A 131,312-nucleotide genomic window follows, 5' to 3' on the forward strand; every position below is an offset into this window, starting at 1 on the left:
AACCTAAGGCTTTTCATGACAGTGAGACATGTCTGCTCCTGATAGTATCAATTTACTTCAGAGAAGATGATGTGTAATGTGTAGTTTTCCTCACCAGCTGCCTGGGCTCTGCCGAGCTGTCTGAACCCCCAAATAACACACAAGACATTATATTAATTATAAGCTGTTGGCTATTTTCTATTGTTTATTATTGTCTAGCTCTGATTTAATTATTGATCCATATATATGTACATATATATATATATATATTTTTTTGAGAACGCCAGACTTGCATTCTCTCTCCAGGGATCACATGGCCTCGGTTCAGTTCACTACATTTCCCAGAATCCTCCTAGACTCCTAGTTCCCACCTTTCTTGCTTCCCTATTGGCCAACAGACCTTTATTGACATATACACAGGACTTCCCCATCAATGATGGGCATCAAAGAAACTCCATATGAAATTTGCTTTCTTTGTGGCAAAAGTTAGCAAGAAACTGCCCTTTTTCCTCAATGGCTGATAGTATACTGTCCAAACTGGTCCAACAAGATGCAAAAAAAGTGATTGCTAAACTTTATTAAGACAAGGTAGGACAGCCCTTCAAAATTCCCTGCTTCTCAGAAATATCTGTCAGATATGTTAGTCCTGTGAACCAAAGTTGTATGCCCCAATGTTACAGAAGAACCTAGAGTGACTGTCCAGGTAGCCAGATGTCTCTGTTGTTAGGTAACATTTCACCCTTCTGGGGTCTTTGACAGAATTGAAGACTAGATAGCCAGAGTTAAAGTTTTCCTTAGCTATAATAAAAAGTAAATTAGGTATAAAATTTTAGAATCACAAAGATAAATAATAGAGTATTTTTTCTAAATTTGTAAAATACAAATGGATATTGCAACTGTAATTCTTACTTAATAACTGTTTTGCTATATATAATTTTACTATGTTAAGGTTAAAACCTTCCTTTTTAATCAGGCAATAAGAGAGAATTGTGGAATATTCCTTTACATCATGTGAATATATGTCATTATGATTGGCTTAATAAAGAAACTGATGGATCAATATCTGGGCAGGATAAGGTTAGGGGAGAGCCAAACAGAGAATTCTGGGAAGAAGATGGGAGGAGCCAGAGAAGAAGTAAGCAGATGCCGAGAGAAGTAAGATGGACATGCCATACTGAGAAAAGGTACCGAGACACATAGCAAAGCATAGATGAGAAATATGGGTTAGTTTTAATGTAATCATTAGCTAGTAACAAGCCTGAGCTATTGGCTGACCATTTATAATTCATATTAAGTCTCCTTGTCAGTTGGGAGCAGTGGTTGGGATAGGAAAATTCAGCCTACAGATCACAATCAAGACTGCACATTCCATTCTAAATTATGAAGAAATCAAGTGGAAAAATGATGCTTTTCTTTCTTCTTTCTCCCTTTCCTTCTCTTCCTCCTCCTCCTCCTCCTTCTCTTCTTCTTCTTTCTTCTTTTGTATTTTAGATATTTACAGTAGTGTCTCAAAATGTGATTTTTTTTAAAAGGGGATTTTCCAAAGAAAGGTGTTAAGTTTTTTGCTCATTTTAATACTTTTGAAAGTGAAAACAGAGGAAATAATGGTGAAAACTTATCTTTGATGGTAACAGGAGAAGAGGCTAGACTAAGAGCAGGAAATAGTGGCATATTCCTGTGAACCCAGTCTTTAGGGGCTGTGGCATGGACCACTAGGTCAGCTTGGGATACACAGCTATAACCTATCTTAAAAATGAAAGAAAAGGCAAAAAGAAAGAAAAAAGAGAATGAGAAAGTGCGGTGGTAAGGTTATAGCCAGTGAGTCCTTATCTGGAGGATGTTGAGGTTGCTTAATTCTGGTTTCCCCAGAAATACTATTGAGGCTCAAAATCTGGAAAGCAGGAGGCTTCAGGTGTGTTACATCTCTTAAAGGCCAGACAGCACCTGCTGTTTCTCTTGTTGCCTCCTCGGGAATCGCTATTTTTAGTTTCATGCTTTTTCTTGTTAGTAACATACTATTGTTAGAATCACACATTTATTTTTAATATGGGTTGATACTTTTTCTTAAAAAAATGTGTCTAGAGGAGGTGAATAATTTTTCTGTGTCAGTCATGCATAAGCAAAATAACCCTGTGGGAAAAATAATTTATTCTGGTCAAGCAAGCAATGAAGGAAAGACAGAATGATGGGGAAGCTTATGATTCCTCAGGAAGCAAAACTCAGCATGCTACCCAGGTGTCCCTCCCTACCCCACCCTCACTTTATTTCTGACCTCTCCCCCTCTCCAATTTGTTATTTCTAAATTACAAAAAAGTTGAATTCCCCAATACCTCACATTCCTTTTGTAAATGAAGTAGAGTTGTCTAGTTCTGTATTTGTGAACCATTATAAACTTACAGTTAGGTTTTCAGTTGGGACACAAACATAAGTTCTTTGGGCTTCAACAGAGTTTTCTCTCCAGCCTACTATGAGTAGGAAGGCCCTTCTTTGTTTTCTTTGTTCAGTTGCACAGTGCTTGTTTGTGGCTTTGTAAATGCTTCCAACACTCTCATTTTCCTAAGCGAACCAGAAAATGGAGATATGAAACAACTAAAACCATAGCATTGTTCTTGTCTCTAAGGTCAGCACCACTCAGTACTGCTCAGTCACAGCTCACAGCTCAGTCTGAAGTTGTCAAGGACTTCTCGGTAATGCAACAGGACAGATGAGTCTTGTTTGGTTGAGGCCTAAGTCAGAGTTAAAGAAAGGAGCCAAATGTCTCTAATTTGTAATCTGGGAATCTGGATGTCTGGAAGTTGCTGCTGAGTGGCAGGGTGTTAAGTCATGAAGTGGGAAGCTGCCACCAAAATGTTTTTGGGAGTTTCTGATTGTTTTTGCATTTTCCACTGTGAAAGGACAGACAGACTTCTCCTCTAAACTTCAGCCAAAGGAGAAAAGTTCTAAGAAAGGCACTAAGGATGCTTAATCTGCCACCTTTATGTTAGAAAACAAAAACAAAACCAGAAGAATGCTTAACAGTCTGCAGAAATGACTTGACAATGTTCCCCTTTGGAATAAACTTTGTTGAGGTGGGGGATCTGAATCTGCGATATAACATTGGGAACATAGAGGTCAAAATGGATTTGATTGTGACACAGCCAAAAGTGTAACTAGCATTCTTCCAGTCAGCCTGGTCCCAGAGCCCCATCTACCCCAAATAACACATAGATACTCTCTTAGTTACAATGCTGTCAGCCAATGTCCAGGGTTTCTCATTGGCTAGTTCTGTCTTAAGTATTAACCCATGACTACTAATATATATATATATATATATATATATATATATATATATATATATATATATATGGTCTTCTTACCTAGTACTCCAGTCTCATGTGTCCTCTCTTCCTAGGATCACATGGCGACTCCCTACTCTTGACTACATTTCCCAGACTCCTCCTCAACTCCTAGTCCCACCTATCTTGCTTCCCTATGGGCCAAAAGTGCTTTATCTACCAATAAGACAAACATATATACACAGAAGGACTTCCTCCATCAAAATAGTAGGGAGATGTGAGGTCATGTGCCAGAGGACAGAACAAAAGAAAATGAAAGCAAGAGAGAGAAACCAGACTGCTGTTGGAGTCAAATACCTATCTACCAGCAACAGGGGTAAGGATGCAAACTTGTCCTTTTAGTATATAAGCAAGACTAACAACAACATGGAAAGATCATATTGCTTCTAAATACTAGTAACCAATGTGCCAAGAAAGAAATCTGGAAGAACTCCCATTCACAATATCCCAAAGCAGTTAAAATAGGAATAAGACTAACCACGGTGATGAAAGGCCTGTATTACTCTGGATCCTTGTCTCAGTCTCTGCTTTGAGGGAGTCCTAAACAAGGACACCAGGTTCCCAGTGGAGACTCATGGTAGCCAACATAGTGAACTTCTTACTCAGAAGGCTCCTTAGGATGACTTCTGTGCCACTCTAGAAAAATACTTCCTGTCCTTAAACCATCATGCCACAGTTCATCCTTCAACCACTGAAAGAGTTAGGGGCAGGGAGGAATGGGAAATGGAAGCTGACAGGGTGGGACTGGCCATTTGCCACACTCCTGTCCCCCTCTCTCTAACAGGCTATAGAAGACTAGCTGCATTTTGTTCTGTCTAGACACATTGTTCACATTGGTCTGTTTATTCTGCTGGGTCCTGCGTTTCTTCCAGAGGCAGAACTCATTCACTGGGTAGCATCAGAATGCAATTCTGCTTAAATACTCTCTGCTTATGACTGTGAGGACAGAAAGAGAGGGAAATTAAGGAACCATAGGAAGGAAAAGGAGTACTCTCACTAGCTAAAATCAAGTATTTCAGCCCAATTAGCAACATTTTCTCTGAAGATTTCCTATGCATGGATGATATTATCTAGAAATAGTTTCAAGTTAATAATGTTAAAATATCAATAAACCATGTTAAGACCCCTAGTGTGTGTGTGACATTTACTCCTTTTTTTCTGATATTTTCAGGGGATCTCACAAGACTTTTGTTTACAATGTAAACACCCTTTCCCATGACAATTGTGATCTAGGCTGTGTTTATCAGCTGTAATCCTAGCCAACACATCCCAAGAAGGACCCCATGGTCCCATCCTAGTGCTTAGTTATACTCTGAAGACAGGAATTCAGAATCCACCAATATGTGTCTATGTAAAAACAACAAAAGGGAACTCAAGAGGAAGGTCACATCCACACTCTGAACTCTTGCACTTAAACTTACGTTAAAAGTCCATTTAATAAATTCTAACTGTGCTTCATACTGGCTCATCCCGAGGTTCTTTTCTATGAAGTTAGTAATCCTGACAGCATCTCGATGGAGGTCTCTTAAAATACCTCCTCAGGCTGCAGGTGCAGCAGCATAGAGCTGTGTCTCAGGCCCTACAGCTACCGATTTGTACTATCTGCAAAAGAAAGCTGATCATTGATTGTTGAACATGCCCATAAAACAGGAAGAAAAAAATTCACTTCACAGACTGGGAGGATGAAGGCAAGTAACCTAAGAAAATGCTAGTCACATGCTGGATGTGCTAATAGTTGGGTCTTTTCTACACATACATTGCAATTTTCCTGAGGATGAAGACCAGAGAGAACTGCTATTGATTTCTTAAGTTCTTGGAAGGGTACCTGCATATCAGATATTTATATTATGCTTTACAACAGTAGCAAAATTACAGTTATGAAGTAGCAACAGAATAGTTTTATGGTTGAGGGGTCACCAAAACACGAGGAACTATACTGAAGTGTAGCAGCATTAGGAAGGTTGAGAACCACTGGCCCAAGGATTTTGTTGATGGGAGATGTCCTTCTGTATATATGTTTCTCGTATTGGTTGATGAATAAAACACTGATTGGCTGATTGGCCTTCATAAAGGGCTAGGAGATGAGGAGAATTCCGGGAAACGTAGAAGGATGGAGTCGTCATGTAGAGTCCGGAAAGAGAGGACTTGCCAGGCATTCTCCAGTAAGCCAAGACCACGTGGAAATGCATAATTAATAGAAATGGGTTAATAATTAAGACAGAGCTAGCCAATAAGAAGCCCAAGCTGTTGGCTAACAGTTTTATAACTAATATAGTGTCCATGTGTTCATTTGGGGCTGAAGTGGTTGTGGGACCAGGCTGGAGAGGCGGAAACTTTCATCAACACTTTGTCTAGGGTACAACCTGTCTTTGTGGGAGTTCAGGCAATTAATGTCCCCCAAAGAACCCATCATTAATGACTTCTGTAAACACCTTCCTTCCTTCCTCCCTAGGCAGAATATCTAGAAAGTACATGTTCTACCCAATCTATCAGAAATCTGCCCTGAACTTAGATGACTGGAGGTGGTGTCTTTGTGTAAGCCACTTGTCCTTACTGTCATTCACCCTGGGCCAGCACAAGTCTCAGCTGCCTTCATGCAGGCTGTGACGGCATCTATTTTCATTGACTGATATTCAGGCCCCACAGCAGTCCTGTGACTGATGTAGCAAAGCAAACCTGGTGTTTTCTTGGCACTAAGATGACCTCAGCTTGCTCAGGACTGATCATACTCATCTGATTTGCCCGCTGTTGTTACTTTTCTCTTGGATTCTGTTTACTTGCTTGTGGGTCTGTGTGCTCTTTGCTAAAATAATGTAGTGAAAAGTACAAAATGTTATTTTGCCATGGTGGGAAAATGTCAGTGGCTTTCCAGAGGGAGACTCTTTCTACCTTGGCCAGTCCTTTCGAAGCTGTCCTCAGAGATGGCACCAAAGAAGACTCCCAGAAATGGACATTTTGATGTCTTGTAAATGACTAGTTTTTAAAGCTCACTTTCCATGTTCTTCTGGGTGCTCTCATCTGTACCATTCTCCACGTTATTTAAAGCAACAACAAACTCTTTTTGGGACTGTGTCGCATTATAAAGTACCGACATGGACCTTTTCTTACTGGTACTCAGCATTTTGGCTGGACATTCAGAGAGCACACAAGCCATGCTGATTATCAACTCAGCTTGTCTCACACCATCCAAGTCATTTGAGTTTTTTTTTTTTTTGGTGTGTGGGTGTGTTTGCTCTTGTGGGTTTTTTTTCTTGTTTTGTTTTGTATTTGTTTCTTGAGGCAGGGTTTCTCTTTGTAGCTTTGGAACCTACCTGGCACTCGAGCTATAGACCAGGCTGGCCTTGAACTCACAGAGATTAGCCTGCCTCTGCCTCCCAAGTGCTGGGATTAAAGACATGCGCCACCAATGCCTGGCCTGCTTTTGTGTTTTGAAATAGGCTTTCCCTATGTTGTCTATGATGGCCTTGATCTCAGCATTCTTACCAGATTTGTCACAACTTCAGTGTCTCAGTTTCCCAAGTGCTGTGACTACAGGTATATACTACTGTGCCTGACTTCCTCACCATGAGTTTTAAAAGGATATTCAAAGGTACCACTTTATTGTTTGGTTTTTAAGTTACCTTTATTTTTATGTGTGTGGGTGTTTTGCCTGCATGTGTGTCTGTGCATCATATGTGTGCAGTGCCCCTGGAGGCCAAAAGAGGGCATCAGATCCACTGGGACTGCAGTTTCAGATCATTGTGAGCTGCCATGTGGGTGCTGGAAATGGCACCAGGGTTCTCCAGAACATCTAAGTGCTCTTAATTGCTGAGCCATTTCTCTAGCCCCCAACCCAACCATTTATGATGTACCCCTTAATGTGCAAAGCTTTTGCTACTTTGTTTACATACATTATTTCATTTAAGCCTCATGCCAGCTGTCTAAGATAGGTATTTTTTCCCTTGTCTTGCAGATCAGGAAACTGAAGCTAAGCATTTCAAACATAGCTAGAAAGTTACAGAGATAGGATTCAAGCCTTGCTTTCTACAGAGGTCATGGGCCTATTGCTTCTCCTCATCCACCAGCTTCCCTTCTTGGTCTTAGGCCCTGACTTGCCTGTTGAGAGCCAGAAAAGCTAGACTTTTTCATTTATGCCCAGGAAGCTGATACCATCTTCCACTTTTGTCACACACACCCCTTTCCAGGCATGACCTGCTGTGAAAATACTGTTGTTCATCAGGACTTCAGTTTCCCCCAAGATTGTCTCCATGAAATATGGTTGTGCAGTATCTACTTGTCATCTTCTCAGGCATCTATCGTCCTGTCTTCCCTGAACTCACCCTGCTCTTCAGTATTGTGCCAGAGCTGGGACACCCAGCTTGTTCTCTCAAAAGGGAGGACACCTATGTTATAACACAAATACGGTGACCTTTATCCAGGTCAGAACTAGATCATCAAGATGACAAATGTGTGGGAAAGTCTTAGATGACCTGTCCTCAGCATCCCCCTCAACTAAGCAGGAAGTCTGGAGTTGTTTCTCTAGGGCAGTTCTTAAGTTTTGTCCACTCTCCATCACAGCCTCTGTGGGAAATCTGCAGCAGCTCTTGCTTTGGGTGAGGAAATTCTTTATTTGGTGAGGATAGCTTGGCATGAACCTGTGAGCAGGTTTCCTGGTGGTCCAGAGTCTACCTATGGCGATTTCTTAGCAAGAAGATCAGCATAGCAACAATTAGGGCAATCACAAATAAATCCCAGTATGGTCCAATGGTGCTGTCCAGTTTCAACCATTTCCATCTCATGGTAAACTGCTGGTGAGAGGCATTTAGTCAAAAAAAAAAAGAAAGAAAGAAAGAAAGAAAAAAGAAAAGAAATAAGACAGGAGCCCCAGCGCCTCACTGTAGTCAGAACCATTTCTCCTCCCAAACCTATCACTGCCACCCTCAAGCCATCCCCCTGCTCCCTTCCATCTTAGAAGGTGTTATCTATTTCAGGGTAAAGTCCATATATGGGCCTAATTACCACCATTAAAATAGCCTCAAAGATGTGTAAATTTAGCTGGACAAGGTGGCACTTGCCTCTAATCCTGCACTGGGAAGGCTGAGGTAGAAGGGTCTCAAATTTGAGGTCAGCCTGGGTTACACAGTGACTTCCAAGTCAGCCTTGATTATGTCATAAGGCCCTGCCTCAAAAAAATTAATTTCTACTTTTAAGAAATACAGCTCTTTGTGGTATCACTTGCCATCTGCCATCTGCTTACCAGTCTCAGATTTCCATGGCAAGAGTTGTGTTTGAACAAGTATATATAGCACATTTAGGCTTCAGGCTTTGAACACAGAGTGTGCGGAAAGAGTGTCTGCTGAATTAATTCACTGGTTATACTACACAGTGTCAACACATACTCAACAAGCCGAATTGCTGTGTGGTAAGTACAAGACTTTGCATTCTACTAATCAAAGAAAAGTTAACTAAAAAAATAAAATAAAATAAATTACCCCCTTGGTAAGCCTCGTCATTTTGTTTTGGAGTTTCTTAGAGTTTTCAGAATCGATTTGAGACAAACTTACATTAAAAAACAGGACATCTCGGAGCAAATGCATAGTTTCCAGTTTCATAAGGGCGAAGAACACAGGTATGTGAGCATCTGGGCTTGTTTGAGCAGCCATGTCATACAATCTCCTGGCCAGATGAATGTCCTAGAAAGAAAGTAGTCCATCACTATCAGGTACAGATCCTTGAGAAACAGAAGCTGCTGTTAGAAATACCACAATTTATATTTGGTAGGCAGAATGGGCCCATAAAGTTGTCCATGCCCTCATTATTCCTGGAGCCTGAGGATATATCATTATCATATACAGCAAACGGGATTTTGTAAACAGAAAGTTGTGGACCTTAAAATAGATTATCCTGTGTTATCCAGCTGGACTCCACATAATCATAGAGGCCTTAAACCCGAGTGTCTTGTGGCTGCAGGCAGAAGAAAGTCAGATGTAGCAGGAGAAGGAGATTAAAAGTCTGGGAGGAACCCAGCTCGCCATACTGGGTGGTGGGATGTGGGGATCACATAAAAAGAAGCAGAAGCAACTCAAAGAGCCAGCAAGGAAACAGCGGCCTTGGTCTTAACGTTAGGGAACTTAATTCACTAATAACCTGAATGAGGCTGAAAATGCATTCTTCCCCACTACCTCCGGTACAGAATGAGCCTTGATTTTAGTCCCATGAGACCATAAGCAAAGTCAGGCCATTTAGACTCTTGACTAAAGAGCCTGTGAGAGACAAATCTGTTGCTTTTAGGAATGGCATTTGAGATGGAAGCTAACACCAGCCTCAAAACCTTTTCTTGTATCATCCTTACTTAGCTCCTACTTGTGAATAGAGAACTTTAGGTACCCTATTCCAGAAAAGATATGTTACTATAATTGGGAGGGTTCCTCATTGAATTATGCCAAGGAAGACAATTATTTCCTTTATTTTTCACCTACTTATGGCTTATGTTTTTATTTTGTTTTTATCTTGTTTGCTTAACATTGATGAAAAGCCTTCTAAGGTGTGTGTGTGTGTGTGTGTGTGTGTGTGTGTGTGTGTGTGTATGCGCACACACGCATAGTATAGTTCTCAAGTGAAGGGCTGAGACCAACTTTCAGGACTCTCCTTCTGCCATGTGTGTTTCATAGACTGAACGAGGCCATCCGGCTTGGTGGCAAGCTCCTTTCCCCCACTGAGTTCTCTTCCTGGCCCAAGGGTACTACTTATAAAGTGTGTTCCTCAGAATTGTGCTTTGTTGGATACCTATGGATTAAGGAGAACTTTTTCTTTTTTCCCCAGAAATTCACTTTATTTTTCATTTTGGATTGAATTTAACACCTCATACATGTTGCCAAGCTGCATTCTCAAACCCAGGTGTCTTTTTAGGCTTCAATACTTGTGAGTCCTCGGGGCCTGTGTTAACTAACCCTTTTCCTGTGTAATGTCTTTCCTCAGCTGTTTTCTGCTTTATTCCCTCCTTCCTCCCTCCTTCCTTCTTCCCTTCCTCTCTTCTTGGCCCCCTACTGAAGCAGGGTTTCACTATGTGACCCATGCTTGGTCTTGAACTCACAATTTTCCAGACAACAGCCTACTGAGGGCTGGGATCACAGGTGTGGGCCGCCATACCTGGCTCATTTCTTACAGACTTCAAAGCTTTGAAGTCTGCTAAACAAATTTGTTGGAAGAAAAGAAAAATTCTTACAGTTCAGGAGATTAGGACAAATCTCATCAGCTAGAAAGAAAATAGACATTGTAAACCCTTGTCTGTGTGTTTAATTCCAGTCTATTCACTGTGTGTTCATAGGCTAGCAGTGTGGTTACCTTCTAAAGCTGTCAACCCACATCTGGAAGGCATATTGACTCAAATGATGTGGAGGTGGGCAGCTTTCGTCAATGATCGAGGTGTTTACTTCCTGTTTTCTTTTGCTTATTATTATTATTTGTGTGTGTTTGTGAAGGTGCATGTCACAGAACATGTGTGGAGTCATGACAATTGGTGTCAGATCTCTTTACATTGTAATATGAGTTCCATGTTGCCAGACTTGCACAGCAAGCACTTTACCAACTGAGACACCACACTGGCCCTCACATTTGATTTTTGAGATAGGATTTCATGCAGCCCAGGCTTGATGACCTTGAAGTCCTGATCTTCCTGCTTCTTACCTCCCAAGTGCTAGAATTACATGTGTGTACCACCATGCCTGCTTGTGAGCCATTTATTCTTAAATTAATTATCATTAGTTTATTTCTTGAGGCATAGGAATCACCATTCATTTATAGGATCTGTAGTTTTAAAATTGGCAAGGAGTGCTTATAAAGTAGGGTGAGCACACATGCCTTGCCTAACAGACTTTGTTCAAAGTGGAGAGGACTGGGATGAGATATGAAAAATCTTCCTTTAAAATGGAAGAAAACAAAATTCTTGCATGCCTCTGGCTAATGAGAGCAATTCATATAAAGGAATTTTCATTGCTCTAGAAATGACTCCTCTTTCTTTGACCTGATTTAGCAAAATGTTCATACCAATGAAACAAAGAGAAATTCTTTTGATACATGCTGTTCTGAGGATGCCCAGGACTAGGTAAACAAGAAGTTCATCACATACCTAATCCACTTAGATATAACGTCTATGTGTGCATGGGAGGTTAGTGTACTTTAGATTCAGTGGTTCAGGTAGTGTATTAATCTCTGACTCTTCCTAAATAATGTGTTCTAATTAAAATACCAGGTGTGACACAGCACTGCTTAATGCGTTCATGTGTTCAAAATGACTCCTTACAGGCAGACTTCTCTAACAAGGAAGCATGACACACAAGTTCTCCAGGCCCAGATATTTATATATCACCAAACATTTCTTATACTAAAATACACCATGTGAATAGAAAGGTGACTGAGTAATTTATTTTCATATTCTTATTTTGAATATATCACTTGGAAATTAGGGGAAACTGATATTATAGAATTGAATAGGAAAAAAAAATCACCATAGCCCTCCAGTGCAGAGGTAACTACTGATAATACTTAAATGCATTCTTCCAGCAGATGATTTGCTTTTCTCAGAGGATATTATAAACTCTTTGACGATTATTTTGTTTTGTTCATGACCCCAGAACCAAGCCCACTACTTCATAATGTGAACAGTCACCTGATAAATATACAGATGAGTGAATGAAAATCAGCCCATAACAACAAGGCATTCTAGCCAGGTGGTGGTGGCGCACGCCTTTAATCCCAGCAACACCAATGACAATTTATGCTGGAGAGGATGTGGTGAAAGGGGAACACTCCTCCATTGCTGGTGGGAATGCCAACTGGCTCAGCCACTTTGGAAATCAGTATGGATATTCCTCAGAAAAATGGGAATAAACCTACCACAAGACCCAGCAACTCCACTCTTAGGCATATATCCAAAAGATGCCCATTCATACAACAAGGATGTCTGTTCCACTATGTTCATAGCAGCATTATTTGTAATAGCCAGAACTTGGAAGCAACCTAGATGTCCCTCAACCAAAGAGTGGATAGAGAAAATGTGGTACATTTACACAATGGAGTACTATTCAGCAGAAAAAAACTATGGAGTCCTGAGATTTGCAGGCAAATGGATGACACTAGAAAAAACCATCCTGAGTGAGATAACCCAGTCACAAAAAGAGAAACATGGCATGTACTCTCTCATATATGGATTTTAGACATAGATCTGGGAGTGCCAGCCTACAATCCCATGGCCAGAGAGTCTGGGAAACAGAAACTTCATTCAGTGGCTGATGGAAGAAGAGGCAGACTCCCTCGGTTAAGTACTGAGCTGAACTCAAGAAAGCCAGTAACAGAGAGGGAGGATTGATGACCAAAGGGATTAAGACTGGGCTGTGCCGGGTGGTGGTGGCGTATGCCTTTAATCCCAGCACTCAGGAGGCAGAGGCAGGCGGATCTCTGTAACTTCGAGGCCGGGCTGGACCAACAGCCTCCAAAACAATACAGAGAAACCCTGTCTCATAAAACTAAAAAAAAAAAAAAAAAAAAAAAAAAAAAAGACTGGGCTGGTTTAACCCCCAGAAACAGCTGACCTGACAAAGGTTAACTCTTGAATCCCAGGTATCAGCCTGGGAATCCAGCCTGGGTGTCAGTGAGGAGGCCTAGGGAATCTATTGAGCCTTGGGCAGTAGATCAGTACTCATCCCGAGTATATACATGGACTTTGGACTCCCATCCAACAATGTGAGGTGCACTCTCACCCTGAACTCTTGGGGGAGGGTCTAGGCCCTGCCCTGGATGAAATGACAGACTATGGACACCCTCCCTGGGGAAATGAGGGGATAATGGGAGGGGGGTTGGGGGAAGGGCATGGGAGGAGCGGAGGGAAAGGGAGAGGGACCTGGAACTGACTTGTGAAGCAACCTTGTTTCTTATCTAAATTTAAAGTGAAAAATAAATTAAAAAAAAGAAAAAGGAGGAATGTATCGATTAGATTGATCCAAATTAGAGCTCTTCTACTCATTAATTATGGACTTGGTATAAATGAGGATATGGAGATAATAGTTACGTGTGTTAGCACAAGGGAGAAGGACTCTTTTCTCTCTTCTACACTAATGACATCAATGAAATTCCAAATATTTATAAATTTTCTCTTCTCACACAGCTGTGATTAATAGTTTTGAAGCAATGCAATTACCTTTGCGATACCCAGGCCGTGTTCATACATGTAGGCCAGATTGAACATGGCTTGTGCACTGTGATGCTTGTCTGCTGCAATGCTGTAATGTGTGGCTGCAGTTTCATAGTCTTTCTTAGTCCCATAACCATAGTAATGGTAATCTCCAATTTTCACTCTAGCAAAAGCATTCCCTGAGAGAAATACAAGATAGAGAGAATAGTAACACAGTGATTCATGTATAGTCCTCAGTAAGTCAACCTCATAAGCTGTAAAAACACCAAATATATACACTTATATTATGTATGCACATGAAAATTTCAAGATCACACAGTTAAGACTACACATAATGCATGAAACTCAAGACAATACTCAATGATTGTAGTCTTCATTGCAGGATAATATTCATGATTATAATGTTCTGAAAGAAATGATAAACTACACATAAATTCATATTTGGAGATAGTCTGACAACTATTGGAAACCCGTATCCCATATTTCTGCCCCTAGCATTCCTTTAGAAACCTCTACTCTCATCTACTAGTGGCCCCAGAAGGGCAAGGCAAGAATCCTAAGGCTCTTACTGACTAGAGTTGTTCTGGAGCCTTGGATGGTACTTGATAAATATTTATGGAATGATCATGCTAGGATATTTTTAGAAAATGCTTTCTCCAGAGGTAATTTAGGATATTACTTTCCAATAAACATGGATATGTGGATATATCAAGGAGGCAGGAAATCATAGTACTTTTAAATATTTGTAGCATTATTCCTTTGAAGGCCACTTAGGAATAGCTTGTGTATGTATGTCAGGAGATGGACGTAAATCTCTTCCCTAAAAGAATGTGGGTTGAGAGGATGAGGGAAAATTCATGTTGGACATTTGTCTCAGCTGTGACCAACCCTTCACAAAGTCCAGACTTTATTGAAAAATGGGAACCATGTATATTAGAGTCTGAGATATGTCTTGAGATATAGGACTCCTTCCAAAATTCTTTCCCAATTTGGCCCAGTACAGCAGATTTTTGTTTGTTTGTTTCAAGACAAAGTTTCTCTGTCTAACAGTTCTGGCTGTCCTTGAACTCACTCTGGATACCAGGCTGGCCTTGAACTCAAAGAGATCCACCTACCTCTGCCTCCCAAGTGCTTGGATTAAAGGATTTCACCACCAAAGACTAGAGATTTTCTTTAAGTTGTATCTTTGGGTAACTAAGTTCCTCTAAACTTCTAGCAACTCCTGTAAAAGCCCAGCTACTTTAAAGATATGCGGCACCATGAGCCATCTTTGTTTCCCTCTCAATAGAGATAATATTAAAATTCTTAAACTGATGAAGACATTAGTTTTCAGATTTTGTTTCTTACATAATTAACACAAAATGTATAAGCAAGTGGGATTGAGGGTTCATAGGGATGCACTCAAGCAAGAGAAACTGCAGAGGTCAGGAGAGACATGTTATTCCGAAGAGAAACCCACTCCATCTCCATGTGTGAAGCTGTCATCCTAACCCCAAGGTTCCTTCCTGGGGTCACAAAGGAATGGGACCCTGGTGTATTCTTAAGCTTTGCTGTTAGGATCAGGATCCCCCCAAGTCTCTGAGAATGGAGGACAGTGAATAGCCTGTCCTCAGATCCACAGTACCCTGATGAGTGCAGGTGGCAATCATGACAGACTTCTGGATGGATCTGTTGACTAGAGAGAGATTTCTACTTCAACTACACAGATTCAAGGCAGTTCCTGAACCCTGATGTCTCAGGACCTTCTTCATATGCAGCAGCTGCCAAAAGAAACATTAGTGACTAATTGGAAGTTTTCATTATTACATTTCTTACCTTTTGTGCAGCAGTCATAACTTTGAGATGGGTATGTCTGACCTTTTGACACATGAGTATTTTGAGCAACCTGGCAGGCTGGCAGGTGTGTGTGTGTGTGTGTGTGTGTGTGTGTGTGTGTGTGTGTGTGTATTCTGTTTAATAGTAATGTCTCCTCATTTTAAGATTATCTTTTCTTTGGTCCAATTTCCACACCATTTCCTGGCTTGAAATAAACATGTATTTGTTGCAACTGAGCTGATTTGCCATGGTTGAGAGATTGCTGGCGTTGTTTTCTCACTCCAAATAAGGTCTTTATTGCATTTTACAAAACATAGAATTTCTCACTAAAATCACATTGATGGCTGCTGCCGTATTACCAGCTCAGCTGGGTCTGCAAAGGCACCACTGTGGTTTATAGCCCCCCTTCATATTAGCATCAGCTGAGAATCATATTTTATCCTATTACTTCCTGTTAAAAGGGATGATTCAGCCTTAACAGGAGATGATTTCAAGAAACCTAATTGGAAATAAAATTGCTCTCTTATTGCAAGAGTTCCTCACACAGCCAAATGCCAACCATGACAGCTGTGCAACATCTCTCTGATTTTAATACTATAATTTTAGAGGGGAAAATTGGGAGGGACATGGTGATTCAAATACCACCTGCCAATGCTGTTCCGAGCAATGTTCCTTGCCACATATGAAACCAGTAAGTAGGAAGACCATGAGGGTGCCAAGAAGGATATTCCCACTTTTTTTTTAATTCTAACATACTGATGGTTAAAGATCTGAAGTGTGTTGTCATCAGTGTCTTGTTTTAGAAGAGAAGTCAAACGTAGTTGGCACATAATTAATTTTGCCTACAGACTCATAGAGACACAGGTCACATCTCAGATTAGCTCAGCAAACAACTCAGCAAATAATGACTAAAACCAGATCAAGAAAATTGTTTTCTTGAGTAAAATTATCATATTTTAAACACAACAGTTCTGGTACCATGGAGACAGAGACAAATTCTTAGGGCTTGCTAAACTAAGGGACTTTGAGAATAACGAAGAAAATGAATTCTCGGAAATGACCTCTAATTTGAAGTGCCTCCTGCTTGACACTGTGTAACTCTCTGCCTCTGCCCAGCAACACAACAGAAGCAAATCAGATGGATAGTTATGGATATGACCCAGCCACGTGCCCATTTTGATCTGTTTTGTACCTTGAATGGCGGCTCGGTTCCATAGCAGAAGTGCCATTGGATACATCTTATCTTTCCCCAGAATTTTAGCTTTTTCTAAAAGCAAAAGAAAAACAAGACAGAGGAACTATTCCATTAAAAAGGCTTAAATGAGGACATAGTAAGCCAGTTTTACACATTCATGGTTGGGGAGTTTTGAAGATCTTATCTTACTAGATTCCAAAATGAATGCCGAGTTGCTTTGAGCTACTTCATATCCCATTTCAGCAAGCAGTGCATACTGAATAAGGGAAGAGTCTACGTCCCCATCCTTGTAGGCGAAGTAGGCAGTCAGGAATTTCTCGGCCCAGTGGCCTAGTTCACAGACACCTTTATAAAGCTGAAGACGGAAAGAGAAATCAAACAGACTAGTTAGCTGCATCCCACACAAGACCGTCATCTTCAGCTTCTGCCGGCTGAGCATGAGAGAACTTTTTTCTAAAATTTCCTGGCTTTTGAAAAATTATCGCAGGTGAAGAATTAACACATTTTAATACATTTATATGCACACAGATTCTCAGAGCAGTCTTGTCTTTAGCAAATTGTTCTCCAGCTCCTTTTAATTTGTGGAATAGACTTTCCTGGCTTGGAGGCTATTCGCCAGGATGAGAATATCAATTTGGAGGGCTTTGTTGTTGATAATGTTTTCCAGGCAATGATGCTCTGTATGGATGAGGCTACACTGATGGGGAAATGAGAAGGAAGGGAAGTCAGTGCCTGAGGGTATAGGTGACATAATGGGAGGGAGGTGTGCAGAGCTCCATGGGGACAAATGTCAACTTAGCTGAATAGCCCTTATGTAACCAAAAGAGGTTAGCCATACATAATTCATTAGGAAGTTGGCAAAGGAACAGATCTAAAGATAGATTATTAGCTGGCAGCTTTTGAAATGAGTTTCAGAGGGACCAGGTTGCAATGTGGAGGTATTTATACTGGTGCAGTGGACGTATTTAATAAATCAATGAAGGGCATTAAGGTCCTAAAAGCATCCTTTTGAAAAGTACATTACTGGCTACGGCTGAAAGAGACCACTCTCTCAATTGTCATCGGAACCATCAGAAATCAAAGGACCCTGTTTTCTGGGAAGGTGTCGGCTACATTTTCAGGCTAAATCAAGCCTGCCTTTTCCCAAGTAGTGACGCCCAATGTCACTCTGGTTTGACTGAGGGCTGAAACTGAGCTTCTAAACTGAATCCACAGGCAGACTCTGACTTGCTGAAGAGTCACGATCCAGAGAGGAAGGGGTCATTGCTTTCCTTCTTCCCTCCCCAATGGAAGTTATGCTACTGTTTTTACTCCTGGCAGTGCCAGTGCTCATTGCCAAACACAAGGAAAGAGCTGTGAAACAAAGGCAGTGACCTATTCTGTGTGAGTAACAGAAGAGCTGCAGAGACCCCGAGTTTACCTCCACGGCAGTTCTGCATGATCTCAGCACCCCTGTTCCAGTTGCGTACATCTCGGCTAGGTAATAAATGGCGAGAGGTTGCCCACTCTGAGATGCCAAGTAAAAATATTTGAAGGCAAGTTTATAATCCTTCCATACTCCAGAGCCAGCTGAAAATGAAAATTCTTTTAAGTCATTCATTAAAAAAATGTATGGATATAATGATCATAGTGATATCCACAAGTCTAAACAGGATGGGGAAAGACCAAAAACTATAGGTAAAACTACTTCAGATTCGTTATTTGTGGGGGAAAGTGGCTGGGTTACTCTATGATCTTTTCCCTTTCAGAAAATTAAAAAAGAAGGGCTGTTCAGTTTCATGCACATAAGGAGACCAAGAAATACCTGACCTCAGGCGTTTCTCTGTGATCTTACTATTCCTCCCTCCCTCCCTCCCTCCCTCCCTCCCTCCCTCCCTCCCCCTCCCTCCCTCTCCCCCTCCTTCCCTCTCCCCACTCTCTCTCTCACACACACAGACACTACATACATGTAGATATCAAACAGCCATAAACACAGAGGAGGCAAACCCCAAGCCCAAGAAGAGCATCTCTGTCTGAGCTCATGAATGGAGGAAGGCGAGGCAGAGGCATTTGGTGCTGAGCAGAGCCAGCAGATCTCTAGCAGGAGAGATTCTTGGCTTACCTCTCTTGTCATTGTTATTCCTCTTTCAGAGCCATTCTCATCTAGGGACTTCACTTGCAAAAAAGATGGGGCTTTCCCTGGATTGGCTTTACATTTCCTTCTAGCTCAAAAGTTTCATGGCTTTTAACAGCAGTGTCACATAGGAACTAAGCAAGAGTAGTAGTAGTAGGTCAGTCTGGCATGGTGGCATATACCTACAATCACAACACTCCAGAGACTATGGGAAAAGAGTGGTGAGTCTAAGGTAGCTCAGACTACATAGTGGGACTCTACGTCTAAACAGATGAAGAAGTAAATAAACACAATTTGAAAAAATAAAAAAAGAGCAAAAAGTCTGGCGACAGATTGCTTGCAATTGAATCCCAGCTTGACTGTGTAGTCTTGGATAAGAAGTGTGGCCTTTACATGACTCAGTCTGCCCACCTGTAAGCTATCCATATGCTGGGACAGTAAAATGAAATGGAACGTGCGAAGCCATTACTATTACTCTTTCCTAGAAGCTTGAGGAGTCGGTCAGATGCTAAGCTGAGGACTTGGAGTGAATAAGGAGAACAAGATGTGAAACACAGTACAAAGCAGGCCCTTGAGCTGGACCCCAGTGGTAACCATCAGCACACTTCTTGACTAGATGTGACCTCCTTGAGAGAGTTGGTGGTTGCCCTGGCTCCATCTCTGACATGACAGACTTGGTGAGGGTACTTTCTGACGTCTGGGATTTGTTCTGACCTCTCACTCTTTCAACCCCCGTAAAAATTGTTACAACTGTCCTCACTGTCTGAAGCCCCTTACTCTAACTACCACGCTATTGCTCTAAGAAGGCATCGTTTATGCCTGTGAAATAATTGAGGACAATGCCAACTTGTCTTTTCCCATTTGCCTCCCTCCTCACCGTCCTACCCCAAATTTATGTACCTGTACTTTCACTCTTCCTTCCAGTGCTGAGGACGAGACATCCCACTTTTCTATCAAGTGAGGACTCCACCTACCTGGGATCAACCATATCTTAACACCACCAACTTTTCCTAGAACCTCCTTTTATCATTTATAATTATGTTCATGTCTCTCATCATTTTGTAACAACCCCTTCTTAGATATTGCCTCTTTAGTTCCATTTTTCTCTTAAAGAAACACTTTGGAAATACTATTTTTATTCTTTCCCTCCTTGTATTAACACCCTAACCCACTGTCAACTGGTCTTCATTCCAACAAATATAATAATCTCACCAAGACTGTCCGCATTGGCCAAGCAATATGGTTACTGAATCATTTCTCTTTCATTCCCTCCTCATTCCCCTCTCTTCCTTCTCTCCTCTCCCTCCTCCATTTCACTTCCTCTTTCTCTTCCCTCTGTCCTTCCCCCAACTCTCTTCCTCTTCTTCCACTACTACTCTGTTATCAGACTGTGTGCTATGTTATCAGTGAAATGCACACTGTATCTGGAAGGTTTTATCTTTTTGCCCCATTGGATTCCCTTGAGCCCCTCTTCCCCTTCCAGGCCTTTGTCTTTTTGACAACCACTCGTCTTTGGCTTGCCCTTTCAAGATGCCAAAAAGGATCACCAGATTTATGAGCACAACCACACCTCCCTTTCTCACATTTTTTTCCTTTTCCTTTTCAAGCTCAACTTTGCTTAACTTACACCTGTACATTTATGTCTCAAATCTTTCTCCTCAGCCTTGTCCTCCCTTTTGTGTGACATTACTTCAAAGGTGGACATTCTGTCTGTATCTCCTTATCCTTTCTTCCAACGAATGCCCAAGTCTTTAGGTTTCTTTAAAGCTCTCTTTAAAATGCTGCCTTAATGTTCTTTGCAAGCAACTCACAGCAACCCTTTGATGCATGTTACACAGGGAGAAGATTTACTAATTCATACATCATTCTAAATAAGGCAGTTATATTTGTAGTACCTACAGTAGTACATGAAGCCTAGCTGGAACTGTGCATTAGGCCATCCCTTCTCTGCAGCTTTCTGGAAGTATTTAAGTGCTTCGCCATAATTCTGCAAGATAATTACACTGTATTACTCAAAGCTATATGCATAACTCCATGGCAACAACCACTTTCCAGCTTGAGAGTACTGTCAGTGTCCTATAGGCTAGTTAAAATAGCACCAGAGATATAATACATTTCATTAGTATATTAGATTCTATACAGGAGTAACTATCTTATTTCAGTATAAGTTGTATTTTTCTGTATTGGTAGTTGATTTTTTTAAGATGAGGGAAGGTCACTGAAAAGGCATATTAAGTTAAGATAGATTTCTCTAGCAATAAAATCCTCAGGAGGCAGCTGTTCAAAAGCTAGTTTGACTCTATGAGTCTCAAACAAAACTGTGAATGCTATTCTTGTCACAGGTTTGTTCCTCTATTTCTATGGCAAAGATTTTACTGAATAATTTCATTTTCTGTCAGATATACTAGTTTGTCTAACTAAACAATAGAAACTAATTCCTAAACATTAATGCATGACCATTAATGTTAATTGCAAAAATGCTAGAAATATGTTGAAGGGATGACAAGGTTGTTGAACTTACCACAGGAACACCTTTTCCATGAAAGTAAAGGAGACCAAGTCCATGAAGACCAATTGCATTACCCTAGAAGAATTTAAAAAGTCTGGGATAAGGAAAATTACTGCAAAATCAATTCAAGCATTCCAAATGCACCCAGTAAGAAATGGCTAAGGCCATCAATCAGAAGGAAGGCAAGTTACTCCTTCATTCTATTCAACCCCTCTGACCAGAAGAAGAAAAAAAAGGAGAGGAAGTCAGATCTTTATTTCATTCTTTCATTCAACACGTATCATTTGCTTTGCAGCAATTCCATAAGAGGCATTGTGCAGAGTAAGAGGTAACTTTGCCTTGGGGTTCACAGACTCCTGGGTTCTGAGGCATATCAAAGAAGTGGGTCACCTTTCTTTCCCCTCCCTCCCTCCCTCCCTCCCTCCCTCCCTCCTTCCTTCTCTCCCTCCATTCCCTCTTTTTAGTTGTTCTTGTTTGTTCATTTTAGAGTTCTCACCAAGTATCCCAGGCTGTACTCAAACCTACAAGTAAGTGTCCCAAGTGCTAGGATTACAGGCCTGTACCACCAACCCCCCTTCTTTCTTAGTCATGCCAAATGTAGCAAGTCTTGAAGTAAAATAAGTTGAGAATGTTGTGATTTACTTGACTGTTTGGCTGAGGTTAAGAAAGTAAGAGAATCTAGTTATCATGGTAGTAACATTTAGCTGAGACTTGAAGGATGGATTTGTTTTCTAGAATTGGAAGGTCTATTGAAACAATTGTTACCTAATTTGGCCAAAGGGAGTTGGCATCAATAGCCAAATAACATTTCAGGATGCTGGATTTCAGTGTAATCACTGCTAACAGTTAATAATTTATTATTTGTATATATTATTTATATTATATGGTATATGTTTATTCAAATTCAACTGCTCATAACATCACCAATGCATACTTAATGCTAAATTACCATTTCTTTTTCCCATCTATACTTAGCACTTTAAAGATGGTGTGCCTTCAACACAGGAAGGGCCATGCTGCACTTGACTCAGTCCTGGGTGAATAGTGAGCCTTAAAATGACAGGCCATGCCAGGCGGTGGTGGCACACGCCTTTAATCCCAGCACTCCGGAGGCAGAGGCAGGCGGATCTCTGTGAGTTCGAGGCCTGGCTGGACCGATAGCCTCCGAAACGATACAGAGAAACCCTGTCTCGTAAAAACCAAAAAAAAAAAAAAAATGACAGGCCATATGGAAACTTGGTAAAACACTTTAGTGTACAAAATACAACAAACTGAGTTGCCGCTCTGAACCTATGGAAGCCACAGTTTCCTGAAAGTAGTTCTCTGATCTCTGTATGTTGTGGAGTGAATACACGCGCGCACACACACACACACACACACACACACACACACACACAGTGACTTTCCTTTTTTTTTTTTTTGAGACAGGGTTTTCATGCATTGTTTTGGAGGCTGTCCTGGAACTCGCTATGTAGACCAGGCTGGCCTTGAACTTACAGAGATCTGCCCGCCTCTGCCTCCTGAGTGCTGGGATTAAAGGTATACACCACCAACGCCCGGCTCACAGTGACTTTCCAACAGAGAGGGCCCTTTTCTCTTATCTCCCCTCATGTCTTTTGCCCTCTGGTGGCTGTGTAAGAAGCCAGGGCTTGGCCACTTGGCATTCGTTCAACAGACCTGTCCATTGATCTGTTTTATAGCCTTACAGAGTTTCCTCAAGAAGTTCAATTCTGATAGAAAGCTCTTCAGTGTCTCCTAACAACCAAAATTAGTTCTGTGTGTGCAGCTGGAGCATGCCCCTGTGACCCGGGAAGAGCACAGGAGCAGAGAAGGCATATTTTAAGCACTATCTCAAGAATCCCAGCTCTGAGCCTGTGCATTTCAAGGGACCAAATGCTATAAAAAATCCTTAGGATATTCCATCAATATTAACTAAGTTGCATAAAGGCCCTCCCTGTTTGTTTTGTGCTGAGTATTAATCCTGAGGCCTTGAAATACACAGACATTTCTTCTCTTTTCTCTTACATCTACCTGTGATTTCCAGTGATCACCATTACTCTGCTCTGAGACTAATAAGGCCTATTGTGATGAATGTGGCAAAGTCTACTGATTAGTGATTAGTCTATTATCTAAGAAGCATCATTTAAATGTTGAAAAAATGAAAGGGGAGAAAAAGAGAGGAAGGATAAAGGGAAATGATTTTAACAGCCAGAACGAACTACATTTCTTCTTTTAATGGTAACTCAATGGTGGTAAGCCCAAAGCACCTGTTTAGAATACTGGGCCTAGAGCGGCTCACTTTGTCATCTCCATGCTCTGTGCTGGTGATGTAAGGAGTCATTGTAGGATGCTGTCCTCTGAGCGTGACGGCCATTACTATCATCATTAGAATGGCTGTGACTGCTTGCAAGAGACCCTCACCATGGGGCCTGTGGGTGTGTCATCATAGAAGAAGGGAGAGTCATTAGATTCTGCCGGAGATTTCAATTGCTTCCTTTTGCAGCCTTCTCCCCAGTTATGGAATTCAGCTTCGTTTGCACACAATCTTGTGGTTTGGGACTCACTGGAATGTATAGAGTATGTACCTATGATGACACCATTGTCTGTGCTGTGCTGAGGCTTTCCAGTGGGGTGGCTACTCTGTGGTCATCCATGTCCTCTAAGTCAGTAGTTCTCAACCTGTGGGTCATAACTCCTTTGGGGGTTGAACAACCCTTTCACAGGGGTCACCTAAGGCCAACCTGCATATCAGATAGTACATTATAATTCATAACAGTAACAAAATTACAGTTATGAAGTAGCAATGAGATAATTTCATGGTTGGGAGTCACAACACGAGAAACTGTATTACAGGGTTACAGCATTAGAAAGGTTGAGAACCACTGATCTAAGTCTCCCTTGCCTATGCTCTGTAAGTAAGTCAATAATCTCACTGGGTTGACAAGTTGGATTTGGGTGGAATCATACTTTGATCTGTCACTGAGTCCTGTCTGACGTAACTTGATTGGAGAGTGAGGCAAACTAGAGGGTATTTGCTTTGTGGAAGGACAGCAGCAGCCAGTTAGTTTCTCTGCTCCAATTATTGCCACACAGAACAGTAATCCTGCATAGTCAGCTCTTGCCATTTTAAAAGAAAATCCATGTAAACACATATGATAATACTTATCATATGAATTATCACAATCATGAAGCACAGAAGGACTTAACTGTGCATGGTTTGATATGACATTGGCTGATATTAAAAGCACTTTCTGGGCTGAACAAAACATACAACTTCCATGTTAAAGCTTGATGTTCTTGATTAGTTAAGGGACATGAGCCTGGTGAGCAGAAGGTCACTTATCTGACATTTAATGAACTTAACAAGAGACTAGACCCTGTCCTCCTCAAGTTGAAGGGACATAGATTCCAGACAGTAGAAAAGAAGCCAGAGGGCAGAAATCTCTAGAACCCTGGAGCAGAGAGTAAGACACTAATTCAAAAGAAGGAAAGGATTTGTGAGCAAAAGGATGCAGGGATGCTTTGTGGAGGGACAAGTGTCTGAGCCCTGCTCAATCTGTCTTAGAATGAGGAATACAGAAAGGAAGGGTGTAATAAATGTTTGGAGATAGGGTTGGGCCTGGCGTGTCCTGTGTGAGACAATTGACACAAAAAGTTTGTAAATGGTACTTTTATGTCCTGATACTAATAAAACTGTAAAGCAAATTTAACAGTAACTTGCCTGTGTGCACATGTGCGTGTGTGTGTGTGTGTGTGTGTGTGTGTGTGTGTGTGTGTGTGTGTGTGTGTGTAGACAGGTTGTTCAGGTTAGCCTTGAACTTGATGTGCAGTTCCTGATCCTCCTGCCTCCACATCTGGAGTACAGGCATGTTATCACCTCATCTGCTTTATTTGAGGTAAAGATTAAACCCAGGATTTTGTGCACACCAAACAAGCAGTCTGCTGACTGAGCCACAGCTAAATCCCAAGAACAGTATTTTTTTTAAATTAAATTAGAAACAAACTTGTCAATCCCAGCTCCCTCTCCCTCCCCTCCTCCCCAGCCCCACACCATCCCCCCAGACCCCCTCCCAATCCCCACTCTGTTTCCCAGAGAGGGTCAGGCTCTCCATGGAGGATATCCAGAGTCTGTCATTTCTTCCAGGACAGGTCCTAGGCCTTCCCCCAAGTGTCCAGGATGACAGATCATCCCTCATTGTGGATGGGCACTCAGAGTCCATTTGTGTGTCAGGGATAAATACTGATCTACTACCCAAGGTCCCAGAGACTGCCTAGGCCTCCTCACTGACACCCACATTCAGGAGGTCTGGATCAGTCCCATAGTGGCCTCTCAGCCATCAGTCTGGGATCCAAGATCTCCCCCTTGTTCAGGTCAGCTGTTTCTGTGAGTTCCACCAGCCCAGTTTTGACCCCTTTGCTCATCACTCCTCCCTCTCTGTCACTGGGTTCCAGGAGTTCAGTTCAGTGTTTAGCTGTGGGTGTTTGCCTCTGTTTCCATCATTCACTGGATGAAGGTTCTAGGATGGCATATAAGGTAGTTGTCAAACTCATTACCAGGGAGGGGCATTTAAAGTAGTCTCTTCACTATTGCTTAGTTTGCCAGTTGGTGTCATCCTCAGTATTTTATTTTAAGTTGTGAAACAAAAATATGCATGAGAACTCTAACAAGTTGTCCAGGCAATGGCTATGGAGTATGTGTCAGTGCCCACCTAATGCCATTGAGAAGAATTATTTTAAATACAGTTTTAGACTTCCTTCATAAGGAAAATTAGCTAAGGTTAAATTATAACTAGGCTGGGTCACTGCTAGTTACAAATCCTCTAGTGTCTGGGGAGCAGAGTTAATTTATACATCCGGCTTCCTGGCATTTTTCCTTTGAGGTGGCAAATGAGTATTATTTGCCACATTACAAAAGATAGTCCTCAGTTACCTCCTTTAAGTTTGCCTCCCTTGGCTGTCTCATTTAATGCTATTCCAGATAACTGTCTCGCTGAGCAACAATTTCATACAACTTACAAGGGAGAAGTGCTGAGGATCAGCCTCTCACTAATTTTACCACAACACCAGCAGCCACAGGCTGCTTGTCATTTCTAAACCAGCTCCCAAGGTAGTATACAGCTTCTAAAAACAGAGAAGAGTTGAAAACATTCTTGATCCAAATGCATCTTGGTTTTGCCAGTTTATAGAATAAAATTGTAAGAGAAAAAAAGCCATCTTACTGTTGGTGCCAGAGTTAATCAGGGCATTTCCCAAGATTAGGCCAATGGGCATGGGATGAGGTCATTGTTTGTATAGAGAAGGGATTCAGGCTAGTCTACTAACTTTGAGCTGACAGATACCAGCTTCACTGAGCCTACAGCAAAAATATTATCTTGGGTTTTGTTTATTTTTTCTTTTGACCCAGGGTCTCATTAGATAGCCCTGTATAGTCTTGAACTCACAGTGATCTTCCTGCCTCTGCTTTTCGAGTGCTAGGATTGAAGCCATGTTCAGCAGCAGGAGACAGATCATGGATGTCCTCAGTTCCTGGGGTGGGGATGGATGGGCTTCAGGACCTCAAGATACTAAAGTCTTTATATTCTGGGCCTTTCACAAGTGATCATGTAGTATTGCATATAACCTATGCACATTTCCTATACTCTAAATCATCTCTATATGACACAACAAATACAAGCTCAAGGTTATGCACATGGTTGTTATACTGTTATAAATGTCTGTATGTGTTCAGTTACAATTTTTGGATTCATGATTAGTTGCATGGATGCATATGGAATGTGGTCTACAGAGGGCCAACTGTTCACACCCTTTCTGTGTTCCCTCATAACTGCACGGTACTCTGCCTTGGTGGTGTCTCAAGGTTCACTTTACCTAAGTAGATCCCTATTAAAAAGGACAGCAGTTAATATCCTGCAGCTATTATATGCCAGGCAATGCTTTCATGTTTATGATATGACAACGCCAGGCAAATCTTATACTCTCAACGGCTGATAGGGTTAGTGAAGCACAGGAAGTTGCATAACTTATCCATGGCCACAGTGGGAGTAAGCTACAGGAATGATGCTCAAGCCAGAGAATCGTGTTCTTCATCGCCTTTCCTTGGCTACGGCCTGACAACCTTCCACATGGGCTGCTGGGGCTCTAGCCTTTAGATAAACTGTCCCCGAGGGAAGCTGGATGGCTACTATCTTTGTCTCAAACTTATTGGTTAGTGATTAAAGTTTCCTCTTCACCCCTACCCATTTATTCCTGTTCCTGACTCATGGCTTAGTCTACTGCTCAGGGGACAGAGAAGCTGTACTTCTGTCTTGCTTCCTGCTGGCTCCAGCAAGGGTGGCACAAGTCACTGTCCTTTTCATTTACCAAAAGACAGAAGGCAGGCCATATCCCTCCATGCTCCAGCTCAGTACGTTATTGCTGATGATATGCTTCTCCAGGACATAAAGTCCTTTCTAGACTTTGTCAGGTACAAAAGGAACTTTGGACAACTGGCTAGATGTGGAGCCTATTGGCATACTGAAGTGCAGGTTGGCCTCCATACTCTCAGTTTAGCAAATGCCTGTCTATAGTGGCATCCTGACTCCTCCCAGCTCTTCTCACCTTGTCCCCCCCACCCTAAACTTCTCCAGCTTATGGGCTTCTCTTCCCCAAGCTTCATATCCCCATGTAACCCTGCCATTTTGGCCACACCCTTGCTCTCTTGATCTTATGTCTTGCTTTCTTGGCTCTCTCTCGGTTCTCCTCTCCCCCTACCCTCCTCTCAGTCTGCTGCCCATGGTTAGTTCCTGCTCTGGACTCTTCCAGATGTCTACAGCTGAACACTTCCTCATTTCTACAATAAAAACCTTCCCCTCAATCATACTTCTGAGTGGTCATGTCCTCACTCTATACATTCATTATATGGCCTTAGGACTTTGAATTCAGTTCTTGGGCATCAGTCTGCTTGAAATAGAAGCCTATTATCTTACACGTTAATGCAGTGGACTGAGGGTATACCTTGCTGGCTGCCATGGAGAAGTATTTGAAGGCAGTGGCATTATTTTGTGGTGCAGCAGTATTCCCTTCTAAGTACATCTATGGAAAAAAAGAGGATGTAAATAGTAAAGGCATTTAAAAGTGATACAAATATTTTAAAACTAAATAGCAGCAATGATCATCAGAGCACTGTGACTATAATAAACACACAGAATTTCACACTTTAAAGTAGTGCATATTATCTTAGTTTTACTTCAAGTAGGAAAACAACTAAAGTCACCTACCACACACACACACACACACACACACACACACACACACACACACACACACACACACACGAATGATGTTGCCCCAGGACAAAAAAATAATGGATCCTATTTGTGTTTTCTCATGTTTCCTGCATCTAAATCACAGTATGTAACATTTCTAGAAGCAGGGTACTCATTCCCATGGTAACTAATGCACATTGGTTATGGGGAGCCCAAGGAACCTGGGGAGTGGAGAAAGCAACTCTTTATGGGAGAGAATAGCCCATCACAGGAAGCATAAGGGCTGATTTTGACTTTGATTGGGGTAGAACTATTTCTCATTCCAGGGGTGTAGGAAAGAGACATCTACCTGACTGGGCCAGGGCCTGTACCGGTCTCTGATGACATCTTGCCTGTTATCTGTTGGGTCTAAGGGATGCTCATGGGCTCATAGCTACTCTCTGCTGCGGAGTCCAGGCTGGGTATATTCAAGGCTCTGTGAGTGCCTCAGAGAAAGGCTGATGCTCTAATTGGTTTCTTCCTGTCATTTCAAGAGTACTACTCACTGGCTGCAGGTGAATGCCTCTGCATTCAACTAGTTGTACTGGCCAATCCTTAGAGGCAGCATACATGCGCGTGCAAGCATATGTGTGTGTTTGTGTGTGTTGGGAGGGGCATATTGCTAGCATGCATGTCACAGGACAATTTCGTTGAGTTGGTTTTTTCCTTCCACCTTCATGTGGTTTCTAGTGATTGAGTTCAGATCACCAGGGTTTCCCAGCAGATGTCTTACCTGCAGAACTATCTTACTGGTCCCTGTACCTGGTCTCTCACTAAACCTGGTACTCAATGATTCAGCTAGACTAGCTGATTAGCTGTCCAATAAGTTCCAATGACCTACCTGTCTCCACCTATTCAGAACTGGGGTTACAGACCTGCATAACCATGATGGGCTTTTTTTTCTTTTAACGGGGCAGGGAGGGAGATGGAGAAGGAAGCCCAGGTCTTCACGTTTGACAGTAGGCACTATATGCATTGAGACATCTCCCAGTCCCCATGTTTCTTAGCTTTTCAAGAAATAACAAGTACCGATGAACCAGAAGCATGTACCTTTCCTATAAATGCCATGGCATTTGCACTCCCAGCCTTTGCTGCCTTTAAAAAGTAGTATAGTGCCTTCTGGAGAGAAAAGGAACAGTATTACTGCCAGTCACAAATACATTCTACAAAATGGCTTTTTCAACCAGATTTTATTCATTCAATATGCATTCAAAAATATCTATGAAATAACCACTTTGTTTAAGGCACTCTTCTAAGTGTTATTTCAGTCATAAACCTGAAGAGTGGGAGAATATGTGTGTGTGTATATATATATATATATGTATGTATATATATGTATATGTACACATACATATGTGTGTATGTGCGCTCTGAAACAGGGTAAATATATATTATATTCATACATATATATAATTTAGAATGTAAACACTTTTTTCTTCTCATATTTGGAAAAGCTGGGTAGGCATGTGGCTTCATAGTGAAAGATTAATCTCAGCTACAAATTTAAATAGTCCACTATTCAGAAAAGTAGGCTTCGATGTACTTATTTTGAGACAGCTTGTACTATAGTTGGCAGAATCCTAATGTTTACAAGGCAGAATAAGGCCAGACACACCCAGCTGCTTGCTGAGACCATGTTTTGTGTAGAGGTCAGCTCCAAGACAATTTCTTCTGAATCAAGATGAAACAAAAGTCTTTGATTTCTCTAAACAACAAGATTAAACATTCTAGAATAATTTTAACTCTTACTGCTACATTCTCTAGGTATCATGCTGATTTTCTAGAAAATTCCTGAGAAATAAAAGTGACTAACCCCAAGAATGAGACCTATAAACAACTCTTGGGTGTCCCATTTGCACAAAATGCATCTGTTTGAATGTAATGAATCTGTTCTTGACAGGTCTTAACTAGGGCTGGAGAGATGACTCAGAGGTTAAGAGCACTGAATGCTCTTCCAGAGGTCCTGAGTTCAATACCCCACAACCCTATGGTGGTTCATGACTATCTATAATGACATCTGGTATCCTCTTTTCTGGTGTGCAGGCATGCAGAGAGGCAGAATGTTGTATACATAATAAACAAACAAACAAACAAACAAACAAAACACCAAGGTCCTGACTAGGTTAATGTGCAATGATATGCTCCCTCCAAAAGAGAAGAAAATGTTTAGGGAAGAAACATGGACAGTTCTAGTATATGAAAGTTGGCTCTACCAATGTTGCCATATTATTTGAGAGCTACTTCCATATTGCTGTTAGTCTTCTGTGTGAACCTAAGTACAGATGCACCGTGCTGGACTTCATTGCCTCATCTCTTCCAGTCTTCATTTGTCCTTTGGAAAACTTGATACATGCCTATAGGTATATCAGGTACTATTGGTCATTCATAAATGAATAAAATCATGGGCCTTTAGATTTCATATTGCTAAAAAGTGCTATGCAGGCCACCAGCTGAAAAAGACATTAATGATGATCTATTGTTGACCCTGAATATTATAATAGTAACATGCAAGTAACATTTTCTCATTGGTGAAATAGTGGCATGGATGTTTGGGGTAAACAACACCTTTCTGATTGGATTTAAGGACAGATCTACAGAAGAAAATTCATGGCTGATACTGTTAACTTAAACAAAAGCCCACAGCTAGAGAGGTCATAGGCTCTAAGAGAAACCCTGTTACTTTCATTTTGCTAGATGCCGATATTATCAAACTGCCTCCTAATTATTTATGTTCATATACCCATAGATTAGTGCTGCTGTCAACCCTGGTCAGAGAAACTTCTTGCAGTGAGTAGCAGTTAATACAGAGACTCACGGTAGTTAAAGATGTGTGGATTCATTATGGTTGAATGCTCAGCCCTAAATGGAACATCTAGGTAATTCCCTATCCCCTACTCCCTACTCACACTGGCTCAAGGAACACCATGGAAGAGAGATGGAAAGAATGAGTGAGCCAATGGGGAAGGCTGCTGTGAAATGCTGTCTTGTGGACATGAAATGGTTGTTTCACTTATGAACTCACACAAGAGCTGTACTACATCAGGCCCGTCAATATTACAGCATGGATGGCACGGGGTCTTAAATGACCCTATTTCTGGTTGAGGAATAGAGAGTCAAGTTTCCTTGAGGGTATGGCCATGGGTAGGTTGGTAATACCCCAGTGGATGGCTCCACAGCCATGTGGCTGTAGGTATCACTAACTAAACTTCGTTTTATTTATGCATAGAAGAATTTCTAACTATATATATATGTATATATATATATATACATATATATATATATGAAGAGGATGTGAGACGGGATGTAGTAGGGGAAGAGATCTGGGGGAGAGTGAAGTAGTTACGTTAAACATACAATGAATACATGTGTGCAAATATCAAAGAATATTTAGAAATTATTTTAAAATAAAACATGGTTCCTACATTTGCTACCTGACAATGATGCTGAGAAAAAAATGAACATTTGTTAGCAGCACTGAATATGTAAGGAGATAAAAGAAATGTTCCCAAGTAATTATATAGGTAGAGAATGAGAGAGGAATATAGATTGTAGTGTTTCCTAACGTGTTTATAAGGCTTTTCCTTCTGAATTCTCATACTATCATTATAAGGAAGGCACTATTAATATATGTTCCCATTTAATGACATCTAAAGTCATGCACCAAGTATATATATTCCATACGAGGACTGAATACAGCGTCTGCATCCTTGGAACTCTACCTTTATGGAATAAAGGGAAAGGCCAAAGTAATAGAAGCCTTACTATATTGAGACCATCAGAAACTAGGGGAGTGTCAAGAGAAAGGGAGTTTTCACTCCTTTGGGAATGTCTAAGCTGTCTGAAAAATCATCTTGGTTCAGTCCGGTCAGAATAGAACACCCCAAATCTAGGGCTTGTAAAATTAAATGAAGGCTTTGGCTCTTAATACTAAACTAAGGATTTAATTTTGTTAGAAAATAAAACATCAGTAGAGATTTACAATCATTGGGAAATCTTGAAGCTAAAATCTCTGGACTAATCTAAGTGTTAGATAGGAGAAAAACTTATTAAAACTATGTATAATTTCCAAATTAAAAAAACCCACTGGTTTTGAAAAAGGGCTTTTTGTTTGGATGCTTTTTATATCCAAATACTAACCAGGTCTGGCCCTGCTTGGGTACTGAGACATGGCAAGGTTGGGTACATTCAAGTTGGTATTGTCATAGACTGTGGGCCAGAGCTAAGCATACACCCAAATAATTGTGTTGTTTGTGCAAGTCACATTATCTCTAGGTTTGATTTTCTCATTTAGATTCTCCTCTGTGTTCTCCAGGTACTTTGTTCTGTCCCCATAATGTCATTCACCTGCCAATTTATTCGTTTGCCTCCTTCAATGTTGGGTGCTCTGTCCTTAGCACAGTGTCTTCCATAGATTAAGCAAGCATACATATTTTTTAAATGAATTAATATTTATGAATCTTTAAAACAAGGGACCTGGACTTGAGTCTTTTTTTTTTCAAGTCTCTTTAAAGGTTTATTTCTTCCCGAAGTGATACCACTTTTTTAATCATTTTTTATTTTAATTTTAAATAGCTTGTTTTACATGTCAATCCCAGTTCCCTCTCCCTCCCATCCTCCCGCACTCCCCTTCCCCCCCCCCACCCTATTGCCAAATCCTTCCACATAGGGGATATCTAGAGTCTGTCATTTTACTCTTGGTAGGGTCCAGGCACTCCCCTAAGAGTCCAGGCTGAGAGAGCATCTCTCTTTGTGCTATAGGCACATGAAGACAGTTTGTATACCAGGGATAGACACTGATCCACAGCTCAGGGCCCCATAGGTTGTCCAGGCCTTCTCACTGACACTCACATTTGGGGGGTCCAGATCAGTCCCATGCTGGCCTCCCCACTGTTGGTCTGGGGTCCAAGAGCACTCCCCTGTTCAGATCAGCTGTCTCTGCTGGTTTTGCCAGCCCATTCTTTGCCAATTTGCTCATCGCTCCTCTTTCTCTGTCACTGGGTTCCTTGGGTTCAGTTCAGTGATTAATTGTGTGTTTGCCTCTGCTTCCATCAGTCACAGGATGAAGGCTCCCGGATGGTTATAGACATCAAGTTCATTATCAGGAATGGGCATTCGAGGTGGTCCCTCCACTATTGCTTAGCTGGCCAATTGGTGTTATACCTTTAGATCACTGGAGGTCACTCTGGTGCCTGATCTGTCTTCGATCCTATGATTCCCTCTTCCCCCTATTCTACCCCCACCCCCTCAACTTTCTGTTCCCCCATGACCAACTCCCTTCCTCTTTACCCCCTCTATTCTTCCCAGGTCCCACTCCCCCCCACCCCTCGCCGTGTTCCCCATCCATTCAGAGGATCTTGTCTCCATCCTCTTCTCTTGGGTACTATGCATATATGCATATCTTTTAGGTTCTTTCCTGTTTCCCAGACTCTCTATCTGTGGAAGAGCAGACTGGCACTATCCTGATCCATATCTAAAATCCATATATGAGTGAGTACATACCATGTTTGTCTTTTTGCGACTGGGTTACCTCACTCAGGATGGTTTCTTCCAGTGCTATCCATTTCCCTGAGAATTTCAAGATTCCATTGTTTTTTTCTGCTGAGTAATACTCCATTGTGTAAATGTACCACATTTTCTCTATCCACTCTTCAGTTGAGGGGCATCTAGGTTGCTTCCAGGTTCTGGCTATTACAAACAATGCTGCTATGAACATAGTGGAGCAGATGCCCTTGTTGTATGAACCTGCCTCATTTGGATAAATGCCTAAGAGTGGAATTGCTGGGTCTAGTGGTATATTAATTCCCATTTTCCTGAGGAATCTCCATATTGATTTCCAAAGAGGCTGTATGAGTCGGCATTCCCACCAGCAGTGGAGGAGTGTTCCTCTCTCTCCACATCCTCTCCAGCATAAATTGTCTTCGGTGTTATTGATTCTAGCCATTCTGATAGGAGTAAGATGGTATCTCAGAGTTGTTTTGATTTGCATTTCCCTGATGGCTAAGGATGTTGAGCACTTTCTTAAGTGTCTCTTGGCCATTTTAGCCTCCTCTACTGAGAATTCTCTATTTAGCTCTGTACCCCACCTTTCAAGTGGATCCTTTGGTGTTTTGGAGACTTGTTTCCTGAGCTCTTTATAAATTTTGGAGATTAGCCCTTTGTCAGATGTAGGACTAGTGAATATCTTTTCCCATTCTGTGGCCTGCCTTTTTGTCTTTTTGACTGTGTCCTTTGCCTTACAGAAGCTTTTTAGTTTCAGAAGGTCCCATTTGTTAATTGTCGATCTCAGTGCCTGTGCCACTGGTGTTATGTTTAGGAAGTGGTGTCCTGTACCAACTCGTTGAAGAGTATCTCCCACTTTCTCTTCTAAAAGTTTCAGTGTGGCTGGATGTATGTTGAGATCTTTGATCCATTTGGACTTAAGTTTTGTACAAGGCGATAAACATGGATCTATCTGCAGTCTTCTGCATACCAGTACCCAGTTATGCCAGCACCATTTGTTGAAGATGTTTTCTTTTTTCCACTGTACAGTTTTAGCTTCTTTGTCAAAAATCAGGTGTTCATAGGTGTGTGGGTTAAAATTAGGGCTTTTGATTCGGTTCCATTGGTCTACATGCCTATTTTTGTGCCAATACCAAGCTGTTTTCAGGACTATAGCTCTATAATAGAGCTTGAAGTCAGGTATGGTGATGCCTCCTGAAGTTCCTTTATTGTATAGGGATGTTTTGGCTATCCTGGGCCTTTTGTTTTTCCATATAAAGTTGATTAATGTTCTTTCCAGGTCCTTGAAGAATTGTGATGGAATTTTGATAGGGATTGCATTGAATCTATAGACTGCTTTTGGCAAGATTGCCATTTTTATTATGTTGATCCTACCAATCCAAGAGCATGGGAGATCTTTCCATTTTCTGGTATCTTCTTTGATTTCTTTCATCAAAGACACAAAGTTCTTGATATACAGGTCTTTCACTTCCTTGGTTAACATTATCCCCAGATATTTGATACTGTTTTTGGCTATTGTAAAAGGTGATGTTTCTCTGATTTCTTTCTCAGTCACTTCATCCTCTGTATATAATAGGGCCACTGATTTTTTTGAGTTTACCTTGTATCCTGCCACATTGCTGAAGGTGTTTATCAGCTCTAGGAGTAACCTTGTGGAGTTTTTTGGGTCACTTATGTAAACTATCATATCATCTGCAAAAAGTGAAAGTTTGACTTCTTCTTTTCCTATTTGTATCCCCTTTATCTCCTTTTGTTGTCTTATTGCTGTAGCTAGAACTTCAAGTACAATATTGAAGAGATATGGAGAGAGTGGACAGCCTTGTCTTGTTCCTGATTTTAGAGGAATTGCTTTGAGTTTCTCTCCATTTAGTTTGATGTTAGCTGTTGGTTTACTGTATATTGCTTTTATTATATTCAGGTACGTTCCTGTTATCCCTGATCTCTCTAGGACCTTTATCATGAAGGGGTGCTGGATTTTGTCAAAGGCTTTTTCAGCATCTAGTGAGATGATCATGTGGTTTTTCTTTCGCAGATTGTTAATATGGTGGATTACATTGATAGATTTTCTAATGTTGAACCATCCCTGCATTCCTGGAATGAAGCCTACTTGATCATGGTGGATGATTTTTCTGATGTGTTCTTGAATCCGGTTTGCAAGTATTTTATTGAGTATTTTCGCATCAATGTTCATGAGGGAAATTGGTCTATAGTTCTCTTTCTTAGTTGTGTCTTTGTGTGGCTTGGGTATCAAGGTAATTGTAGCCTCGTAGAAAGAGTTTGGCAGTGAGCCTCCTGCTTCTATTGTGTGGAATACTTTGACGAGTATTGGAATGAGCTCTTCTTTGAATTTCTGGTAGAATTCTGCACTGAAGCCATCTGGGCCTGGGCTTTTTTTATTTGGGAGACTTTTGATGACTGCTTCTATTTCATTAGGGGTTTTAGGTCTGTTTAGATTATTTATCTGTTCTTGATTTAGTTTTGGCAAGTGATATCTATCCAGGAAATTGTCCATTTCCTTTAAATTTTCAAATTTTGTGGAGTACAGATTTTCAAAGTATGCCCTGATGATTCTCTTGATTTCCTCAGAGTCCGTTGTTATGTCCCCTTTTTCATCCCTGATTTTGTTAATTAGCATGTTCTCTCTCTGTCTTTTGGTTAGTTTGGACAGAGGTTTGTCTATTTTGTTGATTTTCTCAAAGAACCAACTCTTTGTTTCATTGATTCTTCTCAGTGTTTTCCTGGTTGAGTCTTTAGAGAACATTTTGGCCTAAGTATTATGGTCCTGAAATCATTTCAAAGTCCAGTTTAGTGATTTGGTTCTCAATTATTTTGCAGTAGAAAGTTGGAAAAAAAGTTTCATTCTGGGAAAAACATAATTTGAAGTTTTAAAAGGAAACAATTTAATCAGAAGCAAATAAAAGTCCTAGAGTTCCCAACCCTTGAACAATGTGATCCCATAGATTCCATGAGACATGGCAGCTTCTCACACAATACTCAGTGACATGGCGTATTCTACTCCAGTGTCATGGCTTACTCTAGCTCACTGCTGTGAGTCTCTTTTCTTCACTGGCATCATGGCTTACTTCACTCAGGTGTGTAGCTCACTCTACTCCAGTATTGTGGTTTTCTTCACTGTCTTTGTCTACTTGGAACTTCAGTTCTTTTTTTTTTTTTTACATTTTTTTAGTTCCAATGTGATTGTTTCTATTCTAAAAAAATCTTATTATTATTAATTTTAGAGACACAGTCTCTCTGTGTAGCTCTAGCTGTACTGGAACTCACTCTGTAGACCAGGCTGGTCTCAAACTCAGAGATCCACCTGCCTCTGTCTCTCTAGTGTTAAGACTAAAGGTGTGGAACATCACATCTAGCTGTAAAAATGTATTTAATATCACACAAAAATGACATGCAAGTCGCTTTGGTGGATACACATATGTAAAACCAAGTTATCACTCTCAAGAATTTTGATGGCTGGTGGTATAGTTCAGTTTGTAGAGTGCTTGTGCTTACCCAGCATGCACGAAGCCTTGCTTTGATCTCTAGCACTGCATAAACTGGATGTGGTAGGAGATGGAGGTACTTGGGAGATGGAGGCAGAATAATCAGAAGATCAAGGTCATTTTTCAGTTTTCTAATGATTTTGAGATCAGCCTTGGCTACATGAGATTATGCAAAAAACAAACAAAACAGAATAATTATCCACTCAGCCATCCATGTATCCTTTAAATATCCATTGTGCAAAGCCAAAGATGTAGCTCAGTTGGTAATGTGAGCTTAGTATACACAAGGCCTTGGATTCAATGCACAGCATCACATAAGCTGGGCATGGTATACATGCCTATAATCACAGCACTCAAGAGATGGAAGGAGGAAGATCATAAGTTCAAAGTCATCTTTGGCTACACAGTGAGTTTGAGGCCTGTCTGGGATACATGAGACCTTGCCTTGAAGAAAATTACTGAGTACTTATCAATTGCTCATTCTACAATGTATATTTTAATCAGGATAGATCTTACTGCCAATGGCAGATTATAGTTTAAAGTTATATTGACAGTTACTTTCTCAGTAGAATAATGGTTTGTTCACAGCTAATGATGTGTTGTTATGAAAAATAGCGTGTTTCAGACATTGTGTTAGGTAAAGTTTCATTATTTAAACTTCTCTTGTAAATGTGGCTTTTCATTGGCTCTAAGAAAATCCCTAATTTAATTAGCTTGTAATATTTTCTCTACTATGAAATGTGAAGGAAATGCATTATTCTGAAAATGTTTATGAACACTTCCTATATACAAGGCTCTGTAGATCATTCTGGAAAGGGATATTAGTTCTTTCTCTACTCTGGGTAGCCGAGAGGGTAATGCAGTTGCTCTTAGGGTTGATATCATTCCTCTGCCAGTTTTAACTTAATTATGCTACACCCACTTTAATAATATGCACCCAAGAACCCAGATTTCCTAATCCAATTCATTCTGAGCTTTTCTATTTTTAAGAATGCAAATGAAATTAGAATATGTGTATAGAAGAATCAAGATAATGTAATAATCGTACATATACAATTTCTAATAATTATAAATTTGGTCATAGAGGGACCAAGTTGTTCCCTATGATAACAAATTCTGAGAGAAATTAATTCAATCAAGTAGTGAGAAGTGATGGAGAAAGGCAGGATAGTTATTCCTGAGCATTTTGATATTTAATTTGCTGATCAGCAAACCGGAGCATCACATTTAAAATGAGTCATGTAGTAATAATTTCTTCACCAGACTGACTGGAGTGGTGCTTTTCATGCTGAGAGGCATCACTCCATGTGTAGGTTACTAGCACCCATTCATTGAACGTATATTTATTGAGTGCACTCTTTGGAGTAGAAGACAAACTAGTGAGCAATAGAAACAAGCACATAAGTTCCATTGTGGGCACAGGCTGCAATAAAGGCCCACAGAGTGAAGGGAGTTAGTTATGTGTGCTATGTGGAAAATAAATGGTGTGGGAGTATAAGCAGTGGAACACTGGAGTTATCTAGAAAATTCTCCCTGAGGAGGTAAGACTCAAAGGACAAGAAGGCAAATATGGAGAGGCTCCTCAGCAGCCTCTTAGAGTCTTTTTATTCTTTCATCTTCCCCTCTTCCCTGTGGCTAGCTAACTGAGCATAAGCCAGTCTGGATTAAGGTTTGAGATATTTGGAGGAATTTCCACATATATTCAGTGCCATTAGACTGAGGAGTAGAAAGAACCAGCCTGAGCCTGTCCCCAAGAGTGCCTGAAGGAAAAGTTCTGGAATCAAACTCATGATCTTGGGGTCTCTGGATGGAAAAATGAGTCCCAGGCCAATTATTGGAGAGTCAGAGAGGAAGGAACCTGAATGATTGTGCCTTTCTGTATTCTTGCTCTAGAAACGGGGAAGCACATTTTAGAGGCTGTATTGTGGGAGTAGTGCAAAAAGAAATGATATTTACTAGAAATAACAAACGTTTTCAATGCTGAAAGCCAGCATTCAGCTTTGCTCCTTCATTTTTGAAGGTATTTTGCCTGCATGTATGTCTGTGTACCAGCCACAGAAGGAAGCGAGAAGAGAATGTCATATCTTTTGGAACTGGAGCTGTAGACGGTTGTGAGCCACCATGTGGCTGCTGGGTACAGAACCTGGATCCTCTGTCCTCTTTAACTGCTAAGCCCTTACACCAGCCTTCAAATTCTGTTTCTCAAATACACTTATTTCCAGCTCTGATACGTGGAACAATTTGCTTTATCTCTACAGAGCAGGATTTTCAAGTATAAAGCACACTTTAAAGAAGTAGTGTTGCTTAAAAGCCTGAGATGGGTCCTCATGATGCCTTGTTCCTGGCTGCTGACACTACAGCCTTGGGATCCCTCAGAGCCACTTGGGAGGGCTTGTACTTCACTGGAGTTGAGGTGGCTCCAGTTCCCTTCAAGTGTTTGCATTTGTGTGGCTAAGTGACAGTGCCTGCATCCACGCATGCATGCATGCATGTGTGTAGGGTGTTCTATGGAAAGGCTATTGTCATCCTTAAGTCAATCAAAGCTCCCATTTATAACAAATGAGGGAATGTTCCCAGTTATGTACCCTATGACTAACATCTTTTGTAGGCTAAAGCCAGACACTGGAGCAATCTTATGAACATAGACCTCCCATATAAGGTGCCAACACAGTACTCACAATTAGGTTTTAAAAGCCCTGGAAACCTTCGTTTCAGCTACGCTGGGATGCATATGCCTATGCAAATTGCTACCTACTTTATGAAGTTAACTTTGACATTTATCTAATGTTTACCATCTCTCATATAAAAGAGAAAATAACAGTACCAAAGACATACATAAAACAACAATATTAAATAAAATGAAAAGAAATAATATGACCACCTTATAAAAGGGGTGATTACTGTCCCTTAGGCTGTTGGTTTTATGTTGAGACAGAGTTTGCATTCCTTTGAAAAAAATGAGCACATGGCTCCTAGAAAATGACAAAAAAAGTGCAACATCATCTTTTGGAAATAATCCTTTGATTCCCCAGGTCTGTGGTGATTGACACCTTAAAACCGCAATCAGAGTCTAGGGCAGAGCTTACCCTGCAATGTGGCATCTTACCTATGTAGGTTAGGCTTATTTATTCTTTTTCCCCCACTATGTATTTGGAAGGTTAAGTAGGCCTCTAACTCACCACAACAAGGTAAGATCAAGCACAGTGATTAAATGTTTCACAAAATTACAGAGATGCTTAATTTAAGTTACAGTTAAAAGCAGTCTGAATCATTACCTAGCCAAACCACATGAATTAGGTCCTTAGGCAACTTAGCAGAAATTTCCCATGAGGACTTTCTGCAACTGGTCTTTGTGGTGGGGAAAGAAAGTTCAAGGCCAGCGAATGGGGGCATTCTCGATGCTCAACTCCGGCCTGACAGAACACAGGAAGTAGGAAATGTTCAAGGTCTGTTTAGTCCTGGTTGCTTCTCAGAAAGTGCTTTGTGCCTGGAGGCAGGTTAGGAAAATGCACCTGCAGGTGAACTCTGCTTTCCCTCAGAAGCTAGCATGGGGGTCTGACCAGAGCAGCAGCTGTGGGCTTCCCACCGCTTGCCCACTTCCCCCTCTTTTGTTTTTCACTGGGTGCCCAGCTTCCTGCGCCATGACCGTTCTCCCCTATAGGACTGAAGTTTGAGATCAACTTACATAGTAGTCCTGGTCTAGGCCTTTCCTCCCAATTAGATGTAACTGTCCAAGAGATACCTGGAAATGACGATTTTTTTGAAAATGGTTTTAGCAGCAATATCAATTTAAATAAAATAGCATTTATTTGTTGATTTTACTGTAGTTCATTGCTTCAGTTTGGTGTTTTTGGCAAGCTTTGAAAGAGGCAAGGAACATTCTAGTCTCTGTCTTTAATCACATGACCAGTGGCTACTAGGCACATGACTTCCTTAGTAGCAGAAATCCACTGGCTAGTTTATAGTAAGGACCAGGTTCATGTCTCACTAAGATTACATAGGTGCTGTCCTATTCCCACCTTGCATCCTCAGGAGTCCACCTACATTAATGCCAAATTTGGAAGTATTATTTTCCCTTAACTAAAATCTAGGTTTTTAAAAAGTGAAATTTCCAGGAAGAAATGCATAACCACCACCACCAGCACCTCCACTATTGCTATCACCATGGCAACTACTTCTTGAATAAGTCCCCAAACTGCTGGTAGCAAGGGGACAAAACAGAAGGGGTGTAGACGAGAGGGCATCTCCCCTGCTTCACATTCATTCAAAGTAGGGTGCTGTTGATTCCCCTGGCACTCAGAAGGTAATTGGCATGTTCTAAGAATGTGGTTTTTTTCTGTGTGCATTACTTGTATCTGAACATCTCCTCTTTCTGCCAAGAACTTATAGTACTGGTATATGTCCCAATCCAAAATCTCACTGTTGGAGCTCAGATTTTCAGGTCTCTCGGTTAGTCTCACTTTTTCCACTGGAATACCTTCACTTTTTTCCAATTTGTCAGCAACTGTGAACAGAAGCAAACCAGAAAATGAAACACTCGAGCTGCAAGAAGTAACAGTTAACTTTGAGAAACACAGCTAGACTCGTTCTGCTCAAATTGTGCAGGGATCTGGACTGCTGACAGGGAAGAGGCATAGGAAACAGGGGCTCACTGGGTTTTGTTTATCTGGATCTAAAAGACAGTGGGGAAAGCCTGTACTTGTTTTTGAAACTAAGATAAATAGTATCAGCATAGACTCTTGGAAGAATGTGGGCAAGGGGATATCAGCACAAGCATAGACCCTTGGGAGGATATGGACAAGGGGATTTGAGTAGAGGCTTTAAAGGGGCACCCATTGATCCCTCTGTGCTAACTTTTTATGGGATGGGCACTGCAATATAAGAACAAGGACTACTCAATTATTCTCTGTAGACAGTCTGAGAATAAATACAAAGATACATATGCTTGAATATTCCTAACAAAATGTACCATTTGAAATATACATAGGGATTCCATTTTCATTAAGTATATGAGAATGCTCGTCATAAATAACCTCTGAAAACAACAGTATTTTCTTCAAGCCCTTTCTTTTCCCAGATGTCTAAGATACATGTTTATGTGTTATTCTGAATACATGAGTTAGCCCAGTGGGTGCAATCCACTTCTAGGAAGACTTATTAAGAGCTACTCTCTCTGAGTGATGTTGCAATGTGACATACAACTCTGAAGAGCCTCTAGGAATATAGACTACCCCATGCTCTATTTTTGTAGACAGAAACTGGGTGGTAGAACAATGATTGTTTGAACTGTGGAGTGATCCCTCCTGTGTGTGTCTTTTATTTGTTTCATTAGAATTTCTTTCTTTCTTTCTTCCTTTCTTTCTTTCTTTCTCTCTTTCTTTATTATTTACTTATTTATTTATTTCAAGACAGGGTCTCTCTGTGTAACTTTGTAGACCAGGCTGGTCTCAAACTCACAGAGATCTGCCTACCTCTGCCTCCCAAGTGCTTGGATTAAAGGCGTGCACCACCATGCTACCACCGCCCGGCCTTAGAATTTCTTTTTCATTGTTACTTATTTATTTATTTATATAGCTCTGGCTAGCCTCAAACTTGAAGTGACCATTTACTGTTTCTATGTCCCAAATACAGAGAGTACATACTGTGGTGGTTTGAAAGAATGGAGTGGCACAATTAGGAGGTATGGCCTTGTTAGAGTAGATGTGGTCTTATTGGAGGAAGTGTGTCATTGTGGGGTCATGCTTTGAGATCTCCCATGCTCAAACACATAGTCGCCTTCTGCTCTCTGAGTATCAAAATGTAAAACTGTCAGTTTCCTCCTCAGCACCATGTCTGCTTGCATGCCGCCATGCTGTTCACCATGATGATAATGAACTAAACCTCTAAAACAGTAAGCCAGTCCCAAGTAAATGTTTTCCTAAGTCAAGACTGTGCTGGCAAAATCCACAGAGATAGCTGAGTGGACAAGGGGGAGCTCTTGAACCCCAGACTTATGACTAGGAGGCCAACAGGGGACTGATCCAGACTCTGTGAATGTAGTGTCAGTGAGGAGGCCTCAGAAATCTCTGGGGCTTTGGGTAGTAGACTAGTGTTCACCATGACATACAAATGAACTTTGGGAGCCCATTCCACATGGAAGGATGCTCTCTCAGCCTGGACACATGGGGAAGGGCCTAGGTTCTGCCCTGGATGAAATGACAAACTCTGGAGATCCCCCCAAGGAGGGCCTTACCCTCTCTGGGGAATGATGTGGGGATTGGGCTGGGGGTGGAGGGATGGGGGTGGGACTGGTGGAGGGAGAAGGGGGGAGCCGGGATTGACATTTGAAGCATGCATGTTTCTAATTTAAATAAAAAACATACATAAAATAAAGAGTTGAGGTGGTCTAAACACTAAGTTAGACTAAACACTGATCAAGACACAGGTTCATACCACCATGCCCCCATTAGGAACTTTTTAACAAATCATCCAACATTATATGGATTAGGGAGTTCATGTAATATTGGTTTAAGAGACAAATATTACAACAAGGCATAGTGGTACACAACTTTAATCCCAGCTCTAGGGAAATAGAGGCAGGTGGATCTCTATGTTCCAGGCCAGGCCAGTCCTACATAGGACATTCCAGGCAAGTCAAGGCTATATGCAATGAGACCTTGTCTCAAAAACCCCCAAACAATCTACCAACACCCCTCCCAAAGAGTTATGAGAATTACTCACTATAATCTGCTACTTTCTTGTAATGATTTAGGGCAACTTCACAATTTTGTAGAACATTGATTCCTGACAAATATCTGTACCCCTAAAACACATGCATATATATGTGTTAATATTCAGATAATGCTACAGTTATAATACATCTATTTTGGTCTAAGAATAGTTACAAACCAGAATCATCTGAGACATCATGCTTCCTCCAGCACTTCCAAAGGTATAATATATCAGTGCCTACGATACAAGAAATACAATTATATTGATTTCTTAAATTTGGAACTCAAGTCAAGCACTGCTTCTTCATTCCTATCCCAGTAATGAGCCAAAAGCCATTCCTAAATGTGCCCCAAGTCTCCATTTGTTCTATTAAGATGGTTTCCATTTATTGCGGGTGACCAGGGTGTAGAGTCTGTGATAAAGGCATGGCATATGGTGTTTTATTTTATCACCCTAAAATCCTATGAAGTAGATAGTGTCTACCTTCAGTAAAGAATCTATTTATTTTATCACCCTAAAATCCTATGAAGTAGATAGTGTCTACCTTCAGTAAAGAATCTAATTCATGAGATGGCAGATTTTTAAATTTCTGTGTTGAGTGGGCACTTTCATTACCACAGTAGAGCGAGCCTCTTTAAGAAAAAATTCTATTTAACGTTTGTTCCAGGAAAAAATAATGTTGACTTTACCTTGGCTTGGTCATATTCCATTCCTATTCCATAGGAAGATAAAAATCCTAATGCCTAAAGTGCAAAAGAAAACACAAAACTGAGTCAGTCAACTTGTTTCATCATTTTTATCTATATATTTATTTTTTAGATTCATTTATTTTACTTTATGTGTGAGTGGTTTGCCTGCATGAATCTATGTGCATCATGTATGTACCTGGTACCCTCAGAGGTTGAAAGAACGGCACTGGAATCCTTGGAGCTGGGGTTAGAGATGGATGTGACCCACTGGGTGGGTTCTGGGAATCGAACCTGGTTTCTCTGCAAGAGCAACAAGCGCTCTTAACTGGTGAGTGAGTCATCTCTTTAACTCCATATATTGATAATGGATATCTTACACATTTTCATAATACTTTATACTATTAACTTGTTTATAATACCATAACAAAGTGTTTTTAATTGTATGTCTGAATCTTTGACAATTCTTGTTGCACCTTTGAATAATGCATAACAATGAAATATTAAAGTCAGGCATGATGGTGTACATCAGTAATCCCAGGAGGCTGGCAGGAGGATCATGGTATCTAGGATATCCTGGGCTACATAGAAAGACTGTGTTTCAAAGAAACAAAACAAAAGCAAGCAAACTAAAAATATTATAAACTTGTGGTTGATATATTTTTTCCTATTTTATTTTTTAATAAACTTCTCCTTTGATGTGTTATCACTTTAAGCTTTCCATTCTTCTTGCTTTTTGTGATATGGGGAGTGAGCCCAGGTCCTCACATGTGCAGGGCAATGTTCTAGTACTGAGCTGTTTCCCCACCCCTAATGAGTATTTTTATTCGTATTTTAAAAATAAAATAGGATTGACATAATAGAACATTTAAATAAAAATATACTGAATAAAGAGTGAAAGCCTGATCACAGAGTAAGATGGAAGTACTGGAAGCCCCCGCCTGCATCCGACACAGTATGCCATCCAAAAAGTTTTTATAGAAACCACAGAAACAAGTTAAATCAGTACATCAGTGTGACACACCAATAGGAAAATGGGATTCAAAACCCACATAGGCAGCTTCCAGATGGTTTGACCTATGATTTTCCACATTTGTGATGGTGTGAAAGCAATCTGCACTCTGTAGAAACTGTGTTTCAGATCTGGATTTTGTTATTTCCTGGATTAGTGGCATGGGATGCCATACTCCTAGGATGCTAGGAAGAGGCAGAAAGCTGCAGTTCCTGGTCAGAAGTGATCACAAGGGTGGACTACTTTGTGATGATGTATGTGTTAGTAAGCTATAGTGTTTGCAAGGTGACACGGACTAAGCGCATTTCAACTTGTGATACTTTCAATTTTTTATTGGCTCTCTCAGACTCATTTCTTTCAGCAGCCATCTGTGAGCCCTTCTCAGTTCTTGTTGGGCCACTCCAGCAATCTCCAGGCCTATCTCCTCTTGTCTATCCTTCAACTGCCATTACTATCACCACTCCATCTCCTGTTACAAAGCTCACAATTATATTTCACAGGGTTTATGGGAATGCTGTCAGATGTCAAGCATGTTCATTAAGTCCAATAACTCAGTCACCTCAGGAAAGAAGTAATGTATTATACTCCCAAGGATAGTGTTTCTGTGTGTGTGTGTGAGAGAGAGAGGACAGAGAGAGAGAGAGAGAGAGAGAGAGAGAGAGAGAGAGAGAGAGAATGTGTGTGTCTATCTCCATGTGTATATGGAGGCCGGAGTACAATCTCAAGAGTTCCTCAGGTACTATCTACTTTTTTGTTTTCTTGAGGCAGGTCTCTTACTACTTGGAACTCTCTAGGCTAAGTGACACTAGCATGGTTCGCCAGCAAGTTACAGGGATCACCTCCCTAGGTTTAGGGTTACAGGTTCATGTCATCACCCCTGGTTTTTTATGTGGGTTATGGAGCTCGGAACCCAGATTCTCATGTTTACAGAGCAAGCACTTTCTGAGTTGAGTCATAACCTGAGTACTGTGTGACTTTTGTGATTAGGAAATTGACTGTAGAAGTTTTTCTTTTCCCTCAGAGCACAATAATTCTACCACATTTGTGTAACTGCTGTGCTTTACAAAATCTGCACACAGATAAAAACCTCTGACTCTAAACATCTTCATGTTCTTCACTGGGCTGAGAAAGCTTCCTTTTAAAGAAGGTGAACCTCGCACACACATTGCAAGTGGAAAGCCCTGCAACTCCTCTCCACATGGCAACATGTGTATTTGAAATGGTTAAATTGGCTCTTTTTAAGGATGCCACTAGCCAACTTTAGATTTAAAAATTTCTTTCAACTTCTGCTCAGTTTAGAATCTGGTCAATTATGCAGAAATTTGACAGTAAACAAACATACTGACCTTTAAAGAGAAGGTGCCATTTGGGTTTATATTTGAAGACTCTCTACCGAGAGTACATTGTTTTGGGCAGGGTTCGGCAAACATGTTGGTCTGGTCCTTTGGAAAAATCTGTAAACTGGTGAAGTTGTGAAGTAAAGCTGGTAGTGAATGTCTACTCTGTGATGGGGAAGGGACATTTTTCTATATAAAACTGGCTGAAAATGAAAGGACCAGACCATGATGGTACCGCGTTGTGTCAAGGCAGAGTAATAACAGTGAATGAAGGGTTCTGCATCCAGCCCATTTTATTGTTTTTACGCTGCTTACAGCATCCAGGACAATAGGAGATGCTGAAAGGCGTTAAGGCCATCACTTACTGGAATGTGCCAAGTCCTTTCCTTTCCTTTGTGCTTGGGCTTGTCACCTAACAGCTCCTAACCATCAGCTTTTAGTGGGTTTTGTCTCTTCTTTTTTGAGATAAGGATAAGATAAAACTAGGTGGATTGTAAAATGATTAAATCTTAACCCAGGAAAGAGACATATTGTGAGCTGAGAGAAGACTGGTGACATCTGTGACACATTGGCAGTTTTGAAAGTCGAATTCTGCACACCGGCTTGCTCGTAAGACTTGACTCTGAATTCTGCCAAGTTGTGTGTGGTACTTAACACAGGTTTAAATGCCTGGGTTTACTGTGAAGGCTTTAGCATAATGGATATTTTATCGTATTTTAAAGTAAATTACTCAGGGTCTGAAATAACAATTTAAAAATCAAATATTTCTCTGTGTGCTTTTTCTAAGAAATTATTAAAGGAGGAGAAAGATTAAGCAATTTCCCTCTAATTACCATACGAAGCTGGGAAGCTTTGTTATTTTTACTTTTGGCTCAAACCACATACCAAAGCAAAGTGTGAATCAGTTCTAATGAGTAACTCAGACACTCCTAATATAAGGCCATTAACATCAAAAACACCCAACAGAAGCCTCGAATCATCTAAGTGATTATTAATTTGATGCTAGAGATGATGTTTCAGCCATAGCACGGTGCTAATGACTATAGTCCTTCTAGGAAACACTTCAACTCTTCAAATTTGAAATAAATGAGGAATATGTGAAGTCATTGCCATTGAGATATAATTATTTTCAAATCACAGAGCGCAGTAAAACATCACTCACATCTTTCTCCTTTACACATCAACTGTAGTTATTTTTATATGATAGAGAGGATTTTCATATAATCTGTTTTGAATTGTATAGTCAAAGAAATATATACATTTACATCCAGTAACTTTAAAAATATTTACATTTGTGTGTGTGTGTGTGTGTGTGTGTGTGTGTGTGTGTGTGTGTGTGTGTGTGACAATAAGCATGTGGCATTCAAAGGACAACTCCTGGGAGTTAGTCATCTCCTTTCACCAAGTGGGTAGGCGAATCAAACTCAGATTTCAGGCTACACACAAGCACCTTTTCCTGGAGACTACTCTATAGTTCCTGTGTTTTAGAAGATACTGATTCTTTGTTAATCACCTAAGTAGATTGTCTTTAGAGTCTTAATTACTTCTGTTGCCCTTCAAGAATTTCCTTCAGTTTATTTGGATTTTTACAAGTTAGGTCTTTCTGAGATCTCTGACACTCCCAGGTTCTCTATTGTTTTCCAAAATTTCTGATTGTTTTCCCTTTCCCTCAGACATCACAGATATTCATTCTCTCAATCGCAAGCACATGTGCTTGAGAGCACATGTACACACACACACACACACACACACACACGGATACATATTATATACTCTACAACATGTATATACAATATATATAGAGAATATAAGAATATTATTATTTGGTCACAGTTCCAGTTTTTTAGGTACATTTCTATGTGACATTGTTCTCCTAGTTCTCAGAAACATTTCTGACAATCCAGACAATGTTCCTAGATTATGTTAGCTCAAGCAGCAGAAACAAAGATGCTCCTGGCTAACCCTATTAGAGAGCAGTTGTGAGGATGGTCTGTGCCACAAAATCTCTTCAACTGGCTGTTCTTTGTACAATGAATGAATGAATGAGTAAATCAATTCCTAGGGAAGTTACTAGAGGTAACAATGATAGATATAGCCTTAGTTTAGCATCAAGTCCAGCTGTAGTCCTGGAGATTTCTTGCTCATTCATATGAAAATAATTTGTTTCCTAGTCCATATGGAGTCAGCCAGAAGATTAACCGAGTCCAGGATGTCAGAGAAGGTAGAAGTGGGCTTTAATAGAGGACTTTTACTAAACCGTATTATAACTTGCCACATTTCAGCAGTACGACTTAAATTTGCTTATGAAGTCAACACATATTCTTTCTTCTGGTCTTCTTGAGACCAAAGACACACATACTGGACAGATAACACCATTTTTACATATGAGAAAATTGAGATGTACAGGGAGGGGGCAGTGTTTGAACCAATGTATAAAAAAGGACTGGCTGACCTAAGACAGAACTGTTGAAGTGAACATTGTCACACACCAGTATGCTTTAATGCCATTTAACATTTGCTAAGGATTCTTGCAGATATTATTTACTTCTTCCACCAGCTTTGTGAAGAGAACACATTATTTCCAATCTTTTTAGGTTTGAGAAAACTGATGTTTTGAAACATAACTTCTTTAGGGATACCAAAAGTAAACACAAGATGGAAAGGCTATTAGGATGCAGAACCCAGAGCCATATATGATCACTCACGATCTGGGAACTCCTGCTTTGCTACCTCACTGTTTCACCTTGCAATCTGGAATGGCATTTCCTAGAGTTTTCCATCAGTGCCTGCTTCTCTATAAAACGATGATCATGGCAGTTTATGGCCAGTGGTTGCTGTTTAGAGCTGTCCCCTTTGCTACTAGGCTTGCCCTAGAAAATTATTTTCTGATTAACTTTAAAGCCAATGGCAAGCAATTAGATTAGAGTGTAAGCTGATTGGCTTAATTGATATGTGCACTGAAAATAAGGAAAGGAATTAGATAATATAAATTTCGGGACATCCAAAGCTTTATATTTTTTATTGCCAACTCTGAGATTCAACAATTCTTGTATTTTATTAACATTCACAGATCTGTCCACTGCATTCTTTTACATAATTGTAAGAATTCTGTGACACTAAACCACATATCTACCAACATAAATTAAGATCATATGGATCTTTAAATAATGACATTGATCTGTATGTATCTACATAGAAAGATATCCATGGTATTAAATGAATAAAGAGCCAGCTAAGGAACAACATATATGTGTGGTCTCATTAAAAAAACTGTATGTAGTATAAAAGTTCAAGAAATATAATAGTGGGAGCAATATTTTTATAGCTTCCTTCTGTTAAACTGAAACTGTGTCTTTTAGCAGTCACTACCCTGCCCCCACCCTCTCTCTTTTATAATGAATGGCCATGATGTTCTAGGCATGGAATTGAATATCCCACAATAACACCATTAAGTCATTCATTAATAATTAATTAATAATTCATTCAACTTTACATTTTTTTTGTCTCAGACAGTTTGCTAAATGCTAGAGCTACACTAATGAACAGGTTGTGGTGTCCAGTGTTTTATAATTATTTTAACTTTATAGATGCAGACTTAGAGAGATTGCCTTATCCATCATGGGTGTTTTGTTCAACTTCTGGCTCAACTAGGTATACAGACCCATAGGACATGCATGGACTTTATTTGCTACCAGTCTTATTCTGGAGAGAATGGGGCAAATGAACCCCAGTGTGTGCCAGTGGGTAAGTGTCAAGCGTCCCTTATAGTGTATACAATCATCTAGGAGCCGCCATCCCAGATACCTCTGATGCAAGGAGATGACGCCTATATGGGGAAGATGTGAAAACCATCTTGGTGTAAATGCTTCATCCTCCACATAATGACTCCACAAGTACAGACACAGGGTTCTCACTAAAAGATTTGCCATCATCAGGTTCAATAGTTCATTATACTTTCTTCTCCTCCAAAGGCAGTTTGCCACTCAGAGGCCATTTCTATCATAAGTCATGCTCAGGAAAGACATAGTTAAAATTTTATTCTTACCAGGTTACCTGGGAAACAGAACTGGAGTGTGAACCAAAGGTCAAATTCTAGTGCATAAGAAGGGGAAAGGGATGTTTTTCAATAAGTAGCGTATTCACTAAGCAAGCATACTAGTGTATTCAAACTTACTCTGACTCCATGCCTAGTTTCTGTACTGCACTGGATGAGAACAAGAAAGGTCTCTAGTGTGCACCTTTTAGGTGACCTTACTTTTGTCTTCATATGTTCTGAATTCTCATATTTTAAGTTTTTGGTTAATAGGGTGAATTTTAATTGTGAATCAGACAAAACCTTTTCATAAAACACTATAGCAATATAAAACATGCTTTAACTTTAAATTAAGTAGTTGAAACAGAATGATATGCGCAGATGCATGTAATTAGGATGGTGTAAAAAGAGAGCTGCAGAGAGCAAGAGGACAAGTGAAAATACATGGTAGGCCCCATAACAGCTGACAGGGGATTGGCTCCTGAAGGTCTTTGTCTTTATTCTCTCACCACCTCCCACCTCTCTCTTGCTATGTAGCCAAGAATGACTGCGAACTCTGCTCCTCCTGCCTCTACCACCAAGCCCTGTTTTATGCAATGCTGGAGCTCAAACTCAAGGCTTCCTTAGTGCCAGGAAATCACACTACCAACTGAGCTCCATCCCGAGCACAAATTTTTCTGATTTTTTAATGAAATGATCATTTTATTCATAAAACATATTTATAAAAATAGAAAAACAAATGCATTTAGCTTATAGAACATTTGAAATTAAAAGTCAGGCAAACATTATCTTAAGAAAAGGTTTTGTTTCAGATTTCTTTTTAAAGATGAATGCATTGTATATGTAATTTAACAATATTTGGATTCAGAAGTCTTGTGTCAAAATATACACAAGGATACATTAGAGAGCAGCTCTGCTCTTCCCAGTGAACTAGAACAATTTATCCTGAGTTCCTGCTGTACTCTGGCCTGGACACCATTTCAGTGCATTCTCGGTGGCCATAGGTCTGGGTCTATGCAGTAGGGTGGGGTTATTATTGCTTTCCCCCTTTCATATGTTTGTGTTAACTGAGGATATAACTATTGAAAAAATTTCATTGTCTTTCAAAACTCACGTTTTGGGCTTTGTATGATCCTTCTTTAGCCAAGTACTCATATAACTGGATAGCTGCTGTTATATTTTGCATGCCGAAACTTCCAAATAGCAAAGCATCAGCCATTTTTTCCATAGCTTTCAAATTTCCCATGTCAGCTGCTCTGGCAAAGAGTACGTAGGCTCTGTTTTGAGAATGTAAAGTCAGGAAGTTGATTCACAAAGATGAACCTTTCTGTTCCCTCCTTCATATGCCTCTCCAGCGGGTAAGCTGCGGTTGTCATTATTAGTAATGACGCAGCTTGGCTGAAATGCATCACACATCTAGACAAATAATTCTTTCCCTTCTATGTCAAAGACTGAAATTTCAAAGATGTCTGACAAACTATGAAGTCACTACAAATGAGATATTTATATAATATATACCATGTGTCAAGACTATATTCCAACTAAAATGAAAAACTAAAGACTTAACGTAAAGCTGAGCTCTTCTATGGTCTCTCCCATTATAAATAAGCATTTGTTTTATAAACTAAATTTCTAAAGCTATGAGATATACCATAATTAAAATGTCACATCTAGGAAATCTGTGTGACAAGAATGTTGATAAATTTATATTCTAAAATAATCTTCAAAAGCAGAGCTAATTCTTCAGTACAGCAAAGCCAGACTGTTTAGAAAAATAACAATCCAGTTGCACTTTAATGCGTAGGGTTTTAGGGTCTAAGTTCTGGGTTCAAGTCTTGGTTCCACCCATTAATAGTTAGAAAGCTTCAGTCTAACTTCTTTGTCCCTTCTGCAGCCATAACCCTGGGATGGTTGTAGCACCTACTCAAGGCTTCTGTGACATTACACCATGTCACGCTTAGCATAGTGCCTTATTTAGCTAGTACTGTTAGGATGATATCATCGATTAAAATTTTATAGCATAATAATTGTTCTATAATTAGGGGGTAAATGGTGTGAAATTTTAATGGTTAAAATGTGGATTGCCTTACACTGCATTTCCTATTAAAAGTCGCCTGATCTGTATTGCATGTAGTACCAGGCTCAAAGATATTTCAGAGGCAGAAAATGTTTGGGGGATTTGTTCTTACTTTTACAACATTCTTTTGGTAGTTTAAGACCAAAAAGCATTACCTATAATTTATGATCTTGGCTCAAATATAGGAGAACACACACACACACACACACACACACACACACACCAGTCTTTGATTTCAATTTACAACCAAGAGAGTTAATTTTTTTTTTTTCAGGCAGGGTTTCTCTGTGCCTTTGGAGGCTATCCTGGAACTAGCTCTGTAGACCAGTGAGTTAATTTTATGCACAGCCTATCTATACTGATGCTAAGGGAAGTTGCTAGAGTTGCTAGGTGGCTAGAGTAGAACAGGCTGAGGAAAAAGATCTTCAGGCATTGGAGTTCTGGCTGTCAAAATAGAGGGTCTGTACTCCAGTGGAACAAACTGGAAGTCAGAATATCAAGAAAAGAATCAATCACAGTCAAAGCAAGTTAAGATTCTGCAAAGCAAAGAGCTGGGGAAGAGGTCTCAAAGGTCAATGTGATGACTTAATATTGATTTTCAACTTGACTAGATTTAGAATCACCATGGAAACATATCTCCAGGTATCTCTACGAGAATGTTTTCTGAAAGGTTTAAGTAAAGGGTGAAGTCCCATGCTGAATGTGAGTGGTACCATCCCACAGGCTAGGGACTGAATACAAAGGAGAAAGTGAGCTGAGCATCAGCATCTGTCTCTTTGCTTCTTGACTGTGAACACAATGTGACCAGTTGTCTCATGGTTCTTATGTGTGATATGACCTCAAGCTGTAACCCCAAATAAAGCCCTGTTTAAGTTGTTTTGTCAGATATTTTGTCACAGCAATGAAAAAAAGCAACCAATACAGAAAAATGTATACTAATGTGTAGGGTTTTTGATATGGTAAAGGTGACCATGTGGCTTATGGTCTTTCAGAACTTGTTTGTAGGAGGAGCATGGAAGAGCTGAGAAATATGTGCTAGAGAAGCCCTAGAATGCTCTGAGCAGAGCTTGATGAGCCATTCTGGTGGGGGTGTGGAAGACCAGGATGATGAGTGCACTCTCATATAAAAGAGAGCATTTATGTTGTATTTCATCTTCATTTTGTCCATGTTCTTAATTTGGGTGACACAGAATTAAAAATAATAAACTAGTTCATTTGGTTGATGGAATTTTATGTCAGGATCACGTTTAGGCTGTGTATGGCTAAATCTCAGTTTTCTTATTTAGATGAGCAATGAAAGAGAGAGAGAGAGAGAGAGAGAGAGAGAGAGAGAGAGAGAGAGAGAGAGAGAGAGAGAGAGAGAGAGAGAAACAGAAAAATATGAAAAGCAAGGAGCTTGGTAAGGATTGGGAGCAAAAGAATTGTAAACAAAGACAGTTCGGACAAAGCATCTGAAAGTATTAAAGAGATTAGTATTGTTAGAAACCTCACACTTTTAACTGGGATAATAAAAAACATCCCTGACGGTAAGTTGCCACTCAATAAAGGATCTAACTTGTGGAAGTAAAAATTCATTTGGAAGGAGAGAGCCTGGGCTCCAGATCAGCAGGTTAGCGTTAAACCTGATGACCTGAGTTCAATTCATAAGACTCTCATGGTGGAAAGAGAGAACTGACCTCTCTCTACACAAGTGCTATGACACACACAATAAATAAAAAGATGAATATAATTTTTGATTAATAAATGGAAGGAGAGAGTTTGAACTAAGAATGTCATTAAAGAGATTCCTTGCTAGAAAATAACCACCTATGGCAGTGTTTCCCCTAGGGCAGCACACAGAGGCCACTCCCACTGTATCTCAAACCCACAGCAGAACTTGGCAGTGTTGTTCATGCAATACTGATTTTTTTCAGGTATAAAAGGTGAAAGAGTGAAGGCTTTTGCTAAGGCCAGGGACTGAGGCTAGACAATGTATTGCAGGGTCAGATTCCCTATAAAAAAGCTAAGATGTTAAAGCATGAAGCTGGACAGATAAAGCTATGTTGTAGTGAATACCTTAGGATATTGGAGATGCCAAGAATGTATAATGCCTGCTGAGGAAAGCTGCAGGCGTGGAATACAACCAAAAAAGACTATGTATTTGGCAGGTGGAAGAGCAGGAGAGGCAGGGCTGCGCACTACCACTGGAGCTCACATTACTCAGTCACAAGCCCCAAATTCTGATTTTTCCTTGTTGACTTTCAGTCTTGCTTGATTTGATCTTTTCTTGGTATACCCTCATTTCTCCCTTTTGGAATGAAATATACAATTGTATAGTAGGAACATAGTGTGATTTTTTTATTTTATAGGGACTCATATTTAAGAGTTTTCTGTTGAGTTTCAGAAGAGACTTTGGAGTTTGGATTTTTGAGCAGCTGACAACTTTGAAGAATTTTAGCATTGACTAAGTGCATTTTTCATTATGAGATAAACACAAGACTTCAGGGAGTGAGGACTGAATGATACTCTTTAAAAGTGGTGTGTCTGGGTGGCAAAGTGACAAAAGGTGGGTATGTGATAAGTCTTGACAGACGGATGCAATGGAAACACCTCTGATGTCTTTGAGGCTGTTTCCAGAAAAATTGAATTGATCACTGAGACCGACCCGAGTATGGGTGCAGCCATCACAGGGGCTGAGCTCCTATGCTGAATAAAAGTAGGAAAGCCAACTGACCATCTCTCTCTGGTTCCTGATTGGTGACCAGGTACCTCACAGTCCCGCTGCATAACTTCTTGCCATTATGGACTGTACCATTGAACTATGACCCCCAATAAGCTCTACTGTTAAGGGAAGCTTTTACTTTGCTGGCCGCTTTGGTTTTTCCCTGCCAGTTGCCTGGGCTCTGCCGCTTTGTAGTCCCCAAATAAACACACAGGAGGCTATATTAATTATGAAGCTGTTGGCCTTGCTTGTTTCTTACTGGCTAGCTCTGACTTAAGTAATTACCCCATAATTGTTAATCTAAGTATTTCTCTTACCGGAGAATAGTTCCGGGCGTCCTACCCCATGGCGGTTACATCTCGAACTCTCCTGTGTTTCTCCTTCCCAGAATCCTCCTGGACTCCTAGTCCCACCTATCTAGATTCCTATTGGCCAACAGTGCTTTATTAACAAATGTACAGGACTTCCCCCATCACCCTACCTTAAATTGCCTTTGCTTTGTCACATCAATGAGAAAAGTAACTAATATACTTGACAAAGATAAATGTCTGGGGCCAAGGATAGATACCGGGAATAGAGCCTGCCAATTTGGATACAGACCTTCGGTCACTTCACCTGCTGCTATGAAACTCTGTAGCCTACAGGACTGAGAAGGGTACCAGCATAGACCAGGGAAAAGAAACCTGAAATGGGCATTCCATGCTTGACTCAGTCTAGTACCAAGAGACAGCAGCAGTCTGCTTTGTACGCATCTCCAATTCCATGAACAGGGTAGGCATTATGGCTTTCTTATGGGCAAAGTCCAAAGTCATAGAATAGATACTAGAAGCAGAACCCAGGACCAGAGAAGTTGCTTTTGGGTAGGAAAGATTAAGAGCTGGGCTGCAGTTCCCAAGAGGGAAAAAAGGAAGAGAATCCAGGTAACATGGACAGACACAGTAAACTGAGCAGCCAGCATCATCTGTGAGGGTTCTGGCACTGGCTACTGGGATGGATGCTAGAGCAAGAGTGTCTAAATGCTTCTCCAGGTGCACCAGTAACTTGCTGTGGAGAGCAGCCTGTCTTCATCACTTCTTTCTGTCAGAAAGTAAGTAGCTCTTAGTGAAGGACCAGCCCTAGAAAGAATGCATTCAGAATGTAGATGTGGACAAGCTGAAAGGCTTAGTGCAATTCCAAACCATGCCATCCCTATCCTGGGAAGTGCCAAAACAAGGAGGTGGGCTGGAGAATTGAATGATTCCCCTTTCTTCCATGGGATACACAGTATTCGTATCTCCATTTTCCTGTGTCTTAGATATGAATATACAGATTTGCTTGACTTAATTAGCGACAGAATGTGTTATCCTAATGTATAAAAACTTTTGCTTAGCATTCCCATAAATCCCTGGGATGTCTAGCTTTGGGCTTAGAGCAACTCTGGTGTTCTGGTTTCCATTCCACTCATAGTTGCACCTCTGCTGTTGTGAAAACAAGCTGCTTTTCTGTCACTCTAGGGGTGGGGACTGGGTCAGGATAGCCTGGGTAAGAATAGTCTAGCATAAAAGCTCATACTTGGGACTTTCTAAGAGTGTTTTTGCACTATCAAACAAAATCTGGAGTACCCCTGGGCTTGACAGGGAATACCTAATGGGCTTCTTATCTCTAGGCATTCTCATGCTACAGACTGAGAAACCTGCCTTCAGTGCTTGTTTGTTCTTTTTAAGGTTGTGTGTGTGTGTGTGTGTGTGTGTGTGTGTGTGTGTGTGTGTGTGTGGTGTTGTTCATGTCCATGTACACTGCAGGTGTGTGTGCATGTTGAGGCCTGATATTGAAACTGTGTGTCTTCCTTTGTTACCCTCTACATTATTTTTGACACAGGTCTTTTGTTGAGCTCTCTAGAACCACTTAACTAATCTGGATGGCAGCGACCTTGAGTATCTGCTTGTCCCTACCCCTAATGCTAGGGTGACAGATGTGGGACACCATGCCTGGCTTTTACATAGGTGCTTAGGAGTCAAACTCAGGTTCTTGTGCTCATGTGGCAGGAATTCCATATAGACTGTGGTCTCCCTATTCCACTCCCAAAGCTTGAAGGGGAAAAATGAAGTATCACTTACCTTATAAAATTCATCTGTGAACTGATATCAGAGTCTTCAATTCAATTCCATTGGTCTACTTGTCTGTTTTTGTGCTAATACCAAGCTGTTTTCAGGACTATAGCTCTATAATAGAGTTTGAAGTCAGGGATGGTGATGCCTCCTGAAGTTCCTTTATTGTACAGGGTTGTTTAGGCTATCCCAGGTCTTTTGTTTTTCCATATAAAGTTGAGGATTGTCCTTTCGATGTCGGTGAAAAATTGTGCTGGTATTTTGACAGGGATTGCATTGAATCTGTCGATTGCTTTTGGTAAGATTGCCATTTTTACTGTGTTGATCCTATGTATCCAAGAGCATGGGAGATCTTTCCATTTTCTGGTATCTTCTTTAATTTCTTTCTTTAAAGACTCAAAGTTCTTGGTATACAGGTCTTTCACCTCTTCGGTTATAGTTACCCCAAGATATTTTATGGCGTTTTTGGCTATTGTAAAAGGTGATGTTTCTCTGATTTCTTTCTCATCCTCTTTATTGTCTATATACAATAAGGCTACTGATTTTTTAGTTAGTTTTGTATCCTGCCACTTTGCTGAAGGTGTTTATCAGCTGTAGGAGTTCCTTGGTAGAATTCTTTGGGTTGCTTACGTAGACTATTATATCATCTGCAAATAGTGAAAGTTTGACTTCTTCCTTTCCGATTTGTATCCCCTTGATCTCCTTTTGTTGTCTTATTGCTCTAGCAAGATTCTCAAGTACAATATATTGAAGAGATATGGAGAGAGTGGACATCTTTGTCTTGTTCCTGATTTTAGAGGAATCACATTGAGTTTCTCTCCATTAAGTTTGATGCTGGCTGCTGGTTTGCTGTATATAGCTTTTATTATGTTTAGGTATGTTCCTATTATCCCTGATCTCTCCAAGACCATTATCATGAAGGGGTGTTGGATTTTGTCAAAGGTTTTTTCAGCGTCTAGTGAGATGATCATGTGGTTTTTCTTTTTCAGATTTGTTATATGGTGGATTACATTGATGGATTTTTTTGTATGTTGAACCATCCCTGCATCCCTAGGATGAAGCCCACTTGATCATGGTGTATGATTTTTCTGATGTGTTCTTGGATTTGATTTTCCAGTATTTTATTGAATATTTTTTGCATCAATATTCATGAGGGAGATTGGTCTGTAATTCCCTATCTTGATTTTGTCTTTGTGTGGTCTGGGTACTAATCGAAGACCCTGATATCAACCCACACACCTCTGGACACCTGATCTTTGACAAAGAATCTAAAACTATACAATGGAAAAAAGAAAGCATCTTCAACGAATGGTGCTGGAGTAACTGGATGCTGGCATGTAAAAGACAGCAGATAGATCCAAATTTATCACCATGCACAAAACTCAAGTCCAAATGGATCAAAGACCTCAACATCAATCCAGCCACACCTAATCTCTTAGAAGAGAAAGTGGGAAGTACTCTTGAATGAAGTGGTACAGGAGACCACTTCCTGAACATAACACCAGTCTGACAGACACCGAGATCGACAATTAATAAATGGAGTGCCAGCCTACAATCCTATGGCCAGAGAGTCTGGGAAACAGAAACTTTATTTAGTGGCTGATTGAAGAAGAGACAGACTCCCTTGGTTAAGTACTGAGCTGAACTCAAGAAAGCCAGTAACAGAGAGGGAGGACTGATGATCAAAGGGATTAAGACTGGGCTGGTTTAACCCCCAGAAACAGCTGACCAGACAAAGGTTAACTCTTGAATCCCAGGCATTAGCCTGGGAAGCCAGCATGGGACTGATTAAGACCCCCTGAATCTGGGTGTCAGTGAAGAGGCCTAGGGAATCTATTGAGCATTGGGCAGCAGATCAGTACCCATCCCAAGTATACACACGGACTTTGGACTCCCATAGAACAATGTGAGGTGCACTCTCACCCTGAACTCTTGGGGAAGGGTCTAGGCCCTGCCCTATATGAAATGGCACACTATGCACACCCCCATGGAGGGCCTCACCCTCCCTGGAGAAATGAGGGGATAACGGGGGGGGGCACGGGAGGAAGGGAGGGAATGGGAGAGGGACCTGGAACTGACTTGTGAAGCAACCTTGTTTCTTATCTAAATTTAAACTGGAAAATAAAATTAAAAAAAATAAATGGGACCTCTTGAAACTGAGAAGCTTCTGCAAGGCAAAGGACACACTCAACAAGACAAAACGACAGCCCACAGAATGGAAAAAAGATATTCACTAATCCCACATCTGACAGAGGGCTGATCTCCAAAATTTACAAAGAACTCAATAAGCAAGTCGCCAAAACAAAAGTGGAGTACAGAACTAAATAGAGATTTCTCAATAGAGAAGTCCAAAATGGCCCAGAGACACTTGAGAAAGTGCTCAACATCCTTAGCCATCAGGAAAATGCAAATCAAAACAACTCTGAGATACCATCTCATTCCTGTCAGAATGGCTAAAATCAAAAACACTAATGACAGTTTATGCTGGAGAGGATGTGGAGAAAGGGGAACACTCCTCCACTGCTGGTGGGAATGTTGACTTGTGCAACCACTTTGGAGATCGGTATGTAGATTCCTCAGGAAAATGGCAATCAGTCTACCACAAGACCCAGCAATTCCACTTTTAGGCATATTCCCAAAAGATGTACACTCATACAACAAGGACATCTGTTCCACTATGTTCATAGCAGCATTATTTGTAATAGCCAGAACCTGGAAGCAGCCTAGATGCCCCTCACCTGAAGTGTGGATAGAGAAAATGTGGTACATTTACACAATGGAGCACTACTCATCAGGGAAAAAAATGGAATCTTGAAATTTGCAGGCAAATGGATGGCACTAGAAGAAACCATCCTGAGTGAGGTAACCCAGTCACACACACAAAAAATAATACAAAAATTGTATGTACTCTCTCATATATGGATTTTAGACATGTAGCAGGCATTGCCAGCCTACAGTCCCACAGCCAGAGAGTCTGGGATGCAGGGAGGACTCTAAGAGAGATATGCATGGTAACCCAGAAAAGGGTTATGGGATGCGATCTCCTAATTGGATTGGGGGGCAAGAAGAAGAGGAGGGTAGAAGGAGATGGGAGAAAGAGGGAGAAAAGAGGAGGAGAGAGGAGAACATGGGAGAACAGGAAGGGTGAGCCAGGGTAAGAATAGAGGAGAGAAGGATGGGAGATACCATAAAAAAACGAGCCATTATAAGTTGGAGGAGAGATCTGGCACTAGTGAGATCTTCACAGATCAACAAGAATGACACCAACTGGCATTAAGGCTAACTTAAATGCCCTCCCATGATAATGAGAATGAAGACTACCTCATATGCCATCCTAGAACTCTCATCCAGTGGCTGATGGAGGCAGTGGCAGACACCCATGGCTGGAAACCAAATTGAACTCCTGGAACCCAGTTGCAAAGAGGAGTGATGAGCAAAGGAATCAAGATCAGGCTGGTGAAACCCACAGAGGCTGCTGACCTAAACAAGCAGGAACGCATGGACCCCAGACTAATGACTGAGGGGCCAGCATGAGACTGATCCAGACAACCACCCCAACACACACCGAACCTGGGTGTCAGAGAGGAGGCCTCGGCAATCTGTGCGACCTTGGAGAGTAGAGCAGTATTTATTCCTGGCATACAGATGGACTTTGGGAGCCCATTCCACATGGAGGGATGCTCTCTCAGCCTGGACACATGGGGCAGGACCTAGGCCCTGCCTGGGATGATGTGACAGACTCTAAAAATCCCTCATGGAAACCCTTGCCCTCCCTGAGGAGCAGTGGGGAGTTGGAGTGGGGATAGGGAGTTGGGAGGATTGGGAGGTGGGGAAGGAGGGGAGTGAGAGGGAACTGAGGGTGACATGTGTAAAAAGTTAAATAAAAAACCCTCATCTATGAACAAAACAGTATCATACACATTAAAGTGCTTTGAAAGCCATAAGGTCTATATGAATACTCAGAATAAAGCATGCTAAAACACAAAAATTTTATTTCATTTGAAATTTCTCATAAATTATAGTAAAAAGTATTTTTGCTGAATACTTCTGTAAGTCACTTAGGTCTACATTTTGTTTCATGGATAGGAATCCCAGTCTCATATAATCCTCTTGCTTGTTAAGTATGATAATTTTGGGGATCCACAAATAATCATTGAACCCTTTTAAAAGCAAAAGTTGATGAACAAAATAAATTTCTTTATTATTACAATAAAGTTTTAGTAATAGACTAGATTTTCTGATTGTCTTTTTTTCCCCATGTGGAAATTTAACTTTGCTGAAGGAACTAGATACTTACTCCATTTTCTGTTTTTGACTTTTAGACTCCTGGAGCATCTTGTTGCCCACCTTAAATAGCTCATCTCCTTTATCTGTGATACTTTTCTTGTCTTGCTTTTTGTCTATATGGGGGGGAGGGAAAACCAATATTATTTCTATTTTTAAATTTTGAGAAACAATGTGCTGACATTGTGCTAACATTTTGTTTTGAGTTTTGCTACTTATTTGTCAAGTATTTGCATTTCAAGTAGATCATTTGGAATTATTCCCAGCTCTGGGGCCTAGAAGGTAGAGGAAAGATATGCTTCCAATGGAAGGAGAAGTGTTCTCTGCCTAAGAAAAGGATGTGGGCTTCTGTAAGCAGAGGGTTAGAGGTCTCCTGGTATACCCTAGAGAGAGGTAGGATCTTAGGTGCTGTGTTCTTAGTCAATACTGCCAATACTGCCCTTGTCTGTGCCATTTGGTCCATATACTTAGAGCCCTGAGAATCTACAAGGACATGGGCCAGGTATCTCCAGGATGACCGGAACAGGCATAGGAGCTGAAGTGGCAATTTTCTTGCAATTTTTTCTTTGTGTAAGGTTTCTGCCATTCCTTAAAACTTTCTTGGAATGCTGGGAATGATGCATATATTATCAATAATAGCTTGCTCATTTATGTGGGGACCAAGCATCAGTCTTAGAGACTAAAGAAAAATAAAGAGATGGTATTTTTCTAACATTTATGTAGCACTAATTTTTTAAAAACACCATTACTTGGTTTACTGATAAGGAAAGCTAATTCTCTACCCTTCAGTTGCCTCTCTCTCTCCTCTCTTTTTCTCTGCTCCCTCTTCCTTTGTCTCCAAGTCCATTACAATACACAGTGGAACCTGATTAGAAAAATAGAGCCTGAAGCCCTTTTAAAGGAAAAACATTTGGGATTTGAAGCCTCATTAACAAGATCACAAGGAACTTTAAGTGGCTCTTTTTCTTCTCTCAGACAAGATAACACGAGATGTCTATTTTAGAAACTAGGAAAAAACCAAAAAGTAAATTTTAAATTATATTGAAAGCTTTAAGCTAGTCAATCAATTCAGAAACACCAGACATTTTAACATCTAATTTCTGCTTTGAGTTATATGCTATCTGTATTCATGATTAAAAGGGAAAAGTAATGGAGAAAAAATTTGACTAATCTGTATATGGAATAGCAATTATTGACATTAGCATGCTTTCAAAGCATGAGTATACATTTTTGAAGACTGACTATAAGTAATGATTTTCCATGACAAATTCCTCTCCAGGGCTTTTATTTTTATTAGCATTTCTTTGCCTTCCCAAATGTATTGAAATACATATTTTCACTACTATGGCAGGATTCAGTTTCCAGATAAAGTTATCTTCTTGATGCTTTAATTCTGTTCTTATGATTTGAAGGTTTCCAAATCTGGGAGAGTGCAGTAAGGGAACTATTCCAGAAAGTTTTCTGAATTTGATGTGAGGCAGACTAGATAAACGTAGGAAAAAAACAGAGGCGGGGTGGGGGTCACGGGGAGAGAGTGGATGAAATGAACATGGTGGGCCAAGGCAACCACTCACAGTCCTTGGCTTTGTTACTACGAAATAATAACATCTATGTTCATATCATCATCTTGCAAATTTGCCTGTTCCTGTCATGCATCTGATATAATAACACATCTAAAAATCTGGGGAGTGGGGAGTGAATGCTATTCTTGGAATTCCTTGTTGCCCCCAAACACATACACCTTAATCCTCAGTAATCTTCTTCCCCGTGAAGTTTGACCATAAGGACAAACTACCTAAAATGGTGGTGATGTGACTCTAGAGAAACCAATGCCTCCTCTTGAGAATATGTTTATGAGGTACGTTAGAAAGACAGGGAAAATAAGGGGACATGGGAAGGGAAAAGAGACCTTATTCTTGATTCTGGTTGATGTTTTTTACTAGCTGAGAATCAAGAATTAAAGGATCTGGGCATGGTGGTACACACCTTAAATCCCAGCATTTGGGAGGCAGAGGCAGGTGGATCTCTGAGTTTGAGGTCAATCTAGGCTACAGAGCAAGTTCCAGGAAAGCAAGGGCTACACAGAGAAACCTTGCCTTAAAAATAATAACAACAACAACAAAGACTTAAAGCACGATTAATATTTGATGTGAAGATTTTTTTGAAAGCAAATACCCCCCAAAAGGAGTGGAACTATAGGAGGTGTGACTTTGTTGAGTGGGTATGTCCTTGTTGGAGGAAGTGTGCACTGTGGGTTGGATTTTGAGGTCTCTTCTTTGCTCAAACTTTGCTCAGTGTGACACTGAGACCACTCCTTGTTGCCTATAAGATGTAGGGCTCTCATCTACTTCACCAGCACCATGTCTGCCTGCATGCTGCCATGTCCCACAATGATGATAATGAACTGAACCTCTGAACTGTAAGTGTGTGACCCCAATTAAATATTTTCCTTTGTAAGAGATTCCATGGTGTCTCCTCACAGCATTAGAAACCTAAGACAGTTGCCTATATATAGACAAAGTTCCTTTTATATATAAATATTTCAAATAAGAATGTTAAAATAGCAATGAACTGTTCCTAATGTCAGAGCATACATGACCTTCAAATACTGCCCATTCCTTTCCCAGATATTTTCTGCGACTCAACAAACAAAACTATTAATTTTTATTTGCAGTGAAAACACTCTAACTTTCTGTGCAACACTGGTGATCTTGAATTTTCCTTTATCAGTTATACATTTCTGGGGCCACATTATGAGTTCATTAACTGTAGCTATAAGTAACTATAGCATGAAGCTGTGTCTCTGGCCTATACTTCACTGATGTTGCTGCCTTCACTCTGTATGATGGTTTGAATGAAAACGGCCCCCATAGGTATGTTCCAGCTCTTGCAAGTAGTGATCTTAGTTGTAGATGGAGTTTCTGTCCCACCTGGTCCCACAACCGTTTAAACCCAAATAAACACATGGAAACTTATATTAATTAGAAACTGTTTGGCTGATGACTCAGGCTTCTTATTAGTTAGCTATATCTTAATATTAACCCATTTCTATTAAACTATGTATTGCCCCAAGGCTGTGGCTTACCTGTACCCGTATTGCTCCAGCATGTTACTCTTTCATCTGCCTCCTCTCCTCAGAATTCTCCTAGCCCTAACTATACTTCCTGCCTAGCTACTGGCCAATCAGTGTTTTATTCATCAACCAGTAAGAGAAACATATATACAGAAGGGCGGGGCATCCCCCATCACTTGGCAGCTTTTGTCACATTGTTATGGTTAACATCAAGTACAAAAACAAAAGCTAAAGGTAGTCCCCTACAGGAAGGCCCACACTTATTCCTCAGTTGAGACTCTCTGTCACATTGAGAGTTAAAGCTAACTAGAAAAAGAGGTATTGGGGAGGGCTTTCACAAAGTAAAGGGCGAGGAGTAGATGTACCACAGTTGTAACTCTAGTTCCAAAGGATCTGAGTTACCCTCTTCTGGCTTCCATGGCCAGGGAACACACACATAATTCATAGGCACACATGTAGACAAAACATTTATACACAAAGTCTAAAATACAAATTGAAAATTAAAACACAGAAGTATGTAGAACTGTTGGCTCCCCAATAATGATAGGGAGACATTATGAGTTATGAAAGCTTAGGCTTGTTTCTAATTACTTCTTGTAACTTAAGTTAACCCATATCTTTTAATCTATGTTCTTTTACATGGCTCAGTGACCTTTACAATGTTAGTAAATGTAATTAACATGTTGCTTCTTCTGTGTCTCCTCGTATCTCCAGGTGTCTCCACCCTTCTTCTTCCCAGCATCCTCTGTGCCCGGAAATCCTGCATAGCTATTGGACATTCAGCTTTTTATTAAACCAATCAGAGACACATCTTCTGAGTGTACGAAAAGATTATCCCATAACAGAAGTAAGTATACCAGAGGTGTATTTAAGATGGCAGTGAATATGGAAACTATGCTAATGAACTAAATGAATTTTATGTTTTAATATGTGTCAGAGACATACTGTGCAGAAAGGTTTGAATTAATATGAGGTTTTCTGGCCTGGCTGGTCCTACTGCCCTTCTCTGCCCCAAAGAAACATGCAAACGCTGTATTTGTTATAATGTTGTTGGTCGTTGGCTTGGTTTCTTATTAGCTGGCTCTGACTTACATATTAACCCATTTCTATAAATCTAGGTTTTCCACATGGTCTTCTGTTACTGGAGAAAGAGTCTGGACCTGTTACGCCTCTTGAGTTCTACACGGTGACTGCTTAGTATGTCCTCAGAGAAGAGAAGGGAACGATTTCCTTTTTGTCCCTGCTTATATTCTGATTCCTGCCTGTTTTTGACATTTTTGTTATTTTTTTTCCTTATTTTCATTAATCTACATCTTAGATGACTAAAGTACCAAACCTCTTCCCGAATGCAACTTCATTTGGAGATAAGGTCTTCGAAGAGATGATTAAAATGATTATCTAGGACTGATGTTCTAATGAGAAGTGGAATAGGCTCCAGGGTGCACAGGTGTAGAGAAGGGATGTGCTAGAGTGTGGGGCTTTCAGTGAGGCAGAAACCTTAAGGGCATACTCCTCTATCAGAACCCAAAGGGCTCTGTCCTTTATTATCAGCGAAAACTATGGTGCAAGCTGTGCATGCCTTAAGGCATTGCTGTCCACCATTTTAATCTTTTAAACATACACTCATTAACCTTGAGGTAAGCACACTCCCAAATATGTCTATTATCTTTCTTTCTTAAATCATGTGTTTAAAATGAGCATGCTCAGGAATGAATCCCCCCAACCTTTAATACACACAGTCTCTCTAATAAAATCTTCATAGTTTTTTCCTTCTTTTTTTTTTGCTTTATAAAACTCCTATTAACTCCTAGCCTGTTCAAGAATATATCTCCACTTCTCATGTCTTAGTTATGCTTATTTTGACTCTGTACTTGCCAACACACTAGCTCATTGTGCTGGGTTACATGGAAATTAGTGAGAAGATGGCCTACTAGAAGGCAGGAACACATGCCTTCAAATGAAGCCAAATCTGCTAGCACCTTGGTTTCGGAGTTTGGGCCCACTGAACTACAAGAAAACAATTATTTCTGTTGCTAAAGGCACTTGGAACATGGTATTTTTTTGTAACAGTGATAGGAAACTGGGATGTTCACCCTGCATGGCATGGAGACAAACTGCTTCTTCCTTGTAGGAAGAGACACACCCAAATCAGAGCAAGGGATACCTGCCACAGGCAAGAGGGACTGTAGCCTTCCTTGGCCTCTCTAGGTCTCCAGCCTGGAGCTCTGACTTTGTTAGTCAACTGGATTTCCCAGGAACTCACTTCTGGCAAGGTTTGGTCTTTGAGATTGTAAGTGGGTAAACTTAGTAGCTGGTAAACTTCCCTGTGTTTGGCAGTTCTGGACCCAGATCACCTTTCCATGCATGATGGAGGCACTGGTAATCTTGGGTTTGTATTGCTGACCCACTTTCCTAATTAAGTATGCTCAAGAATGGCACATATGTAAATGTATCCTTTGTGAAGTCACTTAGGTGTGCCTGTCTCTCGGGTTTCCTGTGCCCACTCCTGGCCTGTGATGCCTGTATCCCATTTCTCCCCTTAAAGCTCCACCCTGATCCACTCTTTTCTTTGACCTTTGTTACATTTCTCCTTCTTTTTTTGTTTAACCACAGACTCTAAAATTGCAACAAACATACAGAAAGGAGATAATAAATATTTTACATCTCAAGTTACATCATACATTGTGCAAAGGATCATCAAGAATTAAAGGAATTGATGGATGATCCAGGAGTCATTGAGTCTGACCATGAGTCAGGTGTGTTCACAAATAGAAGGTTCTTTCCCACAGCAGCAAAACTCACTGACATCCACTGTGGTATCCTTCTCACTAACTCCAGTTGCACTTAATATAGAACAACTTCGGCCTCTGATTTTCAGGATTCACATCAGTAAAGCTCTTCACATTCACCCTTATGTGTGCCAAGAAGACAGAATATTGTCAAAGGGGGGAGAATAATGATCTGCTACTAAAAATAACATCCTATCCAAGAAAGAATGACTCAGCACAGGCTTTAGCAGATAAAGACGTGATTAACTCAAAAACACTTGAATCAGATTAATCCCACTGCAATGATATACTTGATTATCTCCTGTTCATTGTCATCAAACACCAAGACCCCCAGGTGCTCTGGAAGAAGTGGTAGACAGTGCTAACTATAGGGAAAATACTCCCTCTCTTCAAACATCTACGGAAGTAAAACTTGAAATCAGGGTTTCTGGCTTGATATATAATTTATTACCTAAAAATCTCCTAATTTAGCTAAAAGAAATATCTTATAAAATAAGACTCAAACCAACATATAATTGCAAGTGTTACTACTTATGAAACAGTACGACAGTTCTCAGTGCTTATGTTTACTATTTTTTTTCACTGACTATAAGAAGGGCCATTATCATTCTCATATTAATGCTGAGGTGATGTGGACACAAAGAATTCAGGCAACTTGACTAAGGTCTCTCAGTTAGGACTTAGTATATGATGACTAAATTCTAGGCAGTGTGACACAAATCTGAGCTCATGTAGTCACTGCTTCTTTAAAAAAACCAAATGTTTTGGAATACCATGGGCATCATTTCTAGATATCCACAACAGGAGGGGCTTTGGACTGAATTAGCCACCCTGTGGCAAGAATGAACTAAGTTCATTTATCTGAGACTGTGTTGACTTGAAAAAGCCTTTCAGCAAACGGTAGGAGAGCTAGTAAGGTGTGCCTGTTGAGTTCTCTAAGAGCAGACATCTAGAGTTGTGTTTAAGAAGTGCCTTTGGGTGGTTGAGTCTTGCCTATTTTTCTCTCTCAAAATCAAACCTGGTAACTTGAAATTAACCCTGTCAGGAGAAGGAGAATTTAGAACCCTGAGACCAAGCTCCCTTAAGTTGGGTGTTTTCTTTCTCATCCTTCCCCAACACATAAGATTGATTTAGTTCCTTCAAGACATCCCTGAGCGATCTCCAGTAAACACTATTTCAACCTGAGCCAATCTTTGAGGCTGATCCTTAGAGATCAAAAGAGAAAAGAGGTCTTTCTAGTGAGTGATCCAAGACAAATTCATTCTTTCATTCCCAACCTCTCTGGAATGTGAAGAGTCCTTGGACCCTCATCTGGGGAGAAGCTGGATTGGGCAGAGGAAGATTCTAAAGCAGGTTTGATAAAAACACTTTGTAGGCACCCCACAGGATACTCTGGAGCAAGAGTAGTTTTAGGACTATCCAAACAAAGTAGGGTGAGATGATAAGGGTTTTATACTCCCGGTCTGATTGCTGTTGGCAGTGGCTACCAGTGGAAGGGGCAGCCGTCTGTACACAGTTGTCTGACTGGGAATACTATCCAGTTAGGGACTGGCTACTGAAGGCTATCTGTAGACTGTAGCCTCAGCAACTGGGTACATGTTCTTCATTAAAGAGGTGTTTGTCTGGCACTTCTCAGTGTCTCTTGCAAATATTCAAAAAGTCAACAAAAGAGAATGCAAATGATAATCTTAGCATAGCTGCTTTACATTGCAGAAAGGAAAAAAGGGAATATCCAAACTGGTTTTATATGAGTTGTAAAATACCCTCCTCCAAGCAAAGACATGGTAGTCTGAGTATGCTAACTAAAATAAATGCTGATTAATCCCATGGGAGGCAGGAAGGAACACAGGAGCCTGCAGGAGTAGCCTCCATTCCACCAGTGCTCAGGCTGGCTATTGATTTGTCCTGCTAACAATTTAATAAGGATAATTACTTTTTCTAGACTTAATTTTATCTCAGAAGAAAGAATTAACTGTTGAAGTCACAATGTTAAGGTACTCTGAGGGAAACCGCACTATTTTTTTTAAAAGATAATGCTTGTAAGAACATCATGTTCATCTGTAAAGCATCACTCAAGTGTGTTCTAGAAATCTAAGACATTTTTACTTTTGAGTGTCACCTATAATACTGCATACTTCAAAGAAAATTCTGAATTTGAACCCAGTTTGAGACCATGTATTAACTGCAGAGAGATGAGGGTTTTTTTAAACTTGACTAACAATGAATTTGTATTCAGTATGTGTTTTTCCCCAAAAAATGAAAGCTGTGATCTAATAGGGTGAAGTCAGAGTTTTAGTTCTTTGAACTCTGCTCCAACCCTGGAGGTGACTTGGAATAGCATATTGGTCTTGAATGAGATTCAGGTCAAATCTCACTCTGCTGTATAATTCCAAATAATCCACGAGCTGTTCTGAGCATGGTTTCCACGGTGGCAGAATGGCTGAAATACCTGTCTTAGAAAGCTGTTGAGATTTAACAGCCTCTCTATCTAAGAGAGCATAAAAGCGACAGGACAACAAACCTGTCCTAGTCCTCGGAGCAGCTAGGGCAGTCACCTAACCCTTCCTTGTAAAGTTTTTTGTTTTTTTTTTTAATTTAAATTATAAACAAGCTTGCTTAACATGTCAGTCCCAGCTCCATCTCCCTCTTCTCCTCCCCTGCCCTCCATCAGTCCCCCAAGCCTCCAGTCCCCCATCCCATCCCCCCCTCCGCTCACCAGGGAGGGTGAAGCCCTTCACTGGGGATCTCCAAAGTCTGTCATATCATCCTGGGCAGGACCTAGACCCTCCCCCATGTGTCCAGGCTGAGAGAGCATCCCTCCATGTGGAATGGGCTCCCCAAATCCATTCGAATGCTTAGGATAAATACTGATCTACTACCTGAGGCCTCCCAGATTGCTGAGGCCTCCTCACTGACACCCACGTTCAGAGGGTCTGGATCAGTCCCATGCTGGCCTATCAACCATCAGTCTGGGGTCCATGAACTCCCTCTTGTTCAGGTCAGCTGTCTCTGTGGGTTTCACCAGCCTGGTCTTGACCCCTTTGCTCATGGCTCCTCCCTCTCAGCAACTGGGTTCCAGGAGTTGAGTTCAGTGTTTAGCTATGGGTGTCTGCCTCTGTTTCCTTCCATCAGCCACTGGATGAAGGCTCTAGGATGGCATATAAGATAGTCATCAATTTCATTATCACGGAAGGGCATTTAAGGTTACCTCTCCACTCTTGCTTAGTTTGCCAGTTGGTGTAATCCTTGTAGATCTCTGGAAATCTCACTAGTACCAAATCTCTCCTCAAAGCTATAATGGCTCCCTCTATTATGGTGTCTCTCATCATGCTCTCCTCTATTCCAGTGGTTAAAAGCGCTGACTGCTCTTCCAAAGGACCCGGGGTTCAATTCCCAGCACCCACAGGCCAGCTCACAACTGTCTGTAACTTCTGTTCCAGGGCATCCAATACCCTCATAAAGACATTCATGCTGGCAAACCACCAATGTACAGAGATGAGTTTTGACTCAATTTAATTCATCAAGCATTTATTAATTTTGAGTATATGGTAGACATTGTGCCAGGAACACATCTTGCTTTTGCAACTACTCTTGTTTATATTAGAGAAATTCTGAGTTAAAGAACAATTGGCAAGATTGAAAATGAGTCATTGCTCTGTTTTCAAAGCATGGAAAACCGTATGCATGTTCTAGAGACTTCAATTTGATGCTAATCGTTTCCATTTCTTAGAACAAAAGCATTTTGAGGCTAGTTAGGCTGAGTTTGGTTTTTCTCTCTCTCTCTTTTTTTAATGGGCTCAGTGGTCTAGTGAACAGCGCATATCCAGAATCTCTATACCTCATTGTGAAGATTGTATCCCATGCATAGAAATATTGAAGTGGGGACTGAATAAGATCAGAATTCAAAAAGGCTTATAGTGAGCCTTTAATCATGTCTAACCTCCATGTTATTACTTTGTTTTCATAGCTTGTAAAGTTCAAATTTTCCCTTTAGAGAAGATCTTGCCTCTATGGCTTCCTCTTTCTTAATTTCTGATGCCCCAAGTACTGTTCTGATTATGCTGTATACAGTTATAGGGAACACAAAGTCTTACAGAACAGCTTATGTTTAAACAACCTGGTACTGTTATGGATATGTAGCACTGACCAAGAAGGCTAAATGATGGACATGGGAGGGATGGAGTATAAATTATCACAAAGTTGCTGACATCATATTATCTGCAGAATCCAAAAGTTAATGGTGGCATGTAATCTGTTATTTAACTATTGCTAGCAGAATGCCACTTTAGTATGATTTTTATATAAATTTCACCCTGAAGTCAGAGGTCAGAGAACTTCTGCCCTCATCAGCCTGCCTGTGTGTGTGTGTGTGTAGACTTGTATCTCCAAGAGGCCAATGTGCCTGTCTGTGTGTGTCTGTAGCTGCTACCCTTGGTGATGGTGTGTGTCTGTGTACCCAGTGTTCCGTGTGCTGTTTTTCTTCCAGAGTGAATAAGTGTGTTTTATCTGTCTGTGGCTTCTCGCAATCCCTTCAACCTCTAGTCTCCAGTGACCCTCTTCCTCTCCTGGCATCACTTTGCACCCACTGACTTACAGGGAAATGTAACATCTTTTTAAGTTGTTCTAAAAGAATTTTCTCTTTATGAAGCAAGTTTGAGAACTGCAGACTTACAATTTCACAGAACAGAGAGAGAAAGAGGCTGATATATCCCAGGATTAAAATAGCTTCTTTGGTCATCTCAGGCATGGGTGATTTAAAAGCATGACGCTGATCTCCCAATTTTGGGGTTTATTGGCACCGCAACATAGCACAATCATCACATTCCTGGATCCAAATATTTTCCCATATTTTCCTGTGTAATTTCATCTCACCTTTTCACAAAGAGAGCTTGAAAGTCGAGTGTGGCATCATACATCCGTATGCTGTCACTCATCTCTCATCCTTTCTACATAGGGAGGAGCTCTGGGCCAGCCTGGGATACCTGAGACCCTACCAAAGTAAACAAGTGTGAATTCTCATCAGCATGACTACTTACACATGATCAGAACAAGGATGACACCATAGACATGCCAGGAAAAGGGGGAGGTCAAGAGGGCTCAACCCTACACGGAGAACTGGAAGCAAGGAAACTATGCTGAGAGCTGGAGCAATGGTCTTCCCCAGGGAGCAGCACACCAGTTAGTTATCTATTACCAGCTAGTCAGCCCTGGAAACATACACATTCAACTAACATTATACAGGCTGCACAAGGTATATTTATATTCTACACACACACACACACACACACACACACACACACACACACACACACACACACAAATTAAATGAAAAAAAAAGGAGGGTGTGTGATTGAAAGAGAAGTTTTGGAGGGAGGAAAGAGAAGAGGGGAATGATATTATAATTTCAAAAAATAAAAGCATAAGCAAAGATCCCAAAAGTAAACACCAAAACGAACCCTCCTAATTCTATCCCTGGGCCTTTAAGAAAACGCCTCCCCCTGAAGAACTGGCATCAGCTGATAGCAGATTTCTGTGTGAGGTGGGACGGGAATTGGGAGCAGATGTTTGCCCACTTCCTATCCATAAACACTAATTAGGGCAGCTTCACCAACAAAGACATGCATGCTGTTCAATATATTTCAGCAAATAAATATTTCTCAACCTCATCAAATTCACAATTTTATCTGGCTGATCCAGTAAATATTATTCTGGAGATTTATAGTGGACTATTGTGAGTTCTTGGCTCTACATTTGACCCTGTATCATTGATTTCTATAACAAGAGGTTGGGTAAAAGATTACATGTAATAATGAGTTTGGACAAATAATCAAAAATGATCACAGTGAATTTTTTTTCTAGGGTTGGGTGATTGAACCCAGGTTGTGGAGTGTGCTAAGGACCTGCTCTCCCATTGAGCTACACTGCTCCCCACAGTAAAATTTAGTGGGCAGAAATCTTACATTTAATATTTTTTGCATTTAATTCTGTAGTGTATATTTCCCTGTGTGCCCACGCATACTAAAGTGGATGTATGGAGATCCTACTTTTAGGACTCTGTTCTCTTCTTTTACCACATGGGTTCCAGGGATTGAACTCAGGTGGTCAGTGCCTTTACTCATGGGGCCATCTCACTGACCCAACTCTTAAACTTAAATTCGACAACTTTATGGAGCCTGGTGGTAGAGCACTGCTTAAAAGCCTTTGTAATTGATCTCCAGCACTGAAGAAAAATTAACCACGGATATTTAAGTAGTAGGTGATATCTGGCTTGATGGTCAATTTATGTGTCATCTTGCCTTAGCTACAGTCCCCAGCTATGCAAACACTAACATAGTTGTTTCTATGAAGGTATTTTGTAGATATGACTAAAACCCATAATCAAAAGGATTATCCTAGATAATCTGACTTGACCTGATTCAACACATTAAGACAGAGATCAAGGATTTCCTAATGAAAACCAAAAAAACAGGGGCTGGAGAGATGGTTCAATGGTTAAGAGTGTGGACTACTTTTAAACTCTAACCCAGTTTAGTTTCTAGGACCCCATACTGGGTAACTGTGTTACAGTTACTGTAACTCTAGCTCCAGAATATCCAATGTCCCAACATCTGTGGACACGTACACTCAGATACTTACACATACACATAATTTAAAAATATTTAAAAAGGAAAGAAAGGCAAAAAAATCCCATTAAAACAACAACCCCAAACAAACAAACAAACAAAAAACAAAGTGAAAACAAAACTAGCCATTGGACTGGGACAGGAATGTTAGGACTGAGGCTTGTGGACTTCGTGTGTCCCAGGGTAGCTATGTATGCAACCAAACACATTTGTAGATGACTATGTCATATTACAATATCAAAGGTTAAAAAGCTTTGCTAGACCATAATTTTAGTTTATATCTAAGGATTCCAGTCTGCTTTTTCTGACAGCCTCCTCTATAGATATAGATATGATCACCCTCATAGTCATGGGACGTAACTCCTTATAACAAATCCTCTGATATATATCTGTATCTCCTACTGGTATTTTAACTGGTTGATGCCTAACAATGTATTGCTTAGCCCATTCTAATATATGGCTTAGTCTTTCTTTTCCCATGTCCCTTCCATCTTTTCCCTGCCCACTGTTTCCTTTTTCCTCTTCTTCTCTTGAATTTCTATATGTAGTCCAGGTTGACCTTAAACTCTTATTTTTCCTGCCACAGCCTCCTGAGGTCTTGGATGACAAGTATGGAACACCACAGCTGGCTTGGTTTAGGGCTCTTAGTGAGAAAAACTTTCAATTTGCCACAAATACATAAGGTCTTATCACTGTGCTCTGGTGTCAGAAATAGCAATAGTATATTCTGCGGAATACAGGATATCACAGTTAATAAATCCAACTCTACCCACCACAAATTGACATTGTCTATGTGAGGGGACTGAGATCATTGTGGGATTCATGTAAGCTAAGTACTTTATAATAAAGGGGTGTATAAAAGAATAGCAAGGGCCTTTCATGACCCAGTGGTTTATCTCATGTACTTAGGAGCTCACGCCATCTTCCAGGAATACCGAGAAAGATGTGAGACTGGATGACCCTTGGTGTTCCCTCTTTAAGACTGTGATTTCACTTTTAATATAACATATCTCAGTGAAAGCCTTCATCCTTCTAGTTCATGATTGTAATTTGCCTGCCTGAAAAGCCAGTGTGCTAGATGTCCTGATTTTCCTTTTTGTGAACTCCTTTCTATAGTTTCTGGATAAGTTAGGTCCAAAGGCAACCACAGGGAATATAAAGAGTAGGAAGTGAGTGAGATAAAGGTATTTACTCCTTGGTTTGCCCATGTGTGACTTTATAGCCTGACATTTTCTCTTGATGCAGGGACATAGTTCTGTCACAGAGCCTTCTCCACACACCTCTTGCTTGCTTCCTCAATTCCAGTAGTTACTACTACCCTGAGGTCCTTTGGAACCTTTGGACAATGGTGTTATTCCTGCTACCAGTCTAATGGAGCTCTGTGATTTCATGGCATCCAGTTTAAACCCTTAGAAAATGGCCTGTTTTAAACTCCTCTCAAATGACTCTACCGAAAAGTGCTGTTTGTTTGTTTCCAAAGCAAGTGTAGTGATTATTTTCAGGTTCTATCTAGAACTATCTCCTAATGAAGCAGCAAACCAGCCTTTTGTGGGTAAATATGGGGTGAAATATTCTTGTCATACTAAGATTTTGAAATTTTAAACATCTTTGTTAAAACAGGACTTTCAGAAGGAGCTGAGTCTGGGTCTATAAGAAACCTTCCGGCCTCTAAATAGATAGCTCCCTCTGGAATCCCACTGTTTTCAGTTTCTGCCACTTGCTATTGTTAGCAGTGATTGCATTTCTGTATTTACTTCTAGTAGAAAGACACATTTCTCATTTCTGTAAATCTTGATGAAGGGTTAATGTGGGTTATAAAATGGGGATTCTCATGTGCACTTGGCAGTACTTTGAACATGCACTGGTGATGAATGTATGCATACATCCTGGAGGTCCAGAGGACAGCAATACATTTTTTTGAAGTTAAGCTTGACCATTCAAAATGTGAATTTTTTAAGTCTACTGCATACACAGTGGCTGTTCTTGGTAGAGTAAACTTATTTTTCATTATATGTTCTCCTTTAAAACTTTCAAATGAAATTGGTGCTTAGAAAATTGCAACATGTTTGTCAAATAGTTCTGCATCTCCCCAAAGTCATTTGAAAAGCATGTAATTAAAATTTTTTGGAGTGTTTGATTGCATAGCAAAGGCTGACCTCAAACTTGTAACTCGCCTGTTAAGACTGCTGAGGGCTAGATTACAGGCATGTGCCTCTGCACCCGGCAAACATTCTTGCTACTGTCATCCATCTTTCATGAGAAGTATAAAGCTTAGTGGCTAAGAACTAGAGAACTTCATGACTCAACCATTCAGGTTCAAATTTACTTTCTCTATGCAACAGCTTTGCAATGTTCAGCTGTAATGGCTAATGTCCAGTGTTAACTTGGCATGACCACGAGAGATTATCTAGACTTGGTTAATTGAGCTGGTTAATCCAGCCTGAATATGGGCAGTTCTATTTTTTGGACTTGGGTCCTGGGCTCCGTAAAAGCAAGAAGCCATCTGAGCACATGCATCATTTCACTCTGCTTCCTGACTGTGGATGCAGCAATACCAACTGCCTCAAGCTTCCACTGCCTTAATTTCCCTAATACGATGGACTGTACATTTGGACTGTTAACGGAAACAGATTCCTTTCTCTTAAATTGATTTTGCCATGGTATTTTACCACACAACTAAGACATCCCTTGTATGCTTACAAAAAGTTACGGGGGAGGAGAGATGACTCTATAAATAAACCTCACACTGTGAAAGTATGAGGACAGAAGTTTAGATCACCAGAACCCAAGTGACTGAGGCATAGGTAGAGGAGCCCACCTATAAATGCAGTGCATTGAAGATAGAGACAGGAGACCCACCAGGGCAAACTGGCTAGCCAGACTAGCCATAGAGGTGAGTGTGTGTACAACATGTATATACATCACATGTACACACACACTTAAGAAAAAAATCCAGGAGTAATTGTTCCTAAGTCTGTGCCAGTTTTATTGTCATTATAACTATAGAATTTGATAGAACTGTATATAAACTGATGGAATACAATTATAAAAAGAATATTTGAATGGAAAGTGATTTAAATGCTATAGGAAAATTTGATAATGGAGTGTCACTAAAAGCTGCTCATTTACAAAAAGTCAACCCACAGAATGGGAAAAAATATTCACTAACCCCACATCTGACAGAGGGTTGATCTCCAAAATTTACAAAGAACTCAAGAAGCAAGTCTCCAAATCACCAAAGGATCCAATTAAAAAGTGGGCTGCAGAACTAAATAGAGAATTTTCAATAGAGGAGTCTAAAATGGCTGAGAGGTACTTGAGAAAGTGCTCAACATCCTTAGCCATCAGAGAAATGACAATCAAGACAACTCTTAGATACCATCTCACTCCTGTCAGAATGGCTAAAATCAAAAACACCAATGACAATTTATGATGGAGAGGATGTGGTAAAAGGGGAACACTCCTTCATTGCTGGTGGGAGTGCCAACTTGTTCATCCACTTTGGAAATCAGTGTGGAGATTCCTCAGAAAAATGGGAATAAACCTACCACAAGACCCAGCAACTCCACTCTTAGGCATATATCCAAAAGATACCCATTCATACAACAAGGATGTCTGTTCCACTATGTTCATAGCAGCATTATTTGTAATAGCTAGAACTTGGAAGCAACCTAGATGCCCCTCAACTGAAGAGTGGATAGAGAAAATGTGGTACATTTACACAATGGAGTACTATTCAGTAGAAAAAAATAATGGAATCCTGAGATTTGCAGGCAAATGGATGACACTAGAAGAAATCATCCTGAGTGAGGTAACTCAGTCACAAAAAGAGAAACATGGCATGTACTCTCTCATATATGGATTTTAGACATAGATCTGGGAGTGCCAGCCTACAATCCCATGGCCGGAGAGTCAGGGTAACAGAACCTTCATTCAGTGGCTGATGGAGGCAGAGGCAGACTCCCATGGCTAAGCACTGAGCTGAACTCAAGAAAGCCAGTAACAGAGAGGGAGGACTGATGACCAAAGGGATTAAGACTGGGCTGGTTTAACCCCCAGAACCAGCTGACCTGACAAGGGTTAACTCTTGAATCCCAGGCTGATGCCTGGGAATCCAGCATGAGGTGATCAAGACCCCCTGAATGGGGGTGTCAGTGAGTAGGCCTAGGCAATCTATGGGGCCTTTGGTAGTTGACCAGTATTAATTCCTGGCGTACAAATGGACATTGGGTGCCCATCCCACAATGAGAGATGCACTCTCACCCTGGACTCTTGGGGGAGGTTCTAGGCCCTGTCCTGGATGAAATGACAAACTATGGACACCCTCATGGAAGAACTCACCCTCCCTGGGGAAAGGAGGGGGTATTGGGTGGGTGGTGGGAGGAGGGGAGGGGAAGGGAGAGGGACGTGAGATTGACATGTGAAGAAACCTTGTTTCTAATTTGAATTTAAATTTTAAAATAAATTTTTTAATATAAAAAAGCTGCTCATTTAATTATAATGAGGCAGCTTAAGACAATCAGGGGCAGGGAACTGCAGATATCTGGAAGAATTCTGAGTAAGATTATAGTCATGGTAAATATTGTCTTCTCGACAGGACTGAGAGCAACACTAGAGAGAAGGCTTTAAAGGAAAAGCCTTTGTGTTTGTCTGCTTTCAGCTTCTGACTGGCAAGTTTATGCTGAGTTCATCTACACCTCTGCTATCATCCTCCCTCAACATCACAACCTAGCTTCTTCAGCCTTTGTTCTAGTTAAGGTCACTATTGCTGTAACGAAACGTCATGACCTAAGCAAATTGGGGAGGAAAGGGTTTATTCGGCTTATGCTTCCACATCACAATTCATCATAAAAGGAAGTCAGAACAGGAACTCAAACTGGGCGGGAAGCTGGAGGCAGGAGCTGATGCAGAGGCCATGGAGGGATGCTGCTTACTGCCTTGCTACCAATTTCTGTTAGAATCCAGGACCACCAGTCAAGGAATGGCACCACCCACAATAGTTTGGGCCCTCCCTGATGAACCACTAATTAATAAAATGCCTTTCAGGCATGCCTGCAGCCTGATTTTATAGAGGCATTTTCTTGAATTTCCTTCCTCTCTGATTACACATTAGCTTGTGTCAAATTGACATAAAACTATCAGGCACAGCCTTTGAACGTAGATTGAAAACCAAAGACTTTCTACTAATCCTCCAAGCTGTCAGTACTATTTAAACTGCTGAGGCATGTAACCTCATGGGTTGAGTAGCCACAAGTTCCCAGTCCCTCCACAGTAAGGACAGCCACTGATGGACACCCAGAACAATGGTGTAAGCCAATTTAATAAATCCTTTTAATATGTATTCATTCTATTAGTTCTGTTCCCATAGACTTTGACTAATACAGTTGCTTCATGTGTCTCTAGTTCCCTATTGTACAAGAAAGCTGCTGTTGGGCGAGCCCATATGTAGTAGGATGAGTATGGTTTATTTTAGGAAGGCCAATGTAGGCTATGTAAAATACAGACCATATTTCTCCATTAAAAAACTGACAGATAAATATTACACTGTGTATGACTTACATTTTAAATAAACTTAGACATGTGCACATTTTTACAGTATCACTGAAAACTGGTATTCTTAACTTTATTATCCTCAATTTCAGTTTTCAAACATCAATTTAAATAACATGCTAGTAAGACAGAAATTCATATACATCTATTACACAAGAGCATTGCATTGGGCTTAAGTAAAACGTTGGAAATAATTTTCAAACTTTATGCTTGAGTGTCAACACGAGAGTGGGGGGTGGCATGTTGGGAAGACACTGATTCCAGAGGGAGCAGGAGAGGCATGATATGAATGAATGTGATTAAAGTTCCTTACACACATATTCTTTGACATTTTCAATAAAAATTTAAAAATTATTGAGCAGTACTTAAATTCTCTGTGGAGATCACATTTTTCTAGAACCTTCTTTTGTATTAAGAAATCTAACTATGAAGCACATGTGCTTCTGTTATGGAGACGTAGATTACCAGCATAGAACAAAAGGGGTGTGACATTCATTTTGGTTTCCTTTAGCAAGAGAGGGTTTCTTGTAGCAGAGTAGGTGACAAGAACCTGTATAATTTTGTAGATTTTTTCTACCGTGAGATATAATTAACAACCTTGCTTGTTATCATTATTCTGATTTCTGAGTTAAAATCCTGGAGCTGCAACTGACAGAACATAACATCACTGTGCATATAAATATTTATAACCATAGCCTGTGTTTTCTCAGAAGCAGCCCTAAGATGTGATCTTTGGTTAGTCATTTCAGACTGGCATGTGGGTGAATGCTTTACTTACAATAGTTTTGATTTCTCTTCAGGAGATCCTTATTTTGAATTCCTTTTATTTTTAATTTATGTTGATTCTTCTTTTTTTCTAAGGGATGTTCTCTTTTATTGGTTATTTGATTTGATTTTCCTTGTCCCAGGAGATGTGATATAAACTGCTTGACTTTGCTCACTGATACCTACAAAGAAAAGGGTTTGGGTTCACTTCACTCCTTGTTTTTAAATGAAACAAGAAAGTTGAAAATTTTCTCATTTCTAAAACAAATACGAGTTTGGTGCAATTACTCTAGTTCTTGCTCTTTTTAAACATCAAAATGACATACGGCATGCTGCATTTAAAGAATCCATCTTGTATGAAAATAAACCCTTTCTAATCTATTTTATTATCTGGATCATGGAGTCAAACACTAAAAGCTAAATGTTATAAATAAAATAGAAAGAGAATGCAACCAATCTACTCTTCCCCTGGTAAGTTGTCATGGTGATATCAATTATGTGAGCTAAAATAAAGGGAGATGATCCTGCCTCACATGTTACAGCAAATATGGAATGAAACGTTACAACTTTTAAAAATACATAAAAATCCTTCCCTGATGTGTTTTCCAGAAATTATCTAATTAACCTACTCGAACTAAGGTCATAAGTTTTCCTGTGTATGTATGGGCAGCTTGTTTGTAATTGTATAAAATAGCAAAGATTTAAAAAAGAATGTAAAAGGTTTATCAAGAATATTTACTTTTCCAGGATAAATTATATGAGAATCTTTCAATGAGTACTTTTACAGAGGGTCAAGTTTGTTTTTACTGTGTTTTTCTCCGTTACCAAAGAAGTCAGGAGCACACGGGTGTGCCAGGAAGACGGTGCGGCTGCAGCGGAGTGAGTGACGGTTGAAGCGTGGTGAGCAAAGGGGCAGAGGGGCAGCTGTGAAGTCAGGACCAGGCATGCGGATGGTGTTCCCTGTGAACTGGACACCCGAGCAGCGTTGTGAGCCAAAGAGGGATCCTCACCGATTGGTTTTCATTTCTAAGAACCACTGACTGCTGTGGGGAGAATTTACGCGTTGGAGAAAGACAGACGGGGATGAAGAGAAGGGCGGCTGGGATAAACCAGGTGGGACTGAAGATGCTGATGCGGTGTGAGCACATGGTACACAGGGAAGTGAGGGGCAGGTGTCTGGGCAGGCAGAAGTGTTTGCACGCGGAGTTTCCTGTTGAAGGGCTTGAAAAGTGTACTTTATCTTGTAAACAGGAAATTGAAGGAAGAAAGATTTTGCAAGTCTCTTTTTAAACTGTCAAGGAGTGTTTTAATCAGAGATGGAAGCTGTGTTGAAGAGTTTCATTTCTCCTCACTTTTCCACTCCCTCTTCACTCTCATCTGGAAGATGCATGATGGGAGAGTTGTAAAATATCCCACAGATACATCCTCCCCAACTTAGAAGCCCTCACCCCACAGCCAAAACAGGATACAATCCAGCTCCTATAGCAACACATAGACTTTGTGTTTAAACCCACCAATCAGCCCCCAAGACTAACCTCTCCTCAATGGAATTACCCTAATCTTGCTTAAAAGGAACCTGGGAGCTTCTCTGGGGGTTGGCATTTGCTTATTTGCTGAGTGGTTGACCCCTTGCATGCAGGGAAAAATGAGCACTATAATTGAGTGCATACGTGACTGGTGGCCTTTTTGTGGGACTTCTTGAGGATCCTAACATTGGATAGTATTAACTCACTGCTCTTGTCTCTAAAGCAGCATCATTTTATATTATACATTTCACACTTTATTTACTCAGTTCACTATACACATTTGCAAACATCTTAGTGTATTTCTTAAATAAAATATATTATCTTGAGAGAGTCAAATAAATGCATGGATTTATATATTTCACCGTAATCCCTCTTCCCTTAAAGCACAGGCCTATATAGTAGGGCATCCTTTCACATGAGAGACTGAAATACTGATAGAGTCTGAGGAAAAATGTTTGAATTTATCTTGTTCTACAATCAATCCTAATCTGTGACTAAATTATAGTTTGTTTAGTGTTATTGTTTTGTGCCCATGGATGTTTCCAAAGCAGTCTTAAATATTGGGATAAAGGCAAACAAAATATATAGAAACAGCCCTAGTATTCTGAAAAAGCTTCTATTTCAAGAGTCTGGCCATGAGAATTGACATATTTTCATGTTTTGTCTGGATGATAATTGACTTCACTCTGAAAATTTTACTTACTAATTCCCCATCCTAACTGACCTTACCTCAAGGCAAAGGGGCTATAGATTTTCACATAGGTGTTATATGTAATATTTTATGTTCAATAATTAATTAATCTCAGTTTACCTACTCTGTAAAATGGATATAATAACACTTTCCATTTCAATAGGTGTTGTGAGGAACAAATAAGTTGCTGCCTGAGAAGAGCTTTGTATATGACAAATAGTCAAGTATTGGCTGTTATCAATATTTTATTGACTATATATTTCCATTTAAATAAAAGTTTCTATGTTTCTAAACTGCCAGAATGCAGTTCCTATTGCTATTTTGGTCTGTTTATCAGTGAACTATGTCTTTAGCCAGAGAAATCAGTGCATGTGATTTGATAAAAACAAACCAAAGGCCTGGAAAGGTGGTTCAGAGGTTAAGAACACTGGCTGCTCTTCCAGAGGTCCTGAACTCAATTCCCAGCAACCACATAGTGGCTCACAACCATCTATAATGAGACATGGTGCCATCTTCTGGCATGTAGGCAGAACACTGCATACATAAAAAAATAAATCTTAAAAAAAAACTAAAGGGAAAATGACAATAAGAACAAAAAGTCCCCCCAGAAAACAGAGCAGGGCATGGTGGCATCTTGCAGAGGCAGACAAATCTCTGTGAATTTAAGGCCAGCCTAGTTTACATAGTGGGTTCCAGGACAGTCTAGTTTACATAGAGGGAACCTATCTCAAAAGACTATAATCATCAAAACAACCAAAACTCAAAAATAAAACAAAACAAAATCTTCAAAAAACAAAAAAAGCAACCATTACCACCTCCCACATACAATTTTGTTAATATCTTAAGTAGAATATCTAAAATTCTTTTTGGTAGTAATTGCACTAATTTTAGCCAATAACATTAAACAGTAATTTTAGCATTTCCCATGCTACTACTGCTGTCTGGGCTGTGTTTATTTGATGTTGAAAATGTATGTTAGCCCTTAAATCCCTCATTTATATTTTAATAGAATTGCATAAGGAAAAACCATGACTAAGGACTGAAGAATTGTAGTAGCTTCCTTGTACAGCTTTTGGGAATCAATGAATATGAAACAACCAAGCAATGCAATACCCTTCAGCAATGATTCCTTTGTTCACATTTACTGTTCTCTAAGAATTAAAGAGACAGTGGTAAGGAGGGGTGACATACTTGCTGTTCTTTGGGAATTTCCATTAGCTTGTGAGAAGACAAATAATAGCAATAATCAGCAAAAAAATGATCAAGTTAGTTTCAGAGATCAGTGCATGCTGTGAAGGGGCTAAAACAAAACACAAAGGCCAGAGGTACTGGTAACAACTAGATTATACAGAGTGCCTTGCTGTAGTGGTGACTTTGCAGCCAATAATTTAATGCCCCAAAGCAGTAGTGAATAGACATGGAGGCAGAGCCTCCCCAGCAGAAAGAAAAGAAAATGACAGTACCCCATGTGGGATCAATCAGTCATGTCTTAGGAACAGGAATAAGGCTCTGAATGGGTGTGAGCTAAGGAGAGAATTACAGAGCACAGTCACTTAGGGAAGCAGGGTGTTCTATACAGGGAGAGTAGGAAGTTAGATTTTCATTCATGCAGGTAGTTACCACTGCAGGGTTAACAGTGACACACCATGATTTACACTTTACAAAGACCATTCTGATAGATGCAAGCAACAGATTGCAGAGCATCAAGAGAGGGAGCAGGGAGAATAGTGTGGAAACTGTACCAGGCCATTGGGTGAAGAATGGTGCTACATAGAGGAGTGCAGAAGCCATGGAGAGAAAATACATGGGCAGACAAAGGATGCCTCAGAAGTCGTGTAGACAGGAACCAGGGAGGGCCTGGATGCAGACACAGGAGAAATGACATAGTCAAAGATAATCTCTTGCAGTTTTGTCTAACCAGCCGAGTGAATGAAGACAGAGAATGGAGAAGAGTGGAGGCAGAGCTACATTATAGTGAGGGACTCAGACTCTCCCTGTCTTCCTCTGCATGTTTGTAATGCATCTCAAGCAGTGGTTCTCAGCCTTCCTAATGCCGTGACCCTTTAACACAGTTCATGCTGTGGTAACCCCTAACCATAAAATTATTTTTTGATACATCATAACTGTAATTTTGTTACTGTTACTAATCGTAATGGAAATGCTGGAGAGATGACCCTTAAAGGCTAGGCTCACAACCAAAAAAAAAATGAATCCTAAAAATAGCTGTGTTCCCTGATGGTTTTAGGGGAAAGGGTCCTTAGACGTAAAGGTGGTCATGATCCACAGAATGAAAACCACTGGGTGTGAGATTATACTCTATATGGAGAAGAGAAATGTTTCTTGAAGAGTGAGTCATGTCAAGAATGAGGAGCCCTGTTCATTTCAAATGATAAACAGGTAAAAAATGAAAGAATTGTACAGTGAATATTCTTGACTTTTTCCAGGGTGCTACATTTCAAAGACATTTCCTGTTTTCCTTAACTATCTATGTCCTTCTGACATTTCTAGCTCTTACCCTTCAGAGCAATCACCACTCCTTGGCTCTGATACACTACATTAAGCTTCACAGAAACTTCCTGGGAAAGAGTGGATGCCAAATAAGAGCTTACTAAAGTCATCCATGAGGGTATCCGGAGTGACATGGCAAGGCTAGACCATGATTTCTCAAGAGTGGCCTCTGTTTAAGTGGATGTATGAGATGGCAGGAAGAACACAGGCTACTGCCTCTGGTTTCATAAGAACGAGGAAATGAATTTCTACATCCTAGTACGTGTAGATGGAGATTCCACGTGCTCTGTTTAAGTCATCATATTTCTAATGTATGAACACTTGGGCTCCAGATCTCATCAGAGAAAGGCCAATTTATGCAACAGGCAGCAATGAGAGAAGAAAGTGGCATCTCCTGTAAGAAACACTTAATTTCTCTAGATCACTGAGGCAGCTGTTCTAGACCAGCATCACACAGGAGTAACAAGTGCAGATCCTTGGCTCTACCTTAGGTCTACAGAAGCAGAAACTCTGGGGTGGGGGCGTGAAGCCCACTTTCCTGTGGTCTGACATGTCTTCCGTGGAAATCTATTGACTACTAACGATTCAGAGCCCCTGCTCTGGGCAGAAGTGGAAGGAGGCTGAAAGCAAATGAAAGTGAAATCAAAGCACATGAATAAAATAACATGGAAATGTGTGTAGCTTATCAAACAGTGAAGATGCGTGCACACATAGCACATAGCCAAAACTAGCAGAGACCAGATGGTGTTTCTGTTAGGGCTTTCAATCAAGAATTGAAACTGTATCAGATCACCCTTTCTCCAAGTCTTAAATAAGTATATACAGCATGTGTTTGATGGAAAGAGAAGACAGATAATTCTGAACATTAGACTCTATTTTAGTGGATCCCCTCTCTTAAAGTAAGAGTAAGTCTTTGAATTGCTTAAATTGAAGCAAAGGGGCTTGTGGTAATCATCTTAGAGTTCTTCATTTCTCTGGACTATTCTCAATTAGGACTAGAAAATGATCTTAGGATATGTTGCCTAACATGACTGACAGTTTTATTTTAGCAAGGCAAATATGTTAAATGCAGTTAAGGACTGCTATGTTTAGAAAAATGTCTACTTCCCAATGGAGGAGAAATAAGCTTTTGTTGTAAAAAAAATGTCTTTCTCTTAGACGTCTGGGAATGATGGCAAATGAGAGCTGCCTCTGTGTGGCTCAGGAGAAGAGTCCCAATAACAAGAACATGGCTCTACTCTGAAAAGAAAAGGAAAGGAGAACTTTGGAAAAATCACAAAGGTAGTGTTAGGCTACCTGAAAACTACAGAGAAAAAGATGGGTGACACACAGATGTTAGCTGAGCTAACAGTTCTGGTTCAGTGGCTCTCTGGAAGTGGGAGGGGAAATTCTCATTCAGAAGATACAACATGGAGCCTCAATGAGAAGAGACTGGTATCTTACCCTTGTATGCTGTAGATCCAGTTAGGACAGTTTTTGTTTGCTTGTTTTATTTTTCTTGTCTCTTTAGTTTAAGAGATGATCATGCCAGGCAGTTCTAGCTGGCCTGGAACTTCCCATGTAGATCAGTTTGGTCTTGATTTTCCTGCCTCTTTCTCCTAAGTTCTCAGTTAACAGGTGTGAGTGATCATGCTACATACGTTGTAGGTGTTATTGAGAAAGTAATTCCTACAGCAAATGGGTCAGCTGTGAAGAAGCCCATTTTGTCTCTCTGTATGACTTGGAGGCAATGATTGAATGCCATCTTGAGAGGGAGCCCTAATATCTCAAACTGAGCCAATCTGGGGGGCCTGAGCACACGGAAGGACCACAAAGCAGGCAGCCTTCTGCAGCCCCAGGATGAAAGAGAACACCTTTAGAGGCAGCTGGGGGAAAACTGAAGAGTTGGGCACTGTCCAGAAGAGAAGTATGCAGCAAGAGGCTCATCTCAAACAGCAAATGACACAGGGAAAGGTAATCATACCTGAGGGTCCCAGAGCAGATCCCACCAACTGCTACTAATCCTGGATTTGATAGCCTAGAATTAGAGAGCAACAGAAGAAACAAACTATGGAACCACCTATCTACCATTCCCTGCTATAAAGCCCCAGACTCTGAAGCTTAAGCTAAATTCTGGACATCCACAGCTGCCTCCTTCTAGTTGGGTGAATAATACATAGGATTGCATAGAACTATGAAGACACATATGCTGGTGTATAGTGTTCAGTGTTGTGAGACCCCCTGGTTACAACAATAGCCACCATATGGGGTACCATTTGAGGGGTCTTAGAAGGATGGGAGAACATGCCCAGTCCATAGACTTCAAAACTAAGTATGGCCAGTAGAGGACCCTTCTATTTAAAGAAGGGAAACTGCTAGTACAAGACAACTCTGGTGATCGTGGACCACTGAGCCAATGCAGGTGCAACAGTATAAGCATCAGGAAGGATAAGAGTTCATAAATTCATATGATCTTTTCTCATTCCTTGCATAAAACTAGCTATCCCTCAGTTCTGATGGCCCCAGAAGGAGGTGTTCCAACACTTCATGTTTTTTCCCTCTTTGTTATTTATTTTTGGACCCCCATGCTCATCCCTTTCAGCAACATTTTTCTTTATTACACTTTAAATTTTTGTGTGACTCTATTTTCATTCCCTTTACACATTCATCAAATTTTGTGTATATAAGAGATAGGGGAGTTCAATGAGGGCATGTTAGAAAAAACTATAATGACACATATTGTGACAGCTATGCAACAAAACCAATTATTTTGTACCCTAACTTACAACATTAATAAGAAAGACAAAATACCTTTATTTTGGCAAAGCATTTGCTGATTATTTTATTGCATATTTTCATGCTACCCTCTAATGTATTCAAATATTAGGTTATAGTAAGTTCTTTGAGAAATAAGGAGGAGTTTGCTTTTTCTTTCCAAATACTGGGTATTAAGTGTTCAAACATATGGGACTATGGGGACCATTCTTCTTCAAACCACCACTTAAAGAGATGAATAACCTTACTGGAAGTTAGATAAGATTTTCCCACCAACTAAAATTCATACACACAAAAAAGGTTTTTGGTGTCCAGATCTCTTTTGAATGAGAGAACTACAGTTAATGTTTTGGGATCTGATAAAAGCATAGCTTCTTAAAATGGTAGGTTTCAAACACTGCAAGTCCTGTACTAAATGTTAGAGTCTACTAAAACTTCCAAACTCAATCTCTGAGGTCAGCATTACCCTGTTATCAAAGCAAGACAAGGACTGTACAAGGAAAGAAAACTACAGACTAATATCTCTGATAAAACTGATATAAAAATATCCATAAAATAGCAGAAATTTAAATTAAATAATGTATTAAACAGATTAGATACTGTGGAGAAATTGAAGTAATTCTTGGCATGCAAGGATAGCTTAATTTCCTTGAAAACTAATAAATATAAGACATCACATTTAATACTCAATGATGTCCAATATGCAGAGAAAGTATTTGACAAAATCAATACTTTTTGATTATAAGAAATCAACAAATGAGGAATAAAAGAGAATTATGTCAACATAATAAAGACTACATGCTAGAGAACTCTAATCTGACATCATACTCATTTTCTTTTAAGATCAAGGCAAGGAGCCAGGCGGTGGTGACACATGCCTTTAATCCCAGCACTAGGGAGGCAGAGGCAGGCGCATCTCTGTGAGTTTGAGGCCAGGCTGGACTGACAGCCTCCAAAACAATACAGAGAAACCCTGTCTCGTAAAACCCCCCAAAAAATCAAGGCAAGGACACCCAATTTTGCCACTTATATTTGGTATAGCAGTAAAAAGAATCCATTTAACTTGGTGAAGATGGAGTTATCTATCAATGGAAAACCTGATCATATGTGTAGAAAAGCTTACATATTCTTCACAAAACTGCTATACATAAAAAACCCAAACTCTAGCTGGATAATGCTTGTAATCCCAGAGCATGGGAGGTACAGATAGAAAAATCAGAAATTCAAGGTCAACTTTGGTTACAACATTGAGATTGAAGTATGTCTATGCTGCCTGATACCTCATTTTCTTAAAAGAACTAACTAACCAACCAACCAACCAATCAGCTAATCCAACCAACCAATCCAACCAACCAACCAACCAACCACCCAATCCAATCAACCCAAACTTCCCCCACCAAAATAGATTTAGCAAACTTTCAGAATGACAAATCAACACACCAGACAGTTGAAACAACCAAAAAGGAAATTAAGAAAACAGTTAATTGAAAGTATTATAAAAGGGAGCAAAGAACTTAGAAAACCAAGGCAAGAAGGTGAAGACACACACAATAAAGACTACAGAACATTGCTGGGAGAAATTAAAGAGGAAACAAATACAAAGAGATATATAGACTTTGTTTCTGGACAGAAATGTCAGTATTGCTGAGATATCAAAACTACCCAAACTGAGTTACATATCTAATGTCATCCTTGTAAAAATTCCAATTTTTGGATAAATAGAAAATTCATCCTGAAATAAAAATCTCAAGGAATTATGGATAGTTAAAATTATCTTGAAATCTTGGAGGCTCATATTTCTATTTTATTTTAAATATATTTTATTTGCAATAAATTACAGTAGGTAAAATATTGTTACACTTGCCTAGCATGCATTTGGCCCTGGGTTCAGTTCTGAGACTGCAGATGAACACACATACACACACACACACACACACACACACACACACACACTTGCACGCACACATACACATACAGTGCAAGCAATGAAAAGTAAAAAAATTTGTGTGCCACTGGTAACAGACACAGATGCATATAACAGTAGAATATGAGAGGCCAGAAACAAACTCTCCCTTATATTGTTGGATGCTTTTTGACAAGGGAGGAAAAGCCATTCCTGGGAAAGGATGGATATTTCAACAACTGTGCTGAGAAAACAATCTCCACAAGTAAAACAGTAAAAACGGATCTTAGCTTTCACCATAAGTACAACCCAAATGACCAAAGTGCTAAATGTAAGATCTTTGGCCTCCAGAGTCTTAGAGGAAACCAGAGGGGAACTACTTCATGACATTATATTAGACAGACTTTCTTGGGCATGTCCCAAAATTTATAGTCAGTAGAAGTAAATAGAGATAAATTGAATAATAGAACCATTAAAAACTGCTCTACACGGAACCAGGACACTATAGAAGAGTGAAGATGCAACCCATGGAATGGGAAAAATATTTCCAAGTCATAGAAAAAGTTAATGGCTAGAATATACAAAGATCCACTATAAGAAAGAACAAAAACAACAACAAAAATACTCACAAACAACCTCACTTGGAAGCACCTTTCTCCAGAGTACAAGTGATAAAGAAGCACATGAAATTTAGCTCAGCATCACTGACACATGAATTAACTTAAAGAAATGATGATAAGCAAAATAAATCAGCCACAGCCAGACGGTGGTGGCAGACGCCTTTAATCCCAGCACTCGGGAGGCAGAGGCAGGCGGATCTCTGTGAGTTCGAGGCCGGGCTGGACCGATAGTCTCCAAAACAATACAGAGAAACCCTGTCTCCTAAAAACCAATAAAATAAAATAAAATAAAATAAATCAGCCACTAAATGAGAAGTGCTGTATGCTTCCACTTACATGAAATACCTAGATTACTTCACTTCATAGAAACAGTGAGTACAAGGTTGGTTGCCAGGGGCTGCAGAGGGAGGAAAATATGGGGAGATGTTAGTTAACTGTCAGAGTTTCTGTTTTACAAGATAAAATGAATCCTGGAAATTAGATGCATATTGAGTGAATGGAATTAACAGTAGTGGATTGTTCACTTAAAACTGGTGACTGATAAATTCCATATGAGGTATATATAACTATAATCCCAAACTAAACTGGAATATAGTTGTCCTCACAGGTTTTGGAAGGTGTACTGTGATCGTGTCACAATGAGAAACTAAGAACAGAAGGAATAAGGACACAAGGGCAGCGATGAGCAAATGAAAAGCCCAATGTCCTGAGGTTCTGGTGAGGTGGGAGCATTTGTGGAACAACTTGGAACTATACCTAAGTGGTCATCAGAACCTGGAATCCTGGACAGTGACCCCAGGGAAGGCAAGAAGGGTTGGAGCAAGATTGAAATAATGAAAGAACAAACCTAGAGTTCAGGTAAGCACAAAGACCAGAGCTGCTCTTCTGCCCTCACTCATCTCCTTATGCTCCAATGATTGAGTGAATATAAAAGGCAATAGATGTGTGCTCTCCTATCCTGGACCAGAACAAGTGGGTTGTGGGAAATAATGTTCTAGAAGGTGCCAGGGGAAGAAGTGCTTAGGAGACATCCAGGTCCAGTTGGAATGAAGGGCAAGGTACTATTTGAAAATGTATGATGCAGGATGGGTGATTTGAAAGAGGCCGAATATCCAGGGGGCAAAGACTCCATAAATTTTGTGAGCAAACTTTGAACAGATAGAAGCACATTTAATTAAATGTGTATACTTTTATTGTATCTGTCACATGCAAAGACTGGCCTGGGAAAAGCTGAAGAAGATATTGTATTATACCCCAGAAGCTCAAAGAAGTGTGAACAAATAGAGGTCTCGAAAAACATAAAATAACATTTAGAACCCTTCGACAATTCTGAATTAGAGCCACTGTGTGGTACATAATAGGCATTGTGTCTGATGAATGACTACACTGAAATATTGTCATCCTAAGACACATTTTAATGGGCTAGATTATTCTCATTTTCAAATTGTGGACAGACATTTGAATAACCAATTATTCTACACAAGGATGTTAAGAAGAGGGAACAGCACATGTGAAGGGATCTTAGAAAGTTTGAAATATTGTATACCTATGAGAACACGACTCCAAATATAAGCTCTGACTAAATCAGAAATCATGATACTGGAAATTTGCCTTCTTAAAAGGTAGAATTATTTATTGGACCACAATGTTAATCTCACAGAAAGAACATAACAACACCAGGTAAGTTGAGAGGGGAGCTGCTCCATGCAACACTGCTGTTTCCTCCCCTTTGGAGTTTTGTTGGTAGTAATTTTTGTCACAGTGGCCCATCAATCATGGACTGTTGTTCTTTTAGCAGGCTTTAGTGATTTCCTCATACTACTCTTCTATCAAATACCCACAAGTTTATTACCTCCGTGATCACAATTACTTTATTACCTTTTTTTTGTATCTTGGAGACAAATTCACACTGTTCAGCCCTAGCTGGACTGAAACTTGCTATGTAGATCAGGCTGGTCTTGAACTTGTGGCAATGCTCTTGCCACTGCCTCCTGGGTGCTGGGATCCCATGCATCATGTCTGTGTTGGCTATTCTTTAATACTGAAGGGAGTAATATACAGAGCTTCCAAAAGCACCGAATCAGCACAAGAATCATTAACTTTAAGCCAATGGTTCTCATCCTAGGGATCGTGACCCCTTTAGGGGGGGTCTAATGACTCTTTCACAGGGATCACCTAATACCATCTGCATATTGTGTATTTACATTACAATTCATAACAGCAAAATTACAGTTATGAAGTAACAATGAAAATAATTTTTATGTTTAGGGAGTCACCACAGCATGAGGAACTGTATTAAAGAGTTGTAGTATTAGGAAGGTTGAGGACAACTGCTTACGGGAGAGATGGGAGGAGGGGGAGAGTAAGGAGAAGAGAGGCAGGGAATGTGAGTGTTTTGGAGTATAGGAGAGGAGATGACTTTTGTGAATTGTAGCATGTTAATGTCGGAAAAGTCACAAAGGGAAAGAACCTTGTTGTTTTGGTGTTTATGTTGTTATAACAGTAGTGGTCATTGCCATGAAAAGCTAGCCCAAACCTTTCTGATCTGCAGGGGAGGTCCAATGGTGAAAGGCCATTTTCAACAAGACAGGTTCATTTCATTGTCAAGGATTCATGAAACAGTGCAACAAGTTTGGGAGCTAGGACTTTGGTCTTTGATGTCTTCACCCCTTAAGTCTAGGCTCCACGAGGTTGTTTTAATGAAGTTTTGGAAAATGTGCTGACTTGGCAGTACATTTGGTATTTTGTTCTCCTGGAAAACCTTTTAGTTTTCTTTCTAGCCTGAATTATACATGGAGAGTAGGTTCCTAACTTAATATTAGGCATTGAGAGGATATTTATGGCCAAAGTCACACCTATCGTCTTGAGCAGTAATAGGATTCCCAAGGGGGAATTCAGGCTTCTGCTATCAGGTAGAAACTGCATGTTCCAAGACAGTAAGAACCCATAGACAAGGATGGTGGCCATGATGAGACTGATATCCCCTCAATCTCTATATATCCAAGAACAAATAGAGACTTAGGTGAAACTTACTTCTGCTTTTGCTGATAGTAATCCCACTACTAATTATGGGATGTAGCAGTTATAGTGATGGGAGAGATGCTAACCTGGAGGGACTTAGGGAATGTTACTATATTCCCAGATTTTATTGCTTAAGTATTTATTCATTTATTCAATAAACACTTATTTATTCAATAAACATGCCCACAAAGAACCTTGGAGGCCAAGGTAGGAGACTCTCAAGATCCAGGCCACTCTAGGCTACACAATCAATAAAACAAACAAAATAAAAATGTTGAGTGCTTATATATAGCAGGTACTATTTTAGTGGCTAGGCCTAACTGTAGTGAGCAACACAGGTAATCTACTCTTATGGAGTTTATGATTGACAACTAACAGTGAAATACTATATGTCACATAGTGACAATAGGAAGAAGAAAATTAGAGCATGGGAAGAAATAGGGAAATGTATGATGTCAGGCACAGTGGTACGTGTTTGTAATCCTACCTTACAGAATGCCGAGGGAGGAGGATTACTGAAAACTCAAGACCAGTTTATCTATGTAAGAATTCAAGTATAGACAGAGCTACCTTATCTCAATTCAAAAACCAGTGAAAGAAAGCGAGAGAAGTGGACAGAAACATGGGATGTGGAACTTTAGAACGGAGTGATATCTAATTTAGTTTCCAGGGAAGGAGCCTCTGAAAAGACGTTTTCAGGTATTTGGACAACTACCTGAAAAAGGTGAGGTGAGGGAGTGGCTGCGTAGGTTTGTGGCTACAAAGGCATTGCAATCGAGAGAGCATAGAGCTGGCTGGAGAGTGGATTTAGTGGTTAAGAGCACCTAACGCTCTTGTAAAGGACCTGACTTTGGTTCCCATCATCCACATCAGGTAGTCTCCAACCACCTGTAACTCTAGCTCCTGGGGGGTTCTGATACTTCCAGCCTCCTCTGGTACCTGTACATTCACACACGTACCCACAGACTTACCCATCTATACATAATTAAAGCTAATAAAAATAAATATATTTTAAAGAGAGAAACGACAGAAACGTGTGCAAATGACCAAGGCTTCTGAGGAATGATACAGAGCCCAAGAGTGTCTGAACAAAGTGATAGGGAGACAGTAATAAGTGGGTTATATAAGAGAAAATAGCGACAGAATCCCAAGATCAACAAACAAGCCATTGCAAGGATGTTGGTTTTTGCACCCTGCATGAGACGGTGAAATACCTAAAGGTTTCAAACAAAAGCATAACTTCAAATCTCATATTTATCACAGTACACGAGTAATTGGATTGAGAGTAGAGTAAGCAGGTGAGTCCTCTCCCTCTAAGATGGCAGAGGACACCATGAGGTCACTAAGCACCTTAGACCAACTCATGCCCTTTCTGTCTAAACACTGAGGACTGCAGGTCAGCCAGAGCACAGGGGAAGGCTCAGCCCATGGACAGTCTTCCCTGAATGAAGGAAACAATGGCTAATTATCTGTTTGAGAAATTAGGAGCATGCTGAGTACGCAATTTAACAGTGTCTATAACCAAAAATTTCCATATGACAGCAAAATATTTACCTGTGTGGTGACATTCATTTCTTTTTGTTTTTTATTATATCTTTCTGCTTCAGTATCTGCAATATACAAAGCATGTCTATAAAATTTGAAGACATCAAAAACATTTACGAAACACAGTTTCTAGTTTAATAACTTTCTCGGAAAGTTAGAGCTTGCATTGTAATACTTGAGAGTGCTTTATCGTCTAGAGTTACTTATAAGGTGTTAAAAATAATTTGTTTATTGGCAATTTTTAAAGCTGTAACTTGACATCAGAGGTAATCTACTTCTGTCAAGCATTTGGAAACCGAGCTAAGATGCAAAGTGTCTAAATGATAGTACCACTTACAGTGGGAAGCACTCTGAGTGGTCTTGCTGTTTGCTTGTTTTAAGCTATTTGTAAGTTCCAGAGGGTTTGATGGCTGACCAGAGGCTGCCTTTGAGGCAGTGAAAGAAGAGAGCCAAAAAGAATTTTAAAAATGACTTTAGTGCAAAGGGAAGTAGTAGAAAAGCTTTGGAAACCACAAAAGCAGCAAAAAAAAAGAACAGGGGGGAAATACATAAAACACAAGATGTGGACAAGCAAGAAGCCGAGCACAGCTTCAGCTCCGCAGTTCCTTGTGAGGACCCAGAAATTTCTTCCAAAGGAAAGCCTGTTGGAGGCCAAGTCTCCCTTCTCAGGACAAGCCAGGCTCCCAGGAACATCAGCTCCAGAGGTCAACATACCACTTGAGGGCTGCTGAGCATGGCCTCCTCCCCACTGTATTACCTCTATATATTAACTATACATGATGGTAAGATTAATTATGACTCTCTCTCTCTCTCTCTCTCTCTCTCTCTCTCTCTCTCTCTCTGACACACACACACACACGAAGTGTTCTGAGCACATTTCATACACATCTCTCAATCCTTTCTTGTCTCCCACCCAGTCCTACTACTCAACCCATTTCCTTCCTTCCCAACCAGTTCCCCTCCTAATGCACCATCACCATCCTCCTTTCTCTCCCTTTTTCAACTCTCTCCCTTTTTTCCTGTCTTCCTTTCTCCCTGTACTCCTCCTTCCCTTCCTTCTCCCTCCTCCCCTCTTTCTTCTCCTTTCCTTCCTTGCTTCTTTCCTTCCTTCCTTCCCTCCCTCCTTCCCTCTCTGCCTCCCTCCCCCATTTCTTTATGATCAGCCGAGTTTACTTAGGATGTTTACAGGAGCATGGTTGGTTCAGGAGTTATATACAGGAGCTGAAATAGTGCTATACCACTGAAGACAAGGCTCTTTCATTAACTGTATTTATATCATTGAGGAGGGATGGCATTTATGCTCCCCTCCCTCTTCTGTGACAGAATGCTGATGGGAACACATTTTACGCTATTAATCTCTGCTTTTGAGAGCTCAACTGTGTTACCTATTCTTGGTTGACTACTTAACTGCATTTGGAATTAGCCTAAAACCCACAAACACTTGTGAGGGATTTCTTTTAATTAATTAAACCATTTGAAGTTGGAAGACCCCATTCTAATCCAGATCTTTGAGGTGGGAAGACCCACCTTTGTTCTGGGCCACACCTTTTGCTGGCAGCCTATATGAAGGACACAGAAGGAGGAAACTTTCTCTGCCTACTTGCTGTCACTGGTAAGTTCATTCTTTCACTGCAGTTACAACCTACTTCCATGGAATTCTGGTATATGTTTAAGACCAGCTAAGAAATCCAACCTCATGGATTGAACAACTACTCGATTCTTGGACTTTCTGATGATAGACAGCCATTGATGAAGTAGCTGGATCATGGCTGTAAGCCATTCTTATAAACCACACACCCACCCACCCACCCACACACACACACACACACACACACACACACACACACACACACAGAGAGAGAGAGAGAGAGAGAGAGAGAGAGAGAGAGAGAGAGAGAGAGAGAGAGAGAGAGAGAGAGAGAGAATTGTTCTATAAGTTCTGTCACTCTGGATAACCTTGATTCATAAGGCAATACTACAAGGCTATGCCATGCTCTGCACCACATCAAGAGAGAAACTATTCTTAAAAACCGAGGTACCCTGAAGACCTGAGGCCAGGGAACACCCAGAAGCGGGACAGGCACAGCTTCAAAGAGAGTAAAGAACCAGAAAAATACACTTTTAGCGTACAGGAAGGCTTACTCAGGATGCAAAGTGCATAGAGAGATAGCTCTCCCCTCAGTGGCTGTGATTAGATTGCCTCAACTGAGAATGAACTAAGAGTTTGATAGCTCTGAGCCTGAGGCCAATGGATGGATCAAATTCTGGACCCACTTGTCAGTTCTTCACTAATATAGGGCCTGAGAATTTAAAGACAGCAGCAATGCTTCAGCATGGTGCTTGGTGCCCTGGGGGCTTTAAAAAGATGAACACAGATCCAGTGCTACAGTTACTTCCCATACTCAAAGCAATTTGGAGATATCCCCCCCAACACACTTAGCCCCTGCTAAAACATTATCCACCAGGCAGTGTAGTCTGGAGAATCTCAGAAGAGTGAGGAGAGGTCTTCCCAGCCCACAGACTAGAAAGGTAACTGTATCCAACAGAGGCTCCTGTCAGACAAAGATGGAAAATAGCTTTCTTGAAGACAGCTTGGGGTGGGGAGTGGGGGCATCAGATACTTGTGCAGACTCAGAAAGAGCATAAACCAGAGAGAGAGAGAGAGAGGCAGGAGCTCACAGGCCTCATGGAACTGGCCATCTTTGGTTATTGAGGGCACAGAAAGAAGGTGCCTCACCGCCTCCTTGTTCTGTCTTTTCTTCTGCTTTTTTCTTTTTCATGTGATCCCCAATCACATATTTAGAAGGATTTTTACTGTGTTGTATTAATTTTTATTTATGTTTTTATTTGTCATTCAGATTCATACATTTGGATACTTTTGTTAAAGCATTTTTTTTCTTGGAGAAAGTTTTTTCTTAGTTTCTTTTTTGTTCTCTGTATTTCCTGTTCCTGCCTATACTTAGTAGTATTTTAACCAGACTGGCTTAAACTTTTTAAAATAAATTGTGTGTGTGTGTGTGTGCGTGTGTGTGTGTGTGTGTGTGTGTGTGTGTGTGTGTGCCATACTGTGCATGTGGGCATGTGGAATCAGAGGAAAATGCTCACCTTTTTCTCTTTCTACCGTGTGAGTCCTAGAATGCTCAAACTCAGATCATCAGCACCTTTATTCATTGAACCATCTTTCCAGTCATAACATCTTTTATGTATATTCATTGTACACAGTACTGTGTTACATAGGGACATTTTCATACAAGCGTACATTACACATTGAATGTATTCCTTATCTTCACTCCACCTTCCCTTTTCTCACCTTGACCCCTCCGTTTAATCCCTTGTTCCTTAGGTAAGTTTGCTTCTACTTTAATGCCATATATACGCATAAGATTTTGTGCATTTATATAAAGCCTAGGGAACACTGATCAAAGAAAACATATTATTGTCTTTCTTAATATGATTACTTTTATCTACATCCATTCCCTGCAAAAAATAGTCACTCTTCTTTGTTGCTGAAAAACCTTCATTGTACACACACACACTCACACACACACACACACAAATTAAAAGATAGTATCTACATATGAGAGCATTGTGCAGTTCAGTCACTTCACTTAGTATACTATTTCTACTTTCATAAATTTCCTGCAAATTTCATTTTTCTTTGTGACTAGATAAAATTCAATTGCATATATATACATATATATACATATATATATATACATATATATTCATTTGCCTTTTGATGAGGATCTAAGCTGTTCTACTTCCTCTCTGCTATGAATAGGGTATCAAGAAATATGGATGTCCAAGTATCTCTGAATTAGAATATAGAGTTCTATCGGTATATGCCTAGAAGCAGTATAGCTGGGTCACATAGTAGTTCTCTTTTTAGTTTTTTGAGACCCCATCAGTGAATTCCATAATGGCAGCACCAGTTTCCTGTGAGTAAGTGTTGTTGTTTAACTAAATCTAAATTGTTTGGGTTTTATCAATAAAGACTTGGGAGCCAGATACGGGGGTGAAAACCCAGCTAGGTCAGTTAGAAGCATATGAGACTCTTAATCTCAGGGTCATGGGTTCAGTCCCACATTGGGCATCAATATTTTTAACTAAATCCCAATTATTTGATTTTACCAATAGACTCAGGATCTAGATGCTGGGATGAAAGCCTGCTAGCTCAGAGAGGCAGAGAAAGCACCCAGCTGACCCTCCTCTGCTGACTTCCCATAAAGAGCTTTCTCCTATGCTGTCTGAAACAAAACTCCTCTGACTGGATGTCCCTCCCTTCTACTTCCTGTGCCACCCCACTCCTCACTTCCTCTTACACACTATGGTGTTTTTTCTTGTCAACTAGTTGTTTGCTCTGCTTGTTGACCTGTGGTTGATTTTATTCAATCCTACTTACAATATTCAAGCAGAGAGCTCTTAGATTAAGGTGTATGCTACAGCTGAGCCAAACCACAGTTAGAACCAGGTTCCTCCAGTAACCAATGCAATCTGAGGTTCACAGTGTGATCAAATATCCTGCAACAAATAAGGGTTTCCCCATTCTTTCCTATATCTTTGCCAGCATCTGTTGTCGTTCTGAATGAGGTGAGGTAGAATCTCAAGGTAGTTTAATTTGCTGTTTCCTGAAAGGTCAGAATGATAATTAAGGATACTGAACTTTTTTTCATATGATAAATGGCCATTTGTATTTTATCTTCTGAGAACTATCTGCACATTTTATTAGCCTATTTACTGATTGGGTTGTTCTTAGATTTTTGTGTTCTTTGTATATTCTAGATACTCTATGTCACAGGTGAAGGCTGATAAAATTATCTACCATTCTGCAGACTGTGTCTTCACTTGATTATTTAGCTACAGTCTTTTACAGGCTCCGTTTGCCTATTGTTGATATTCTTTGAGTGACTAGAGTTTATTAAGAAAAAATCCTTCCTGTCCATGAATACGCTACTCTGAATATGCTTGATTTAGAAGTTAAGCCGGCTTAGACCTATTTTGTGCTTAGATAAAACATAGTTCTATGACTGTATCTTGAGTGCTTTTGCTCTAATGTTTTCAGAGTTTCAGATCTTATATTAAGGTCTTTCATACACTTAGAATAGACTGTAATACAGGTGAAGACCTCAGTTATTCCCTATTTTCTATAATGTTAGCTGAAGGAGTGTCATGTATAACCTTTGTTATATTAACATATGTTCCTTCTATCCCCAGTGTTTTTATTGCCAAAAGCCTTTGCAGCATCTCTTGAGATAATCATGTGATTCTTGTCTTTGAGTCCATTTATATGATGCATTATATTTACTAATTTGCATATGTTGAACTATTTTTGCATCTCTGAAATGAAGCCAAGTTGATGATGAATGATTCTTCTGATGTGTGCTTGAATTCTGTTTGCAAATATTTTTGTGAGAATTTTTGCATCTATGTTATTAGGGAAATTGAGTTATATAATTTTGTATGTCTTTATCTGGTTTTTGGATCAGGATAATAATGACTATAAAAAGTTTTATAATAAATTTGTGTGCATAGAAAATATAAACTATTTTGTGTACATAGATTAGATATTTTCCTTTGCCTTTTTAGTTTTAGTCTATTATGATCAGAGAGAATACATTTTTTCCATTTTTATATTTCTTAAGTGTTAGTGTGTGTCTTTATATGGAAAATTCCTTCTATAGATGTCTCTTAGGTTCATTTAATGTATTATAATTTAATAAAAAATCTCTTATTTCTTGCTAACAAGCTATATTCATCAATGAGAATCAGGTATTTAAATCATATATTATTGTGCTGAGACAAATCTATGTCTTTATATCAGTAATGTCCATGAAATTAGGTGCACAAGATTCTTGGAGGCAACAAATAAATAGATCTTGTTTTAAAATCCAGTATCCTGATCTGTTTCTTTTAATTAGGGAACTGAGGCCATAAGTATTTAGAATTGTTATTGAAAGGTGTATATTAGTCCATCTATTTATTAATTTTGTAGTAACTGATGGTTTTCTTGTCTTTATTTCCTTAACTACTTATCTAGCAGCAATGTTTCCTTTTTCCTGTAGCCTTATGGAAATATTTATTTTTCTCATCAGTTCAAAGGACTTTTTTCAAGAATCTTCTAAAGAGATGTATTGGTCATGAATTCCTTTAGCCTGCTTTTTCATGGAGATTGTTTCTTTCTCCTTTAAATATTCCAGATAAATTTTTCTGGATATAGTAGTCAGGGTTGGCACATCATTCCAAACACTTCAGGCTTTTAAAGATTTTGCTGAGAAAGCTGTCCTTGAAATATGCTTTTATATATGATGTTTCTCTCAGCTTTCAAAATACTTCATTTGTTTACTGTACTTAATGTTTTAACTATAATATGATATGACCACATTTACTTGATTCCAGAGTTCTACAAATCAATAAGTATAATTACCACATAAATAAATGTAAGGACAGACATTGCATTATCATCTCAGCTGGTGAACAAAAGACTTCTGACAAAGTTCTACACCCATTCATAAAAGAGACAATGAGGATGAGGACATGTCTCAACACAATAAGACTCACAGCCAACAAAATATACTAAATTAACAGTATTTCCTCTAAAATCTGGATCAAGATAAGGCTGCCCAGTCTCTCTATTCTTATTTAATATAATACTTGAGCTCTTACCTAGGACAATAAACCTTACTTTATTCTTAAAACAGACAGACAAGTGAAGTAGAGAACCTATAAATAAACTAATACAGTTACAGTCATTTCATATTTAACAAATATATAAAAGGCATATATCAGAGAAAGATAGCTTCCTTGACAAATGTTTCTGAAAAAAACTGGATTCCTGCATGGAAATGAATGAAATTTGATATGTATTTTATCTTGCACAAAATCAATTCAAAGTGGATCAAATGCCTTATTACAAGACCCTAAACTTTGGAGTTTCTAGAGGAAACATAAATAAGGCTTAGGAAAGAATTTCCTGAATAGGAATTTAATAGGAAATACCACAAGAATTGTTGTTTATATAGTGAGCTCCAAGACAGCCAAGGCTACATAATGAGATCCTGTGTATATATTGAAAAAGAATGAGAAAAAATTCTTTGTCTAATCTAAGCATTAGACATGGAATTAAGACCCAGGATATATAAGGACTTATAGAAATTAAACCAATAAAAACCTATATACCAGTCAATGAACAAATGTGCTAGTGATCTGAATAGACAATTCTCAAAATAAAAATACAAATAGCCAATAAATACTGAAAAATGTGTTCAATATCCTTATCCAGGAAAATTCTTAATAAACAATCTTTTGAGGTTCTCTTTCCTCAGCCACTACAGCTATGATCAAGAAAATAAATACCAAGAAATGCAAGCCAGAAAAATGAAAAATCAGAACCCATATTAATTGCTGATAAGAATGTAAAAAGAATCAGTATAGATATTCTTAGAAAAAGAAACTGATAATAGACTCTCTGTCTCCCCCCTTTGTGTGTGTATGTGTGTGTCTGTAAGTCGTGAAACTACAATGACAAATGAGAAGAAAAGAAGCAGCTGATGAAATACATGCAATAAGAATGCAGAAAGGGACTAACTAGGAGAAAAATAGAAACCAAATGAAGGGGAGGAAGGCAGTGTGAAGGGGAAAAGGTAAGGACAGACTATAACATGCATGTTTGACAGTGAAACTCATTACTTTGTATGCTCACCAAAAAACATTAATAAAAATAAGTTACAGACATAGCAAAATGAATGCATGCATTTGAAGAAAATCAAATGCTGAGCTGAACTCTACCATGCAAGTGTTAAAAAGCAAGGAACTTTGATTGTGTTACTCAATAATAAAAGTTTTAGCCAGAAAATATTAATCTAGAAGTATTGAAAGAGACCAAGAGGACACTACAAGGCAATTTTCCAATATATTACTATTAAACGGATATGTACAAATGCCATACTAATTTATTGATCATTTACAATCTACTTATTTCTGAGTTGGAACCTAATTAAAATGTACCTATGCAAATAAATGGCATCTAGCAATATCTATATCCATCTATCTATATGCATATATATATTTTATATATAGTTTTTGAAGATGGAGTCTTGCTATCCAGCCCAGGCAAGACTCCAAGTCATCACTTCCCTTCTTCATTCTCCCCAGTATTGCAATGCCATGTTTCTGTTGCCACTCTACCTTTAAATTTTAAATTCATTTTTGTTTTGTGTTATGGTCCTTGGGATTGTACCTGCGGCCTTTAACATACTATGCAAGCAGTCTAGCACTCAGCTGCATCTCCATCCCTACATTTCATATTCTTTTAGGCTCATCTGTGTGTCAGAGGGGTACTGAAATTTATAATTAAATGGCATGAGAAATGCAAACTAATATTAATTACACTAGGATTCTAATTGATAAAATAATTTTCAATGAATTCTAAAATCAATTTTTGGCAAATCTGTTCATAGGAACACAAATCATATATATATATGTATATATACATATATACATATATATCTTTTTCATTGTACTTGACATTTCTTAACTTCCAAATTTAGAAAAGCAAGTCTTTGGAAACAAGACACAAGATAATAAGCATGATATGTTAACTTTGGTACACTGTTAGGAATTAAAAGGTTCAATTACTGTACTTTAATATGATGCATTGAAACCTATCCTATATCTCTGAGCTTGTTGACACAGGCCTGTGACCAATCTATTTGGGAGGCTGAGGTGGAAGACTCCAAATTTTAAGGCCAACTTGGGAAAATTAGTTAGATCTTGTCTCAAAATAAAAAGTAAAGATGAACAAGAAAACAGCTCAGTGGTAAAACATATGCCTAGTGTGTATAAGACTCTAGGTTCAACCCCCCAGTAGTAAAAACAAAAATTAGAAAGAAAACAAATATAAAACCCATGTTTTGTTTAACAAAACACACATGTATGATATGCTCACACTCTAGAAACGTAAGAATTTGATATAGGACAAATATAGGTAGTCAGTTTTTTAATATTTATAAAAGTTATGAGAGGTCATACATTTCCTTATGTTATTTCTAAGATTGCATTTATTTTATCGTTTTTGTCACTGGTGAACTTTTCTTATATTCCCCCCAATAGAAGCAAATCTATTAAAATTAGTTAATTATCTTTGACTGACACATAGTTGTGTATTTATGAGATAAGATGTTATGTTTTGATCCTGGTCAAACTCATGGTCACATGTTCTGTTTTGTTTTGTTTTTTTTTTGAGACAAGGTTTCTTTATGTAGCCTAGACTGTCCTGGAACTAGCACTGTAGACCAGGCTGGCCTCACACTCACAGAGATCTTCTTGACTTTGCCTCCTGAATGATGGGATGAAAGGAGTGTGCCACCCAGCCCTATGGATATCAAATTGTTTAATTAATTTAAGATGCCTGGAGAGATAGCACTGATTGCTTTTGCAGAGGACCTGAGCCCAGTTCCCTGCATCCACACATGGCTCACAAGCATCTCTATCTCCAGTTCCAGGGGATCTGATGTCCTCCTTTGACCTGCACAGTACTGGGCATGCATGTGGTGCATATACATACATGCAGACAAAATACTCATACACATAAAATGAATCTAATTAAAAATACATGTAAGTTAATGGCTTAAAAGACTGTGGGAAATAAAGCTTTGTTAGAGACTTCATAATTTTGGACATTACTGTTTTGCTTATTAGTAGTCTTCTCTCAATGACTACTTTTTTCTTCAAATTACTTAGTTTGATTATATTTGTGTATGAGAAGTGACACACTGTGACTTGATATTATAGTAACAGTAAATGCCTAGTAATTTTTAAACCCCCATTATTATAGCTAGAGAAAAATGCTAGGAAAAGCAATGTGATTTGCTAGATTTCCATTGTCATTTTCTGCTAAGCACATGGACTATAATTAGACCTAGTGTGACAGAATGTACAGACACAGAATACAAAGTACAAAGTGTCATGTGTGCTTGATACAGAGGACCAAATTATGGATATTAAACGGAATAAAATTTATATTGTAAAGTGGGCCAGAGAATCAAACTGTCAGTGACAAGAGGAACATGAAAATTACAGGGCTAAAGTCAGTTATCAAAGGAAGGATAAGTGTATATTGAGAGAATTAGTGGAGTGTGTGGAGGTGGAAGAGTATAATTTAGGGCATTAATTCTTCAGTAACTTAAGAAAATAGGAATCAGATATCTCCAGCAGAAGTTGGACAGTCACAACACTTGACATTTACTAAAATATGATTCAATTTTCCTCTCAAGATTTTAGAGTCTCACCTCAAAAAATGAAATTTTGTTTGGTCATTAGGGAAAACATTCTATTGTAAAGAATACAACCAAGTATGATTTCTGATTGGTTGTTTTGTATCATGTGAGAAGCCATGGCGATTGCTAGGTATTGGTCACCCTATGTTATTCTTCCTGCATGAATGTCAACAGTGCCACAAATTCCAACACTCTGGGAAGAACATAATTTGCCATGTACAGGAAGAAAATACCAGAAATTTTACTTATGTGAGGTTATAACTATTAATATTCTGTTTTAAAGATACATTTTGTACAACACACACTATATTAGAACAGCAACCTATTGCATATATATGTATGTACCTTCGAAAATTTGATGTGGTTAGCCTTGGAAGAGAATCAAAGCACCATTTATCTCTAGGATAGCCTTACCTAACTACAACATATTATATGCCAGATTTTTTACATATTTTATCTCCAATATCTCCAGTAAAGGAACAAACAGGAAACATTTCTGTTAATATTTTACTGTTAGGAAACTGATGAGGATAACCAACTTGTCGAAAGCCTGTGCCAGAGTGAGATTCCCATGCAAGTGTGATTCCAGATGTTTCCTTATGTCTATGCTGCTGTGGCTTCAAGCTATCAAGGGATCCATACTAGACTGACTTGAACTGGGGAGATGTTGTAAAGCAGCCCTACCTTTGGCCTCACAGCCATAGACTAGAATCATAACTTGAGAATTTAGAGGTGTGCCCAGTCACTGAACTAACTCCACTCTGTTTCTTATTTTCTTTAGTTTCATTTCTTTCCTTCTGAGTTCCCAGATGTTTTTCTTTCCTACATTGAGCTTGGATCTGAGGACAACAGTCATAGTTAATAAATACCTAAGACAAAGGACTCAAACAACCCTCGCAAGAGACCTTGGCATTAGCATAGCTGCCAGCATAGCTGCCTACTGTAGATCGCAAGATAGTAGCCAGAGATAAGGTTAACCGGGCTCCTATAATCCTAGGCTACTTCAGTAGAAACCCACAATCCTTGCCTTTGAAGACAGACTTCAGCCTTTTCTTCCTGGTGGGGTCTGTTATTGACAGCACTCTTTCCTGTCTTCACCACCAATGCCACTGTCTTTCCTGGATGTGGTGCTGAGCCTGCTCTATTATTTACAGTTCTTTCCTGAGTTCATTCCCATGAGAAACTCAACATACACCATCTTCTAGCTCCACCATTTACTTGCCCAAAATAGACTCATCTTGCTTTCCCTTCTGGCGCTTTCCTTGCTAGCCAATATCTTGGTTTTCTTATTCTCCTGTATGATCTTACTCTTCCTTTAAACATTCTTGTTTCCTCAATATAAACAGTTTTGAACAGAAACAAAAATAAGAAATCAATGAAATTCCACATCTTTTTCTGTATCACATTGTTACAGATTCAGCCCTAACATTCTTAAAGGCTAAAGAATATGAATGGAGACACTCACATATTTAAATGCCATCAAATATGTAGATGCTGTCAATAAAGTAAATCAATTCAATAAGCATATCTGCTATCCCGCTAATGTATGTTTGTTAAAAACCTGGAAGACAGGGTTCATGTATAGCATCATTGCAATCCTTTCCTGTGGGTAAGAATTTGGCAGCATGAGAAGAGCCAGCACCAAGGCTCTAGTTGCAATCTGTCCTCTTCCAAAGAGTATTTTCTAAATGTATGACATGCCCTATTTTGATGTTAGAATTGCTTTTTTCAGTGGTCCATAATGTCTGCTTACTGCCCTTATTCAATGACACATCATCTCTGTTATGAATCTCTCTTCATAGACTTTGTGTCATACATAAAACCTCTGTGTCTTTACAATATCCTAGACATTTTTCTTCTTTTCTTGCCACTATTCTAGGCTCACTCTTCTGTTTTGTGTCTCCCAGTGATCTTGCTTTATCAAAGTTCAGGCATTAGTTCTTTGGTGTGATCTAATCATTTACCTTGGCCAAGAAGGAGTTTAGAGAGGACAGATGAGAAATGTAAGAGGACAGGAACCAAGAGAGGGTATTATGCTAATTTCAGGGGTCAGAAGTCACTTAGGAAAAAAAAAAGCCCTGGGAGAGAAAGATTCTCTGCTAGTTGTCTCTCTATGTGTTTCCTTACCCCTAATAAAAACCCTTTCTTCATAGGCTGACTCTGTCTGCTGTTTTTGAGATTTCCCTCTCTGCTACCTGTCTCTCTCTAAATTTTTTCCTGCCTTTTAATTATTTAACTGGCAGAGAAAAACAAACCTGATCAAGACCTTTGGATGATAACATTTGTTGGACCTCTCCATGAGATTTCTTCTGAGGATCCATCAAAATGCTTCCTCACTTGAATATTATGCTCCAAGGGCACACAGAGTCATCAAATGTTTTGGATTGTTACTACCAAATAAGTTTTATCATGACCCCTTAGATGGGTCTGCCTCTGAGATACTCTGACTGCTGCCTCTTTCTCTCTCACTGACCCCTGTATTATCTGGAACAAGCTAGTAGAGCAGTTGGTACTCCAGACCCCAACCATCACTTAGGGTGATCTCTGCCAGAGGGATGATGAGGGACTAGGAATTAGACAGACCCTTGATAGACAAACAGATGGGAAGAGGGACCACGACTAGGTAATTAAGATGCTGGCAATGTGCCTGGTTTCTTCCTCACCATCCTGACCTGAGATAAAAGCTACAAATAAGACCTGGAGCCCACCCATATCTCCTGCCAGTAGAACTCTGGTACCAATGAACCAGCCCTAAGAGTTCAAGACCAGATCAGAATATATTTACACAACAGTTGTGGGCCAATCAGCTAATCTGTCTTTGTTCAAACTGACCAATCCTAAATTAGGGAAGGAAGACCCTTCAAACCTAAAAACATGAGTACTCCAGGAAAGACTGGAGTTTTCAGGCTCTCAAAGTCCCCTTTCTGCTTTGCAGAGACATTTCTCTATATGTATGCTTATGCTCATATGTGTGCGAGCCGTGCACATGTGGGTGTGTTTGTGTGTGCGTATGTTTGTGTGTGTATTTCCTCACTACTTAATAAAGTCTGTTTTCACCAGGAGAAAAAAATGTCACGTGAATCAAGCCCTAATATCTGAAAAGCAGAAAGCACAAGCTGCATGAAAAGGAATTCACTGAAATCTTAAGGCTCAAAGGAAGCCATAACAGAAAGCTTGTTTACACTAAGAAAGGGCCCAGGTTCCAGCCTCAGGAAGCAAATGAACTTTGCAGCTTTGTGGTTTTGAATTTAGAGTCAAGAAGGATACAGGAAAGGGGATTATGGAATCTTCCCCTGAGGTTAAGGAAAACTGCTGAGGCCAGAGTCTGGAAAGGCAGTCCCTCTATGGAGGCCCAGAGAGGCCATTGCATGAAGCTGTCAAAATGAAGCCTGGGTTGCCTTGGAGAACCCAAGATGTTGGAGATGCCAGATACCTGCCAAAGAGAGCTGCAGACTGGGTGTGGAAGCATCCCAAGAGAGAGAAGTAGGTTGCAGTAAACAAAGATGGTAGGAATGGGGGATCTGAGGAGTCCTTTCACATCGGACGTGGAGATGCAGAGTTTGGAGTTTGCCCTGCCTGGTTGTGATCTTGCTTTGGTTCAGTATTTCTTCACTATGCTTCCTTTCCTCACTTTTGAGATGGTAATGCATATTCTGTGCCATTGTATGTTGTAAGTATATGATCTACTTCTTGTTTTGATTTTATAGGGGTTACAGTTAAGAGTTGCCTTGAGTCTCAGAAGAGACTTTGGACGTTTAAACAGTTTTGAGACTGAGAAGGACTATGGGACTTTTGAAGCTGTAGTAAATGCATTTTGCATTATGATATGGCCACAGACCTATGGGAGGACAGGGAATAGAACGTGGTGGTCTGAATGAGAAAGGCTCCATCAGTTCATATATTTTCATGCTTAGTCTTCAGTCGATTAACTGGTTTTGGAAACTATTAGGCAGTGTGACCTAATGGAGGAGATGTGCCATTGGAAGGCGGCTTTGAGGTTTCCAAAGTCCATGTCAGGTCCTGTGTGTGTCTCTCTCTGCCTGCAGATTAGGATATCAGGCTCTCAGCTGAAGCTATTAGGATATCAGGCTCTCAGCTGTCAGCTGAAGCTCCAGTGACATGCCTGTCTGCTTTCCACCATGGCAATCATGAACTAACCCTCTAAAACAGTGAGCAAACCCCCAATTAATGTTTCTTTTCTTTTCTTTTTTTTTTTGGTTTTACGAGACAGGGTTTCTCTGTATTGTTTTGGAGGCTGCCGGTCCAGCCTGGCTTCGAACTCACAGAGATCTGCCTGCCTCTGTCTCCCGAGTGCTGGGATTAAAGGTGTGCGCCACCACCGCCCGGCTAATGTTTCTTTTATAAGAAAAGAAAAACACAAGTTATAGGAGACTCCATCCAGATAGGCGTCAAGGCTGATGGAGATGAGACATGCTTAACAAGGGCAGTTCTAAAACGTGGGAACAAATCCTGAGAGCAAATCAGGCTGAACATAAATGGAGACACTCTGAAAAATCTAAGTGACCAGACATGAACTGATGACTGCCGAGACACTACAGTGAGAAGAATAAAGGCGGGCTGCCTGAGAGTCCAGAGAAAACCCCCCAAAGGGACGCTTTGGGGAGATGGGAATTCAGCTTTCCAAGTGGAGCATAAATCAACCTCTTTCATTTTGTGCCTGCATTCATATGATAGCTGCTTCACAGATTTAGTCATGATTGATCTAATTTTAATCTAATTTACATGTACCCTCAGAATAATTTCCCCTTTATGGACACGCATCCTCTTAAAAACCCATTAAGTCCTTGTTGCATAAAAATGAAATTCTTTGCTTGACCACCAGTTTCCTTCACTATCAAATTTAACCCCACATCCGCAGCTCCCTCTAAATCCAAATAATTCCCACTTCATTAGTTACTGGTTCTACCTTTGAAAATTGTCTTCTTACATTTACATAATAACAACATTTCCTATTGAAAATGGGATAAAATTATTGAAATTTTCCCTTAAATAGCCATGTACCTATGTCTTTTACGCATTTAGTGCGTGAGCCACTTAACTTTGGATGTCACCAAGGATGATGCTTAGAAAGGGCATTTCTTATCTCCTTAACTGGATAAGGCTGGGTAAGTTTTAAAACTCTCTGAGCCTCAGTTTTTTATCAGCTGGGAACACCTGCCTTCCCAATCCTAATAGTATGCTCATAGAAGAAAGTGACATCAAAGTCTGGAAGTTTTTGCTGAAGGCACGTATCGAATTCAAAGAAGCAAAATAATAAATATAATGTCTCTTCTTTCCCAGTGACCTACCTTCAAAAAAGTCCTGGACTGAAGATCAAACCCAAGGCCACCTTGTGCCAACTATGCAAGTGATCTACACTGAGATGCACACCCAGTGTCCAGAGGACCTGTCTTGTACATGTGGCACTAGCATCTGCGTAGACAGCATTCCCCCCTTGACTGAAAATGAAGAAGCTTTGCATGGTAGCAGTTGCAGCCCAGGATTTCAATTTCCCTTCAGCTTTTTGTCTCCATAGTCACAGTGACTTCCACCTTCTCTTCAAGCCCCTTGCCTCAGTAACTCTGCTCCTTACAAGGCTAGAGCCCTTTCTCTTTCTCAGGTCTCTTGCAGAATTAAGTGATGCTTGTTTTCAGCCTTCACACGTGACTACATCTCTAGATACTCATCACAATTGTGCACTAGCTCTAGCCTCTATGCCACAGAAGTTGCTCACACAAAAGGTGTCTTTTTGTCCCTCTCTACAGGAGTGATTTATAATAATGACACCCACATAGCCATACCAGACTTTGAAGTAATCAAGGACTATGAAGACAGATGTTAAAGAAATTGATACTGGTAATAAAAGGACTGTGATAATGAAAATGCTAGTACTATAGTAAATTTGTTGAAGGATAAATACATTTAATGTAGTAACTATAGAATTGATAATGAACTACTGTACTAAATTAGTACAGTAATATGCTGGGTGTTTCAAAACACTATATAATTTAGTATTAGTGTTTGATAATGGTATTTCATAACTTTTTTCTCCTTCACTGCTTTCTTCAAGTATAAAAAATGTTTCCATAGAATAAAGTTATTGGGGGAATAGGCTAACAGTGAGTAAATAGTGTTCTTGTTTATTTTGTTTCATATGTATTTTAATTGAATAGAAAAGGTGAAATAATTCCCTCAGCAGTGCTGAAGATTTTCCTTCTAGAAGACTAATTGTTCACTGTAAGTGCCACTAAAGAGTGTAACAGCAAACCTGCAAACATAATTGTATAATGTTTACGACATGACAGTCATAGTTCCTAACATATAGGAAGTGCTTACTGAATGTTAATTTTCTTATTTCTTGCTTAGAGGAGAGGTAACTTGGTAGGGATATAAATTACATATGGGAGAAAATACTGGCAATGTAAACTTCTACTTTTCCTCGATATATCCTTGTACCCGAATCCTTTTCTCTATTCAGCCAGTGAGTTGTTTGTTGTTTTAAAAAAGAAACCTGATGTGGTAGAAAGATCTAGATGGGCTGTAGAATACATCATTCATAGCATCAAGATGACAGCAAGCCTTTCTGGGAGCCATTCCCCAAACGGGGAAAGACTTGTTCAATTAGGAGAGCTGGGTGAGGTGGAGCAGCAGTGGAGAGACATTTCACTGTCATAGCCTGAAACTGAGGTTAAAAGGACATTCGATGTCATCACTGGCAATTTAAGAAAGTCGTATGTGTTGTAGATGAGTTTGTAAACTAAAATTTATGATAGACACCCTAATTGTTTAGTTTATTGTGCATTACAAGTCTGAAGACTTTGTTAATGGCAAGTGTGAAATGTAACCCATGCTCTAGGAAAAGATGAAACTGCTGTTGATAATTTGTAGTTCTGGCTTTAAATAAGAATGGAAACACCTAAGTTCTGTGTGGGTCAGTGTCGTCAGTGAGAAGTGACAGAGGTGTGGCTAGAAGGAAGTTAGAGATCACAGTTATGCTCCTGTTACCTATGTTAGAGTAGCCTGCCATAGGGTTGCAGGCCACCATGTCTGGACGGCTCTCTGAGCTAGGCACAAATAGATGACTCCCTTCCCCAACCAGGGCTTCCTATGGAAGCTGTCCCTGAGCCCAAATGCCTGACTTATCCTAAGTATGACCTTTGACACAGTTCTCTGCAAATGCTCTACCCCTTCTGCCCATATGATATTGTGCTCCAGCTATATGGTAGGACCATGCAGCCAAATGTAAATTAGGTGATGCCTCTCTCAGTCCTAAATATTTCCTTTATTCTGGAGTAAAGCTGAGCTGTAACACTGAAATAGTCTTCCATAAGGCTATTTCCATGTACTCACAGGCTGTACAAAGCTCTGCACACTACTACGCCACTACTCACTTTGTCCTCCTAGCCTGGTGGCCAAGGGACCATGAGGAAGAGAGAGAACACATATACCTGTAAGATCCATGATTCTGAACCAAATCATTACTTCTCATATTCTTTTTACCCAAGTCATCTCCCCCTCTCATTTTTCTGCCACTCAAGGCAATTGTCACATACTCAAGTTTAAAATCTTAAGTAAAAATTTGTTTTTGAAAGTGTCTCTTCTTATTTTTTCCATTTTTTGAGACAGGGTTTCTCTGTGGCTTTGAAGGCTGTCCTCGAACTAGCTCTTGTAGACCAGACTGGTCACGAACTCACAGAGATCCACCTGCCTCTGCCTCCCAAGTGCTGGGACTAAAGGTGTGTGCCACCACTGCCCTGGCTGGCCTGGAACTATGTACCCAAGGTGAAGCAGTCTTCCTCAGCAGTTCCGGAGTTGCAGGCATGAGCCACCAGGACCAACCTGGGTAACATTTTATTTATTCCATACCAACATCCCCATAGCCAAGTAAAACATTGTTTTCTCTGAATAGTACAGTTGTGTGTAAAGAATGGAGGGAGTCCTACTGATTGGATGTACAAGTGCTTGACATGGGCTAGGCATTCAGTAGTATAGATGGATCTTATTTTTCCAAATCATGTTATTTCCTATGGTATTCTGCTCTTACAAAGGGGTGTGTCCTCCACCTCCACACCCCATCCACTCTTACACTTACTCTGGGAACTTCCTTAAGTTTGGAATACTTTTCCTTTCTTTTCCTAATATACAAATGCTAGTCACCCTCCCAGGATATGTCTGTCCTCTTTCAACATTGGAGCTGGGCACCATGCCCGCCCCATACTCTTAATCCATCTTTGTGAAGTGACTAAATGCATGTACTGTTCTACCTCCTAGGGCTTGAGCGACTTAAATGATCTTTCCCTTTTAGGAACTTCTTCAGATTTATGCTGTGTGTCACTCATGGCAGCACCCAACCATATACTGAGTACAATATTATATTTCTTATTTTTCCTTCCTAGTTTCACTAGTGGACTTTTCATCCACATTGCTCCAACACAAGAATGTTTACTTTTGGGGATGGACTTATTAAGTTTAGGGTACCTTTCAGTTTATATATATTCATGTATGTCTGACAGATTTCTAATGACTAAACTAAGAGAAATACTTATTTCTGCTTATGTGATGTCAATGAATCTCCTTGAGTATTTTAAGAACTTGTTTCATTAATTTCTTTTTCTTTTTATATTTTCATAATATTGGGGATTGTGCATTCTACCATTGAGCTACATCCACAGATTCCAAACAGCTTCAGAGCAGGTTTAGAACTCACTGAGCTCTATAACTCTGTAACTCTTGTCCTTTCACTATTGGGGAGTCACTCTTTGAGGCTGAAGAAGTCACGTGGATGAGCAGTAGAGTAAGACTGCAGGATTCAGTCCTTGTTTTAGTTCCCTTTGCAAATGGTTGTTGTGAGGCAGTAGGTCTACTCTATCTTGGTTTCTCCAGTTGCCTAAATGACTATAGCATCATGTAGTATCATTGGTATTGCTATAATGAACCTTAGAGCAATCAAAAGTGTTTGAATAATAATGATACAGTGTTAATTAAAAGAGCAGAAACTTAAATATCTATATTTCTCATTCAGTACTCCCAAATTTTAATACAGTGAATAACTGTGGAAAATCCTGAGAGCTTTTATGTTTTATATTTTAGCATATTTTTACATACATATATAAAATTAAATATGTGCTCTTAGAAATATAGTGACCTTTATAGTATAAATACTTGAGGTAATGTTTAACTTACATTGAATATAGAGGTAAATTAGTCTGTGTTTATATATAGAAATGCTTTGTCAATAGATTTGTTCTTGAAGATTTCTTATGTGTTACATAAATAAAATCCAGAATAAACAATAAACAAATGAATGATACGCTTTCAGGCTTGTAAGACAGTTGTCTCCACAGTGCTACCATTTAATAGCCAATGTAGTCAGAAACTTGTGATGTCTTCATTTTTCTTTTACAAGCAATAATCTAATGGGTAAGATAGAGAAAAATAAATGGACTTTTACTACATTTTATTTATTTATTTTGGTGTGTGTGTGTGTGTGTGTGTGTGCATGTCAGACACTTGGAAAGGTCAGAGGACAACTCAAAAGAGCCTGTTCTCTCCTTCCATCTTGTGGGTTTTAGGGATTGGCAATTGTCTTTACCCACTGAACCATCTCAGTGGCCCAGAAATGGTCTTTCTTCTTTTGATAGCATGTTTAAGTATCAATAGCTAAAGCTCAGTTGGCATTTCCCAAATGCTATTCTGATTTCTACTTCCATACGTGGAATATTCAAATACTCATTGTTCCTTACTTCAGCAGAAACTTTTTAATTTGCTGTCAATGTGTGGATTCACTGGTAGCTCATTATTCTTTTTCTCTTTAATTTGTTGTCAATGTGTGGAGACACTGGTGGCTCTTTATTCTTTTTCTCTTGCAGACTTACAGAGTCAATACTCAGGAGAGCCTTTGTTTGTCTTTTCCAAACAACTTACAGATCATTTACTTATCTTTCTACCAGATAAAAAATCTTCACAGATCTGGTATTTGTATACTATTTATATATTTGCTTTCTATGCTTTAAATCTATCTGAAAATTTTCTTGTAATTGTATGAATTGGGATATTTCTCTTAAGTGAGTGGATAATTAGTCACTACCATTTGTTACTGTCTACCTCTTATCCACAGAATTGAAAAACTGCCTTGTAGATGTTTCCCAATCATGCTTTTAAAATTTTCCCAATTTTCTTGATTGGTTTGTTTGTTATTTTGCCAGTACTCTAATTACTTTAATTTTATAACTTCATGATTTAATATGTTCATGAAGGAACATTTCTATGTACAGATGTGTGTACAAATGGACATGTACATATATACATTCATCCTTTGTGTTCCTCTTTTTTTCTAAATTTTAAGAATTTTTTTTTGGTTTTTACGAGACAGGGTTTCTCTGTATTGTTTCAGAGGCTATCGGTCCAGCCCGGCCTGGAACTCACACAGATCTGCCTGCCTCTGCCTCCTGAGTGCTGGGATTAAAGGCGTGTGCCACCACCACCCGGCAATTTTAAGAATTTTGTTTCTTAGGCGAATTTTAGAGAAAAACTTTTATAAACCTGGTGATGCTTTCTTTCATTACTAATGTAATGTATTTGTGTGTTAGTTTACAAAGCTCTGGAATATTCATGCTCACTCAAGGTATATTAGTTTATTCACAGTGTCTATTTAATTTCTTCAGAAAAAATCATTTTCCTTCATATGTATTGTTATGTCTTCAAGTTTATTCAGAGATTTTTTAAAACATAGTTACTGGGGAAGGGCTTTAAAATGAGCTGTGGGTGTTAACTTTTTAAAAATGTATTTATTTTGTGTGTATGAGTGTTTCATCTGAATGCATGCCTCTGTACCCTGTGTGTGCCTAGTTCTTAATGAAACAAGAACTGGAGATGCAGAGGGTGTGTGGGTGCTGAGACTGTAACCCAGGTCCTTGGGAACAGCACTCAGTACTCTAACCTCTGAGGTATCTTATCAGCCTGGGATTGTTACATTTGGGCAGTGGTTGGCGCATGCCTTTGATCCCAGCACTCAGGAGACAGAGGCAGGCAGATCTCTGTGATAGATCGAAACCAGGCTGGTCTACAAGAGCTAGTTCCAGGATAGCCTCCAAAGCCACAGAGAAACCCTGTCTTGAAAAAGCATAAAAAATAAACTTTTACTTCGATTTGTCATGCCTTAAATGTTTTTTTTTGGTAACTATTGATTTGTTTACTTTCCTCTCGGATTCATGTTTTATTTTGCAGGAGCACAGTTTCCAACAATTATTTCCACTAGGGTTTATGGGAAATCAATTTTCTGAATCTATTTAGTTTAGAAATTGTTTTATTTTGTCACTATACTTGTCGGATAGTCTGTCAAATTATAGACTCTAAATGCAAAACAGTTTTCACCTCAGCACTTAGAATATTTCTCCACTTTCTTTTATATTTATGTTACTTAACAAATTTAAGCCAACACAATACTTTTTGTCTGTAAATAATTTCACCCCTTTTCCTGCCCCCTCACAGAATCTTACTATATAGACCAGGCAAATCTCCTGCCTCAGCCTTCTGATTATTGGCTCCCAGTGAGTCACTAAGTGACTTTAGAAGCTTTTATGGTGTCTTATTATCAATGAAGTACTAACATTTACTGCTGTGTCCTAGCAGTGGGCTATTTTTCTCACTCTTATTGTTGACACTCATTGAAACTACATTGAAAACTGTCAGATCTCCGAAATTTTATTTGATTTCCTCTTTAGTTTTCCTCTTGGTTCTATTTACTCTGCCTGGAAATCTAACATAGGGCATTGTAGCTTTTGTATTCATTCTTAACCTTTATGTCATTTCCCAGACGCTTGTACTATGAGTCAAAAGACTCCAAGCTTCTGGATTTCTCTTCAGCTGTGTCTGTTAACACTTGGTCCTGAATCTTTGACTTTTATTATCAGATATTTCATTTTTGAAAGTAACAACTTTTGTTTCAAGGCCTCTTGCTCTGTGGATGCAAATAGCTTTAAATACAGAGTATATCATTATTTATATTTATATAGGTTTGTTTGTTTCTTTGTAATACTGAGTTATGCCCCCAGTCCTCATTTTATGTTTTAAAGTTTTCAAATGTGTGCACTTTGTCTTTTCTCGCCAAAGTCATTGAGGTGTATGTGTGGGTATGTGTGTTTGGTGTTTCTGTGCATGCATTTGTCTGTGGAGTTTGATGCTACTTTTCATGAAGTTGACTTTACTCAAATGCTTGGTACATCATTATTGTTCCTAGACTTGGATTTCCCTAATCTTGTCAAGAATGCCATTTCTAGGTACTTAGGCTTTCAAACTGTGACTCTGTGGATACTGCAGTGTGTACTGTCTGAGTGTGCCAGGAGCTCATCTTCCTGAACATCATTATCCATTTGTAGCAGCTCCCTTTGTCTTTGGCTCAATGCTCACTCTTATGCTCCAGCCATGAGCCTAAGGAGTGCTTTATTCAGTTGTCTCACTGTGAGGGGATTGGTTCTGTGAGCATCCTTGGATGCTGAACTCTGAGAGTGCTTAAATCCTTTACAAAAGAATTGTGAAGTGTCAGCAGTAACAGCAGATATACAATTTTCTCAGGGACTAAATAATTTTGCGATTATTTATGATAACTAATGTAATGTAAATAATATGTAAATATACCATATTGCTCAGGAAATATTTGACAAGAAAAATAAAGATTTATACATATTCAGTAAAGACACAGCTGTCCCCCAATATTTTCCATGCGTGGTTGGCTGGATCCACAGAATCCTTTCAGGGATAGGGAAACCTGGTTACACTAGTTATTTTTACTGTGTCCAACAAAGTGCCTGTGAGTGGCCGCTAGAGTGGAGATTGTCTTAAGTAGGTGAATCTACTGCTGCTAGGTGCTCAGGTGCTAGCAACCTAACACTGTCTTATACCTAACAGTTCTGGGGGTCAGTACTTGGGGAGCGCACTAGGCCGTGGGGCTCCATCCTGTGGTAACAGCTTCCAGAGATGCAGTTTTTTTCCTTTTCTTTTTCTTCCTGCTTTGACTATATCAAGTCTGACAACTCCCTGGCTTCAGGAAGAGGGAATTTGCTGTTGACTTTTAAAAGGTCCCCTGTTAGGCTTCTTCCCTTGGGCAGATCTTGAATATTAGATTCTATGCTCTTTTCTTTATAAGATCATTAAAAACAAAGTAGACACTTGTCTGACTCAGAAAAAAAAGGCCTTTTGATGTTCTCATGCAGGGTTGAGGTGGTGTAATCATGTCCTGAGCCTGCTTGGGTGCTCTGTGCTGACTTCCCTATACTGTAGTTCTTTTAAGTTGTGTATAGAAGCTTCTGTGCTTTTAAAGTTTGTTGCTAAATGCATTTTATCTACGTGATTATGAAATTCACAAGTAAACAGAAAGAAGGTGGAAGTCACCATTCTGAATGAGTTAACCCAGACCCAGAAAGAAAAACACCATGTTTTCTCTCATTTGAGAATGTTAGCCTTTAATATGCAGATATGTGTTTTCCATTTTTAATACCTACAGAGGTCAGGAAATTAGTAAGGGGCAAGGTACAGTTTGATGGAGATACAGCACAGTGTATGTATAAATATTTACAAAGTGATAATATTACAGGAAGGGTTTAGTGAGAATAAGGATGAGAGGGCAGAGTACATTAGGGAATACAAGAAGGATAACTAACACTGAAGACCTTTAAAAAACTCATATGGAGGCCTACTACTGTAGAAACTTCCTAAAATATATATGTGAAAATATATTAAAAAATTTAAATGGAGTTACCTTATAATAGGGCAATAATGTTCCTATGAGACACCACAGGATAATAAATGAAAAGTTTGGTTGCCAGAAATGGATTACCACCTTTGTAGCTGTCAGCAAGGTGCAACAGACCCTTGAACATTATAGGTCATTGCCAATGCTCTTGGTTACCCCCACAGAATGTTACAGTCAGAGCTTATTGTTTCAGTCACTATACACTTGAGTTATGAACACAGGGAAACCAAGCTGGTGCCCATCTGGAAGTTTCAATTCTACTGGCTAGCTTTCATAGTGCTAGAAGGTGCTATGCATGCTGTTGGAGGAGAAAAGGAATCATCAGTCTTACCCATCTGTGAACCCTGCAAGCTACAGCAATGACTGGCCTGTCCACCTGGTGCAATAGTGGCAAGGGTATCACAGGAGTAACCAATCATTTCTGCTTGGCTTTAAGGTTCAGTACAGAAGTTGAACCCACACCTGGGTCCATCAGTGGGTCCAAGAAGCTATGGTTAAATAGGTCATAGCGTTTAGAGGATAACCTATAATTGTCACACTGATAAATGCACATAGTATTAAACTGACCACTAGAGTTATGAATAGATTAGTATATCTGTCAACCCTCATTGGGAAAGCATTTTTCTTTTTCTTTGCAGTAGATGGCAGTTAACACAGAGATCCACAACTAATTAAGGTCTTGATAAAAGACTGGAAAGTTCAACCCTAAACAAGTCTTCTGTATCATACCCTATCTCCCAAGGCTCTGGTATGAGGAAAGAGGGGACAGAAAGATGATGAGAGCCATCCGGCATAGATGACTACAAATAAGCACTGTTTTCAGGAAAGATGAAAGTATGACACCCCAGCACTTCAGACAGCATGCATTACACCTGCACGCACTCAGATCAGATAGAATTCCTGCAAGGAAAAGGGAGGTGGACATGAGGTTCATCCATGGCTAAGGAGTTATTGGCAGTTGCTAGCTGCTGGGAGTTAGTTTTCTTTAAAGGTGTGACTTCTTGTGGTGGACTACCCCAGCGAAGGCCACATTTTCAACAGTGTATGGGCAGCACAAATTGTATGTGATACTTTAAAAAGAAAAAGAAAAAGACACTGACTAGACATTGGTGGCACACAATTTTAATCCCAGCACCCAGGAGGCAGAGGCAAGTAGATTCCTGTGAGTTTGAGGCCAGCCTGGTCTACAGAGTGAGTTCCAGGACAGCCAGGGCTGTTACACAGAGAAACCCTGTTTCAAAAAGCCATGAAACCCCAAAACAAGACAAAAAGTAAACAAACAAGAAACAAAAAAACAAAACCCCCTAAACTGAGCCAATCAAAGACACTAAAAGTCATTTCCAGTTTGTAGAGCCCTAAACCTTCAGCACGATGACTCTGTGATCTCGGTTCTTGGTTCGTGGGGGAGGGCTTAAAGGAGATTTTTAAGTTGTTTTTTTTCTAAAGAAACTGTTGTCATGTAGAACAGGCTGCCCTGAACTTTCCAGCCTCCTGTTTGAGACTGTCATGTTCCCAGATTACTGCACTCACCACCACATCCACCTTAAAGAAATTTTAAGAAAACAAACTCTGTTTCCTGCTGTGCCTTGTAGTTTGACAAACTAGGTAGCTGAGACTAGAAAATCATAATAAGTGGACGACTCCAGTTAAGTAACAAAAATAGTTTTAAAGGGGGAAAATGCTACTTTTGGGGTTGATGTAATCATCATACTGCCAAAACAACTGGTTGGAGAGAAAAATAACCCATCTCCTGGCTGAGTGTTGTGTATGAAGGCAAACATACATGCACTATATTCTACAGCTTTTGGGTGATGGAATGTTTTATTTTTCACCTGGCTTTTTGGTAGGATGTAGAAACAGCCTGAGGTGAGTCAACATGATAATGAGCAAACACCCAGAGCAGTCCTTTGGAGAATGTAGACATGTAGTAGCAAACAGTCAAAGCTTTCCATTGCCAAGGGACTGGTAAATGCTACACTTCCAGGTTCTACAATGCCTGTAAGTTTCTAAAAGCAAAAATATTGATTTGACTTATTCCTGTGGGTTTTGTGAATGCATTTTCAAACCCCAGAGTCACAGTTAGTTTTATAAGAACTTTTGAGTATGAGCTATTTTTTAAAAAATTGTCTTTAAATGAGTATAGTGTTTTTACCTGCATGTATGTGTATGCACTACACAAATGCTACTCCCTAGAACTGAGTTACAGATGGCTGTGAGCCACTGTGGATGTTGGGAACTAAATTTTGTTCTACAAACACATCAAGTGCTCATGATTGGATGAGCCATCTCTCCAGAGCATGCCTCACCCAGTTTTTTTTTTTTGCCAAGTTCTTGGTGTATATCCCAAACTGGTCTTGAATTTGATATATATATATATGTATATATATATATATATATATATATATATATATATATATCCCAAGTTGGTCTCAAATCTCCAAGCCTCCTATTGGGATTATGAGCACATGGTACTGTATGCAATCACATTTAACATGGTCAACTGATTTTAACAAAGGTGACAAGGACATACAATAAGCAGATGCCAGACAGTCTTTAAAAATTGGCACAAGGAAATATAAATATATCCCCCCCCAAAAATTAGAGGACTTATCAAGTAACATAAACATTAAGTGAAAATGCTTTAAAGACTTACATATAGACCATATAGACAAGAAACTGTAAAAGTATTACCATAAGATTTAGAGGACAAGATTGATGGAATTGGATAGTGATTTCTTGGCTATGAACCCAAGAGTATAGGGACAAAAGTGAAAGAGGCAAAAGAGACAGTCAAAGTAAAAACAAAAAGCATGTGCACAGCAGAGTGAAGAAACAATGGAGCAGCTGGGGGAAATGTTTTTAAGGCCTGCACATGCTCCCACCATGCAATTGTTCAGCTGACAATAGTGAGAAGCAGGCAGATGTTGCCTTCTCGGAGTGTTTAAGCTTAGCCTCTGTGTGAGAGGCATTGGAGCATCCCCTTCCTAGGTTTGGTTGCAAGGCTGCTTGTTTGCTGAACTCTGAGTACTGTGAGACCTGTGGTATTACCCTGTTCAATTAGGATAATGAAAAGTATGGGTAACTGAGCTGTTGTTAACTTTTTATATTTCTGACTTTATAAGTGAATGACAGCGAGGAGTTGCTAGTAGAAAGGAACAGGAAGTCAGGTCATGGATACTCTTGTGCTGATCTACTGGTCTTCTTGACCTCGGTACCTCTTAGTACCTTAAGTCAGACGAAAAAAAATCATTTACTTTCCTTTTCCAAGCCATATACCTTAGTATCATGTCCATTTCCCCTCATTATGATAAAGTATTTTATTCTGAGATTTAATCAAAGGGGAAAACAATCGCAATAATTGTTCTAGAATCCTTCCTCGGTGTATGTAAAAGCAAGGATAATCGTATAGTTGTGACCCTATCTGTAAGTTAGCATCTTAACATAGTGAAATCAAAGTGTAATGAATGTCAAGTAGAAAAACTGCATACAAGGGCAGGCTGGCAAAGAGTATGTGAGTGAAAAAGGACAGACTGGTCCATTGTGCCTTGTTACCTAGAGGAAGCCGGAAACAAAACAGTGGGAGCAAGGGATGATTTTATGTACGAATCACAAACCTTTTAGCAATAGCCTGAAAATCAGCTGCCTTCTCCCCAGTTAGCCACTTCCCTGGGCCTCTGTGGACCTATAATCAATAAATGATCTACTGAACTATCACACCCAGCCCTCGAAGTGCCCCAATTCAGGACGACCTCTGTAATCGCTGCCACCTCTACTTTCTTTCCTTTTCAGCTGGCATACTGAAATCTTGGTTCTGATCTGGCTTCCCCCTAAAATTTTCCAGGAAGTGAAAGCATCTCCCAGACACTAAATTCAGTGGTCTCTTGTCAGCCCCCATCTCAGCTACACTTTCTTGCTAATGCTTTTGCTACTAGCCACTCACCCTCAACTTCGGTGCCACTGTTCTCTCTTACCCTTGGCAAGCACCTGTCTTCTCAGTCCACGGCTTCTTCAGTATCTTAAGTCTATTGTGTTTCTTGTCTGGATCAGTCTACAACCTCTTACTGGTTTTGCTGCCACCAGAGTTGCACAGGTAGAATCCATCTAGCCCTGTACTGCCAAGGTTATTTTTTAAAGAAATGATTCTATGAGTAAACATTAAAATACTTCCCATTGGTTACAGGATCCAGCTCAAATTTTATAGCCTGTCACATCCTCTGTCTACCACGTCAGCTTCATCTACTGCTGTATTCCTTTTCTGTGTCCTATACCACGGTAAATGGATACATTTCACAGACCACACTCTTCTATCCTCTGGGACTTTATTCCTTAGCTCTGCCCCGAAATGTTCTTGAGTGATTACTCCCTAACTTTTCAAGCTGAGGTTTATGCCGTTTGGTTTATGAAGCCTTCCTGACCACTCCATGCACCAACATTATGGACTTTCTCACATTTGTACAACACAGTACCCTGTAAATACTTGTAAGATTCACAACACTTTGCTTCTTGCTAATTTACTTCTGTTTTCCCTTTAAGACTCTAAACTGCTCAAGAACAAGGTTTGTGTATTAGATATTTTTGTATCCTCATTCCTCTGGCATATAGCTTGCATGAAATACATTTTCTTCTATTATTCAGTGGTTTTTAGACTATTCAGAAATTTGTATAATTGTTAGTGCAGTCAATTTTTATTTCATTACTTACTATTTGTGGTACTACGAGTCAAATTTTGGGCTTAGCATATGCTAGCAAAGTGTTTTTATCTCGCCGAGAATTTTTCTTTTGAAATAGCATCTGAGTATGTTGCCTAGGTGGGTGTTTAACTTAGGAATCTCCTACCTCAGCTGCCTGCATAGTTGGGATTGCAAGCACATGCTTCTCATATTAATTTAAAAATATTTTTATTAACCCTAGAAAAACCATGTTCCTCCAACTGGATTTTCCCAGTCTCTCTATTATTTCAGAACCCATAGGAACTCATAATGTACTTCAACCTCTTGAGAGTCTGACTCTTTTAAGGCTTTTAGGTCCATAAAAATGTAAAACATACAGTTTTCTATGCCTAGTTTCTTTTCTTTAATGCCTAGTTTCTTTTGCTTAGCAAAATATTTTCAGGGCTTATCCATAGTGTGCTCTACTTTGCAGAGTAATATTTCATTGAATAGACTATAACATTTTATTTATATGTTCTTCAGTTGAGAGACATTTGGGCTTGTCTTATTTTCTTTTCCTACCATAATGGCAGGGGAATCAACTTTGCAGGCTTGATGCAGCTGGATGCACTGCACTCGAAATCAGAGGCCGGAAGGGATGGGCACTGGCTGCTACTCAGCTCCTTTTCTCCATTTTTATATAGCCCAGAATCCCAGCCAGGCAATGGCTCCTATCTCATTTAGGGTAATCATGATAATTTCCCCCAGATACACTATATTCCACAGGATTCTAAATTCTCTAAGGTTACAATTAATACAACTACAACCCTACTCCTTGTCATCTGAATGGCACTCAGATGCATTGTTTTCCAAGGCAATAACCTCCCACCTCCTGTTCCCAGAGGCTTCTGACCAAGTTATAATATAAAGTGCATTCAGTGCAACTCAAAACATCCCCATCATTTTTAACCATTTCAACTCTTTAAAAGTCTAGAGATTCTTAGTTGTGAATTCCTACAAAATAAAAAGCAAATCACATAATCCCAACATATAATGGCACAGAGTAAACATTTCTATTCTAAAAGATAATTATCAAGGTATAGAAAGGAATGATCAGAATAAAGTAAGATCAAAATTCAGCAGGGATAATAGCAAATCCTGCTGCTCCATGTCTAGCATCTGGAAGACAGGATGCTCACTAGATTCTAGCTCTGCCTACAGCACGCATACCCTTTCTCCTGAGCTAGCTCCATGAAACACCTGCAACTTTCCTTGACAGACATTCCATGGGCATAGCATCTCCAAATTCTTGCGGTGTCTACTGCAGCTTAGGCTTCATATTCACAGCCTCACTCAATAGCCTCTCAATGGCTCCTTGCAAGGACTCCAACCCTGACACCCATTGCCTGGCCTTAGTGCTATCTGAAGCTGTGGAGGAGGACTCTGTAACTCCCTCAGTCTTGAGTAGGTCATGTCTTCAAAATCAAAGCCACATGGATGACACTGCCAAGTCTTTCTGTAGGTTGGAGTCTGTCACTCATAAGCCATAGTTGTACCAGATTCTATGTGCTGACCCTGGCGAGACACTCTCCCAGGCAGTTGCTTCCGAGGATCAGAAAACTCCCTCAGCTGGATTCCCAGTTCATAACTTCTTTTGCAATAAATTTATATCATTGCAAGTCAGAGCCTTCTCCATGTGGGGTCTTGCCCTCAACACACCTTTCCTAGTATCCCGGTGCAGTCTATAACTGTTGCTTACTGGTCAAAATGTTGGCCATATATGTTGAAGCCCTATGTCTGGATCAGACCATATGGGTTTGAGCTGATGTGTCAAGAGTATGAACACTGGCTGAATTTTGATAGGTATCTCCAGCAGAGCTGTTAGTGACACATCTCACCAGGTATGTGCAACAAGGCAAACAGCTCCATTTCCTACTCTATAGCCTTTTAAACGGTTGTGATGCAGTTTCTAGTTTCATTTCCTTAATGAAAATATCTTTTTTTGTGTGTGTGGTCCCTTGTTCATCTTGTTTGTAAAAAAATCTCCATTAAATTCCTTTACCTATTTAAAAAGTGACTCATTTGTTGTTTTGCTGCTATGTAAGACATATTTATATATTCCAAATACTGAACTCTTACTGGGGTGACTTGTCATTGTTTTTCTCCAATTCTCTGGTGATCTTTGAAAGACACTTTTTAAAATTGACGTCCAGTGTACTTTTTTCTGCTTTTGCTTATGCTAGGCTATAATATAATAATATCTAGGCTATTATTATCTTTTCTGGGGTCAGGAAGACGCATTTCCCCATTTAAAGTTTTACAGTTTCAGCTTCTATTTGTGTCTTTTATCCAATCAGAATTAATTTGTGTATATGGTATGAGATGGGGTCCAAATACCTTCTTATGTTCACAGCAAGGACTTTTAATACAATGATAAGAGTGACATTCTTGTCTTATTTTTGATTTCAGGGAAAACACTTTAACCTTTCATCATTTACTGTACTAACTGTGGACAATTTTTTAGGTGTTGGGTTTTTCATGAGGTTCAGAGAAATTTGCTTTAGTTTATTGAGTGTTTTTAATTGCAAGTGTGTTCTGTTTTGTCAGGTGCTTTTTCTGCCTTAATTGGGATGGTCATGTGATCTTTGATTTCATTCTATTATCTACTGTATAACTTCAATTAATTTTCAACAAGTAAACTGACCTTAAATTTCTGGGTAAAATAAAATAAATATTCCTTGTATTGACTCTTTTATGACTAAATTTATGAGTATTTCATAAAATGAACAGAAGAAATGGACAAGGAAGCAAGAAAAATAACTTTCTTCTTTAAATAGTGACTATATAGGTAATATTGAAACTTTGGAAATAAAATTGTCATTGTATAACATATTTAAGGGAATATAAGTTGGTAGGACTTTTCCTACTCTTTGAATCCTATAGTTTCCCTTTAAAGTTGTAGAATTGACCTAAAAATCTTACCTAAATATCTCTACAAAAATTACTGTAATGATTTCCTAGACTCCCTCGCTCTCTCCCTCCCTCCCTTTCTACTTCCCTCCCTCCTTCTTTATTCACCCTCCAACACCCTTCTTCAGCCAGTCCCAAGTAAGTTCATGTTTAAAATTGTTAATTGGGAAGCTGGTGAAGTTCCTTCTGATTTTCTATCTGGCTTAAGCTCTTGGCACCATTAGAATGAAGAAAAAGACATTTCTAGAGAACTGTAAGGACAGAAACACTTACTTTTAGTTGTGACCTCAATAATGATCAATATCTCTACTAACAAAGCCAAGGGCTTCATCTCTAAACTGCTCCTTTTCACTGTAACACAGGCAGAACTAGGTGGCTGGCCCACAAGCTTCCTCTTCTCAGGTCTGTGGGATTCAGGACTCAGTTGCTAAGCAACCGTTTCCTTACTCTTGGGCCAATGGGCTTCTTGGTAGTTCCTTTGAAGTTGGAATGAAGCAGGGTGCTTGGAGAGAGCAGGGTATGGGAGTGGATCATATCTAGTCTGCAATCCCTTTGGCTAAAGATAAAGGCTAAGTTTGAAATAAATAGAAATGACTTTCTAATACAGAAAGGGACTACCATAAGCCTAGTATGTCTGCTTCTATACTAGGTTCTGCTGTGTTTGGGGTTGCTGGTGATTCTTCCTTTTATGTTACCTCTAGAGACATATAGTTCCATTTTTTTTGTATTATATAGGAGAAGCCTGAGGATGGATAACTTTACAGGTTTGTTTCAGTTTACAGTGCTTGGATTGCAAACATCTGGTTAGGAAAGTCCAGACATAGTACAGATTATCACATGGCAGCAAAGATGGGAAGTGCATCTGTATAATGCATTTCTCCTAGTCTTTTCCTTTTTGGGTTACATCTATTTATTTATTTGTAGAAGGCAGGCAAACATATGCCATGATACACATGTGAAGTATAAGGATTCAGGCATTATGCTGGCCTGTCCCTGTCACCTGGCAGAATGCACTCAGGCAGTACTCTAGTCAGCCCAGAGTTCCATGGAGTCTGAAGGCAGGTACAAAGGACCCCTTTAAAAGAAAGACCACACCCACTTAAAGGTCTTTTTGCCCACTCATCTCTTTCTGCTCTCTTCTGTTTCCTGCTCCTCTCTTTCCAATCTCTCTTTTCTGTTCTCCTCTCTTTCCTGCTGTTCCCCCAGGGCAGACAGGACTTTTCCTGTGTCCCTCTTCTCTCCTGTCCTCTCTCTCTGTCTCTGTGTCTCTTTACCGCTTTTCTCTTCCCTTCTCCTTCCATCTCTGTTCCTGGTTGGCCAACACCTACCCCTCCCTTTGCTCCCTTTCCCAATAAATTCCATGTGGGTTTGTTGAGTTTTGTGGTTCATATTTCATCGACCAAAATTGCAACAAAAGAAAAACATGGAGGTCAGAGGGCAACTTGTGAGATTCAGTTTTCTCCTTCCACTATGAAGGTCCAGGGGCGAGGGTGGGTAAGGATTGAGATCAGGTTGTTGGGTTTGGTGGCAGGGACCATTACCTGCCAAGCCATCTTGCTGGCCTATTCTTCCCCTTCTTATAAAGCCACCACATTCAATCACAGACCTCCATCCTATTAACCATATAATTCTAATCATCTCCAAAATGCTATAGTAAGACCAAGTTATCAGCACTCTTCATTACCTCAAGTGGTGGTTTAATCTTAACACACAGAGCCTTACAAGGGACACACAGTCGATATCCAAATCATAGCAAGGCACCATTGAGAATTTGAGCTGACCTGACATCACTTCTGAAGCTAAGGCACCCCTAGGCTGTGGCAGATAAGTCAAACCTGTTTTGTTCCTTTCAAATCTGTTTGTTCAAGGAAAAGCATGAAAATATTAAGAATAACTAAAAAGTAGAACAGGTTGAGGAATTATACCTAAGGAATACAAAACTTTTGCATCAAATTCGGGTAATTTCTTCAGAAAGACTATTGTCATGGATTTTTAAACTACTCCCTTTGTTAGTTTCCATTACTATAGCAACAAATCATCATAACTGTAGAGGGTTAAAATGGTATTTGTTCTCTTTCAGTTCTTGGGGCAAGAAGTTCAAAATAATAGAGGGTTAAGATCAAGGCTAAGGATAGCTTCTTTTGGAGGCACTAGGGAAGAATATACTCCTCCACCCCCCTCTTTTGTTTGTCCTTTTTTGTGGTTTGCTGGTAACTGGACTCAGTGTCTTTGGAATGCCAGGAAAGGGCTCTACTGCTAATCCAGAACTTACACCAGAATATATTCTTTTCTTAAAAGAGTAAGATTTCTTTTCTCACTTTATTTATGTGTATGTGTTTACTTGCACGTGTTCATCTGCACCATATACATACCTTTGAAAGTCAGAGGCTATTGGCTCCGTACTGGAGATAGAGGAGGTTGTATATCACACGATCCACCTGATGTGGCTGTTGGTATCTAAACACAGATCTGCTGAATTAGCAATAAGCATTTTCTTCCTTTCTTTCTTTCTTCCTTCCTTTCTTTCTTTTTTTCTTCCTTCCTTCCTTCCTTCCTTCCTTTCTTTTTTCTTCCTTCCTTCCTTCCTTTCTTTCTTTCTTTCTTTCTTTTTTCTTCCCTCCCTCCCTTCCTCTCTCTTTCTTTTATATTATTATTATTTTTGACACAGGGTTTCTCTGTGTAGCCCTGACTGTCCTGGAACTTACTATATAGACCAGGCTGGCCTTGAACTGATAGAGATACTTCTGCCTCTGCCTCCCAAGTGCTGGGATTAAAGGTGTATACCCCCCCCCCCAGCACAGGGGAAAATAAGCATTCTTAATTACTGAGCCATCTCTCTGCCCCCAAAATACATTCTTTAATCTTCAGTTTTCAGTTTGTAGTGGCTGCTAGCAGTCAGTGACTTGTGACTATGTCCCTTCAATCTCTGTTCAGTGGTCACTTTCTTTTTTGTATAGTCATGTGCTCTTTAATGATGGAGACACATTATGAGAAATTTGTCATTGTACAAACATTATAGATTGTACTTCACAACCATAAATAGTATGGGCCATTTACTCACCCTCACCTCCTGATGCCGTCAACAGATAGTGTAAACAAAGTGTATGCAGCTACTGGAAGCATGATACGACATACTTTAACAGTAAACTTTAATTTTATAAGCAGAAAACTTAAAATTAAAAATAAAATAGAAAAATTAATACATTAACCAATAACAGTAACTTAGTATTTAATCAGGTTATATGTGCTGTTACAACTGTATGTGTTGTCCTTTTATACAACAATATGGTTGTTTACTTCAGCATCAGTATAGACAGATGAGTGATGTATTGTGTTATGAGGTTACAATGGCTCTGATGTCACTAGACAATTAGAACTCCACAGATCCATTACTTTATGGCAATACCATCATCTATGTGGTTCATTGTTGGAAAATGCCATTAATCACTGACTAACTAGGTGGATCTGTGTCTCTTCTGTCATCACAAATGAAAAAAGTGATAAACTATAAAAGTGCTTTATATAAAAATAAGGGAGCACTTATGGCAGAGATAGAGAAACTGAGGGTAGGGGTTAAGTGTGAATCAAGGAAGGTTTGATGAAGAAAGTTTTAGTGTTGTTTTCTTGTTTGTAGATAGTCTCTGTAGATAACCCAGGATGGTATAAAACTTAGTCTTTTTGTCTCAGTCTCCTGAGTGTGGTGATTACAGGTATATACTATCAATGCCAGACCCACGAAAATGATGTTAAAGTGGTATCAAAGGATGAGAATAAGTCAGTTTCACAAATCATGTTTCAGATATATTGTCAATACAAAAAAGGTCATGTGGTGAGGAAAAGGTATGTTCAGACAAATGAAAGGTTACAAATGTTGGTATAGCTAGAACCACAGATTGGGGGTGGGGACAAAGAATGGTATAAACCTATAAACCTGGATTGGTAGGAGATGGTTACTCCATTCTTGATGACTGTACTAG

General features: G+C 39.8%; 1 protein-coding gene across 2 annotated transcripts; it reads right to left on the reverse strand.

Moving 5' to 3' along the window:
* Positions 1–7,434: 7,434 nt before the first annotated feature.
* Sel1l2 (SEL1L2 adaptor subunit of ERAD E3 ligase) lies at positions 7,435–95,752 on the reverse strand. Of its 2 annotated transcripts, none has more exons than XM_040744948.1 (19): positions 95,702–95,752; positions 81,138–81,306; positions 62,338–62,440; positions 52,290–52,452; positions 44,797–44,850; positions 44,285–44,344; positions 44,117–44,198; positions 41,746–41,900; positions 41,082–41,138; positions 29,448–29,516; positions 28,108–28,185; positions 21,127–21,189; positions 20,505–20,592; positions 17,913–18,061; positions 16,682–16,847; positions 16,490–16,564; positions 13,489–13,661; positions 8,858–8,986; positions 7,435–8,098 (listed from the first exon to the last, which is right to left on the reverse strand). In XM_040744948.1, exons 1-19 carry the CDS (start codon positions 95,717–95,719, stop codon positions 7,979–7,981), a joined length of 1,971 nt encoding a protein of 656 aa, XP_040600882.1. In that variant the 5' UTR covers positions 95,720–95,752; the 3' UTR covers positions 7,435–7,978. The 2 variants fall into 2 exon arrangements, with proteins under 2 accessions (XP_040600882.1, XP_040600881.1); XM_040744947.1 differs by having other exon boundaries at positions 7,435–8,101.
* Between the last annotated feature and the right edge of the window lie 35,560 nt (positions 95,753–131,312).

The sequence above is a fragment of the Mesocricetus auratus genome, unplaced genomic scaffold (assembly GCF_017639785.1).
Source record: "Mesocricetus auratus isolate SY011 unplaced genomic scaffold, BCM_Maur_2.0 Super-Scaffold_100004, whole genome shotgun sequence".
NCBI lineage: Eukaryota > Metazoa > Chordata > Mammalia > Rodentia > Cricetidae > Mesocricetus > Mesocricetus auratus.

Coding starts and splice junctions, on each gene's coding strand:
- Sel1l2 (XM_040744947.1), bottom strand. Junction 62,441..81,137: donor GAAGAGAAATCAAAACTATT/GTAAGTAAAGCA, acceptor CCCCCCATATAG/ACAAAAAGCAAGACAAGAAA. Junction 21,190..28,107: donor TCTCCATGGCAGCCAGCAAG/GTATACCCTCAG, acceptor AAATTCTTCTAG/GGTAATGCAATTGGTCTTCA.